General features: G+C 42.2%; 2 protein-coding genes across 3 annotated transcripts; one reads left to right on the forward strand and one right to left on the reverse strand.

The window, feature by feature from the left end:
- Positions 1 to 2569: 2569 nt before the first annotated feature.
- LOC120957587 (lachesin) lies at positions 2570 to 120404 on the reverse strand. Of its 2 annotated transcripts, none has more exons than XM_040379869.2 (12): positions 120078 to 120404; positions 105627 to 107468; positions 56162 to 56206; positions 53066 to 53169; positions 27841 to 28048; positions 23559 to 23714; positions 23360 to 23488; positions 23009 to 23146; positions 12927 to 13091; positions 9430 to 9489; positions 8483 to 8554; positions 2570 to 4521 (listed from the first exon to the last, which is right to left on the reverse strand). In XM_040379869.2, the coding sequence occupies exons 2-12, from the start codon at positions 105694 to 105696 to the stop codon at positions 4364 to 4366; spliced, it is 1305 nt and encodes a 434-aa protein (XP_040235803.1). In that variant the 5' UTR covers positions 105697 to 107468; positions 120078 to 120404; the 3' UTR covers positions 2570 to 4363. The 2 variants fall into 2 exon arrangements, with proteins under 2 accessions (XP_040235803.1, XP_049464514.1); XM_049608557.1 differs by having other exon boundaries at positions 120061 to 120404.
- A 14069-nt stretch (positions 120405 to 134473) lies between these two features.
- Positions 134474 to 136155, forward strand: LOC120959821 (uncharacterized). The gene is made up of 2 exons (XM_040383486.2): positions 134474 to 135221; positions 135419 to 136155. The coding sequence occupies exons 1-2, from the start codon at positions 134647 to 134649 to the stop codon at positions 135471 to 135473; spliced, it is 630 nt and encodes a 209-aa protein (XP_040239420.2). The 5' UTR covers positions 134474 to 134646; the 3' UTR covers positions 135474 to 136155.
- Positions 136156 to 144179: the final 8024 nt, after the last annotated feature.

Below are 144179 nucleotides of genomic sequence, written 5' to 3' on the forward strand. Positions count from 1 at the left end.
ACGGCCAATTTTCCACCTTCTTCTCCGACAACCAGCGCTTAAGAACTGTTTGTTGTTTGCTCTGCAATTTCTGTGTGTTTTTTGGTTTCATCTAAGCAGCAATATTTACACAACACTACACCTTATACACGGGGGATTTTGGTTTTGCTCTATGAAGTAAAAGGGGAAGAGGGATACAAGTTGCTTTGTTTTTTTTTTTGTTTTGCCTTCACCTCTTTTCCTACATTATTGTACATCGTTTGCCCGCACTTGCGGCCTTGCCACATTTCTCGTTGACTGATTCCTGCGTTTGACACGATTCAATATCGTTTCGTTTCTTTTGGTGGTTTTGCAACAATCCGGGTTTGTTTTTGTATTGTTTTTATTTTGCATTTACATTGAAAATACCTTTTCTTTCCCATTCAATGCAGCTTTATTATGTACAAACGGAAACGGTTTCGAGCAGATGTGTTTAATGAACTAACTCCTGGCTTCAGGAGCTTGTCTGTGTGCGCTGGTTTGAATCGGCATTTTGTTTAGCTATTTTAACAAGTGCGTGTGCCTTATGACGTTCAGTTGATTTGTTGGTGTTCGAATGCTACAGCTCAACCTTTTCGCAAATAAGCATCGTGAAACAGGTCATCATCAAAATATGCTTTTAATACAAAACATTTTTAATTGGTTATCAACTAAACTCGTGCTCAGTATTGAAAAATATAAAAAAATAGAATATAACATATGATACCTTACGCGATCTTAGAACTCATAATAAAGCAAATCATTTAATCGCAGGATTTGAAAGCAACGCGGAAAATCACAAGTAAAAGCAACGTCAAACACATTTCTACCGCGCTCATGACCCTTTGCTCTTTTCGAAGCATCTTGAAGGATTGTCACCAAATGTCTTGTTTCCTGTCGTATCGATACGTCGACCATACAAAAAGGATACAGACGGAAGTCAACGTAGCATCTCCTCTGTCACAAACAGCAAGCCCGATTAGGGGGCACTGCTGGTGAAGTGGCACCGAGGAGAAGCTTATGCTTCGTCCCCTGCCCATGCCAACGCGTTCCCTATCCGTATGCCTTATCCTTTCGAATCATTGACATTTCCTATCGCCATTTGCCTGTATTAACAACCAGACGAAACGAAATGAGGAACGTCATAGGAACATGAATAGAAGCCAAACAGCCCACCTCTCGCCGTCAAGTGCTGGCGTCGTGCAATTTCATCAATATTTGAAATTCGCAATTCCACCATCGTCGAGACCAGTTGCCAGTTGCCGAATTCCCGCTGTGTGCATACCCACACACACACACACACACACACACTCACATACCCCCCATTGCCCTGATCATGTGTTTTCATTCTTACTGTGAAAAAGGCAGTGAAAGGGAAGCGAGCTTTACCGCCAAAAGCAGGGGGCAATCCGGTGAAATTACTCTGCACGGTTTGGTGAAGGTGAAATTTGCCAACCGAAGAAAAAGGCAGCACAAGCCCAGAAAACGTGGGCTGGAAAATAATTTGGTTTTCAGTTTAAGCATTTCCTGCCACCACTGCTGTCATGCTCCCTACCCTGCCGAGGCTGATTTTGAATGGTGGTGGTGGTGGTTTTTCTACTGCTTCGCTACTGAACAGGCATGTTACTTATCCGTTATCGTTCTGCAATAACGTTTATTTGTCTGCTTCACGAGGTTCGATACACTGATTGGGCAATGTACAGGGTACTCATTCAGCCAGTACAGGTTACGCGGGACGTGGTTGATCTGTTCCCCGTTGAAGTGGAAACAAATATGGCCATGCGAGTGATGAGCTGCGAGTGAATGTTGTACCATTTGCGTTCGGCGATGGGTTTATCAAAATCATTTATTCACGTTCGCTTAATCTGGTCCTTCACTCGGGCGGTGGTTTGAATTCTTGTCGAGGCTGGCAGTTTTGTCATGGTTGGGGTTCTTAAGAAAACTCTTCCCAAAATTGCCATTTCCTGTTCGATGAATCCACTTGAAGCGGGAAGGTTAATCGGGGAAGCCCTCGAGCACCCAGTCAATCCAGACCCATTCATCATCGATGGGTGAAGTCGTTGCACCGGAAGGCAAAAAGACAGCCCGGATCGTGAATCGATTTTCTGCCTAATATGAGTTCCGTGATTTAACTTCACGTCAATTGAAAAAAAAAAACCACACTGTAAGCGGGTGAACAACCCGCAAAGTAGGAGCGGTGGTGGTGATGGGGACATTTTTTGATTACTTTGCCTCATTTCTTCTCCTTCCAGACGCTTCGCGGGAAGGTGGGATAATGCGGTGGCGAGGGATACAGATACGAAAGATCGAGGAGTAACGAAGTGTCTCATTCGTTTCGCATTACTTCCTAAGCTCTACCGCGCTGCCTCCTGCCCTGGTGCGAGTGATCAATCATTACCGTTCGGACTGTTGCCGATGTACACATATTCCCAATGCCAATGGTGGTTGAAACACGGTGAACCTTCAAAATCATCTCATCAGCTCGAAAGTGACAACTTTCATCGCCGTTTCACGGCATGGCTTCGCGAGCTGAAGTTCGATCAGCATCCATCATTTGATGGCCCCGGGGCTTACGAAATTAATTTTCCTACGAGTGCAAGTGGAAAACGATGTTTAGTTCTGAAATAAGTATCCATTAAGCGTAAGTATCTTAGAGCGCGCGTCCGGAAGGACCCAGCATGCTGCGGGAAACGAATGCAATTCGATTGATTGATGTAATTCGATTTCTAGCAAGGGCATCTGGGCAAGTTTGCTCGCGAGCCAAAATGTGAGTGCCTGAGCAGAAAATCATAATGTTCGGTTGCTCTAGCGCTCTTGAATTTGTCAATGCGTTTCCAATTATTTTGTGCACATTCATTAGAAAGCTGTTTTTTTTTGTCGCTAGCGTAGCTGCAATACAAATTTTGCGCAATGGTCGTTGCGGCCATTTAGCAGAAATAGGGCACAGTTTGCTCGCGGAATAGTCTACTGATTATTGTATGACGAGTTGCACCAAACCGCTTGCTAATGTGACCTTCTTTGATGAGATCCTTAAAACTGTCGTGTACTGTGTAAAGCACCATGCGTACATTTTGTCATAATCAAAAGCATCTAACGGCGCTTCGTCTCTTTCGAGTGTGTTTTAGACCGCATTGAACGTTCCCCGAGAGCATTCACTTCCCTTACCCCTAGTGGGAAGTTGTTCATTTGGTATATAAAGTGGAACATTTTCCCAGTGAAATCAATTAAATAATCATCAACCGATACGCATAAGGATCGTTGCCATATGAGTTGCTGCGTAATGATGAAAATTGTATGACGGGGAAAATCATTTCTAGCATATTGGTTAGCCTTTTCAATGTAACTAGGCTCGTTGCAAGGGCATAGCAACACTAGAATCGAATTTATTGCTTTGCACGAACTGAATGTATGTTTCACTGATGTTGCACAGCAAACATTTCTTATATATTAGTTTTGTGATAAACAAAATGGGCTTAGAAATTAGAAAAAATGTGCTTAAAATAAATGAAAAAATACTGTTGTTGAAATATCGTGCAAAAATTATAAAAAAATAGTAGCTTAAAAGCCTCACAAAACTATTCTTAATTATGATTATTAAATTACTCAATTTTGTCAATAATATCCGCTTAAAGACACCATTATTGTGAATCTCATCCGATTTTCATATAAGATGGTTACAAATTGACGAAAATTACTTTTCAGATAACCTTCACGACACTTCCTTGCCAATGAGCTCCATCCAATCAACCCAACCCGAACGTCATAACTCCACAGAAGCTTGAGTGAAGCTCTCTTCCGCATACCATATGAAACTACTCTGATAGTAATATATTTACAAGGTGTGTTTCAGCAACACAGTCCGTTTGTTTTTCTCGTTTTTCTTCTGTTTTTGTTTCCTACGACTTATATCCTTTACAGCTACCAGCTGACTTAAACTTAACCATTGTAAATCAATCAACACTACAGCTTCATCCGGCATGTTACGTTCGTGTTTTAAATGCATAGAAAAAATGGTCTTCTATGCACACTCACAACATGAACGCGTGCCGGGTGCGTTACGGTTATACTTACAGCTACCATTTCCTACACCACGTCCCACAATCCCTTTGTAAGGGATTGGATTTTAATTTTATTTTTTTTATATTTATGTTTGTTGTTTTGTTCTGGAATGTCCACTACGCAACTCCCTACTCACTTACTCGGTTGGTTTCGTTTGGTTTCACTTCTCCCTCCCGGTGCTACGATTTATAATCTACCGGAGTTTCCGTTCGTACGGCTGACCGTTGCCATCGTTTGCGTAAAAGCATGCCGCTCGCTGCACGTCCCTGCAACCGTTCCAGCCAATGGAGCGTGTGGAGTCTCACTTTCATCTCGGCTGGCTGCGTTGGTATTGAAGCTGCGATGTCAGTGCCGATACTAGGCAGTGTAGCAGGAAGAGTACGCCGCAGCAAACCGTGACGGTATGTGCAGTCGGGCAGACTGCACCGTTGTGGAATGCTCCCGGTGGATGTCGTATCGAAGGTCCTGTTGAGAAGGTTGGGAACGAGAAGGAAACGTTAACCAGCTGCCAACATTAGTGGTGAATGTTTTCGTGAAGAATAGACCAGATGAACTGTTAATCGTATCGTGTTCGGGTGTGTTGCGCGATGTATCATGCGTGACAGAAGGATGGTAATTAATTCACGAAAGCTCACAACATACTTGCATGGTGGCAATTTGATAACTACAGAGCTGGTGCTCTTTGCAGCGTTTCAAGTGACATAGAGAATGGGACGGGAAATTAAGGCCTACGCAATCACTAGCACGTGGAATGAAATCATAGCACATCTGCAAGTATGTGTGTGCGCGCTTCCTTTGAAGGTGTTACATTTCTCCGAGTGGAGGTAAAGTTTCGAATCGCTTTTAATCGATTCGCAGCTGCTCCCACGGAAAGCCGACCCAGCACGATGCATTGATAAATGTGCGAATAATTGAGGCACGCTCGAACATAATTAATTGTACTTTGAGAACTGGAGCGTTCCCGTGCCTTAATGCACAGCCTGTAACAACCCACCGCCAAGCACGTTTGTGTGGCGGAAAGGGACATTGACGAAAAAAGAAGGGAGCCAAAGCCCAACCAAGCAAAGACACGCTTCGCTGCTCCACGCTAGTGACCAGCAGGGACCCGTCCCAAGCCTTGTCAAAGCTGTCAAATGGGATCGGTCTCGGGTGCTCCCGTCCCGTAGCTGTAATTAATTACCTTCCGGGGACAGTCGGACAAATAATGTGCACCCTGTGGCTGTCGAAGTTAGTGCCTCGCTCCGATCCAACACCCCTTTAGCCAGCGAGCTTAGAGTGTTGCCGGTTTAGGCCACCGCACACACCGCCTGGCGGGTTAGAAAGGCAGGCAACGCACCGGACCATTTGTTAACAAGCTGCGAAACACAACCGTCCCGGGATGAGTGTACAAAGATTTATTGAACCACACTTAGGGAATCGGGCATAAACACGGTTCGGGATCGTCATTTTAAGGGTGAAAATCGTTGCATGATTTGCAGTTAGTTAGAAGCCAAGCCTGCTGCTTGGACGAGAGTGATTTTGCCCCGCAGCCGGTCTCGCTGCACTGTGTGCTAATTGGTGTTTTATGTTTGGAGGATAATTGAATAGTCATAGTTTTCGGCTGGGCGCACCCGAGCTATGCCAAGCGCTCGGGCCCAGAAGTGCTGGAGCGTTTGGGAAGGAGATTAATTATGATATGGTGATAATCGGATTACCGAGGTTAATTTATATCCACCAGTGAAGGTGTTTATGATTGAGATGATGTGCTAAAGTGTTTGAATATCAATTAAAATGTTACTGTTACTGCCGTTAATGAACTGTTCGGCATGGGTGGATCTCGCATTACATCATCGACGTGCACTGTTGTGGCTGAGAATGTAAATGAAATGGAATATGTTCGTTGTAGGAAATGGAATGTTTTAAATCTATGCAAAAGTATACTTAAAGCTCAACTTCATTTCCCAGTTTATTATTAGCAGCTGTGTGTGTTCAGCGGCGATCAGGATCGATTGTGATCGTCACTATCGGAACATGTTGCTTGTCGCTTTTTTTTAACTGTATTTGTGCTGTGTGACCTACTTCGTGTTAGTATATTTTCTCCGTATTTAGGTTCTTATATTACATTTTCAAATATATATCACATTCTTTTTAAATAAATAATTAGTGACAAGGTATTACAGGGTTTCACGTCATGTAATGGAATAGTGGAATCAGTTAAGAGATTGTTTCAAACCAATGGTGGAATCGTGTAAGCATTCTGTGGAGGTTTGCAATCATATAATGGAGTGTTGCAACCAAATTGTGGAATTTTTTAAACATACTGTGCAGCGGCTGTCAGACTGTGAGTGCCGGTGTAAAAAGATTCGGTGTTGATACCAATGTTGTTTTATAAAAAAGCATGATTTTGATTTGTTTTCGTATGGTATTCAGCTTTAGTCATGATAAACTAGGTAAATCCTGCCGCAGAGGCATAAGTAAACATGAAAAAAAAATTAGGAAAATGTTTTGGGATATTTACAGCGGCATCCGCAGTCTGACAATCGCTCCACAGTATGCGTGCAAAATTCCACAATTCGGTTGCACCACTCCATTATATGATTGCAAACCTCCACTGAATAGTTGCACGATTCCACTACCCGTTTGGAAGACCCTTAACCGGAAGAATTATCCATTATATGACTCAAAACCCTGTAATAAGTCTAAAGGGGTTTGATAAGCTTTTCAGGTACAAACATCGTAAGCAACTAGTGTTATTGTTGTGGGCGATACCGCAGCAATATTTAATCCTTTTTAAAGTATGTTTTTCCCCAGGAACTATGGATTTTAAGAATGGCATGAAACTATATTTTTTCAATTGCCTTTAAGCAAATTGATTATCATGTTTCTCTTTTGTTCATCTATAAAGGATGATAAAATGATTAAAACATTCAACTTAAATTTATTTCAACATCGGTGTCTAGCAAAGCACCATCTTAAAGGAAAATAGGGCCAACACAATAACAACCAAAACCTCAACAAAAGCATCTCCTAACATTATTTCATGCTAAAGGCTAGATGATCATATTTAACGTTTCATAAATACATGCAAATAAGACGATAAAATGTCTAAAATATTTCGTGGTCATATGAATGTATTCAACATACAAACAATGCTGTTTCATGCTGCACCACACAAAGCAAAAATGTCTGTCATTACGTTTTGGTGAGAAATTTTAGCTAATGTTACATTTTTTTTGTCAACAGCTTTTTGTCGGTATTTAATTCTAATGTTTCTTCTTTCCGGTGTGACATTCGCGCATTCCAAAACAACCAAATGTGATAACTATTTTATGAACATGCCTCACTTGGAAGCGTGCTGGCCCGCCCGGCACATGTACACGGCCTTACGTGCCTCACAATGAAGTGATAATTGACTCGTAAATTTCACCGGGATGCTCCAAATTTCTGGCGCTTGGTTTGTTTTGTGTAACGCACGAATGCATTCCGCCAGATGGTCGGCTGCAGCAACCATGTTCCAGTAAACCATTACGCCATCCGTAACGGAGTTTCTAGTTTGGTGGTGAAGTTTGTTATTTTTTTTTACCCCTTCTGCTGTTGATTGTTTGCCAAAAGCGTGATCGTTCGGTGGGTGGATCGACACACGTTTCGCCACGTACAGCTATTTTTATTTCATTTGCTATGCATGCCTGCTGACCAAGTATTGGCGTAGGATGAATGGTGGTTTTAGGACTTTATTTATTTATTTTTTGCCTACCCCCTTTACGCCAGCTCAAATGGTAGTTTGATTTTGCGGTACGTTTAAGGCAGGAGAGAGAAAATCAACAGCAAGCGAAACACGAACAACCAATAACGTTCAATTGAAAAGAAATTGATTGTCGATGACCGACCGCACAGCGAAACGAAAAATGCAACATGTACGCCTACCAACATGTGCATTTGCATTGTTTTTTGTTGTTGTTGTTTGCCTGCAGTTGCGATGCATTCTGCCTCTTTTTTTAGATGCAGCTTAGATTTCAGCTGGTTTATTACGTTTTTCAATGTGGTTTTGAGTACCGTTACTAAACCGGGTATTTGATGCAGTTACGCTTTTTGCGTTAAATGATGTGGCACATCCATGCGAAAAGAAAAACCACAACCGATCGTGGTCGATGGGATGGTTTAGTGGCTCGCTAGCTTAAACAGAGCGCGATTAAGTGCTAACGATGGTTTGCACTTTTCGCAGCCACACGGTAATTCGCTATACAATATACAATCAGGGCGTGTTGCCGTATCGATATTAGATAACAGTATAGTAAGAGCTGAAACGCGTTTGATCAGGATGGGAAAAATGAACCGATAATAATGGTTTGCCATAGGGATGGGCTTGAAATGTTTTAACAATGAATATTTCATGCGTGTTGTATTGGCTACTGCAATAGCGGAGACAGCCAAACTGGTTTCAGCTTACCATTTTCCTTCCACTCTTCCACTCCGTAGTCACCAACCATCATCGGGTCATGCTTTTTGTTTGCTTTCCGTCCTGAAAAAAAGGGAAATTATCAACACATTAAAGCAGGAAATGGCCATAATCCTATTGAAAATAAACAATCCATGGGGAAATAATGACATTTATAAATAAGTGATTATTTTGTTAGTTTGTTGTGCTAGCTCAAAATTTACCACAGATTTTAAAACAATAGAAAAAAATCCGCTGGTCATTTGAAAGGTCCAAGGTAATTCTGCTAAACAAAATAGTTGTTACAAAGAAGTGTTCCAAAGATAACAATCACGAAGAATTACGCACAGAACATGGATATTTTAATCGGGCCTTGTGTGTTGTAATTAATTTCATTCGAAGAATTCAAAATCAAAAACTTCCTCATACACTATAGAAAGGAGCCTAAAAAAGTAAAGAAACATTTGCTCATCAGCAACCGGTCCGATGCTGCAAACACCAAATTGCGGTGGTGAAGTACATTGACAACGAAACCCGGAAAAGGTTCATCAGCGAGCCGCAACGAGCTTTAGCTCCGTATCACAGGGGTTGAGATAAGGCATTGAAACGAAGCGGCAGAGGTAATGATGAGGAAAAGTCCTCTCCAATATTTTCCGTTTTTTTTTTGGTTTGGTTTGGCCTTCACCTCTTGCAATGAATTCCACTTGCGGTCGGTACAGCACGATTTGAGCCAGAGAGGACGAGCGGAAAATACACAAACAACACCGACAACAAGGGCTGCTATCGTAGGCGCTGATGGCAGAAGTGCTCTCATGAATACGCTCAACCGCACGATGCGTTCTTACGGTGGCATAGTGGCGGACGCGAAGAGCAGAAGGGAACGTACCGGCCACTCCGCCATCGGCTCGCGCCACGACGGATGAAATGAAAATACATTTTAAAATTTACATTTAAATTACCTTTTGATCGATTGTTATAAAGTGATTCGGTTGTCAATATTGTCGTCGGGGCCGGTATTTCTGCATATAAATTAAAAAAAACGGAAAGCAAACGAAAGGAATCATTAGTTCGAGGGCGTACCGGTGCGGTGCGGGCCGGGGCAAGGACAGCTGGTCGCACTTGGTGGTTCGGGGAAAACCGGGAATGGCTGGTTCCGGGCAAATGACTGTTGATGTAAGCGAGATCGGTTGATCTATTCCGTAACTAATTTTTCTTTTTGTTATTGTATACAACGTGTGTATGTGTGTGTGTGTGTGTATATGTGTGGGTGATCGGGTTTTCATTGTTTTCCAGTAAAAATGTATTGCGATTCTCGTCGGCCATTGTCCTGACATCGGTTGCAAAGGATGGCCTTTTGCGTTGTGTTTGCATGGTTTTGAGCATGACGATGATGATGATGTTTTCCTTTGCCAGTACGGTCGATTGACCACCGTGGGATGGGCGTGTTAGCCGGCGGTGAGTGTTGATAGATGTTTCTAATTTTCGCAAGCAATTGGCTTCACCTACTGGGCTTTGTTGTGTGGCGGGCTGTACGACAGAGGGCACAGGGACCATACGATATCGGTAAATTGGTTTTTCACTTCCAGGCGCAACGTGAGGCGGGAGGTGGCAGGTGTCAAATCGAAAGTTGTTTGTGAAAACACGAGTCCCAGGCTGGGTGTTGCAGAGTGTTGTAAACAATTTACCTTTGCAGCAGTAGCTAGGAGGGCGTTCAATGCAAACACCAACAATAGCGTAGAATGTAGCAAGTAGTATTTTCATGAGTTGCAGAATGAAATAAGTCATAACAACCAATACTATTTTAAAAATAACTACATAAATTGATAAATGCCACAAACCAGTTTGTATATGTTTCTTTAAGAACAATTGTAATTGTTGTCATGTGATGCAAAGACTACACATTGCATTTTGTTTTTATGTTTCACGTCCCAAACACTATGTTACATTAAAAGAAATGTTTTTCAAAGAGAGCAAAAGACCAGCATTAAAATTTAGATATGCAATGTGTGATTCAAAACAACAGTAATAATGTAAATGTTCAAGGGTTGTATGTATAAAATTTACACATTTAGCAACTAAGAATTCATCTTAAAAATAATCCAATACGGTAATTTCAGGATATCTGATGTCCTTAAAATTTAATAAATTGGAGACATTTTCTGCGCAAAAAGATACAATCAGATCTTAAACCAATGAAACCTTGAGCTCTTTACTCTAAGCATTTACTGTTGTGTTTTTTAAAGTCTTTCTTTTCGTGTTTAGTTTTACTAGCTTCAAATATTTGTGAAATTCTCAACGAGTAGGACTACTTTATTGAGCCTAACAAAACATAAGATTTGGTCATAAAAAATCTTATTGGTAAATCTAATAGTTGGACAATTATACTGAATCAATTGAATTTGAAATTGAAACTGTTTAAGTTTTACTTCAATATGTTTGATCAAATCATTTCTAGATTAAAAATATAACTTTTTTAAATTAAAATAAACATCAAACCTACAAAAATAATTTAAAAACAAAAAAAAACAAACGCGAACAAAGAAAATTTCAAAATAAGGACATTAATACACGGGTAGAAAATTTAGTGTGCAAATACAATTTTAACTTACAAAACTTACAAGAAGGCTATAACAATAACAATAACAATAATAATTCTAACAATAAAATTATTTACGTTCTTTGAGAGAATAGATCAGTGAAAGTGTCATTGTTGCAACCAATGAAGCAAACACAATAGTCCAGTTTACTTTACTTAAGTGTTTATCATCGTAATACAAAAAATAACACAATTTCATCAGCTCCAAAGTTATATTGAAGCGTCGTATATTGAAGATATTTATATCATGCAAAAATAAAATACCATGTAAAAAAACTCTTTTGTTTAATCCCGATAGATTTTTTACAAGCTCACATCGTTGTTCGTGAAATAATCAATCCCCGCTCTCAATCTCGTCTAGTACCCAGACAGCGGATAATCGATTCGAAAGGTATTGCTAAAGAGCGAATCATAAAAAGCTGGAAATCATTAAACCACAGCACATTCTACAATCCACAAAACCGATTCGGCGAAGCTCGGTGCCCTTCGCCTATAAGTAGATGCAAAATGAAGGCAGCCCATTCCTATCAACGCCAACCTGCTTCAGTCCCGGGGGCGATCGGGACGGATTTACAATCCATACCCCCCATCCTCCCCCCCTTCATCCTTCGACCATCGATAGGCTGATCAGAACACTCGTGAGCGTAAATCTGCCAGCGGAAAAAGTGCGTAAAATCACTTCCATCATGCATTCCTCCTCTTTCTCTCTTCCTCTCGGTTACGTTTTTGTTTCACTCTCGGCTTGATCCGGCACAGTTTGTTGCGATGTGCACGGTGGAATTCCATTAGCTCAGAAAACTCAATTACATACGGCTTCGAGCGAACGCGCGTTTCCGGCGTTGTCCTCTCTGGGTGAGCCTCGATGCTCGGTTGCAAATCACATCATCACACTGCCCTCCGGGGTTACTATGCGTGTATCGGTTGCATCATGGAATCGACGCTCATCCTTTCCGATGCACAACATCCGCTAATTATGCGATGGGAAACAATGGGGAAATGGGTAGGACTAAGCAAGACTTTTTATTCTTGTATTTCAGTAGCTGCGATCTGCTCTGCTTTGCCCACAAAAAGGGAATCAAAAGTTTTACCGAGCGCGTGTGGTTGGTACTCTGTCGTAGTGCGTAATCGATACCGAAGCGCACGAGTTTTTTGTCGTTTTAGTGAAAACGAGCCCATCTCCTCACCGGGCGATGCGTCACATCCTTTCACGCATCCATCGTTTATGCGCTTGCTGCTTTAACATCTCGTCTACCGTCCTTCGCCGTCGATACGATGCATAGATGCAGTGGCAAAGTGTGGGGATGAGTGAGGTTTTTTGAATCGCTTTGGACGTTTGCATGCCCCGCAGAAATACGGCACTCACACGAGAGCACATGAAAGCACATACCGTGCACCAATATCGGGTATCTTATCCGCTCTTGACCTGGGACGGGTCCCCGTCTGAATGAAAAGTATTGATCCCGGGTTCAATTTTGTGTTCTACACTGTTCCGGCCACAGTGCAAATAGGCAACCGTGCGGGGGGCAATTCATGAGGGGTTAAACTCATGCTTTTTTTCTGTTCTATTTTGTATAGTTTTTTGTATCGCTATCCCTGAAGCATTGCAAACACGATAGTCTATACATAGATCGTATGGATGCATCGACACACGCACGCACAAACCCACATTGCAAGTGAGCTGCAAAACTTTCATCGAAAACGCTCGGCATCCAGGAACCCACAGCACGTCCAATACAGGCCATCCCAGTTTTTAGCCTCGAGAAGAGAGGGAGCGGGTACCGGAACAAAGGGAACGCGGGCAAGGATGGGAACAGGAATGGAGGGTTTGGATCATATCGGAAACTCTGGAAGCTCAGTTACCGTCCAATTTGATTAGTCCGTCGGTTTCGCCTAATGAGTTTTTCGCCACGCATCGGTACGAGCCAAAATCCGCCGGTCCGACGTTGCGAATCTTCAGGCTCATATACTTCGTGTAGCCGGTGTTGCGGGACATCGTTTCGAACTTATCGCCCGTGCGGGAGGTATCTGAAAGAAATTACAAAAAAAAAAACAGAGAACATAAATGAATGAGCGGTACTGCGAAACACTGGAAAAATGCTGCTCGGATGCTGGGAAAGGTAATAATAGCCATATGGTTTTTACTTTAGCCCCGTCGCTCCTGTCCCTTCTGTAAGCTTTTTGTTTAATGAAAATGTCAATCAAATGCGCACCTGCATTGAATGCAAATAAGTTACGCTTTGTGTTTCTGGGAAGTAAAATGTATTTTTGGAATTTGAAGCAAATTAAATGATTTTTCAAGTAGAGCACCAGGCGCCTCCATGAGAATTTTAGTACACAAAGCCCACACACCTTGCAGGATGGCTGAACAACAGTTTGAGTGGTGTTCAATTAGTTTTAGACACATCCCAAACACAAAACGCTCATTTGACCTAATGATCGTTTAGAATTTACTTCTCCGACCGGGCATCGTACGTGGCTGTTAGCTGTCAGTGTGGGTCGATGTCACGCTAATGTGTTTGGATTAGTGGGCTAATTTTGAGAATCGTTTCCTGTTAACGAAGCGCACGATGGACTTCAACCGGATTATGCCAATCAGTGTAATGGTTTGTTTATCGAGCGGATTTTCTGGTGCAATTTTGGTGAAATTCAGGGGAACATAATAAGAGTTGCTCAGAATTATTAATGTTAGTGAATTTAGTAACAGATTAGCTATAAATTAGTCGGAAACAGGACATGGTTGTTTCCTCGTGATAAAAAATAAATTGCTCCCTTTGAAAGCTGTTGTCTCCGCTACTCTTTCAACAGAGACATTTTCACAGAAATCAGAAAAATCGATCACAACACACATTTGAATTTTTTTACCTTTTACTTGGCTTTAATAAGGTAAAGACAATTTGGTTCTAATACTCTTGTTTGTAGGAATATTTTAACTGATTTCAATAATTAAAATGCAAAAAATACTTCTACTATTTAATTACTGTTTTCTGAAACTTTTCAATTTGCTAAATGGAAATGATGATAGAAAAATTATTCTAAAATGTTCGTGAAAATAACAAAAAATGTTTCGAAACGACGTTCTTGATTTTCTGGTTAACCAATACGTTATTGTTTGTATTTTATTGTTTCCTTTCACAACTTAACGTTGGAAGAAATGCAACGTGTTGGTTTGGGGTATAACTTGAACTTTATTTTACAGTAAATGAAATCTGTCTAAAAAAAGAAAGTTGACATAATTTCAGACTGTAACTATCAACAACAAATCCATTCAAAGAATTAGAAAAAACACACACACACCTACATGCAAAACTCACCACCGACCACCATCAACCAACACCGACCATTGGAGATGTTGATCTGGTCGTGACAGATCTGTACATTTGATGCAAGCGGTCCACCCGGCACTGCGGTCAAAATGGTGCCAGATCACTCGAACCGGCCACCTCCCGGGTGGTCGATGTGCTAATTTAATTGTTTTATTAGCAAGTGCCATAATAAAACCCTCAACACGTCAGTCACACAGTTCGGGTGTGCGGTTGCACCAAGAGTGTGCTGCTCACTCTATTGTGTGCTTTTTCCAGCAACGTTATGAGAGCGCTAAAATAGCTTTTGTGTGATAGTGTTCAGCACTAAACTATTGCTGTGTGGTTGCGGAAGCGCATATGTATGATGCTTGAAATTTGATGGTGTAGTTTTTGATGACATTTGTTCAAGTCGGCCTCGGTGGTATTGGAAAAATGGGGTTTGAAAAGCCCTTGAAATTATTCATTGCACTTCAAATAAGTCCATGAAGAGTTGGTTAAGCAATTTGAGAATTTTTTGAGCAACAAAATGGTAGCAATTACGATATACGTTGCATTTTTTGAAGATTAAAGTCGGCTTGAATGAATATTTGCAACAAGCGTTTCAAGTTTTATTCCTCTGTGGAAGTACACAGTGTACATTCCTAGAAAATACCTTGAAAAAACGTTCCATACGTCGTAACGATTGCTTGTGAAACGACCCGGTTAATCTTAAAGGGTTCTCGTTGAAAAGATAGCCGTACATGTGAATCGATCCACAGCCATTCTAGGCAATTTCTTCAGCATTCTATTCAAGCCTGTCAATGCCAAGGCTATCGAAAGCGCAAACGTTCCTTGCATTTCCACTCGGGACTTGAATTGATACCGATTTAGGTAGATTCCATTCCACAGTATCATCTCCGTTTCAACCACAGTTTTAGTGTTGAAATTTTCTCCTCCCCTAAGAGCGGGAAAAAACGAGAATCCCTCCAGATCTACGCCAACGAGTTGCACGGAACGACACGAGTAGATAAAATGTAGATCTACAAACATGTGTTCCCGTGCTGCCTGAGTTATGGTGGGCAATTTAGATTCGAATGAGTTGATATTGGAAATGCGAAACCAGTCTTTCGGCCTGCACCACACTCTTTCACCGGTTTCACGTTAACGAGCTCAGACGAACCAGAACCAAAGCGACAACGTATCCGTTTTGCCCGCTCCTATGCCGAATCGATTCCGTTGCACATTGGTGATTTTCGGTGCTGTGGTCCCGTCCCACTAGCCTGTGCGGCACCGTGTGCCATCACCAATAGCGGACGACATGTTAGCGGACGTAATTGAGATCGTCCTTGTCGGTGTTTCCAGCATCCAGCTGGTCGAGTTCCGGTATTGTACGCCCACCGCGAGCACTACCAGGGTGGGGGAAGCGATGTGCTTCGGAAAGGTGCGCTCTTTTCACCGCGATCAGTACGGACCTCCCGCTTTGCCAACATTAAATTGATTTAATTATAGCGAATGAAACGTTAACATAGATAATTCTGTTTCGATGAGTTTCCACCGTGGGTGGCCAGCGGATGTAGCAAAGGCAAGGCTGAAAGAGGCGGACGTTGTGTTGTGCGGATTAATTTATCGCAGCATTACGCACCAAGAGCGAGCCGTGCCTCCCGAACCGGTAGTGTGTAGGGCTGGCCGGATCCAACGAGTCGATGGATAGTGTGTGTGTGTGTGCCCGATAGCAGCAAATGTGAACTGTAAACCACAAGCCAAAATACCTTCTCTGCTTTTGTGTGCTCCTCTATCTCACCGTGCCCTTCCGTGACCGATTACTGCGGACAGTTGGGCTGGTGTATCCGTTTTTGTAAGAGTTTACTATATCGATTGCTGCGATAGTAACATGTTCGATCGGTGCTAGATCTGAGATACGGGCGCGAAGTTTAGAAGGAGGCACTGTGAAAGGGGGAACTAGTGCGTAAAAGCTACAAAGCTCCATCTAGCGACCGAGCAGGGTTCAGGTCAGTTTGAAGAGCAAAGCGGCGGCTAAATGGAGGTGACAGTTGCGGGTAATTTAATATGCATGCCATCGATCCTGCTCGGTCGGGCTGGAGTCGCATTATCATAACATAACCACAACCATAATGAGCCAGTTGCGAACAAGCGTTTGATTAGCCGAGGGAGAGGCACTGGGGCATTGAGAGTGAAAGATTACTGGGATCGGTCGTATAGCTGTAATAAATGAACCGTACGGTGAAGTAACTAACAGGAAGGTTTTGCTGAATGCTGAATCATGCTTGGAAGGATTGATAGTATAAATATTACTAAAATACTAATTAAAATACTCTCATAGTTTTAAGTAGTAATAATTCACCGTATTCGTCCTGGTATCCAATGCCTTAAAAAAATGTTTAAATGTGAACTGCATGAGGCTTGGTCATTTTGTTAATTATAGTTGGATCGCTACGATTGAATAAATATTTTTCAGAAGAGTGGTTAGTTTTTAGCATCTCTTAAATTTATTGAACGAAGAATAAAAACAAAACAGAATACAGCTCTAAATGTTAACTCTCTTACTTGCTTAAACTTCATGTTAGATTTGCTGTAATAAGCTTCTTTTCTTCATGGTAAACGCTAGTTTTTGAACTCTTGTGAATTCCATTTCATATTTATATACATGATTGCCAATTATCATGTTTGAACATACATTTGATTAAACTACTTTGAATTTGAATTAATTGAGTAAGAAAATTACTTTCTATAATTCTGATAACAAACAATCAAAACATTTTTACTATCGGCTGATATAAAAAAACGTTATACAAACGTTATAGTATAAGCTCGAGCCGGTCTCGTAGTACAGTCGTCAACTCGTACGACTTAACAACATGCCCGTTATGGGTTCGATCCCCAAACAGACCGTGCCGCCATACGTAGGATTGACTATCCTGCTATGGGGGGAAATCAATTAGTCACTGAAAGCCAAAGCCCACTAGTGGTACAGGCTGGCCTTGACCAACAACGGTTGTTGAGCCAAAGAAAAAAAAAAGTATAAGCTTACTATAAATTATAAATTTAACAGTCCACAATGATTCAAAAATGATCAAAAACACATTAAATCGGTGAAATAAACCAGCTTATCAATTCCGTATAAACATTTAACCTGCCCTTGATTGCATATGAAAGCATAATACGTATGTCGCAAAGTGCATGTTTATATTGCAATGAATTCTGGAGAATTCACTGTACGTTTATGATACGTTAGAAACAATGCCTTTGTTCAATATCTGTAACAAGGCCTTTCAAGGAATCATACTGTTTACAGTTTCGCAAAACCACTCATCCAAAGTGTTTCTCTGTTTTGCTGCAATTCTTAAAAGCCGTTCCTTATTGAAACGGCATAAGTACATGGAAAAGGTATGTTTTAGAGAAACAGTTTATGGGAATGAAGCATAAAGAAGTTTCGCAATAAAAACAACACTGTTTATTTGTGATTAAAATATTCTCTGAAATTATTTACTACAACTTCTTCATTCGTTTGCCGCTGATGGTAGCTGATATTCCGTTACACTTACATTTCGTTGAGAGTAACTTCAGGTCATAAATTGGCTCGTCGTTTTAGTCGACAGTCCGTTAGCTACCAGTTAACAGTGGCTAAGAAAACCACATTCAATCACTTCAATGGAATAATATTGCTTCCGTATTGCATAGAATTGGCTAGCGTTTATTTTTTCTAACTTGCCCTTTTTTCCGATACGATTGCTCACATACATCAAGCTGAAAATCGTTCAACCGTCCTGCGAAACGGTCACTTATTTCGCACATTGGCGTTGTCGTTTGGCAAGCGTTATGTTTTCGTTTTTTTTATTGTTACACCGTGTCCTAGCGTAGCTCCATCCGGTGCGACACACAAGCATCAGCAGCTTTGAACTTCACACACAAAAACCTGTGCATGTCACTGTTGGAACGGTAACTGCAGTCACGAACCATCGGTTCCTTCTTGATGGTACCAAAAAAAAAAAAAAAAACGAGAAGCAAGAAGAATCAACCGGTATTGGACACGAACGTTGCACGCGAGATTGCTTTACAGGACAGGTTCCGTTATGTTAAGCCCTTCTCAGTGCATTGGATTTCATGCGCCCTTCTGCAGTGGCCTGCATCCGACAGCAGCCCGTTGAAATAGATTAAGGGAAAAAAAGGTTAATATGAACGGGAGACGTTTCTCACCGAGCACGTGTTTATGTGTGCGTCAATGGGTATCTATCCACCGCGCGCACATTTTAGCTATGGAAAATGGGTTCACCCTGCCCACCAACGGCACATAGCTTTTCATTCCCTGGTGTGGTAGCCGGGTGCAGCAGGATGTTTTTCCTGCAATGTGAACCCGGCTGCCGGTTGTACGGGCATTGCCAAACAGCTCTAGTGCATATGAGTTTATTAGAACCGTTGTGTCCCCGTCAAGGCACCGTGGTTTGCGTCGTTTGCGTGCGTACAAAAGGATACCATCTATTGGCGGTTATCTGATCCACTAACAGACTGCGTTGCACACACACACACACACACACACACACACACACACACACACACACACACACACACACACACACACACACACACACACACACACACACACACAGACACAAACACGTTCATAAAAGGACACAAAAGTGCAACTGGCAACGGGACTACGGGGATGAAACGGGAGCTTACAGCTTCCTCCGCCCAAGCGGAAGCGAACCGGGCAACGCTATCGTGAGCGGGCGGAATGACAGCAGATTGAAACTGACTACACGGTCTGGAATGTCTCCGTCCATGCGATGGAGTGCTCCGAAGGGGTTGTTCAGTAGACGGAAGGACAGTGTGCGATGAAAGATACCGCCAGTTAACCGGGTAATGTGTGAAGCTTGGCTCCGTTATCATCGAGATTTATCTCTTTATCGAGCGCTTTGATTGTGTGTCGAGTGTGTGGTGGAGGCGCAGGGGCAGGAGAAAGGCTAACATATCTGTGGTATCTTTATTCGCCTCAATGGCCCTCTAAATAGGTTCATTTCCTGTTGAAACCCCCACACGCTTGGGCTTGGTGATGATTGGTGGTAGAAGAGGAAGAAGGGATGGAATGGGGTTGGCTTGCTTATTTCCTGTGTGGGCATGGATGGAGCCATACGCTGTGAGCGTATAAATGGTATGAAATTGGAAAAGAAGACAGTGCACATTTTAAACCGCTTTTCGATGGTGACGTTAAATGTTACATTTAAAGGAATATTTGTTTAAACATGTGATCGGAAACCATCATTATTACACCATGTGAAAAGAGAATAAAAAAAAGATTTACTTGCGGTTTTTAACAGCAGTAATGTATTCAATTAAACGTAAACTCATAAAATTAAAATGATCTTTCCATAATATAAAATGACTGCATTTCGAGGCATTTTCCAGAATCAGTCGTTTTCATTAAAATTTAACTTTTAAGAGTTATTAATATGATTCTTCTTCTTCTTCTTTGGCTCAACAACCGATGTCGGTCAAGGCCTGCCTGTACCCACTTGTGGGCTTGGCTTTCAATGACTAATTGATTCCCCCCCCATAGCAGGATAGTCAGTCCTACGTATGGCGGCGCGGTCTATTTTGGGATCGAACCCATGACGGGCATGTTGTTAAGTCGTACGAGTTGACGACTGTACTACGAGACCGGCTAATATATGATACAGTTTTTATGATACCGTATAAATATGATTACAGTTTTTTATTTACACTCTTAAGTACAACTGTTTCTCAGAATATGTGGAATCTGCCATCCATGCAATAACAAAAATCATTTATTAATCATACTCATTGGAATCGCCGAAATATACTCTACTTGCTTATCACTAAACTTAGTTAATAGCTCCGGTTTTGACTAAGATTTTTAACGAATTTCAGCAGGAACCTTTCTATAAGTGTTGAAAGTTCTCGTGGTTAACATCCATCCACAAAACGGGCTTCAAAAACGAAGCATCGAACTATCGTGGTATTTCCTATTTGGCTGCCTGCGCCAAAGTGTTCTAGCATCACATCTATGAACCATCAATTGCATCTGCCAGTAGATACATAGGGGCGGTCCCGTGGTACAGTCGTCGACTCAAACGTCTCAATAACATACCCGTCTTGGGTTCAAGCCTAGAATTGACCATCTCCCCGTAGCAAGGATTGACTATCCGGCTGTGTGGTAATGAATTAAGTCTCGAAAGCCTGTATAGGCCGGAATGTCCGCGTAGCAAAGTGGATGAATTTGTATTTATGTGATCGATCATATGTAGTTAGATTGGGTTCCCACCTATTCCGGCGTAACCCAGGACAGTAACCTAGAGCCTCTGTTGTTCCTGCTCTACATAAATTAATTGTTCACGGTACTCCCGGATAATTGTTGCCTACTTTGCGCAGATGATGCTAAAATCTATTGTCAAATTCGTGACCCAGAGGAACATCTTCGACTACAAACCACTAAGCGTCTGTATCGATAAGTGCGCCATAAGCTCATCCAGTCGGTCGAGAGCTCCAGTGCTGTTTAACTTCCAGTGCTGATAACCTTGAAAGAGTGTACTGCGTCAAGGATTTAGGAGGAACAAAAATAGTGGCAATCGGCTACTTGGTTTGGCCATAACCATGACGCGCGAACTTTGTGGTCCTATGTGTTTCAAGACACTGTATAATCAGACCGCTGCTGGAATTTGCTTGCTTTGTTTGGTGGCCCGCATCTACTCGGGCACTTGCGCTGCTAGAGTCCATTCAACGGAAGGCAACGCGCTTCGCCCACCATGAATGGCTCGTCTCGACTGCTGGACTAGGTGTTTGCTGCTTGGGATCCCGCCCCTCGCCGAATGTGTTGAGCACGGCAGAAATCTTGAACGGAACCAATGACTGCTCCCGAGCTGCTTTCGCGGATTTACCTTTCTATTCCTGCCAGAATACTCTGTCGCCGGCCAATACGGGCAGTCGTTGAAATCCGGATAACCTTTAGCTCTCGTAACCCCCTTCTTTGTATGTGCCGTTTATTAAATTCTGCTGACGATCTCTACGAGCCTAGAATGACTATAACAGAACTGAATTCACGTTTGAGTGTTCGAAATGCGTCCAAACATAACAATATATAAACGTTCTCTTCGTTATCTATTGTATATTGTAAACACAATTTAACTCCAAAGGGCATTATAAACCATTGATTTTAAACCATATATCATGAGCTGTTATTTGAAACAGCTCAATGGATTTTTTTATATAGCTTTAATGAATCATCCTCCTAAAACACGAAACAGAATATAATCTTCCTACCCATCCACAAAAGCAGCAAAACGTTACAGAAATTGTAACGCCACACATTCAATGGTTGAATTTCATTGGGCAAAAATCAATGGTGAAAAAGCAGAGGAAGAAGAAACCCCCAAATCAACCAACATACGACTGCTCAATTCGATGCTCATCAACGAACATGTCGAACCTTCGAACCTCTTCAATTTCCACAAAATTGGCTGTTAATGCCACTTGACAGGGAAAAGCGACACCATTTAGAGTGCCGGGCGCCCAACCGTACATCCCACGTCCGGAGAACCTAACCACGCCAGTCATGGGGGCCCGTTACAGCACGTATCATCCGGCCAGTGGGAATGGAATTAGCAGGAAAAGCCCCTCCCGAAAAGTCGACAAGTATCTCTATCACTTAGTCTCAATTCAATTAACCGAGGTGTGAGAGATGGTGTGCAGTGAGTGTGTGTGTGTGTGCGGAAGATCAAATCAGACTGCTTGGCAGCAGGTTTCCTTGGGAAAACTGACCCTCGCCGGCCACCGATACCAGGAACCGATGAGTTGGACTTCAAACGCATGGGCGCAGATAATTTATTTCGGTGTCCTTCCTGATTGGATTTGACTTGCTTTTTAAGCCAACCGAATCGATACGCCGTCTCGTTCCGTTCACGCATACACACACACCTACGCAGGGTCGGTTCGTGTCAAGATGTTATCCCGCACCGCTGTGAATGTGTGTTGGTTGTGGTGGGTCTCCCCCGACTGGTCGGGGACTGGTTTATTTATTCACGAAGGAAACACACACTTTCGCTCCAAATCGGAGGAGTTTGTCGTTGCCTCAAGGGTCGGTTTGGGATACGGTTCTATTTGTTTTTATCCTGCTAGCCAACGGTCGACGTTTGAACTTGTCGACCGGGATCGACTGTCCAGTATGTGGTCGGGATCGGTTCAGCTGACTGGCTACGGATTGGATTGGTGCCATTCAGCTTTTCCTCCACTCCATTATGTAACTAATTCACGAAATTGAGTTAAGTTTCATTGATTGCCAATTGATTGGTGTTAAACGGTGCAAGTTAGCATTACAAAGATCACGCCCCAAGCGTGTAGGACTATCGTTGTCGTATTGCTTACCCGTGCCGTGAAAAGAATTTCCTATGAAATCAAACAGCAAGAAAAAAGAACGATCGTTTCACTCCGTACAACTCTACCCTTACACCCACGCCGCACCCTTCATTCTGTACAATTCGGAAACATTCATTCTCATTAAGGGCTTGTTTGCGTTTGAAATGTGTCACCGGGTGGACGGAACGCCTCCGGACTGATTTCCCAGCAAATTAATTTCTATCCAATGCAAAAGATTTGACAGGAAGAGGATGTTTGTCGCTGTGTGCTTACCGGATATTATCATATCGCCTCGCTCCGTCGTCCAGTAATTGATTGATGCTGGGTACGCCTCCGTGTGACACTCGAGCACGACATCCTGGCCGACGTAAGCTCCCTCGAGCTGGTTCGGTATCGACAGCATCGGTGGAACTGGGTAGTTCAAGTGGAATGGAAAATGAAGAGAGGCATTAGCATCACGGGTCGAAAGTCAAACATAAACTAGCTATTGGTAGTGTAATCCATCAAAATCGTTTTGAATTAAGTCTTTGCAGGCTCCTTGCCGCTGAATTTAAATAATTTCACATTGAATTCTATATTTAGCTCTCGACCTTAACACATTCGAACAGTTCGGCGTATACTTACACTGTACCCTGAGTTGCACTCGCTTGCTGATGGACGGTGGGACGCCGTTCGATGCAACGCACAGGTACGCCGCCATGTGGAGTCTGCTGACCTTGGTTATGTGTAGTATTTCACCATCAACGACATTTACTGCGAAGTGAAAGAGTGACGCGTCAGTAACGTCAGCAAGGATTGAAAAATTGGAATCCATTTGTCTTACCATTTTCTCCACTGATGGCCATCTCGTCACCATCCTCCCGCCGCCACATCACGTACGGCTCGGGGAACCCCTTCGCCTTGCAGTTGAGCGTTACGTTGGTACCTTCGCGCACGACCATATCGTTGCTGGTCATCGATTCAATGATTGCGGGAGGAACTGGAAGTAAAATTATAGTGAAAAAGTATGTTGTTATAGAAATTTTAGTGTTGAACCGTACAAAGTTATATTCTTGAAACATTTCTATTAATTTTTCGATCAATTTTATAACTTAAGTACACATTTTCGGACACAAAAAATAGTGTTTCCTCTGACGAGAATGATTCACATTCCTGAAAATAATAAAGAACCGACATTCTAAAACAAATTCATCAAAATTGGTTACAAATTAAAATCGCGGTTACTGTTGAGAATCGCGCAATTAATACGTTGATACGCGCTTAGAATGTTGGTTGTATTACATACATTTAAAATATAAACATTTTCCATATTTAACTAAATATGGCTCAAATGTTTGCAATTGTGTTACATTATCCATCAGTAAGATGATGTAGAAAATTAAAAACCTTTCGTAATGGCTGGATATTGTATCAAAAATATCGAACAATTTGGTTTTAGGCGGAATAAATACAACCGCTTAAGGTTATTACAACATCCGAAAATAAAGTTATTCAAATATCATGACAAAAAATGCTTTTCACATATGACACAAACATCAGTCTCCTCTTCCATTGCATGCATTATAAAACATTCCTCTTGAAAAATATAGAATACTTTGTTTTAATCAGAACAAGCTGCTTTTTCCACGTATTATGCTGTATTCGTATGCAATAATTTATAATTAAAAACATCCCGATAACAACCATGTACACGAAAATCAAATCAAAATATGACATTTAAAAAATCACCGCTGATCAACCAACCACCCGCTCAACAAGCGTGTCAGCGCGTGCGAACCAGCGGGCCCCGGGGGCAGCGATGAAACATTAATTCGCAAAGCTCGGGCATTATCTCGCTGCTCGTAAACAATGCCCGGTGGCGATGCTTAATCGGGTGATGAAAATATTGAAAATGCACCACTGCCAGGCAGCAAGTGTGTGAATCCGGGACGTATCCGTACAGAGAGACAGATCGCTTGCAATGTTAACTTTACCCAGCACACACGCCGCACACTGAGAGGTCCAGTTGCTGTTGAGCATAAACAAACAGCCGACGGTGTCGTTAATCGTTCCCGGGCCGTCCCAGCGCCACCGTTTCGCACTGTTTGTTTGACCGCCGGCCACTGCAATAATGGTTCGTGCATAATGTGCAAAAGCATAAAGAGCTTTGCCGTTTTTCTTCCATTCCCCCCGCACTGCTGCTCTTTTCAGCCGTGCCGTTTTTGGTGATAGGTGATAATCGTGTGAGCAGAAGCACACCCCTTGCCGACCAGCACACCTTTGCTCTGGGTGGCTAATCCGTTAAGCAGCGTGGGGACGTTTGTTTTTTGATGTCTGGCCCGCATGATGTTTGGCCCCGGGCCGGTATCGGTTCACCCACACTGTGCGGAGGTGTGACACGGTTGTGATATGTTTGCGCGATAAATGCTGCACGCCGGCAGGGCAGATAAAGCTTAATCGCATTGCTGATGAATTGAATTTCTGTTATGCTTTCGGGGTGTAGGAAGGGCACAAACACAAACATACACACACACAAAAACACGCGGAACAATTTCCTATCGCTGCTATCGGAATGTTTTGGCGGTTAATGCAAATTGCATTGCGATCTCACCGTACCGTTGGCACTCAATTTACATTTCACAAGTCGATTAGTGTGATGGGCAATGTTGTGCAATAAAGCAGGAGTGAATGTTTCGCTCTGAGGGCTAGCAGGCGGAGCTGTATTAGTAGTGACACGTTTTGTACATTTCTAATCTTCCTTTGTGCGGCGAAGGTAAACAATAAGAAATTAATAATTTCTGGAATTGGACCTTTCAAGAGATGAAACGGAATTGCACATTTTTTTGTTGTTGTTGCAGAAAGCAGCACAAGCTTGAACGAATTATTATTTTTCCGCGAATCTCAATCTTTTGCAATTGAGCACTAATTGGCCGAGTGCTCACTCAAGCAGCTCTAGAATTCCTGGAATAGCTTATGTTTGTCTGTTAGGAGAGCGGTCGATATTTTTGTATCATCTTTCCATTTCCTGGAGCTTGAGGCTAACCAAAGTTCAACAAGAAACTAAGTTGTAGATTTTAATTTTGCCACGTTAGAATAACATTTGGATGGTGGCCTTTAAGTTTTCGGCTTCCGAAAGTTTAGATGAATGTTGGTAACTGACGTAAAAGACAAATATTATTTGTGAATATCGAATGCAAAACAGCTTCAAACATTGGTAAAAAGTAAATTGAAAACTTTAGAATGTACAAAAAAGGCAAAATACTACTTTTAATTATGATTTGTAGGGCGGTCCCATGGTACATTCGTCAACTCAAACGACTCAATAACATGCCCGTCATGAGTTCAAGCCTAGAATCGATCGCGTGGTACTGAATTATGTATAGGCCTGTATAGGCTGGCATATCTAAGTAGGACTTTACGCCAAATAGAAGGTAAAAAAATATGATTCGCAGAGGGCAATGTACGTAGTCAATCTAGATTTTTGTGATTTTGAAAGTAATTTTATTTTATTTTATTTTATTAATTGCTCGGCCACGTTTTGTTACAGCAATCGTGCTTACTGACTAAAGTGTACAATTATTCGGGAGTAAGAAGAGGCTGGAAGAGAGGTGGAAGGAGTTGATGGTGCGAGAAACGAGCGAAGACAGAGTCGGTAGGGCACAGGATAGGATAGGTTGAAATCGAACAGATCTGAAGTACTCTTAAAAGACGAAATAGCTCTTACAAAAGGCTCATTGTGAGCAAAACGTGTACGACATATAGGTTAGTGGAGACGAAAACGATTACGTAAGGTGCCACAAGACGCATACAAATGTAAGCGCGACAGAAGGGAAGGAGTATCAATCGTATTAAGCAATATGCCAGCAACGAAAGAAGCCTGAGCCACCGAGAGACGGTGCTCCAACTTAGAAAGGCCTAATAGAGTGCATCTATCGTCGTACGAAGGAAGCAGAATAGAGTGATTACGCAGCTACCTACGAAATACAACCCTCGTAAAACGTCTCTGGATCCTCTCAATCCTTTGGAGCAGAGATACTTGGACAGGAGACCAGATGATAGAGGCATATTCCAGTACGGAACGGACCCAGCAACAATAAAGGGACTTAAGACAGAAAGGATCGCGAATTTCAGTGGACATGCGACAAATATAACCAAGACTTTTGTTGGCCTTGTTGATGACATAGTCCGTATGCTCTTTGAAAGAAAGACTCGGGTCAAAGAAGACGCCAAGATACTTAGACAAGGACGCACGGGGAATAGAGGCATCTCAGACACTATAAGCATGAGTTATACTTGTAGAGGATCGGAAGAAAGACAAGACAGAACATTTTTCAAGACACAATACTAAATCGTAAGAAGCACACCATGTAGAGAATTTACTGTATTAGAGAATGAGTGTTAGAGAATCAGCTGTAGAATTTAAAGGAAGAAAATCTTCTGCCACATTTGAAAAGGGTCAGATAGTCTTTTTAACATAATTTGGAATTCTAGACGATAGTAATCGATAAAGTTGATTCTATGTGAAATTGAAATATTTATAAAGCAAACCTGTACAATGTAATTAGAAAATTATAAAAATTGAGTACATAATTCAACTTTTTTTCTTTTTCAGAGACACATTTTAAGGTTTCATTCTGGCATTTTGGCTGCCCTTGAGTGCCTTTAACGTGGTCTGCGATGATTATGTAAATTTGTAAAAATGTGTTTTTTTTTAGATAATTTCATCTAGATTTTTATGTTTGCTTTTAAAGTATAGATCGAGCTGCAATTACATACAGCTGTAGAAATCTGATATGTTTAGTTATTATATTTTTTTAAACTTGATTTAAACGTTCACCCAGCCAAAGCAAACGTCGAAATGACCCTCAACAACGTCATTTGTGAAGAATTGCAGTCCACCAACTAAAAGTCTAATGGTTTAATCATACTTCTACTCTTGCATTGAGTTCAGAATCTTATCACATTAAATTTTATTGAAAACCTCCAGCACTACTGGTAATTACTTTGCAGTGCCGAACGTAATTGCTATACTAACTAGCAACGGCTTCATAAGAATGACATAACAGAATTGAATTACAAGCCCTGCAATCGGTGTGGTGCACTGTTTACCATTGCGCCATACTTACCCACAACCTGTAAGTAGCCCTTGCGAGATCTCATGGGATCGGTGTTGACCTGGCACATGTACCAGCCCCGGTCGCTCTCCTCCACCTCCCGGATGTGCAGGTACCAAGACCGGTGGTCGTTATAGGTGAGGCTAATGCGTGGGTTCTGCGTTATCACGTTGTGGTGTATCGAGAGGATGGTTTGCGTGTCTACCCGCACCCAGGCCACCTGCAATGAAACGATACAGCAGCAGAGCAACGAAGGGAGAGAAGTGGTAAGAAAATATGTTGAATAAATAAGCGGGTGGAGGTCAGAAAAGGGTTGGAGGGTGGAAGGTATAGCATGGGCAAAAGATGATACGTTGCGTGCTTAAACCGGCGCACCAACCCACATCGGTAGCACATCGATGAGTTTGTCGATGTCACAGCTTGATTCAAACGTCCCCCGTCCCTCCTTTTGGTGGTACTCGTGGTCGGTCCTTGTCCTCGCCCTGTTCACCCACACACCCGACCGTAACCTGGGGCAGGTTGTGTGTTGTCGTAATAAATAACAAATTGAATAATAATATAAATTGCTTAATTCAAACTTTGCCACTGCATGAATAATGAATTTTAGAAATTGAATAAATCTCTATGTTTGTTGTGTGTACTACTGGCGGGCTAGCCTTCGCCTTACCATCCAGCCCAGCCAAGGGGCGCCGTTGACATCGACATCGAGCAAAGTGCAAATGAAATTACCATCAATCGGCAACGAAGCCAAGCAGGAAAAGGTGTACCAGCGTGCCGGTGCGGTCCGCCCGTGTCGTAAAACCCACCAAAGACGGCATAAGCTCCCCCAGCGCGGCACACACCGAGGGACAAAACTACGTATAATTCACCGAAATGGCGCAACCCAACTCACGGGAGAGAGAGAGAATGTGTGCGGAGTGAGAGATGAGAATCTGAGGATGAGTGGTTGGCAGCTAGTCAGGAGGTTCGCTGCTGTAACTGCTTCTTAACGGCCACTGCCGGGCACGTTCTCTGCTCACGGGCGTATAATGGTCACCCGAAAAACGGGGGGACCCAACCGTGGACGGTTCGTTTCGTTCTCGGTCCGGTGCAAAGAACGGCGCAATTTGGCGGACTGTTTCTTGGCCACCATCACGGACGGAAAGCGACAGCTGGGACGAAATCCAATTGACGCCTCATTAACCTGTCTGCCGTGACCGTGACAGCAGGGCTCTGTGACACTGTGAGCCTCCGGCACGAGGCTGGAGTTGCCCGTTCGACGGGGGTTTTCAGGTCATCATCGTCTTCGTCAAGCTTGCAGCGGTAAAAACTTTGCGAACAGAAGTTCTCGCAGTAACGGTGGGAGTGTTGCAAATGTCGATTCGCACGAAAAAGGCGAAAGTCGTTCATGTCTTACAAAAAGATTTATAAGGTAACCATTAGGTGAGGGAGTCTTTCTTTTGGTTGCTTTGGTGGTTGCTTTTGAGCCATTTGCTATCCTTGGGGCACTTAAAGCTCGTTTTGAAGTAGATTTTTTAAGCATATAAAGTACAATAAACTCGATTTCGATACAATTTTGTTTAAATATAAATAAATTCAAATATTTATTCCAGTATGTTGCCTTTTCTTGCTATTTGCATCTGAGTCATTAAGTTTGTTTTTAAGAGATCAATGTTTAACTATTTGTGTTTTGTTGCTTATAATATTTAAAATAATTTCAATTCGCTGCTCTCAGAAACAGTACATTTCACTTTTCGTCACTTTAATAACTTCTAATCACATAATGACGTAATTGTAACGCCGATAGTAATAAGATATAGTAATCACTCTGATTTTAGATATTTTCATAGAGTCTTGCAAGTTGGCATACAGTTTAATGTAAGAGAATGTAGTGCAAAAACATTAAATTTTAGTAGATTTTTCACAAACGACAATAAAATCAAAGTCGGTTGAACGTTAAACTAAGATAAAATGAAATCATAGTTGGCAAAATCTGTTTAAATACTTGCTTTGTTTAATAATGATTTCCTAATGGAAATTAAAATATTTAACAAAAACGAAAAAAAAACAAAAATATGTGCGTTTGAGGCATCTATTGATGCAAACAGTAAAATAAACTAATACAATAAACTAATATAATTACTGCACTGCCCGTCCGTGATGACCGATGTTCGTACGTTTGCTCAACCACAACTCGCTTACAGAAATTCCACCTGTGAAGGGTTATTATATATTCAACAGTGCTGCAATGTGCCTCAACCCCGTGAGTGAGCTAGTTACACACATCCACATATGGATCATCGTATTTGTGACTCAATTGAATAGCATTACGGAGTTTTGTGCACCGGAAAAAAGGGAAATATCCGTTAGACTTTCCACCCAGCCACCGTTCCACGAGCATCCGGTAGCTTGCTCGTGCTTCAAACGAAATCAAAAGAATCTCACCCACCAGCTCCGATAACGAATCCGTCAGATCATGGAAAATAAAATTCAAACATAGACAAACACATGCTCGTATGTGCGTGTTTGTGTCTGCTATTTGGCTGGCTATATCCGTGCCGTAATGCAACCGTGCTTCAGCGATGGCCCTTTTCCTTACGTTCGTATGCTTTTGTATAGATCTCCAAGGAGCGCTTCTGGAAGGGACGAGCCAGCACCAAACTGGACCTCGGAAACCAACACCGTACGCTCGCAACGAGCGCAAAGGGCAATACCATCACATAAAGGATGAAAAGGGGAAAATTTCAACCGGACCGGAAACCAGATCGGATACCGAGCCAAATATCCTTGCCCTTCCGTTCGGTGTGTGAGTGTGTGTGTGTGTGTATGGGTGGAACTGGTTGGAACACTAAAATTGGAAGGCAAACGAGTGGATTGAAACGATTTCTTTAACTGTACAGCGTGCGAAAAACCATCAGCAGCGGTCCCGAACCGAGGACGGCCACTTTTTGTGTTGCTCGAGAACGTGAGGGAGAGTAAGCAGCAGCAAAAAAAGCTCCTCTTCAAACACTCCAACACACACACACACACATACAGACGCACTGAAGAAAGTGGAGAAGAAGAAAAAATACACCGTGTGGCCGATATACACGTTGGATTGAGTAATACTCCGGTAAGAGTTTCAGGGTTTTATTCCATTTATATTCAAATTTTATCAATTTATTCTGCAAATAAAAAGGGGACGTTGAGTGAGTGGCCAATGTTGAGTGCCGTGCCGGGCAGCAGCAATTCGGGAGTGCCATTTTTTTTTCTTTCTCGTTCTTTCTCATCGTTGCCGTATAGTCATCATCGGCACACACACATACAGTCAGAGCATGGGAACGGAAAAAGGTGAAAACAACAGCAGCAACGGCAAAGCGAGGTCGGCGCTTTGTGAAACCGGAACAACATCAGCCGCACACAAACATTCAAAACATAGCGATCAGCGGGTGGGCCGAAAGGGTTTTGCAGGTGAGCGTGCAAAGAGTGGAAGGTAGGAAAAAATAAAATACAAAAACAACATCACCCCATCACATCCAACAACATTGCACCAGTGAGGAAAAACAACAGCCAAACGACCAATTCAAACGACCAGCCGAATGAACCAGCAAACGAACGAACCAACGAACGAACGAACGTATGAACGTACGAATGAACGGGTTGAATGGTGCCTCCCCCCCCCCCCCCCCTCTTTATTTGGGTATTCTGAAAAGGCTCAAGGCAAAATAAGAAAACCTCGTAATAGAGTATGCCCTGCGGGCCGCAGGACATGACACAGAAGTGGTGGAGGCTGTATCGTTAAGTTGTTTTTGCTGGACGTTTATGTTGTCACTTGTACACACCCGGAGCCCCAAGGATCCCGATTGCAAGATTGGACGTCGTTTAGGGAGCCGAATTAATGAACATCAGCATCGACAAACATGACCGACGCTTGCCATCAAGGTGAAATATTTTCTAGCACATTCGGTCTTCCATTGGTGTTGTTGCGGTACAGGTAAGAGTGTGAAGCGCATTTGGAGTTTATTTGAATACGAGATGTGAACTGAAATCAACGTCAAATATAAAAAAGAGACTAGCGCATAAAAATGATTGGTAACAAAAACTGTGTTTTCGTCCAAGCTTATACACCAAAAAATCCATGACAAATATTCAACATAACGCTGTAGTGTAGTATGAAAAAAGGTTTTATACAATGTGTACAATGGAACTACGCAAACTTTTAGCCAAGAGAATTTTTTCCTGAATAAAAATTTCATGACAAACTGTAAACCGGAGCTATACAACAGGTAGACAGGAGTGGATTAGCAGTATGCAAACTAAGTTACTTCGTAGGGCCCTGAGGTCTGAGGCCCTGAGGACCCCAATAAATGAAAATCATCTCCCGCATACAAGTAAATTTGCTTCTCAATTGTTTAATGGTTTAGAATTTCCCATACCAATACTCGCTGGACACTTCAAAATGGCCTACATTTGTGTGATCACTAACGGCCTCCAGTGTTGTTATTCCACCACTGAATAATGGGTATAACATTCCATTTAAATGCTGCCCAATGCGTTTTTATATGCACCGCTTGGACGTCTTCTCTCAGGATTCGTTCACGAGGGACCCTAATCTCTAGCTTTCGGTTAATCGTGCATTGAATTTAATCGATGAGATATGACTTTCTGAGATACTCCAAGGGTCTTCTCAATGTGTTTGTGCAGTATTTTCCTCTAGCATCTTCTGGACAGCTACCCTGCAATGTCCGTGGCGTTATGGAATGTTTTTGATCTACTAGAACAAAACTACCATGTATATATCAGGAAAATAGCTTCCGATAAGCTGTTTTAACTAAAGCATGCAATAAAACATCTGCTTTTGGCTGGTGTTGTATCTTAAATGTAATAGTTAAATTATCTAATGAGAATTAAGTAATTTTGCCTAATTACAAATATACCCAGCTACAAAGATTCAGATATCCAATTCAATGTGCTAATTAGTTGAAAAATAAATAATAAAAAAACATTTCCAAAAAGTATGTATTTCACATTTTTTACGTTCAAGCCATGAATAGACCGTGCCCCATACGTAGGACTGACTATCCTGCTATGGTAACAAAGAGTCACTTAAAGGCAAGCCCACTTTCACTAGTGGGTGCACGCAGGCCATAAATTCCAATAGTACAAACATTATAACACTTCATTATTAAAACATAATCTTATTCAATTTTAACATCTTTTCATGTAACAAAAAAACACTTTTCACAGTTTTACTGCATTAACAAAAAAAAAAAACTCAACTGTGATCTTCGCCTTGATACAGGGTAAAATAAACTCTTCTGTTTTTGAACTTCCTATGAGACCCTATCAAAAGCTAATTTCAGTGTAAACTTCTTCAGAACTAATGCTTTTTTTCATTTCATCGTTTTTTGCCTCACCTTACTCTCTATTGTCACATTTTCCACGTCAAAAGAAAAATCGAAATACAATGCCAATGCAACACTGCCTTCGAGGGTAATGGGTTGACGAAGAACAATAACACAGGGGAAAAACTCTCCACCCTTCTACCTCACGTAACATAATTGAGGTGGTAATAATTGAAAATTAATTGACTGCAGCTTGATCAAACAGGAGCAACTCGACGCGCAGGTTAAAGCAAAAAAAAAAAAAGTTTGTCCTCATTGTCCGCCCCGGGATCGTCTAGCGCGGCGAGGCGCTGGTAACATGACACGCCAGTCTGCTGACTCATTAGCCTTCTTCCATATCGACACCATCCCGTTCGGTTTGTTGTTGCTCGGTCGCCAGGCCCGGGCGCACATGCAAGCTCATGATCATTCATACAATTTTTCCTTTTTTTGCCTGCACCGTGCTCGTTTAGTATGCTTAACGGCGGGAGATTTTCACTGGGAAACGGGAGTGTTGTTGGACGGAGGGTCACAGGGATGATTGTCCTTTCTTTGCGTCCTTTGATCGTTTGACTTTTTACTTTCCTCGTTTCATCGCGTTCATCAATGCACCACCTCGTACACCTCCTGCTCACTGCCCGGAGAGTGGTGATGACTTCTTGGCTTCTTTTTTTTCGCCCCTTGCTCCTGTGCTGCTAGTCTGGGAGTTTGTATCACCCTCACAGCAGTGGCAGCCCGCGTGCAGGACGGGAGGTTTCTTTCGCTTTAGTTAGTTTTACTTTTTCGCTACCGAGCACAGTGCTAAATAAGCTGTCTTATGAATAATACATTTCCACTTTCCCAGCCCGCCCAGCGTATATTGAAAGCCTCCATTGGCCATGCCTGCCGACTGGGAGTGAAAGATCTTTTCATTCACGGTGTGTATGTGTGTTGGTTTGTTGGATGGATGGCAAGTCGCTTGCTAACGCCTGTTTCGTTTCTTTTTTCAGTATTACCATACAAAAACAAAATGAAAAAAGGGGAAAAATGGAAGAAAACGAGCAAAAGCAAACTTTGACAGCGGCTGGAAACAGAATGCCCAGACAAAAGAATGCTTGAAGAATAAAACAACACAAAAAACTGCCACACAGACACACACACTGTATTGAAAATGATCGACACGAGGTTGAAGTTAGCCGGTTAGAAGGTATAAAGCAACATGCCCTTTCTAAAGTGACTTCATCTCGTTGACAAAAAAGTGGCCAAGAAAACACACGATCAGAGAAAAAATAATTATTCATCATATTTTACTTGTGCCAGGGTGTCAACGAACGTTGGGCGTAAATTCATGGAAGAAATAAAGAAAAAAAAACGATGGGGCTCACAAGTCGCTCAATGCATGCACTCCAATGAGTGTCATGATTACAGCAACCCACAACAGCTTTTTCCCATTCTTTGCTCCTTTTAGAAGCCATAAGATATCAGTTTGTTTGCTTTTTTTTCTTCTTATTCCATCAACCACTCCTTACATGGCTCGTTTTAATTCCATTCTTAAGTTCCGTTTACGGCGGATGGATCGTTTTGAATAGTAAATTGATTTTCCTTTACCCCATACTTTGCTCAAGCATTATCCACGGGGCGGAGGCGCTGCAATGAGACATGTTTGTACGCCGAATGGGTTCCCGAGCTCCCCTGCACAGCCCAGTACCCAGGACGGGGTAAGGCGTAATAGCATATTCATGAGCCACATTTCACTGCATGGGATGATAATTTATCTGCCGCAGCGCGCACGGCTTTCGGTGCTAAATTTTCATCAGCCTTGATGGCCTATTAACGTTTGCGCTGGGCCCGGTTGCATGGTGATCTTCAGCCTGTGATAGCGATCGAGATTGATGCGCACATGGAGACACGCTACGGCACGCTGGTGAAATGGTTTGCTAGTATGTGGATTAGCATGAGTGGGAGCTTTTGTGGATATGAAACAGAAACGAATGAAACTCAATGAAGTCCCATCGGAAATGTTCATAAATACATAATTTTGGAGTCAACCTAATAGTCGTGATAGTACATTTAAGAAGAGACTTTGTGCGAATAAATTAGCGAAAATTCATTGTCATTCATTGCGAAAAGCATTGTCATGCTGTCAATGGTTTAATTGTTGGTTTTGGTGGTAATTATTTGCCATTGCTTTCAATTTCTATTCGATTAACTACAACTTGAAGTTAACATATAAATGACAATAATTGTAAAAACTATCGAATGATATAAATGAGAGACTTTAGAGTAAACCAAACTAGAATAAGACTACTTTATCATTTCTTCAAAACTATTTCCATAGCTAAACCGAAATAGAGAGTTCTAGAAGCATTTTCTTAGCGGCAAGACTGCTACTTCCCTGCGCCAACCCTAAACGCTGAACCCAGCCCATGTTAATCGGCAAACATTTTGCTTCGCCAACGTGAGTTTTGGTCATCCGGACACCGGAAGTCATCTGCCAGCTCCGAACGTCCTGGCGCTATTGACAGAGTAGCCCTTCCTGTTTGTCGAGGGCCAAGCGACCACCCGTCCGGATGCAACTACCCGGAACAATCGACATCGAGGCTCATGCCTGCTTCCGGTACGGTGTCTCACTCATTGGAAAGATTTCCGGACACAGCCGAATTATTTGCATAGAGTGTGGCACGGGAAGGAAAGTTGAAAGCTAGCACATGACGAGAGAAAAAGAAAAGATAACTCACTCCCGAAGTGTTGACTTTGAGGCCAATATCTATAACCGATCGAACATCGAGGGAAAAAGGTCACGAGCGTAAGGCCATCCCAAACCGTCCGCAAGTGTTTGTTCGGATCAGGGTAAATGCTATCCTATCGAGAACGCTCTATCTCCAGTGATGGAAAATGCTAACGTTTAATTATTTTACAGCACACTCTCTGAGAACTGAATATTGATTTCACCTTCTCCCTGTTTTGCACTAACTCGTGGGATCCGGAACAATTCAATTGGAAAACATTCAAAGGTTTAAAGTGTCACGATCGTCATGGTCGATGATTAATGTTCGATGTTTGTGGTCCTGTTGGGTAACTGAGTGATACAGCGAATCTTGATAACTCCACTGTCACTTTTCTGAATACAGTGAAAAGTAAACCTCAAAACACAGTGAAAAATTCAACGTAATTTTGATGTAAAAAATATTTGAAAGAAGTGTAATAAATTTTGCTTCACAAAGTTATTTGTTGAGTACAATTTTGTATTTGAACCAAATGAAATTTAGAAAATCAACTGAGTTTTAAAAATCACATTCCTGGCCCGGTTTTCTGTAGGATTTCACTTTACAAAAATATTTTTTATTAATTTTTCATGATTCTTCTGAGACATAATAACAGTACTTTTCAAACTTTAACATTTTGTACTTCTTCTTCTTCTTTTGGCACAACAACCGCTGCCGGTCAAGGCCTGCCTGTACCCCCCACTAGTGAAGTGTGCTTGGCTCTCAGTGTCTTTTTGTTACCATAGCAGGATAGTCAAGTCAGGGGCACGGTCTATTCGGGGATTGAATACATGACGGACATGTTGTTAAGTCGTTCGAGTTGACGACTGTACCACCAGACCGGCGCCGTATACATCTCGTACACAGTTAATAATTCCCTCCAACTACGACGTAAGAGTCATTGTAGTAAAAATGGCTTGGCTGTATCACTAAAAACGTCATCTTTTTTCAAAATTACATTTGTTTAATGTATTTGTGATGATGTTCAAATCGACAGCAGGCGTCGAATCGAACGGTAGCGAAATTCACCGTATTGCAAGCTATACGAATTGATCATTGACAAGTTGAAGCTATCAAGCTGAAAAAACACACGACAAAAGGTTCATCATCTATACATGATGTAAATGGACATTTTTGTGTAAAGTCTAACATGTATTGGGAAAATTATATAATTTCTTGTTAATAGTTGAACTAGTGATGATACAACTAGTTTCGAACAGTACCTGGAACCTTCGAATCTTGAAGCATGATCAGGTTGCAAATGTCAGATCTTGCAGTCGAAGTATAAAGTAACAATACTGTGTGTTGATTTACAACATTTTGGCTGTATTACTATAACTGTTATAATTTATTGTTAAATTAACTTAATAAAAATGGAAGAGCTGTTATTATTGTTATACCAATAAACCTTTGTAGCTAATGTCTTTCACACGCTTTTTCATATCTGATACTGTGAGTTGCTAATGAATGGCATATCTATTCAGAAATATGTCATTCAAATGATAGGTTCAGTGTTTTTTTTAGAAAATTGATTATCGATTGGACAGTTACTTCATAATGATAACATCCACAAAACCAATAAAGAAGCTTTCCGAATCCAATACAAGAGAGGCAGTGCTTGCATTAGGCTTTATGCTGGACGAGGTGTAGAATTACATTGCAACTAATAATTAGCTATGTGCTGCATTTAATAAAAGCACAAATCCTTTAATGCACAATAATTGCAGCCAAGAGCTACAACGCTGTCTTTGTAGTCTATTAAGAGAAGCTTCATAATATTCTCCCTATCTTAAACCATCCATTTAATTGCTGGTATTAACATTTCAAACACCCACACACACCCACACAGACACCTAAAGGCAAGTAATGGTGCGTGCAGAATGGGTACGAGCTGGGTGGAAACGAAACTGTCATCCAATCGAACTCCCAACAGCACGATAGTACCGTTTCCTGTTTGTTAAAGCATACTTTATTGGCATCCCGGGGACCGCTTCCCGGGACAGTGCAACACGTTAGCAAGCGGTACGGTTGAACGTGCTACGAAGTGGCAAATAAAGTTAACTTTTATTTGGATGTATGCCCACCACTATCTCATTCTCTCTCTCTCTCTCCCTGAACCTAGCGTTTGTTTATTTATATCGGTTTTTCTTTCGCTGCTACCGCTTGCGTTTTTGTGCTTCGCTCTGTCCATTTCTTATAACCTTTTCGCTCCTTTCCACTCACTTGGGCTGTATCGTACAAGATCCAGTTTGTTAGCTTCCAAAAAAGTATGCCTCACACAAACCATACTCCAGGTCGGGGAAAAAGTTTCAAAGTTTACAACAACCCCCGCAGCAGCACCTTCCGAACAAACTTATGGCAGCAAAAAGAGTTCAACAACAACAACAACAAAAACAACTTTTTTCAACAGAACTACCCAAAACTGCACAAGCTCTTGGTGCAGTTTTTCGCTGTAAACTAGCAATGCCCTAGCTCGTTAGATTTTTTGTTTTATTTCACCAAACCACTTTGCGCTGCTCCGGTACTTCAAACCAACCCGGCGGGCTGTCTAGCCCGGTACCCGTTGTGGATCATAAACTTTAGTGGCCTGACCGTTTCCTTCTCTTTTTTTTACTTATTCAAGCCTCAGTACACGGAAAGGCACTGCCGCAAGTACAGCTAGACGCGGGCGATTCCTTTGGGATGCAGCGATGCAACAACGGTTTGTTCGAAGAAGCGGAGCCGTCTGCTCGCTTCCTGTTTGCTGGTCCCAGTTTGCTGCCCCTAACAAGGCACTTCAATTTATTTATGTTTGCTCAATCTCAATTGTGCGGACGTGCGCGTACAGCTTGTGTGTGTGTGTGTGTGTGTGTGTGTGTGTGTGGTATAGTTTCATCCCTCATCACGAGTGTGGGCATGTGTGTAAAGATGTCGAAGTGCAGAGAAAAATAAAATTCCCAACGCGTGGCTAACAGTTCCCCCCGAGAAGATAAGGATGGCCCAAGAAGACGTAGGTGAGGAGAATTGTTTGCTTCTTACAGATCGCCAGGAACGAGGATGGAAAAGGAACGAGTTTGATGCGCTCCCGTGCATCCGAATTCTATCGTACTAGCGAGCTTCAATTCAATCGTTTTACGCCATGTCAGTTAGCGCAAGAGAAAAGGTTGGAGGAGTGAGATTGAGAAGAAAAAGAATAACTACATCAGCCATCAGCCACGCTGCAAACATCTTCACTAGCAATACAACAACAGGCGCAGCGTCTATTTTCCTTCCTTCTGATCAATCGAGCGAGCACTCTGGCGGAAAAGTGAAGCTGAATGGCCCGGCTCAAGACCGTCCCAGCTAGCGCCAAACGAAGTCCTACCCATCGTTATTACAAGAATTTCTCAAATGAGATTTCCCGTTCCACTTACGATGTCGCTCCTATCGACTGGCTACTGCCACTGACCCGAGCACTTTTCTGCGTCCCCGGGTATACTAACACGAGTAACATAACAGGCGAAGAGAAAAAGCAAAACACATAGCAGTAACACAGCAAAAAGTACACGGAAAACGTAAGCTGCTTTTCTCTTGATGCCATTTCCTTGATGCCGTTTGTTTTCCAGCAGGGCAATGGTATTTTCCTCCTTCACGCTGAACCAATTGTGGGATGCTGTGTGCTCGCGAGAGAGAGAGGAGTTTTCCAAATGGAAGTCGAACCGGGGTTGTAAATTGATTGGAAGAAAAATATAAATAAATGTCAATTACAGCGTTCGGCACCTAGTTCGGAAGGGCACGGCAAGGCAACGAGTTGCTTGGTAATGGTTCAGGTCGAGAGTGCTGTGCCGGTGAGTGGTGGATGCACTTTCGTTAAAACGAGGACTATCTCACTGTGATAGTATCGGCGCTCCACCACCGCTTCAAGCTAATGCTGTCGAGTTGGTTTGTTTATTTGCATTCCAATTACATTCCATCGCTGGTTTAAACGTTGATTCCATTTCGCTTCATAATTATATTCCTCCACTAGAGTCGTATGAGGGTAGAGATTGATCCCGTGCAGAATAAGTAGTGTTTAAGTCGCGTAAATAAAAGTCTTCATTCAAAATGTGTATGGCAATGCAAGCAACATAATTTTTCCTAATTGTATTACCCAACTATGGTTTATTTATACCGCTTTATTTACTTGATCGCGAATGAAACGTATTTCCATGATTGGCTAAAGTTAACAGTTGGAGTTAAATTGTTGATAATATTTGTTTGGTTCTTGAAAACTATTAAATAACCGCGTTCAATATTCCTTTACAACAGCTTCCAATATGACTTGAACATCTTTAACATTCCAGGATTCATTGATCCTTAGTTTTCCTCGTATCTCAGAAAAATTGTTGAAATGCCTGTATTTATAAGACTTCTATTGGTTTTTTCCAAGTTTTTTTTTATTATTTCGTTATTGATTTGTGTGTTATTGAAATTGTAACTACTTTAGGTTTCTTTTTAAGCTTTATTAAGATCTTATTTTAGACTGAGTCGATTTGAACAGGGCAAAAAAGCTAATGAAAATGGAAATTATTGAGCTTCTTTAATTTTGTTTTTTCATTTTTTGTACTTAGGCATCAATAAAAAAATTAACTCATTTTAACATTTTAACAGTGAAAACGGTATGACAATTTTAAATTGTACTAAAAAGCAAAATTTTGGAATTTATTTTTTGGATAATATGAGATAAGTAGCTATTCCAATAAAATTGTGTGATCACGGTGGTAATAATACACACATTTTCAATCTTAGACCAATGTGTTTATCTATTGTGTGTGTGTTTTTTTTTAAATCAGCCTTTGCCGTTTTACTTTTGACTGGTGTGTTTAATTTCATTTGCCCTAAATATATTAAACCTTCATTTAAAATGTAATAACTCCAACAAGGTTCTTTCCTTTGGCTTCATTTTAAATTTTCAAAAATCTGTTTACCAGTCAGTATGCCAATCGGCGTAAACTGAGCTGAACAACTAAGCCGTTCACGTTTTTTCCACAATTTGTACCTACCGCCATACACATCTTGTTTGCTAAAGCATAACTTATGCAAACAAAACAATGGTTGTGCATTTTAGCCATGGGAATCCACATTTCTGTCCGAGACTGAATTCACACACGCCAATATGTGTGGCTTGTCCAGATCACATCGCATCTACACGCCACCATAAAACTGTACAAGCTGTTCCTTATGCGCATGAATAACTATACTGCTACTGATTTAGTAAATCACAAAACACATAAGTGGTTAAGATCAGGACTATACCGATTACGGTTATTGTGATAAATATGAAAGGAAGGAAATGTCTTATAAATGGAGAAACAGTTTTAAAATATCACGTAATTGCAACAACTTAGCGAATGTGAAACCTTTCAAACGAGCCAGATTACGAAAATCTCACTTAATTCAATTATCCGCTTCTTCACTGATCCAGGCAGAATCTCGTTACATTACGCTAACAATTGTAAGGATAAAGTCTTTAATCCACACTTGAAAAGCTCTTTCAACAATCTTCAGCAAAAGAGAAAAGGTTGGAACAGCATCATAGTAGTGCGAGATGGTCCGCATCTTCTGCAATGCTTCCAATAAACGGTGTACTACGTATTTGAAAGCGCACTGTTTCATCTGTTTGATAAGCTTCCCTCTTATCCTGCCCAGTACCGATACGGAACGGTTACGGGGCACGGCACGGCGAGCAATGAACTTCTTGTACGCCAGTGCAAGTGTTTGAAGCTTTTCCTTCATGCCAATTTTCTTTAATATGTGGAAAAGCGGTACGAACAGCAGAAAAACACTTCAACCTGTCCGGTACCGGGCACAACCGGGCGGGAAGCTGTAGTAAAACGCTAACGAGGCTCTCGGTATCGAAACCGAGCATGCTGCGTCCATGGCCGCTCTTTTCCGTATTTTGTAAGCCTACAAAAAAGAAGAAGAATGGTAGAAAGGCGAAGCAACGTCCAGCAGCGAGGAACAATTGCAATAAATGCAATCAGAGAAAGAGATGTTTTCTGTTTATCGAACACATAAACCTTGAGTAGATCGGTGGGCTGGGAGCTGGTGTGCCGCTGGTCGAGATTGCTGTTAGGCAGCATTCCTTTGCCAGGGCCATTTGGACGGCATACATCTTTCGGGTGCTTTTCCGGCTCCATTCCTTCTATTCGATATTTTCTAGCAACTTCCACGTTCACACACACACACACACACACACACACACACACACACACACACTCACAGCTCTGGCAATGCTTTTGCCCGGGAGGAAACTGCAACTGACCAGCTACGAAGAAACAATCGAAGCTGTAGTTTTCCACCAAATCATAGCGGTCAGAGTTGTATTGGTCGGACGGTTCAGAACCGAAAACGAAACAGCCAGAGAATGCGGTTCGGTGCAGAAATGAAATGAAATTCCTTCGACGAAGCATCGTGGTCAGGCAGTAGCCTGGTTGCTGGTCCGCTGGCTGGCAGGTGGGGAGGATGGTTGGCAAATATATATTAACATTCACAGTCACATCACGTACTCGTGCTAGTCGTTTTCTTCGTTGCAATGGCCTGGTACGAAAGCGAAACCCGAGCTCACATTCAACTGATGTACCGATGTTTTCCATGTTTCTTGTCTCAACAGCGGGGGGGGGGGATATGCATTCCAGTCACCCCTTCGTTCCATCGTTTCTAGGGACCACAATAGATAATAAGGCGATGCTAGGATATTCCCCCCCACAAGTGTACGGTGAAGCTTTTGCGTGTTTGTCCGCATTGATGCAAGTGCTAAGCTGTTAAGCGGTGTTATGAAAGAAAAAGGGGGAATAAAATCAAACCAAACCTTCTGGAACTTGAATTTCTGGAGTGGGATCGTTATCCTTTTTACGGTTAATTTGATTTCGTTTGCCGGTGCTTTATGTTATCATTTTGATCGTTAAAACGTGTTTTTAGCATACGTTTTAAAATGGGCTTTCAAATAACAAACTGATAACGATTGTATTACGCTTGACCTTGGGTTATTTCACCCAAATAGTAAAAATGTCCGAAAAAAACATAATGTCCTGATTTTTTTATGATTTTATGACTATAATCACGGCAGGGACATGCTTCTTTTATATACTTGCTATGGCACAACGGGAAAAACGCCTTAAAAATGAGAAAAACGGGTCAAATGGCAACGAGTTTCATTAAATCAATGACATTTACTCATAGTAGTGATGAAAGCTTATTTGATTTCATAGTTTTGTAGTTATTTTAGTGCATTACCACCACCATGCTACCATTACTATATGTACCTTGACAATACTACTCTATTAATAAGAATATTTTCTAGTAATTGAATAGTGAAAAATCTCATTAAAAAAATCCCCTTTATAAAAGAATGATGAAGGTCGTAGATGTAAAATTCTTTAAAGAGTGAAATAAGTAAACAACAACTAATTGTTGATAAGGACCAGTATTGCGGTCTATCTAACTCTATTAGTGCCATAATCAGACCTGGATCAAATGTTGTTGTGCTATGTTAAAAACTGTTAATAACTGCCTGTTTGAAACAAAACAAAGAAAAAATATGATTTTTAAAAATAAAGTTTAAGCAACTAAAAAACTTTAAAAATCCTAAGAAACCAAACACTATTTATATGTCGCATTTTGACATCAATTACTCGTTAGCACAGATCTTCATTTGGTGAAACCAACAAAACAACACTATAAGTATATGTTTTTTAAACTATTTGGAATACGTCATGTACCCCAAGCACCAGTTCACACTTCACTCAATAATGAAGAATGAATAATCATGATGAAATAACATGATCATCTCTTCCATGAAAAAGTCTAAACAATCCATTACACAAATCTTAAATTATCATAATATCATAAACCCCTACATGCGCATAATTACGTCAAAATCAGAGAAGAAAACTACAACAACTCGCTATCTTCCATAAATGAAGCAAATTTACCCATTGCATAAACCTTACTTAATATTTTCGATGAAATCTCACCCATAAAGTCTCGGAGAAATGTGCGCTACTTAGCAGCGGAAGAAAATCTCAGCATCCAATGCTCACCAGACCCAATTGCTACCGTTCGTCCAGAGAAACACAGTGGTGTTCGGATTTAATTTGTAAGTCCCATATTTCAAAGTGCTACGTGAGCTAAATTGTGAACCCAGTTACTACCGCGCCTCACCACCCTCGCAGCTCAACCACAGCATTCACCTGGGAAAATACAATTCTGAGGCGTTCGCTCGTACTGTGCGGCTTTCTGTTTGCCGAGTTGTTCTGTTACGGGTTTGATTGTTTTTCATCGTATTGTTTTGTTTTCCTTAAATCTTCCACAGCGCGCAAGGCGACGGGGTGTGTAACTCGAACGTGAGCGGGCCAGCTTTCGCTCCTCGCAAGCGGTGAGGATGTGTAGCGGTGGAGGATCAAAGTTCGAATTCAATTGCAAGACAAACTTAATTTCCCGTTTCTCCCCCGTTTCTGCACCACCACCACCACTACCCGCACCACCGTCAATGGTTTCAACGATCGGTTGAGCTGATTGTTGATGCTACAAACATTTCTAAATATTTTCTTAACACCATTTGCCAACCGCCATCCGCCGCTGTCTATTGCCACGGAGGTTGCTGCCTAACCGAGCAGTAAGTTTTCTCACCAAATTGTTTCCCCGAAAGTAAGTGACGAAAATAAAAAAAAAGACACACACACACAGACAACACAAAACCATGACCCAACGGCACACAACACGCTAACACGGGAGGAAAGCGGATTGGCAAAAGCAAACGAACCCCATTGCGGATATCGTTGTTTGCTGACTGCGAAAGATCACGTCCCGGCTTACCCGGGCTAAACGGGGACCGGGGCTCGGGCTTCCAAGGAAAAAGGCATTTTAATAATAAAACATAGATTTAATGATGAGTGAAAGTGTTTTCGTCGTTTTATCCCGCCTTCTCGGGCCGGTTGACTGTTGCTTTTTTTTTTTCGGCAGGCATTAGCGATGCCACTGTTGCTGCTGCTGCTGCTGCTGCTGCTGCTGCTGCTGCTGATGGAATTCATTGACATTCATTTATCTTTTCCCTTTGCAAAACAACACCACACGGAAGGAGCCGGTACCAGTAAATGGTACCAGAAACTTTGCCCGTGGCCTTTGCCTCCCTTCCCCGGGCTGACAACGGAGGCGAAGGATGCGACAAGGCAGGTCAAAAGAAAAGAAAAAAGGGACATTCTGGAAAACGTCTGTTTGAAATGACTTGGAGACACGCTCGCACTTACGAAAATGTCCTCGAACGGTAGAAAGGGACACCCGACGCCTTCCAAAAGCAATCTCGTGGGAAAGGGAAAAATGGCACACCCAAAAAAAAAAGCTCGAAATGAATGAGATGAATGTTTAACTTCTTCTGTCCTTACTTTTTTTCTTCTTGCTTCTCCCTGTTGCTCTCCCTGTGGTATGTGTGTGTGTGCGTGGCTTTGTGTGTTGTCAACTGCCCTCCCCTTACTAGCAGAAGCTCGCAAAGCTTCACTTCACTCCCGGAGAGGAATAGTCGGCGTTTTGATTTATCGTTCGCCAGCGTTCACCCTGGGTGCGGTCGTGTCCTTTGTGCGGCTTGCAGCTTATGCGACGCAACAACAACTACTAGCAGAAAGCAACAGCAACAATAACAAGAACAACAAAAAACGGAGCAAAGAAACCGTCAACCATCCGTTTCCGAGATGACATTGTCCACGTCCGGCAACGAGTCTGGTCTGGAGAGCTAGGGAGCCAATGGACCCATGTAAACAACATTAAGTTCTCCCCGAGGGCCACATCCGCCCGTGGCTTGCTCCGGTTAAACAGAAACATGCCCCGGCTCCATCGGTTCCCCGAACCCTTTCTGACGAGGGAAAATCAACGCACAGTGACAGGCTCAAAGCCCGGAACGCTTGACCCGCTGGGTGTCGGTCCTGATGGCCGTGACCTGGGACGCGCGGTTTTGAAAAATGGAAAATCTCAGACTCAAGGGTAGCTCCCACCCCGTAGTTGAAGGTCGTGCAAGATGAATGGCAGACGCGCGCCGAGGCGCAAACACGTTTGTGATGTTTGCAACGTGATTTTTGTGCGATGCAAGGACTGAACGGAATCCCGTACCTGGAGGCAAACAAATTGCACTTTGCCAAGAAGTCAACTCTTCTTTTTTTCAAATGGGATTGTGTTGCCGCTGGCCAAATCGTGTTTGAAAAGATCTTGTCTATACAATCTTTGTCGTGGGTGATAGAATCGAGGGTAATTTGTCAAATGATTTTTGAATTGGCATTCAATGCATAGTTCCATCCAAAATCACACGGAATACATGAATGACTGGCAAATGTTTATTACTGTAACAGGCATTACAAAAAAATACAATCGATGGAAAAGTAATGTTAAACGTATGCGCTTATGCTAGCAATCTTGGGAATTTTGCTATATGAAGTATAGAATAACAACTGGCTAGGCTTTAACAAGATTTAATTACAGGGTTTCCCACGATTTATTGGTCAGTTGCCATGATTTTGTAATGCGTTCCCACGATTTTTTTATCGAGTCCCATAGATTTTAGGTTCGTTCCCATAATTTATTGGTACTTTCCGATTGGATATCAATCAAATTCTGGGAAACGGCCAAAAAATCATAGGAACATACCAAAAAAATATGAGAACCCACAAAAACTTGATTGGAACCAACCAATCAATCGTGGGAAAACCTGTATGATAGTTTTAAGAAAACAAATAACTCAGTTCATTTGATTAAATAAATTATTCAGCTGTACATTACAGTTGAGCTAGTCTTATTCTCTATTTGTTTTATTTGGATGTTGCCGAATAAATGTCGCCACCCCATGCCCGCATTCCTTTTTGCAGTTTATTCCATAGCGGTCTATTATTTAAATATTCAGCATTTATAACCTGTTGAAAATCTCAATAAATTAACAATCACATCAGTTAACCTTTCACCAGAAAACCTTAAAATTTAATCAAATTATCTCACTCGTTGGTTTTAAAAATATGCTGCGCTTGATTCATACAACCACTTGTATCTAGATAAAATGTTTTTTTCTCCTTTGAAGGATGCCTTCAACAAATCCACGGTAGGATTTCTAGTGATCTCATGGAAGATGCAGCACAAGAAGCTTCCAAATATTTTCGCAAGAATCATGAAGTGCTCTTTAGCAGAAACTGATAAGATAATCGTGAACTGCTGCATAGTGCATTCTTAAGGCCGGGCTACATTGATCGTACTCCGTAGTGTAATTTCGATTTTCACTAGCGCATCTGGCGGCGGCTGACTGAAGCATTTTGCTAAACAATTTTAAGCCGCTTCATAAAATGTTATTTTTCCATGTTTTTTTACCTTAACTGGACTGAAAAAGCTTTGTAATTGATAGATGAATATGTTGTGCAAGTATTTCAGCCGTTTTCGCATCAAAAAACGGTGAAAAAACAACTTAAATTTGAGATCCGGCATGACCATTCCCTTGATGACCAAAAAAAGCTTCCACCAGCCGCCGCCAGGTGCGCTAGTGAAAATCGAAATTACACTCAGGAGTACGGTCAATGTAGCCCGGCCTTTAGGTCATTCATTAAAAAGAAATGTACTTGCTGTTATGGGACCTTAACTGTAGCCGTCTAATTAGAAAATCAAACCGTCAGCACTTATGATGGAATTTTGTGATAGATATGGATACAGTGAGGCAGAAAAGCAACCACCAGTCGTAGTAATTTGAATCGATCTAAATAGCCACTTCTTTTTATCTCTTCCAGCTGAACCCGAATCAGACTGACTTTTTGATCCTTTTCTCCTAGAACCAAAAGTTGTATCATCAATATCGATGAATGAAACCCTCTCTGCGATGCGAATGAAAGCATGAGCGTGCGTGTAAACACTACTGGGATCAACACATTTGGCCAGGGCTCACTGATGCGTAAATTATCGGCACCGTTTCGCCTCGCTTCCCAATGCTCCTTCACCTTCACTTGTCTGAAGTTTTCTCCGCTTGACCTTCATCAACGCCAACCGCATCCAAGTGACATGCTTAACTTTTGACTGGGATAACATTACCAACGCATGCCATCCTTCCTTCCCCTTCCTTCTAAAGCTCTTCATTTTGTATTTTTACGCTTACCCCAATCAGCGTACCATACGCGATTTTTTTTTTTCTTCGAAAAAGCGGAAAGGCTCATGCGTGCTTGATAGGCAAAGTACCTATCCCCTGTCAGCGGCAGGATGATCATTTGATTTTATTTATTTATTTATGACCCAAACGCTTTCCCCATCACCACCGTTAGTGCTCGGCGTGAATGGGTTTTCCACGCAATCGCGTGCGTTTCGTATTCGATTGGGGTTTGGAGGAGGTGTTGAAGCATAACAGCAACAAAAAGCCTTCACCCACAACATCCCATTCAGCACCGTGTTGCGGATTGCTGTCGATGGATATCTCCGGAACGGCAACTAAATCCCCTTAATCTGCGTGTTGTTATGATATTATTGCACCGAAACGAAGGTGCTAGATTTGGAAGGATTTGGAATCGCTTTGCGTGAAACAGACCAAACACACATACACACACATATGAAACAAAAACAAGGAGCAATCGTCAGTGGAAAAGTTAAAATGCGATGCGAACTTTAACGGCTATACGCTGAAACTTCTCGTAACCTAAACCCCTCGCACTCGATGGGTCAATCTTCTCCTCCCGAGAACCAGTTTCTAGGTCGATGGGAAATGCTACAGCGGTACGGCACGGGCACGAGCTTAGGGAGATAAACGAATTGATTTTAAATCAATAATAAAATTATGCTTTATTGATATTAAATCCAACCCACATCATCATCAACATCGTCATCACGGACCATTTCGGGCGACAGGTTTACGATGCCAGCAGATACTTCCCCTTTTTCGCTCCTGCTCGGGGGTTTGGTTTGGAAAACTCGGCGCCCCATATGAAGCCCCATCGTTACACGTTCGATCCCAGTCTGTATCCTTTTTGGACAGAAGCGTATACAGTTCCATGAGACAGCCGTGCGGGCAGCCGTGAAAGGGATGCCGCTGGAATGAGCAACCGCTCGAGTTTTGATCCAGAAAGAACGTGTGATTGCTGACTCTACTAACCCCGAAGTCAATCGCTTTGGCTTGCTGCTCCTTTTTGCCGTAGAGTGGCTTTTGCTGTCAGTGAGCTGGCGTCAACCGTCACCCTTCCAAAAAAGTACCCCACCAACCTCTCCAACAACCTGCACCATGGCACCAAGATGGATGAAGACGATGCTGCTGCTGCTACTGATGATGATGTGATAGAAAATATATCAATTTTTATATTTCGTTCTCGCCCTAAATCTTGCCATCGATCATCAGCTGGATTGTGCCGAGGCAAAGACACATGCTTTTACCCCTGGCTCTGGTGGTGTGCGGCGCTCTTACAAGATCTTGTCATTATCACCAGGACGGCAGAGAAAACGTCGTAATCGGCACTGCTCGAATGAATGACGACGATGTTTGCTGTCAGCTCGTTCGCTTCGAGCGAAAGTGGATCAACGTCAACGGGACTGGTCGCTTGGTCGGCGAGTTAGTGTCTGTCGCTTCACGGAACCTGACATGTGAAGCTCCGTGTAGCAAAATGAACATGTTCCTTGTGAACTTCCCTCTCTTGCGCTTAAAAAGGACCAAACACTACCCAAACGGCCGCAAGCCTCTTCCTTCGAACAACATCAGCATTTCGTGGGGAAGAAAATTTCTAAACGTCAATTTCTATTCCCTCTCACACAGCACCCTTTCCTCACAGCCCGCTGCAAGCAACGAAAATCACTAGACGCACCAAACACAGACTACGTGAAATTATCCATCCATCCTTCCATCCGCCACGGCTGCATTCGTCAGGCAGTAGGGGAGGGGCATCAGTTCAAATCTTGCATTTCGATCACGTACCGCACAACTTTTATGAACCGATCGAAGAAGCTTAAATTTCACAAATGCTGAGCAGAAATGTGTTTTCTGACGCCGATGCAAGAAAATAAAGCACCACACAACAACACCGAGCCACGTGAGGCTGGGGATGACTGGGAAAGATTGTAGCTCGCCTGGTTTCCCAATCATCGACATGTCGGTTAGGTACGAGTTTCTAAGAAATCTCTCAATACTAACTGGATTTGACAGTCTACTTGTAAAAATCTGGTTGAAAAAACATTATATTCGCTTCCATGTCTTACAAGACCAGGAATTTTGAGACAGAAATTTAGGAAATGTGTAATTTAATCTTGCAAGAATTTAGTTTTATCTTCTTTTGTTGACAGAGAGAGCATGTGTTTCTTTTAAAAGTAAAATTTCAATTTTATTTTCTCTCTATTCATATCAACAAAGTTTTTAAGTTGATTGAATACCGTGTCGTTACTTAAATTTAAAAAAAAAATATTTCGCTCAGTCATAATGCAGCATCTCGTGACACACCATGCGCCTCTATTATAAGTAATTATTCCCCCGGCGATTGAATAGCGCATGGACTATTTAAAATAAGTAATAAATAAGTAATAAGTAATAATAAATAAAGTAAATAATAAGTTATAAAATAAAGTAATAAAGTATGTGCCGTCTATTAAATTCAGCTGACGATATTTACGAGCCTGGAATGACGATAACGGAACTGACTTCACTTTTAAGTGTTTGGAATGCGTTCAACAATAACAATATATAAATGTTCTGTTCGTTATCTAATGTGTATTGTAAACAAATTTTGACTCGAGAGGGCTTCATAGTCCATTGATTAATAAACTAAACTAAACTAAAACTAAACCGAATCATAGCTATAATGACTCATATTTCGTATATGTGTCTTTTGACGTAATGAATAAAAAAGCTGTACTTCCAATGACCAAGCTACTTTGTACTGAAATCAAAAGCACCAATCATTTCATAGATAAGTTTCCGGTTCAAGTTTTAACTCACATAAAAATTATTTTTTTCAACACAAACTGTCCAAAATACCGTTACTCGTTGATTAACCATGAGATTCCTAGAAAAAATTACATATTTACAAGCTACATATTTTAACACGTGTTTCCCCAATCTTTATTCGTGTGATTTTTTTTTATTCAGTAGGAATGGTCAGGCAAAATTAAATGCATATGTGATATAAATAGGCAAAATCTCCTTCCACGAAGGCTAACCAGACCATGATTTTGCACAGTGGCTAGATCATTCGGCTTGCACGCTCTTTTACCAAATGATCGATGCAGATTATGAAACGCTCAATCACCGTTTCCAACGGTTTAGCTTTATCCTGCCTTCGTAACATTAAATACACCGGTTGGTAAAAGACTCGACCGTTTGAATACATTTAAGTTGAACTTTGCATTCTATTTCACTCAATGTTATATTTACATTTTAAATATTTATTTAAAATATGCTATTTTATCTTTTAAATTTACTCAACTAACGTAGACAAACATACTCCATTCAACGTTATATGGACAAGTAGAACATATTTAACAAATGCAATATTATCTTTTCAATGCACTCTACAAACGTCGACCAACATGCGCCTCGAAAGCATCTGTTCCTGATAGTTCCTTCTAATTCATGTGTGTTTTCTCACTTGAATTCAAATTCGAAATATTTAATATATAAACCCAAAAATTCAACAGAGCGACATATTCTTACTTGAATCGAGAATTTATTTTGATTTTTTCATAATTTTAAGCTTTTAAAATTAAAATTCATTAAAGACAAATGGACAACAGTCGATTAGGAATTGATTTTACAGGAAAATTTTAGCTATCGACAACCGCAGCTAATTTTAGCTTTAGGTAAAACCGCACAGCACATACTACAAATAGCAACATACAGTCATCTCCATTCTCTCAAGCATTTGGAAGTGTCACCATGAACGGCTCATATTGCGTATCAAAAAGCTGGTATCGTCTTCAATTATTTCGTCCAAACAGCACAACAACATAAACACATCAACAAGCCTCACTTATTTACGAACTAAACTGTATAACTTCCAAATGCGGGCTCTACCATAGCAGCACGCATCAGCCTACCGCAGCTTTTGCAAATTTTTCATGCGATAAATAGGATCGAACTAAAAACACCCACCACAGCACTCACCGCCAGAGTAAGCGCGTCAAGCAGTGTGTGTGTGCCGTCCCAAAGTAATCCCACACGAGCACGAAGCATAGTGCGGTTGAAAATCGGATTTCACACCCGAACGCACCGACCATCAGTATTGATCCGCTCGAAAGGTGCAAAGGGGAAGGTTTTGAAACACCCCCCCTTCCTACAAAAAAAAACGAGAACTGGAGGAAAATTCCTAAAAACCATTACTCCCCCCAAAAGGGGAATAGAGTTTTTGGTATAGAGCGTGGCCCGTAACCACGTGTCATGCATATCGCCCCCGGTGATCGGTGGTCTGTTTGTGCAATGGTGGTCAGGAATTGAACAAAATTCCGCTCCGGTACTGTTTGCTCGCCTGCCTCTTAGCCCTGTGCGCATCACACTGTGTGGGGTGCACGGTTTTGATAATGACCAGTGCCAGTGCGGATGCAAACAAGCCCATCATCAGTGTCCCGGTTCTAATCTGTGTCATTCTTCTCCACTTCAACCCCGTCCACGGAATACCACAGAAGCCACAGAAAGTTTTTTTTAATTTAAAAAAAAACACAACGTATGCACAGTGCTATGATTGCGTACACGCGCTAATTGTGGTGCGATGAAATGCGTCCAACGCGTGACACCAACAATGGGGGAGACACACACACACACTTACACAAAAGATACGTCAACACAAATAAGCTTCTCATCCAGGTACGGCCTACAAAAAATTGAAACCCCCGGACAGTGGTATTGGGACTGTGCAAATGGGAGCTTTTTTTTGTTCGCAGTTTCATTTTCCACTCTGTAAAGCATTCACTTATCACTAAAAGGCTGACCCAAAATCCCCACCAACACCCGGGCGCCTGGATGCGGAACCATTGAACCATTTTGTTACGGGGTTGTTTGTGGGTGGTTTTATTTTATTTTTTCACTCCGAGCTGGTATCAGGTCCTCTGTTTCTGTCCTGTTTTGAAGCAGCTCCATCCGTTCGCGGGATTCGTTTCACACTTGCAGGACACGCCATTTTTACACTACGCTGTACACAGAATAAAAGCAAAAAGCTCCACCGCTGAAGTCAGCCTTACCTTGTATCCTTTTAGATTATCCACCACGCAGGCCAGCAGTGCGTCACGCCCTATCGTGACCGTTATGTTCGGGATCGGCTCAGCAAACCGCGGAAAGCTCGCTTCTAGTGGTCGGACGAAGAGGAGAGCATGAAAATATAGAGAGAGGGAGAAAAAACGGAAATGTTCAATGGTGATGTGTGACGGTTGATCAATTCTTCAAAATCGCACCGAGATCAGACACACGCGGGACGGGTGACACGTGAAGCTTAGATGTTGCAAATGAAAACCAAATAAACTGATCTCGCCGAGGGAATAGGTACGGAACTCGACTGTCACAGTTAATAAACCAAAAAAAAACCCAGGCAAAGGCTTTGATGATTATAGACCATGCCTTCAATGAAAGTAAAAAAAAGAGGATTATTTAATTAGAAAACTGCCCGAGCAGCCTTTGGTACCGTGCGCGAATGAATGCAATGTGTTTTCACTTCCGAGCTTTCAATCATCAACGGAGTTTTGCATTCGAAAGATCAGGGAAGGTATAACTTTGTCCACCAAACTTCATACATCATCATTTAGGGCTCTGCATTTGGGTGAATGTTTTGGACAAGGGTCATTTGAATGGAAGAAGAGTAAACTCGCTACGTGGTCATTCACCAGAGGGCAAAAAAATGCATGAAAAATATATGAAAAACAGGGGCAATATGGACATGATTAAGATATAATTTTTTAGATCTTTTTATACTTTTTAGCATAAAAAAGCATGTAACGCATGTACAGTGCAGCAAGCTCGTGGTTCATCCTTCTCCTCCAAATTCCTTGCTTTAAAACACCAATAAAGTTGATTCGGAGGAGGCGTTGCTCAAACACGCCCAGAGCGTTTACATCCTCCGCTCGGATGGTCCAGGATTCGTGTCCGTAGAGGACCACCAGGCGAATCAATGGCTGGTATTATTGAATCCGTACGTAGCGGCGGCGTACGTCCCGACACTCATTTTCCTAACGTACTAGATGGTTGCTACAGTTATTCACCGCGGCGTTGTAGGACCGGGTTCAAGAAATGTGTTGCCATCCCTAGAATATCATGTGAGCGCCGTACGTTCCCGCTACGAACGGATTCAATAATACCAGCCAATGTGCAATGTATCTCACATTTCGTGCGGGCTTGAAGTCTTCTGGATCTCAGCAGTCGGTGAAGCTCATAGTAGGCACTATTCCCCTGCACAATGCGTCTCCGGATTTCGCTGCTGATGACGTTGTCCCAAGTAACGACCGTCTCGAGATAGCAAAACTCCTTTACTACCTCGAGATTGTCGCCGTCAACTAATACACTGCTTCCCAGATGGTCTGAGTCTCCGGGAAGCAGGTACTTTGTCTTCGTTGCATTGATTCTCAATCTAGTTCTTGCTGCTTCGCGTTTGAATCGAGTGTACGCCTCACACACCTTCGCTGTTGTCCTGCCGATGATGTCAATGTCATCCGCGAAGCCATGATATTATAAAAACCGGTAGAGGATCGTGCCACGGATAAGAGTACCCACCGGCTTTTGTTACATGGTTGCGAATCATATAAGGGAATAGTTCAATCACTTAGGGGAATGTTGAAAATCGGTAGGGGAATGTTGCAAATCGGTAGTGATATCTAATCGGAAAATACCAATAAATTATGGGAGCGAACCAAAAATCTATGGGATACGATCATAAAATCGTGGGAACGCACCAAAAAAACATGGGAACTGATTAATAAATCGTGGGAAACCCTGTATGACAGCTCCACAGTACGCTTGCAAAATTCCCCTAATCGATTGCAACACTCCCCTATATGATTGCAAACATCCAAAGCTTGCATGCAACATTCCCCTACCGATTTGCAACATTCCCCTAAGTGATTGAACTATTCCCTTATATGATTCGAAACCCTGTATAGCTTTATGCAGGTCAACTTTACCTATTTTACCATTTGAATGAGGCTCGAACCCCATCCGGCTATGTAAATTGTTGTCAACAGTGTTTTCCGATTTTTATAATAAAATGATGAAAATGTTTCAAATTTCTGCAAACCATCGCTCTCAATAAACGTCAACCCTAGTTTAGCTTGCCCACTTCACCCCGTGTGCCCATATTGCTCGTGTGTTTTTGTATGCTCACATACACACACACGCAGCTAAACGGGGACCGTTAACACGCTCCAGTTGCACGATGGGTTCCGATGTGTTTGTTTGGACCTTGTTTTTTTTTTCGTTTCTCCGTTATGGTTATTTAGGAAAGGTCCGGCAAAGGAAAACAAAAACCGCTGGTCGCACGAACCGTCCCCGCCATACAACGGTAGCAGCAAAAACCGAAAAACCCCTCGTACAGCATGTACGGGCTGAATATTTGGACAGGTTGAAGAGCAAATAAGCGACGTTTACAAAAGAGTGGGACGGTTGTTTGAATCGGTCTCGAATGTATGTAAGCCTGCTGTACTGCTGCGGGGCAGCGTAAAGCTTTGCTTCAGTGTAACATTTTTCAGCTGAACCTTTTTATATGAATTATGCGTGTGTACGTCGGTATGGATGTGTGAAGCGGGAGTAATGCGACTACCGGTAAGATTTATGCCACTGTCCTTTTCCACGAGGACTCATTAAGCGTAGCCTCGCTCTTACCGAAGGGGGCAAGCGCAGAAGGAAAACAATATCCACGGATGCTGTGGATCCGTGGACCAGAGTGACACAAAATTGGGATTAATTTGCAAACCATTTTTCCACTTCGGCACGCGATGCGTTACTTCCGGACATTTGACCCCGCCGGGCCGGGCTTTGTGTGAACGCATAAAAAAAGAGTCAAACAACGGGCAAGAGAAAAAAAAACAACAACATTAACACAAGCACAAACACAAACCAACGGAGCTGTAGAAAGTCTGCCGAGGGAGGAGAGTAATTAAGCTTAATGAAGGGCAGCAAACCATTGCTGGTATTGTACGCGAGTAAACGGCAGAACCGCCGCTTGACTGCTTGATCTCACCCACTGTCCTTTTGTGAGGGCAATGCAGCCCTTTTTTTGTTGTTGTTGACCACCATGTCAAGTGTCCGCTTGCGGAACATTCTGGTGAAACGAACTGGTTACTCTAGATACGTACCGGTATTGAAATCCGACGGATTCTCGTGCATATGTGATTGTTTGGCTGAAAAGAGAATACAAAAAGAAGAATTAGTCATGTGGCTTTATTGGCAATTTCATTTGGATGCAAGTGTCTCTTAGTGTCGACTTTGCAGGAAGGAGAAGTAGTAGCCTGATAGAACAAGGCAAACATATTACGTTTGCACAATTCAAGAATGTGTATAAGCATTTAGGTTCTATTATATATCTGTCTATGTATTTGTTTGTTTTTCTTTTTTATCAGAGTATTTTTATCATTACTTTGTATACTTGTATAATAATGACATCGTTTGTGCTTGAACTGATTTTTTCGGATCAGTTCTATCAAAGACAAGTTAAAAGTGTAAGCATTGCTAACCCAGCAACTGAAAAAAACGCTGATTTCATAGTGTTAAATTAATTAAACTTTCATTTTCATTAGAACTCTTCTATGGTTTGTTTCGGTAAAATATCATGATTAGAATTTCATTGCTATTTGTGTAAAAAATTTAAGGTTGAGTAGAATAAATTTTCTTAAAACTTTACCGTTGGTATAGAAAGTTTAAGCATTCAATTGAGTTTCATTTGGCCACTCTAGAGACAAGAATGTCTTGATCATGGTCTCTGAACTTTAAAGGTTTGCAAGACACTTTAATTCCGCTTGTTTGTGAATTCCAAGTAATTCCAAGTTTGTGAAACACTTGGACAATTTTGGCATTACGTTTTGATAAGAATATATAAACTTCATCAAAATTCTACAGCTTTCAAATTTTCAAGATTTCATTTCGTTTTCAAAAAGAAAAACAAATAGAAAATAGGATTAAAAAAGTTTAAAAAATAACATCGTGTTTACTTCAACTAAGTTATCGCGGGCCGCGTAATAGGGGCTGACGGACCGCATTGAGCCCGCGTGCCGTACCATTGAAGATACACAAGTAAATGATTTCTACATTACACACTACATTATATTGCATTGACTTTCATAAAAGCTATTTTCAAATAAAATAGAATTTTAAATGCTTGTGGTAAATTCTAAAGAATTAGTTATCATCACAGTCGCTCTGACCACTTTTAAAACCAAAACCAGAATGCTTTACAAAGAAATCATTTGTGCATTCATGTTATTCTAATTTAAACATTCTCAAGAAATCTCTTCTCAAACATCTTGAAGCATCATCTCTTGAATAACACAGCACACTAAACCATCTCACTACCCCATCTATAACATTCTTCAAGCATCTATTAGTGTAGTGCTCTTGTAAAAACAGAAAAACAAACACCCATTCAACCATGCACAGAAAACCAAAACCTTCGTGTCAAACTTCGTCCGACTGCTGTCACCGTGAGCCATAACACAAGCGACTGGAATCATAAATTCTAAAGAGTTAACAGCAACCAACATACACCCTACCCCCCTGTTACAACCACCGAGCGCATGGGCCGTAAAATGTAGCGGAATTCCCATTTTAAAAGCAGGTGATGACACATCCATCCATACCACGACGGCAGGCCGACAACAGATATGTCACTCCATACCGAGCAGCAAACGGTACGTTTTGCCGTTAGACTAAAGAGGGGGTTTTATTACCTCGCGCTTTCATTGTGCGGTCACACCGATGCTTTCCACGCCGTATAAACGGAAAAAGGCTCAAATTGTTGCGCCGTAAAGAGCCACTTAGTTCACACCTTGGTGCTGGCGCGCGCGTTGGTCGTCTTGTGACGCGCCCGGCACCGCGAAAAAGGCGCTTTTTGATGGAACGAAACGGCAAAACCTGCCAGCCTAGTCGCCCACAAAGACGCAACACGAAGGAACGGGTGTGGGTTTTGGTGCCGAAATTTATGTTACCTCAGCAACGCGTGCCATTCCACGAAATAACGATGGATTTTACGCAAGAGCACGCTGCGCGATGGTAAGAGAGAATGAGAGGAAAAGCTAGCAAAGGATAGACGGTGGTGCAAACCTAACCGCACCAGAAAAACGCACCACCACTGTTGCGTAAAACGAAATTGGTGAAAATATAAGAAGCTTTTTGCTCGTTAGTGGCTGTGAGCTGTGGCAAAAAACCCCTATCCTGGCCGTGGGAGTCAGCTACCAGCTTTTCCTGCATTAGTGTTTGACTTGTTCTGAAGACCTGAATAGTACAATGGAAAGAGGGAAGAAAGCGGAAAGGTTTTCATTCGCTACCTTTACCACATACCGAACCAGCCCGGTCCTAGGAGGGCAATTACTTTCGCACAGCAACATCTCAGAACAAATCCGTCGATCGATCGGGGCAAAAGCCGATCCGTGAAAACAAGCAGACGAACAAATACATTCTACCGACAACTTTTATTTATCAATCTTCGGGACCTTTTCCCTACGTCGGGGTTACATTGGTCCGATTTCATTGCGTATCGTCAGCCGGGGATGTATCGTTGTTGTGCAGGAAGTAACGGGAACCACTGAAGCTGCCACCGTCTTCACCAGGCAGTCGAGCGGGAAATGATGATTTCGGGTGATTTAGGGAGAAAATATGGCCAAATATCACAAACCTTCTGCGATGAAGGAGTGTTTCCTTGTTTTCCTTCCACACCCGGAAATCAGACAGTCAAGGGAGCGAGGGAGTACCAACCAGTGCTAGTTTGGGAAAAGATTCCACCCAAGAATTCCAAACCCGTCCGGCGTTCCATTTCGGGAAAGTTTTTCGGCATCATCGATTTTTAAGCCTTCCATCCAGGGAACGTGGGCTGCTGGAGGGAGGAAACTTTCAAAGAAACCAACCAAAGCCGAAATACATTCTGCAAGCTTTCAGGAAAAGGCAATAAACGGGCGTCGAAAGAGTTATAACTGTGAAAACTGTATAACCCTGCCCACCAGCCACCAGGACACTAGGTTGGTATCGTTTGGGGCCACCCATCCAATAAATGGGATGATATAACCATTTTCCAACCCAAAACAACCGGTACACATACACAAACACACACACGCATATTTGCATCAGCAGTATTTCCTAGCGATGGAACACAATAAAGAATGGACGCTGGAGGTTGGCTCGGGTTGAGCTGTTGTTGGCCCTTGGACGAAGGTAAACGTTGCCGAAGATGAAGATGCGAGTAAGATACATTTTAATGATATTCTACCACCCGTATCATATCATCTTTCATGGGGGCTCGGAATCGGGCCGGTTTGTGCCAATGCAGCACAAATTAGTCCCTGCTGGAACGTAAATGATGACCTATTGGTCATTCACGTTCGATGGGGCCACTTTTGGGGGCTGATGTGTACATTGATTGGTTTAATAGTTTTCATAATCACTGGGACGACTGTGTGCTGGTTTGGGGTTTGTGTTTGCAATTGATAGCATCGTATAATCTAATGATTATCCTACGGTAAGAATTAATATTCCAAAACGTTCGAAAAATGACCACGACTTGTCCTCGGTGACTCTTCTCATTATACAGGTTGTGTGTGTGTGTGTGTTTATAAAAAAAATCCAATCGACCTGTGCCAATTCTTGTTGCCAAGCATCCAACTATCACGTTCTTCTCAAAGTCCCCTGAGCAATATGTATTCTGCGACCCACCAGAGACTGCACAATGTGTAGCACAAAACGCTTCGGAGCATTAAATTTCCCTAATCCAAGCGTTAAGCCCAGCTACACGTGAGAAACTGGACCAAACATAAGCAAATGGAGCCGTTTGCCCATTCGCCGGAGTCAAACCCGGGGGTTTGTGTTCGTTTCGCCATGTTTGCTATTAATTATAAATGCATTTTTTTATGTATTTTGCTGCATGTGCTGTGGAAATACGAGCAATGGTTTTTATCGGCAGTGGAGTTCGATATGTGCTATATGTTGAATGAAGCGGCTATGTGAAGCTATAATATTGAAAAGCTTTTTTGAACTCTTTGAAGTGTATCGATCATAACTGTGTCAGATGGTATCGTAATATCATATAGTTACACTCTCTCAAAAGTTTAGTTTAATTCATATTTTATGTAAAAAAATTTCACTAAATGTTTAAAGCAGTCTAATGCAATGTAGTAGTTTCCTTGAAATATGATAAACTAGTTGCTCACATGAAGATGTTTGTTAGCTCCAGACTCATTCTTTTTTATTTAAATACTTAAAGTCATGCGAAGGTTATAAAAAATTGTAGTTTATTTATAATTTTTTATAATCTTAAAACATACAAAACTACAAATCACAAACGTTTATGTCACAATGTACAATATAACATTGTTTACAGGCTTGACCATAAATCGAACGACTGGCCCTACCGCATCAAAACGAGCTTCTTCTAATTGGCGTAACGACCTACGCGGACATGCCGGCCTATACACTTAAATGGCTTTCGAGACTTAATTCATTACCACGCAGCCGAATAGTCAATCCTTCCTACAGGAGGATAGTCCATTCAAGGCTTGAACCCATGATGGGCATATGATATTGAGTCGTTCGAGTTGACGACTGTACCACGGGATCGCCCCAAGAGCTTATAATCTGATAATGGGGCCCTTTCCGTTTGAATTTCGTAGGCTGAAATTTCAGCCTGTCAGCTGTTTGCATTGTATAGCAGTTTTCGAGCAGCTATCTATGTGAGTATAATATACAGGTGGGCTTATCCCAAGGTGTATGAATTTAGAAGGCTGATTTTTATCGCTTCTGCTTCCGAATGAAGATTTTAAGAATGTTTTGAGTATTCGTCAAGCCTCCAGAAAGCTCGTTGGAGCAAAAGTTTTAACCCATCCTGTCAAAAAGTGATAATCAAATTTGGTTTGAAAAACATGCTATGAGACCACCTGGACTACATACACTTTGATTCTAGATTCCAGCACCTGATCTCTTTAATGCACCTTGGGATAAATCTAAACAACACCGTGGTTTCGAGCAGGTACTCGAATCTAATTCTAGCTTTGTGGCTAGAATAATCTAAACTGAAAATTGCAGGCTAGTTTTTTGTGTTGTTTTGTATGGAGTGTTTACATGATTTCATCCTCCAACTGTCAAACTCCATACAAAAAACTAACTAGAATCGTGAAGGCCCCTAATAAAATGTTCTATCAAATATATAATCGCTTTGAAATATACCAAAGTGCATTTTTCTGTTCAATGGTTAACAATAAATACATTTCAATACTATTTTTGAACTTGTATTGTTTCATTATTATAAATATCAAAATTTTCAATTATCTGACAATCTACAAAAGAGGATTTATCTAAACAAGATGACAAAATTTTGAGACTATCGACAAAAATGTAATAAGTCAAAACGTATTTAAATATTTAAATAAACTATTATATTAATATTTCATATTCAAAATAAGCCAAAACTTTCCATTTATCATTCATCAACAATAAAAAATGATTTCATCCAGGTAATTGTAATAAACCAAAGTGCGTTAATGCACAAGAATCTTTCACCTTTTATAAACGATAAAAATCCAACTCAGCCCAAGCGACACCGTACCGGTCAGCAATAGTTTGAGATACAGTCGAGGTAGCTTAATCTGACAGCTTCTTTTGCTCTTTCGGAACATTACCATCGCTGAACAGGCTGCCTTCACAACCAATAGCAGTAAAATTGTAAACTGTGACGAACGGCCAATCTGACCAACGGGGGAAAGAAAAAATCTCCAGTTAAACCCAGCTTTCCCTTCCTGCGGGGCCCACTGTCAAGTCCTGTCTGCTGCTAGTGATGGGGAAAGAAAGCGTTTACTATTCGCGCACTGTTCTTTAAATTTATGTGCGACGTTATTACGGTGACAGAATTTACGTGTCCAGTTTTTTACTTTTTACATTTTTAAGCCGCTTTTTCGCTCCACCACCGCGGGCTCAACAAATGCGGACTGAAATGGAAACAGGCTTGTCTGTAAGTGGGTATTCAAATGTCCTTCTGGTGCTGACTATGGAGAGGGGAAAGTGGAGAGTGGATGGAGGAAGAAAAAAGAAATTTAATATTTTTTCCCACCATTCACAGCGCACCGGTAAAACTGTGCGCTTCCCACCCCCCCAAAAAGAGTGGAAAAATATTTCACAAACCCAAAAAATAAAGCACTGCAACTACTGATCCTGAGCTGACACAGTTGCGTTTTTTCCGTGGCAGATGCACACACACAAAAAGCTGCCTCCGAAAAAGAACTTTCAAAAAAATCTCCCACCGAGCAAGCCAACAGCTTCACCACCGTCGTCCGAATTATAAGCTCCATAGATCGTAACTGGCACGCTGGGCTTGCTTTTGACGGTTAAAGTGTGTAGCGCACACACACACACAAAGAATGCTCACACACTCGGACATCCCCGTCCGATCTACTGTGGTCCTTCCCTACCCTTCCCGGGCGGGTAGAAAGTAATCTTTTATTCAACAAACCGTGCTGCATCTCAATGGCCGAGCTGGAGAAAAAGTTGACAGCAGCACCGGGAAAATGTTCAACCTCCTGGATGGAAAATCTGTGCCATGCGAAAGACAACAGCCCGCGCGTTTAAGCAGGGAAACGACGAACGCGCTGCGCCACAGCTCCTCGGGAGACTTCGCATAGCATGGCTCTGCCCTGCGGGCCAAGCCATCCTTCCCAAGGTTCCCAAGCTGGCTAGATAAAAACTTTGCAAAAGAAGACACTTTTTTGTGTGTGTGTGTTTGAGTGCAAATGTGTCTGTGGCGCTAACGGACAAGGAAAAAACGACACCATGGCAAACACGGAAGCATGACTGTATGACTGACTTCCAGACGACTTGGTTGACGGCTTGCCTTTTTGCCAAGATTCATCTCGTGCAACTTTGCTTCTCATCACACCACGCAAATGGGAGGGAAACATTGAGAAATTGATCTTTTGATTTATTGCACCTTGGCACCCTTTGCCGGCAGTGTGTCTGTTCGGGGCCAGTGTCGGTACACCCCGAGGCAAAGATGATGAAGTGGCTTGGCCAGAATGGACCGGAATATTAAAATCTCATACACTTCAGCGCTAGACAAGTGCAGCGAACAGTCAAGCTGTGCGTTCCCATGAATGGTGTACCGAAAACCTTGTCCTTTTTTTTCGAACTCACGAAGAAGCAAAACGAGTGTCTCTTTGTGGTAAAGGAAAATGTTCAAGAAAAGGAAAATTTCATTTTTATCAAACAAAACCAAAAATAAATATATATAGCTAGCACGTTCGTGATCCTCTCGAGCACACAGTCTTGCTTTAATGCCAATTATAAATTAATGTTTATTGTGACCGAAAGAACCGATCATTGCGAGGGAATTAAAACGGGATGGCACCGCAGAAGGTTGGAGATAAATGTTCCGGCGCATTCATTTATCTTTCAGGTAGGCCATTCCCAATCGCATTAGTGCGGAAAACGTACTGCCTGGCTCGTTTCCTTCTGCCGACTACCGACTCTGCTGTACTGATTGCGATCCAACACGCATTCGCCCCCCGGTAATAGTAGTACAGCCCGGCCATTTCAGCCGGCCGTTTTACTACACCGCCCAAGTATTTCGATTTAATCCTGCCCATCGAAACCACTCTCTCACACATACACCCACTCACGTGTCGCTCAGGGGGCGTTATGTTCGATTCCAGTTTTTTGTGTGTGCTTTTTTTTTGTTGTTCGTATTATTTCTTTCCTTTTCTAGAGAAGCGCTTCTTCACTGAATGCTGCAGCATCCCAACACGTTTCCACGAAGGCGCAGTCCGGAAACATCCAGTAAATATTTATAGAGCCTCCCCTGTTTCGTCTTAAAGTCCTGTATGATTGCTTGCCCGGTGGGCCGGAGGCAGTTTGACCGTTTCGAAACCGTTTCTTACCAATACGAGACGTGGAAGTGATGGGTGGGAAAGATAGAGGGTGTGTGTGTGTGCTCCCAAGAGTAAGTGGGGACGGTTCAAGGATCGAAGCGGGTCATAAAAATAAATTCCTATTGTACTGGCAGATCGAACATTGCCCCTCCCTTCACGGGATTTGGTTTGCCACGCCAAGCCGTTTGGCCCGTTGCCCGCAATGGGCGTTAGAAAAGCGTTCCTTGCCTGCAGTCAGCCAGGGTTTGGTCAATGCTGGGACTGCTTAGTGTGCTTCTTGAACATTGGGCCATCTCACAGTTCTCGATACAGCGATACAAACTGCAAAACGATTCCCTCAGTGCACAATGGGATATTTCATCCTTTAAAATTGTTGTTTGTTGTAATACACACATAACAAACGAGATCTTTCAAACTTGTCCAAAAACATTTGTTTTAATGTTTCTATCAACTCTATTCGTTTCTGTTCTTTATTATACATTTCAAACAACTGATAAACTAATTCAATGTATAATCACTATACTTATACTTATTAAATAATTTCATCTTTTTCGTCAAATTTATCAAAAAACACTAAGTACTTCTATATCCTTCGTTCCATTTAGTTCTCTTTGAAACAAAATAAATAGCACAAAAAGCTTCCTGACCAGCAGTTAATGAAAAATGTATAAAAACAACCGCATGTAAAGGCGCATAATATTTTTGGAGTTATTTTTCAATGAACTACAATCATCTGTTCCTACCTTTAAAGCGATTGTTTGAACTTGAATCGTAATCGGTAACTTTTTTGGCTTGATTTTAAGTAAGTTTTTCTTCTTTGTGTGTCTTCATTAGATGATAGGGTTTTATCATCTTTTGTATAATATTTTCGATTTGAATTTCTATATTAAAAATATTATATTAAAAACAGTTGTTTCAATACAATTTAACTGCATTGCTAAACATTATTCCATCATCTAAATAAAGCCACCCATTGTGCAGTGGCGTGCAAATAAAATACAATCGTTCAAAAATTGCACAACCTGCTCCCTCAAACTAAGATGCAGTAAAATAGTGTTATTTATTTTTAATGGGACAGCTTCGACCGGCCCAGATGCAGCCCAGATTCCGCATTCCCCACAATCGATGTGCTAAATTGCTTCCACAGCCTCAGCACCGGGTAACACCTTCTTTACGGAGCCGATCACTCGATGGGGGGGGAATTTATTGTGTTTCCACATTGGTTCAATCTAACTTTCCCCCTGGCGCATCATAATCGAGCATAAAACATGACCGGCTGTCCCAGCGCCGGCAGTCTTCGCGAGCCTTCGAACTTTGCCAACAGCTTTATCTTCGGCGGAAAAGTTATGAAACTTTGCTTCGGTGTTGGGGTTTTTTTGCATTATTATTTGTCCCTTCCGGGAAAAGGAAAGAGGGTCCAACCACAACCGCTTCGTGGGTTTTCACTTTAATCTCTCCCACGGGTGCGATTACCGGATGAAGTGTGGTGCGGATCGATCGAAAAGCGGCGAGATTATAAGAAGTTTGAAATGATCAGAACAGTTTACCCGGAGTCGAGTGTTGCCGTACTGAGAGAATGCTTTTTCGACTCCTTCGATTGCTTTTGCTAAGATGCTAACGATTTCTTCGCTCATCATTCACTCCTTGGAGAGCGAACCAAATGTCTACACCCATAACAATCGACGGTGGGAGTGCCTACTTATTAATCTACCCACGCACTCTACAAGACCAATTTCCTTTCATTAACGCAAACCAGCCGTCGGGTAGCGGTAGTGCAACGTGGACCATAAAATCATTTAATTCCAATTAGTCTGTCATCGATGGTTGACAAACGATAGCGGCATTCAATGGCACTCTCTGTGTGTTTGTGTGTATGTGTGAGTGGGTGCAGGAGCAGAGAAAAGGACACTCTCCTCCTCCGCTCGGAACACTCAATCGTAAAGAACGATGACGGTGTTGCCAATAATTGGTAGCGATAAATTATGATTTTATTTTAATGGTTTGCCTGCCTGCCTGCCTGCTGGCGGGCTTTTCGTAGGCGCGCCTAAACACGAACACAAACACACCACTTCAGCCGCGGCAATGGGACCGACTGGCACAAAACCAGACACGTTAAAGGCAAACTCGAAAAGAAAGCCCATCAAAAGTAAATAAAATTGCGCCTCTTCCCCTCCAGCCACCAACCGACGCCACCAATCGGTCCCGGGGATCAATTTGTGAGTGTGTTTTCTCACTCCGGCTTGCCCATTTGCCTTCCGGTTTCCGTCCGGCCGCAGTGTGATGCATTTCAAGAGGAGAGAAAAATTCATTCCATAAAAGTGTCGCCTCTGATTGTTCTTGTTCGCCACATGCCAATTCCCCCGTCCGCAGTGTACCACCCAACGGTGAGGCACGCAGAAACAGCAGCAAAGAATGCTCATAAAACAAAGATTTTAATGCCATGATTATAATTTATATGCAATTGTTTCGCCTTAACATCGCCACATTCCCCCCCTCTCGGGGGTTGTCCTCGCAGCGACGGGGCCAGCAACCAGCGGGCCCGGCAATAACGCACAAGCACGATTGCATTCAATAAAATATTTTAATTGCCCTGTAATGGTGCTCTAATTTCGTCGTTTCGGCTTTCATCATTGCGCCCGTCGTAGCTTTAATGTGAGCCGGGAGCTTACAGTCAGGGGGCGCCCGAACGCGAGAGTTTTGCCAATTGATTTATCCAATCAAAGCATAGCAGCTGGGCGGATGGCGATGTGAAGTGTAAGGTGGAGGGAAGAACAGCAGTAATTAAACCCGACCCAACCAGGCGAGGCCGGGACAGCAGTCTCGGGAAGCAATTGGGGCAGGTTTTATCGGTGGAACTGATTTAACGTCGGCTAATTTGCTGTGATACAGAAATAGTTTTACAATTTGGTTGAGGGAGCTAAAGAGAGCTACTGGACAGCAAATAAAACAGTCCAAGTGTATAAAAACTCCGTTGTTAAAAGTGAATTTGTTATTGGCTTGAGGCGGAAAACGGCATTTAAAACAATAACTTACAAACATCACACCAGTAGCCGCATGAAAGGAGTAGCTTTCAGTATTATAAAGATTAGATTCACACATCCACAATTATAATATGATAGAAATCTAATAGTTATCGAAACTTAGTTAGTTTAAATAAGTTAATTAATATAACAATACATGTAATTACCTTACTTTTAAAGTTCCAAAAATTACAAGATTTTTTTAATCTAATTTCATAGAACATCACATAAAGCAAATTTCATTGAACGACATTTGATTTTGAGACGTTTTATTATTATTATTATTATAATTATTATTATTATTATTATTTATTCCGAAAGTTATCCAGCTAGCATAAGCTTACATAACATACTTATTTCTATAGTTAATGCTGAAGAACAGTGCTAACAAAAACGCATCGTAAAACATAAGAAGTAGAACTGTCAATCAACCAAATAAAAATAAAAAAAACAACATAAACTGTGGAAGCGTCATATTACGCTATGTAAAAAGGTCCGTAAATTGTTTAGGTTTGAGTTCAAATCGACATTATTTCCTAGCGAGTTATAGGCACTTATCATTTTTAATAAAGGATCGTTATAATCCAAAATTAGTCGATCTGAATTCTATGTTGAATAATGTCCTGGTTCTTAACATTCTACTGGGGGCCTGAAAGTTCAATTTACTCAGAATTGACGGGGCGTCTAAAGATCTGCGATTTTTATGTCTTAATATCTACCCATTGATTATTTTCGTCTGTAAACTAACGGTGCGATGTCTTTAATGGCGTGTTAGTCGTAGTTTGTATTTTAATTTATAATTTAACTTGAAAATGTCTTTCGTAAGTAACATCATTGGGCGGTCCCGTAACAATATGTTTGTCGTGTGTTCAATGCTATAATAGACTATTCTCCTGTACCAAGGACTGTCCATCAGGCTGCGTGGTACTGAAAAACTTTAGAAAACCTGTACAGATCGGCATGTACGCGGAGGATGTTACGCCAAATAGAAAGAGAAGCAAGAGCCGGATTATGGCAATCACTGTGTAAAGAGATTCTAACTAAATCAAGAGATATTCTATGTAAACTTACAAAGAAACTTCAAACAAATCAAACCATAACAATTTATAACTAACGCCATTTTTGAATAAAAGGCTATGATGTTAGTTTATTTTTATATGGAGAGTTGCAAAGACTGATTTCATATGTCTTTTAACTACTTATTTTTACACTAAAACCCTTTTCTAAAAACAAAAATTGGATGTTTTACTCTTAGAACTAATCAGTGTAACCATGTCATGCTTGTGTTATATCATACTTTATGACTCTTTTATAATATGGGTACTGGACTCCATGATAGTCCTCTTTTCACTGAACACATAACACTTGCTACAAGAGCGTTTAATGTAATGTTCATTATAGTTTCACATAAAATGTAACATGTACAAAATCTGTCTTATGTGCTACCCCGAAATCCCCTAACATCACTGTTCTAGACTGCCCGAAACGATAGCAAAAAATGTCTGCCCCAACCCGTCCAAAACGGCAGGGACTGAAAACATCCTTTCGGGGACAATAGCTAGCGGGCCGCTCGCGCACAAAGTGCATTGCAGCCGAATTAAACATTAGCCATGCGAACACATGTATTATGCACGATTCGCTGAATCCACTCTAATCGTGTATTCGCGCTTCCCCCACCGTGTGCTGGGGCCTATTGCGCACCGCACAAAATCCACACATTCCAAGCGCAGGCAAATGCCAACCGTATGCACATTAAAACCGCATTAGAAATTGGTGCACTACGTGTAAGGTGTTTTGCAGTTGATTTTGAACGGTGGCATTGAACAACCGCCAACTCACGTTGCTGCTGTTGTGGTGTTTTTGCTTACCCGTACTCAACCAAATGGGTTCGTGATTTTTTTTCTTTAATTTTCATTTACCAACAACCAGCATTACCTATCGAAGCGAAAAGGTGAAAAGGTATGAAAAAGTAATGCTTGTACTTTCGCTTCAACCCTAGGGGAGTGAGGGCAGAACAACTCTCGATAACGTGTGGTGCAAAAATCGACAGTGCTGTTGCTCTTCGGTTTCAAAATTCTTATTAAACTGGCCTGTACATGAAGGGCAACTCTCTTTCTTTCCTCCATTTTGTTCTCAGAAAAAGTCAAAACGCTTGGTGCTTTCGTAATGGCAATAATTTGTGGAAAATATATAATTTTCCCTCTATCCTTCGATACTGATCAGCCGGCCCAACAGAGCATAACGTTGTAGCCAGCAAGGCTCAATTTTTCTTTTTACTGCCATTTTTAAACTAGCTGCCCTTTGTGTGTGTACTGTAAAATGGGGAGGAAAATTATATTCTCACCCTTCTTCTCCTAGCCAAAGGGGCCAAAGGTTCTACGAGCTCGGTAAAATGTGGTCAACTGTAGTTTTCATTTTCGCGGCCGTTCGTTCAACGCCGCCGAACGTGTGAAATTCAGGGAAAAATGGATTTTTCGTTTTTTAAGGTACATTGTTTTTGTGTTGCAGCCACCACCTAGTGGCTTGACCAGCATATACACGAAGCATTGTAACGCTTTTTTCGAAACCTCTGCCATCATACATCCATTTCATTCTATCCCGATGGTCCCACAGAACCATACCGGGTCATCCTTGCCAGCCAACTACTTTGTCGAATGTTTCACCTTCGACCGAGCACGGCCCGAGGAAAAGAGTTCGATTATTTTCCATCACACCTTACCATGGACATTGTGCTCGGCCCACCATTGCCCGGTCCCGAAACCACTTGCTCCTTTTCCTGAAATCGATGCACCAAACACTGGTGCAGCCTTTCGGTGCTTTTCGTCCAGCCAACCAGCGACCGATCGCACTGCAGCATGTTGACCTTGCGCACCCGGTGAAAAACTGCCCTGCACCACTGCGAATGGTGCTGACCCAAAACCGAGAGGTGCAGGCTGTGGAATGGTAGCGTAATGAAGGGCGAAAAATGGTTCCCAAAATCTTGATACGTCATGCAGACGGAAGCAGTCGCTGAAGCAGGGCCGACCGACCACTCACCGACCGTTGGTTGGAAAAATTAAACTTTTCCACCCGACCCGAATGTGACGATGGCTGGTCGGTTGGGTTGAACACGGACCCAATTGGGGTGCGGGAAGCAGATAGTGGTCAATTAAATTTTATGCTTTTGACACCTTCGTTCGGGTTTCTTCGTTTCACGTTGCATGCTGGCCTGAGTTGCCCGTTGGAGCGCAGGGCCGTTGGAGCGCAGGGCCATCGTGGTTTCGTTCGGTGCACTTTTTCACCACTGATACTGGTCTGCTGCCAACGAAAGTGAGGTGTGAAAATTGTTCTATTAGCCAAGGAGCAGCACTTAGTGGTGGTTGCTGTCATCGAGCGGGTTTCGGTTACGGACGACATTGACGAAGTATGTTCGCTACCGACATCGCTGCAAAAATTGGAAGCGAATGTTAAAGTCACTCAGCTTGCAATAACAAAACAGTTTGATACCATGTAGCATTTTATTAAGTTAGCTAGATAGAGGTAGATTAAGTTAGATAGACAGGAAAAACACCGAAGATTTTAAAAAATCAAATGTGTTTTAATTCTAATTAGATTTTTTCTTGTATGAATATTTGTTGACGACTTTCTCAAGTTTAAACTTTGAAGGGACGTTCTGGTGGTACAATCGTCAACTCGTACGACGTAACAACATGCCCGTCATGGGTTCAAGTTCCGAATAGACCGTACCCCCATACGTAGGACAGACTATCCTGCTATGGTAACAATGAGTCACTGAAAGCCAAGCTCATTTCACTAAGTGGGTACAGGCAGGCCTTGACCAACAGCGGTTGTTGTGCCAAAGAAGAAGAAGAAGAAGAAACTTTTTGTAGCTTGTAAAATTATAATTGTAAACAAGAAATATATTTACTATTTACTATTGAAATATACAGAAAATTTAAAAGAGAATCATATATTAAATTTTTCGCAGGATTAGTGCAAGCCCCTTCAAAGAGCAGCAGTTTTTCATAAAAAGGCTTTTTTTTGCAAAACTTATGGCAAATTAAAATGACGTAGCCAACGCATTAGATAAATGGTAAAACCAACGGCACATGATAGTCTACAGGTGTGATAGTTTCATTCTAATTCAAAAATTCTTTCATTCTTATTTTATTTGGAGCAATTTTTCAGAACAATACAATACAATGTATACTTCAATAACACTTTAAGTACATCATATGTTGTAATTTCATTCTTGATAGAGGGTTTCCGATGGTTGATTGATTGATTCCCAAAATTTGTTGGTCTCATCACACGATTTATTGATCATTTCTTATATATTTTTGGATCGTTCTCATGATTTATTGGTATTTTTCCATCAGACATCAATACGATTTAACCAAAGCATTCCGAGAAACGCTCCAAAAATCTTTGGAGCGCAACAAAACATATGAACAAAAACATACGCCAAAAACTGTCGGGAAACATAAAAAACTTGGGAAGTTTTGTAAAGCTCTACTTCAAGATTATTGCTACTGTCAATGATCTTTAAGCTACAAGTAAAAAAATAGGATACGTTAAATTTGATTAAATACGTTAAAATTAAACTTAATTCCAAACCACATTCAACGCATATATCGAAATACAACATTTCATACCATTTTCTCAACTTTCACCAGCCTCACAAGGGAAACAGCACGCCGCAAACATTATCCAAATCACAGTCCTTCTACTGTTGAGAGGGGGCGGGGGATGCTTTCGCCCGCCCTCGCTCGTCTCAATTACCATCCCAATGCGCTCAAAGCTTACGACATGTTTACCGACATGTCGAACAGTGGCGGGCCAACACTACGTGAGGCACAAGCACAGTAAATAAACAAACAAATCCATTCCATCGACACCTCGACAAGTGTTCGTGCACGCGCGCCGTCGGCTGTAGTCTGTACGTTTTGTATGTGTTCTTCTTCTTTTTTTTCCATTAGACAACGTATTTATTTCTTCACTTTCTCGTTCCATTTTTGCACCGACTCACAGCGTCGACGTTTGCCTTTCGACAAATTTTTCATCCATTCCCCAACACCGGCAGCATAATAAACACATAAAGGCTCAACAACTGTCCTCACGCTCAGAGGGTCGGCTGAAGATGCTGCACGCGTCAACCGTCAACCGGCAATCTCTTAGGCGATGATGACACAGCCGTTTACCACACTCGCGTGCACACACACACACGCACACGTATTGTAACGAGCGTCTTTCCAACAATTCAATGTAACAAGCTCAAGTACACCCAAGGGCAGAAGGTTGAAGAATGAGAGGGAGAAAAAATAAAAAGAAAGGCCGAGGGAAAACACGAAATCATCTCCAACGCACGTGAGCTTTCCATCCAATGTGTGTGTGTGTGTGATTGTGCCTCGACAAAAAAAACGAATCACATTGTGAACCCCGGGATCAAGGGATCGGAAAATCTCCTACCACATTCCACGACCGTCTGAGGGTGTTGGCACGTGTGAGTTAGGTGCGAAAATCCACCACAACCTTCACCCTTAAAGGATCTGCCAGCCAGGGTGTGAAGGGAAGGAGAAGGACACATTGACGATAGAAAAATGTCTCTATCAACAACAATGAGAGTTATTCAATTTCAATTTTTCCCTTTCTGGCCTCTTCCACCACAAAGAAAAAAGGAAAGAAAAAAATGAAGGCAGCATTACCCGTCTCGTCTACAAAGTGGTAAAAGGAATTTCCTTACCAAAAAAAAAGAAGGCACGAATAAAAGCTGAAGAATGTTTGCATCCCGTGGTAACCCGATTGGTGTCCTCCCGTTTCTCCTTATAACCCATTTTCCTCACCCCCCCCCCCCCTTTCTTCCCACAGGCCAGTGTTGCGTGTACCGAGCTGAATTGGGGGTTCGGGAGAAAAATCTTATGGGATTTGTCGATGTATCCTTTTTCCCGGGCCAACTCCTTATTCCCTATCCCACTTCTGGGAAACGCTCTCTTCCAGCAGAGCCGTTTGGTGTTGCTTTTATCTGTCGTTCGACCAGCAACAAAGCTCCCCTCCCCCACACACGGCTATTTTTCCTCACAACACTCACACACACACACACAGAAACACACCTCAGACACATACACACAGGGCTAGCAAAGTGAGACGTAATGTCGTTATGGCCATCGTGCGCCGGGCGTTCTGGTTAGCATTTCGTGTTTACATACCCGCCCGGCGGCCCGTCCCATAACCCATCCGGCACTCCAGTGCCGAACGGGCGCTGTATAGGAAAAACTCATTGTCATGATTCTATTATGCGGCCACAGCCATTGCCGCAACAAGAGCGAGAGAAAAAGCGAACGTACATTATGTTATTGGGTTTTTCCTGCCGCCCTGCACCGGCTGGGCGCCTCCATGCAGGGTTCCTAATTCGCTTCCGGATTTGTTAAAGCTCATTGCTTTGTGCGCATCCGTTGGCTGGGTGTGTGTGTGTGTTCTTTTCTTCTTCTACTACTACTTCTGACGCTTACTTCCATCGTCTCGCTATTGTGGGTTGAGTGTGTTGCTTCGCTTTGTTGCTTCGCTAGAGCCAAAGCAGAAAGTGTTACTTCCGAGCGAAACCACACCTAACCCTCGCATCTTTTTTTACGGTTGGTGAAATACATTCAAATAAGATTTTGTACACATTGCCGTAGCTGGAAAGTGGATTTGAAGTACCTATGTGGCAAACTGGTTCTTCTGCTTTGCCAATAGCTTTTTTTTGCAATAATAAATTCCTTTAAATCGTACAAATACCAGTGAGAGAAGAAGAATGTTGCTCAAAATTTCCTTACAGCTCTTTACTATTGTCCCTTCTATTCCTTGTTTTTTCTCCTCCTTTCTGAGGAATGTTTGAGTTGAAAAGTGCACGGTCAACACCTTTACATGCTTGTGTTCGTGTCAGGAATGTCATATTCTCGTGGTCATCCACCGGGCTGGCGCAAAGCATTTCTAACCTTCAAACACATACCGCATTCGCTCGTTAGCATTTCCCCGTTGGCCTGAAGCGCGACTGACCAACCCGTCGCAATCGATGAGCATATTTTCGGTCAAGCAAAAATTCTCCTTCACTTGCATTTTTTGCCTTTCCCTACCTTCTGCTTCTTTCCGAAATACGATTGCCAGCCGAATCCAACTCTGCTGTGCATTCCGGTGGGCAGACGTCCCCCTCCCGTTAAGTTGAACGACTCACAGCATTCGAAATAAAAATGGATTATTTATAACCGGAACGCTGTTTGGGGTTGGTGAAGGTATTTTTTGTTGCCTCCCCCTTTCCCCAGTTTTACCTCGAAAACCCGTCCTCAGCGCACGACCACGATGTATGTAGGACATGCCGGAAGGCAACAGTACGGATACCGATCACACCTTGCAAGCAAATGCATACAAAACAAACGATTCAACCGCTTCTCGCTTCTCGTGCCATTCGGTAGACCCTGTGGTCAAAACTTTCGACCTCGGCTTCTTCCCGTATCGTATCGTAGTGCATTTGCGTCATTCGGTACGTGATGATAAAGGGAGAATGCAGAACATTGCGCTGGCTGAAATGGTTCACCGTTTGCGAATTGCCGTTCGAAAAGCTAGCAGTTGCAGCTCGTTTACTGCTCGCTGGCTGCAGCAAAGTGCAGCACGAGCAGTCCCCTCTTACGAACGTTTGCTGGATGCTGTGTGCTGGATGAAACATAACGAGATAGCAACAGAAGCCTCACTAACAGAAGAAGAAGTACCAAAAAAACAAGAAACTTTGGAAGAAGTAGAACCTTTTGGCTGCCTGTCTACCTAGCACATGGGTAGTACCAAGGGTACAGGCCAAACAAACCGGTACGGTAACATAAAGTATGATTTTATTACTTTTATGGCACGAGTAATGTTTCTTGTTTTATGATAATTAAGTGTACAGATTCTATGAATTCTGCAGCGAGAGTGGAATGCATACTGCACCAGTGGGGGGTATTTTTTTGTGATGCTGTACACTGAAGAAAATCGATAAGCTCTTTAAGTGTGAGTAAACAAAATATTCATGATGCAGATAATATCGTACATCAGCGAACGACATTAATATCACGCGGCTTTTTTATTGCTGCGCGTTGTTAATGGTTATGTTTACTGAGCTTCTTTGCTGTTTACTTCATTTTAACGCTCCTTTTTTGTATAATTTTGCCTAAAATCTTATCACTTTTTAAATACGTTCATGGTGTTTTAATACACTATTTACTCTGTTGCTTGATTTAATTGAAAATAAGTGCTTTCAAAATAAAACATAAATGGATTTAATATACAAAGCTATATTGCTTAACCAACAATTTTATTTGTGTGTCGATTTTGAACCTGATATTACTAAAAACATTTTGATATTTAAATTAAGCTTGAATCTATAAATCAATCATATATTCACACAAACCGATCGGCATTGCCGCTGTACTTTAAAGCTTTAGCGCCAATCATTAAAGGAACTACACAGTTTTGCAATGAAAGTAGCAAACAAATCAATGTAAAATATCCCTTTTTAATGAAAACAATCGATTGTTTGTTGTAATTCAAATAAATGCTAACAACATTGACAAAAGCTATTTTATGTTATGCTTACATGTCCATCGATCAATTCGTATTGGAAAAAATGCAAAAATATTCATTGTAAAACATTAATTCTCACTATTCATTCCTCCATTGAACAGAAAAAATAAATAAAAATATAGTTACATTTGTATCCATTTCATTCATTGCATAAACTGAACAAATTGTATCTGTTTGTATCACATTTAGCCTAAAGGAATTTGAATAAAAAGCATTCCATGCCATTAAATCACTGTGCAATCCAATACAATCGGATTAAAAATAATGATGAAATCACATCAGCCTTCTGTTTCATTCACTGAACCAGAATGAAATCAGCTTAATAATTCTAATCATGATTATTATATTCATTTGTGCACTGCCCGCTGTGCCCTCTTCCTGCACATCGCATCGAAGCGAAAATCCTTCAACACGATTTTCCGTACCATGATTGCTGGCGAGCTGATGCAGCTTAGCTTGATCAAAAGCAAGCAAGCAACAAAAAAAGAGAAACATGTACAAAACGGACAGCGCACAACTTTATCAGCTTCGACTGACAAACGGATATTAAGACATGCCACGAGCCGGAACGCTACCCAAATCCGACGAAAATTATCCCTTCATTAAAGCTACTTCCTGCACTCAATTTCATTACAGTGCCACTAGCACTAGCCACCCGTAATGTAAATACTACACTTCCAAGAAGTTTTACTTAGTGAAAAGTTTATGCAACAAAAAGAACGTGGTTCGAGTTCATTCCACTGCGTAGAGAGTCCCCTTGCCCGCTCCCGGGCGTTGTCGAAGAAAAGTATCGTCAAAGTACAAGCTTAAAGATCAAGAAGGAGGCAGTCCAAAGAAGAAAAAACAAAACAAAACGAAACAAAGAATTGAAATTTATACAAAGCAACCACAACCGGTGGCACAACGTTTCCAGCACCCCTTTTTCGCTTACTGCCCTTCCCGCCTCTGCTTCCATTTGATTGAGGTCGATCATCTCATCATTCACTTTCTTTTTACCGTCCCACGAGAGGGTGAGACCCATAACCATAAGTCAGAGGCGGAGAGTGAGGAAGGGAAAAAAGTTTTTCCTTTCGCGTGGGCTTCGCGTTTCTTTGCTGCACTTCGGTCAACCCAATTTTCGTGCGAGAAGGTGTCTTTTTTTTCTCTCTCTCTTTTTTTCGTTTATTTTCCTACTTTTCCATTTTGTTTGCCGTCCTGCCAAGCTCTACGTGCTCGTGCGCTCGTTCGGTTCCAACGGCCAGTATGAACCTTTGCTCCCCCTTCAAATTGCATGCAGCGAAGAAGCAAGCGCTTCGCACTAGTTTCATATCTCCTCCTTGAGCGGCTGCGGTGGCTGCCTGGGTGGCTGGCAGGGAGCGTTTTAATTTATTCAGCAGCACAATTTAACGTAAATAATGAATTACGCTGCGTTTCTTACATCGGGACCGGTTCCCGTTACACCGGCCGACCCACACACACAGATACAGTGGAGAAGGAGGAGGGGGACGAAAAATGGGTCGGAATCTTTTCGAGCTGTTAGCAAACCGTGGCCGTGTGGTTTCGAGCCTCATTCACTGAAGTTGATGAAATTTTTGCGGTTGTAAATGAATTCAAGCTTCGCGTTAAGAAGGCTTTTTCGCCCTCTTTTCTTACCCTGCAGGAAGCAGTGGACCCATTAGTCATGAGTTTTTTTTGCTACTAGCACGCTTCAATCTCAACAATCGAGCACGACAGTATGGATAACGCGCTGTGTGCTCGCGGACAGCTTAGGAAGCTTTTCTCAAAAACGTTCTCAATTTTGTTTTTTTTTTCTGTCGACAAAGTAAAACCGGCCGCACCTTTTTCACGCCGTACGACGAAAAGCGTGTTTAGTTAATTGAAAGCGATAAATTTCTGGAGCTGCCTTTCGAGCACCGACGGTTGCAAGGAAGATTTTGCCACCAATTTTTCCATTGCCAGAGATGAGAAGAGCGTGGGTAGGCGAGAAAGGTTTCGAATGCAACGCGTCATTTTATTCAATTCCTTTTCGACCGCTGTTTACAGCTACCTCGAGCTACCGATCTTGTTAAGAATTAACGCCTTACGGTGATGATTTTTGATGAACATTCTCTTGGGCGGGAAGCTTGCGAAGGAGGGTGCAGCTTGCAGAACGAGAAGAGGAAATAAATTAATTGGATAGAACGAGAAAAACCCAATGAAATGAGTGAAAAAAGGAACTCCAAGACGGTTGGAATGTTCTTATGAGAAAAGGCGATCGAAAGAGAGCGAAAGTAAGAGTAATTTTACAAATTGGAATTTCACTGATTGGGGACATTCGTTGTTGTTGTTGTTGTTGTTGTGCGAAATCGCTAACGAACTTCCGGCACTTCTGCTCCAGGGGCTGGGAGACGGATTTGTTGTGTTAATTAGAGCGGTCATTATGTCGCGGACCGCACACTGACCGTTGTCGTTGCCATTAAAAGAAAGCTTTTTGCTCTCCATTATCGTTCACTGACGTTCAAATTGAAACAACTTTTTGACGTTTCCTGTTGTGCTCTGCTTTATCGACGGAACAAGATAATGTCCTTTGAGGACCACTTAAGTGACTGAAGAAAAATGGCCCGACAGAATGATGAATTGATCCATTTAACAATCTGCCTCTCTCTCTCTCTCTCAGTCCAACTTGCAAATCGATCAGATTGTACAGCGGCAAGGAAGGGGAAACATTTTTATCAAAACAAACAATCTTGTCGGTGTACTGTGCTTAAACCAATAATGTTCAGATCGTTTGTCGTCGATCATACAACCGCAACTGCCCTAGCATAAAGGAAACCCATTTCAATAAACTATCGAGCTGAAAAAAAACCTAATCAGGCAACGGATAAAAGTCATCACCCTCTTTTCGAGCATGAGCATGTCAAAACAGTACGAGGAGCAGTACGCAAACAAACAGAGACATCGAATGACATCGATTATTCGTACCGGTGGTCGTTCGTCTTACACCAGCTAGGCGCCTCGTAAGCGATACATTTGCCTTAGGATTGAGAGTAAAAAATACAAAAATACACTACCTCAAAGCAAAAACAACCAGAGGCAAAACAGGGTGAAATAGAGCGAGGGAAAAACATACATACAACAAACACTTCACAAAGAACCTTACCAAAACACCCCCTGAAACTAGGCAGGAAAGGAAGGCACAAGTAAATGGCAAACAAGCGCACCGAACGAACAAGCTCGTCCTGTGTGACCATGTGCTGTCATAAATAAACTATAGCACCCGGTATAGCTACCCAAGCGCTCTGGCTGCTTCTTCGTTTCTATGAGTGTGTTTTCTCCGCTCCTGCCCCCCTTAAAAAACCGAAGACGAAGCAGTTGAATAAATTATCATATCAAGGTGACGCACGTTACCACCACCGGGCGGCGACCCATCACGACCTGCACCGAAAACTACCCGAGCCCAGAAGACAGGAGGCGAGTACCCCGAATGCAAGGCAGCAGATAGGCAGCCAGACCCACGTATAGCTTTCCGAACCCGGATCGTTACAGCCATATACTCGAGGCTGCGGGAACATTTACTGCAATATGGGCTCCGGATATTTATGACGCCATTCGTCATGACCGGGAATATCGGGCACGAGGTGCGGTGCAGGAACGGGGCCAGAAAGGTTTGCCACCATTCAGCCGGAATGTTTGTTTTGGAAGGTGGCGGGGCAAGAAGACACGCGCGCCGGGTCCCCAAAAGCCGCAGAAGTTGACGAACGGCGAAGTTTTGGCATCGACCACCGGCACAAAAAGTTCGTGCGTGCGTGAGGCTGTCTCTCTTACAACCTACCTCTAACCCGTGTCGGCATTCCAGGGCTTTTTTTTCTTTTTTAGGAAGGAAAAGCAAAGTTTGCAACGGTTTGTAACGTGTCCACATAGTTCAAGAAAGAACCGGATCCGGACCTAACAACCACCAAGGGGAAAACGGGAAAAATTGTCCATTTAGCTTCCACGTGGGCCCGACCGCTACGTCCTGAAGCCGGTATTGTGGTTTTGTTAGCGCGCTATTTCCACTGCCAACGCAAAGCGCACCCGGCGGATGGCCCCTCGGGGAGAAACCACCCAGCCAATACTAGCTCAATTTGTGGTGAAATGGCCTACCCACTGTACCGTGGCGGTGTCACGGTTTCACAGACAGGGGCTCGCATTTGAGCAGGACGAATTTGAACGGCCTCCGGATGAACTGTTGATGAAAGCTGACCCGCTTGTGGGTCATTTTGACAAAACAATTTCCTGTCTTTGATCTGCAACCGTAACGAACAGGGAACGGGAAGCCGACGTCACATCCAATGAAGAGACACATTGGCGCAGGGCCAATCGCCAAACCCCGGGCCCGACTCGAACTCGTCTCCGAATCCGTTCTCCGAGGGGCGCGCGCGCGTACGCTCATGAATATGACATTTGACGTGCAATCGGAATTGTCTCCGCCAGGGGGGTGGTTTGGAATGTTTGCAATTTATTGCAGCATCGAGGGAGCACCGAGCCACAAAAAGCATATGCCAAACGTTGAAGTTGGGAAAGCGGGAATGAAAAAAAAAAACACCAAACGGTAGGCAGTTTTGTTGGTGAAGATTTTACAGCTCCAAACGGGAGATAACTGAATAGGAGTGCAGCACGAGACGAGTCACGGAATAACCAAAATTGAGCAGAAAAACAATATCAACAGCCAAACCTTGTGCCTGCTCTCTGTGAGCTTTGACTCCTATGGAACACAAAGTGATACACTCCAGACTCGCTCCACTTTATCGGCCATTTTTCCTAGCCATTGCACACATTTTTAAACCACGCATGTGTGAGAGAGAGAGAGAGAGAAAAAATGGCTGCAGCTGAATGTTTTAATAACCATATCCAGAGGCCATCCCGCATCGAATCATTCAAATACACTTCTACAGGGCGTTGTGTTTAATTTGCAGCATTCCCCTGATTCGCTGCCGAACTCGCCTCGCTCTTTTGACAGCTCAGCTCAAGCATCCTGTCCTGCCGGGGCAAACTGATTAGCCGGTTGACCCTTCAGCCGTAGCTCAAAATAGAAGCTCGTCTAAAATAACCTAGCTCGTCAAAGAGGAGCTCGCTTGAAAACAATACAAAAAAAAGGTGAACCAAGCATCATCAAAACGTTGCACCGACAACCCGGCGGTTGGCAGACCGGAAAGCGACCAGATACCGGAACGACTGGAAACAGATTTTTTCCTCCGCCGTTCGGTGAATAATGAAAAGAGCGAGGAAGGGAAAAAAAGAAACCGTCCATACTCACCGACCCAGACCCCATCAATCATACGTGAGTGAGTGATTTTGAAATCGGGCATGATGAGTTAGAAAGCTGTTGGGAGCAAGGTGGAGAAGGGGCCCAGCCCCTATGTCTGCTGGAAACGATTTTTCGAAACACCCCCGAGAGGACACGAGGGTCGGACAATGCACAGTGCATGTGCCGTAATGTGGAACGTGGCTGTGTGTTTGCATGTGTACTGGGGTGTCCTGGGCAAGATAAGCGTGTCACATGCCAGCGAAATGAACAGCAAGAAGTCCATTGTTTGGTGCACAACAAGTTGACGGAAGCCATTCACTATGAGAGTTTTTTTTTTATTGAGAAAGATATTTTTTTCTGCATGGCATTTTCTAGTTGAATGTAATGGGTAAAGTATTTCCTGCTATAATGTATAGAAAAACGAATGATTATTTTTAATTGTTTTTTTACTCATTGGCGCAAAACTGGCATGTTTTAACACGCAATTTTTGGTTTTACAATTTATATTTTTATTGCTGATCACGACCATCTGATCAATAGATACAAGATATACAAGTAGAGAGTAAGGATATATGCATCAACAAGTCTCATTAAGTATTAATATTGAATAATATTGAGTATTATATAGAACTTGTCTCCCGATGGCATCTGTATGCTACATACAAGCTAAAGACATGAGCTGAATCAACAGAATGAAGCAATCGTGTAAACTTCCTACTCTAAATTGTAAAAGTATCCAAAAATTTTGCATTTAATGTCCCAACCCTGAATTGACATTGAGATTTGTTTTGTTTAGGACCATTTTGTATTTAATAGATTGATGGTTATGTATGACTTAAGCTTTTTTATCCTTGTATTAGAACTCAGAACATATCACGAGTTTTGATCAAACATGAGGTATAAGTAAATCGAGAGTAAGTAAGTCCAAGTATGAAATGTTCTCATCAACATTAGTGGAATAAATATATATTTTGCATAACGGCGCCATAAATTACTACTTATTTCAAACAAAGTCTTTTGAATTGTTGTTTCATACCTAACACAGGTCTTCCAAAGCTAAGGATTGATAAATAAAACAGCCAGTGTAGGTATTTGGCAAACCAAAATTAGATGATGCTATGGTATATTCTATGCAGTGCCCATAGATAGTTATCTAACTGTTTATTTTTACAAAAGCTAGAATCATCGAACTATTTATTTTTACTAAAGCTTTGCCATTTACATGGAGAAATTAGATTAATTAAGAAGATATCATTGCATATGCTATCCTTATACGTTACGGAACATAAATAATTGGTGAATCCGGGTAACAATCCAACAATAGATCTTCATAGAAAAAAAATCTTCTTCAACTTCGGACTATCTCAATCCTGTTGGACTATATATATAGACTATAGGGAGAGTGGCCTAAATATAGACTTATTTACAGGGTGAGATAAAAAATTGCAACAAAGGAAAACTTTGGATTTTTTTTAATGTTTGATTTTATTCAGTGAAAGCAAAAACTGTTGGAAATATCATCAAATTTTAGAATAAATTTTTGTTTGCACGAATTGTCTACCCTTGGTAGTCTTAATTTAGTTTGTCTTAATTATTGCCTTCCGGCGGTCAATGAAGCCTTTGCACGCTGCCTGAAACTGGCTCTACGGTATTTTGGCCCATTCTCGGTGAAGCACTAGCTTGAGGGATTCGACACTTTGATATTTTTTGGTGCTATCACTACTGTCCAAAATATCCCAGGCACAACAGTCCAACGGATTGTCGTCTGGTGATTTTGCTGACCATTGTGCGGTGGAATTGAATCGAGGAACCTCGTTTCGTCACCATTCTTGGGTGGCGCGTGCTGCGTGCGATGGTGCTGAGTTCTGTTGGAATATCCAGGGCCTGCGGCTAAAATGTTTGCGTGTCCAGGGCTTCAGACGTCCCTCAAACTCTTTGGATATTATGAGTCCAACTAATTTTGTGTAAAAAGGTTGTGTGTACTTGCAAACATCATACTGAGCTGTCACTGGAATAAATATTACGTTTCAGAAATAATAACAGTCTGAACAAATAGAAGTTTGTTGTTTTTTTATCTCACCCTGTAGTATCACGCATCAGTCAGTCCTTGCTACATGGGGATACGAGGCTTGAAACCACGACTAGCATTTGAAGTCTTACCAGCTTATGACTGTACCACAGGACCACTGCTCCGAAAAAATAAATTGTCCATTTCGACAATTAGTGCTATTTTTATTTCTACTACTTTTTAACTGTCAGAAAGAATACGTCTTTTGCTCAACATAATCGCTCATTCCTTATGGACCACAACCACTTCATACCTTTTCATTACACAAATAAACAACTGATAATGTGAACAAATGCGCAATTGCGACTAACAAAGCCATTCGGGGAAAACCGTCTAAAGCAGTGCGGCCTCATATTGCTATGAATTAATCAACCTGTTCCGGGATAATCGCATTAAGCCACCGTGCTTTGCATAATTTAATGCCCGCTCCGTCTCGGCATCTCAGACCACGATCTAAGACGTTGGTCCTTCAACATTCTTCCGTTGCTTTTTTACCTCTCACACACACTCTCTCTCTCCCGCCACCTGCATCCCCTTACAACATCAATCTTTCCAATTTACCATCTCGCGTCAACTCGCTCGCCCGTCTCGAACTTCACAAACAATTCACTAATTTTCACGCCAACTGCCCCGCGCTTGCCCCGCGCTTGTACACGTGCTGTAAAAGCTGTTGATTTTTCACCGCCGAGCAAAAACGCGCAACCGAAGTGGAAAAGGCAAAAGTTTTTTTTTTCTTTATCATTTCCACCTTTGCTGCCACATTTTGGGGCACAACTTTTGCCGATGATTTTGAGAGAGCAACTTTCTTTGCCCGATTTGCCAACTTCATCCGGCCGTACTGCTCCATCCACAAACGGGCGGCTTGCGAAGACTTTCGGTCGCGGTCTTTTGCTGATGAAGAGATTAACAGCTTTGAGTGGCAAGATTAGACATAATTTATGCCAATTTCAACGTCAGATCGACCTTTGCCGACGCCACGCCGAGCCTCCGCTTTTATGAAAATAATTGTTTCTAGGACCTTTCTAGTCCCAGACGTGGTTCCCGGGAACTGTGGGTTTGTTTTTCTTAGCCAGCGATTGTAAGCGCTCCTTCCGTTTCGCTCGCAGCGGTGATAGTTTTCGGCGTACGAGCTTCCGCTCCGTATCACAACGCTCAAGGCAAATGGAAAAACTATCAAAGCTGTCATAACATACGATTTGACGACCGTATCGCACGACAGCCAGCTCATCACCAACCTCATCAACCCTAAATTAACACCACACACACACACGCACGCACCTTTGGCTCTCCGTTCTTCCGCAGATCATCGTCAATACACCCGACGGATGCTCGGGAAGCTAATTAACACGGTCTACCGCTGCTCGTAACGTGACAAATCTCTTCCCTAAACATCACACTCCAACGCTAGACACCATACCCACCCCCTTTCACGGATCACGCACCCCCAAACCCAACCCGGTGCTTATCGTTCGGTTCATTTGCTTCCACCGAAAGCTTACGCTTCGGTGTGTCCCGAAACCAGGAAGATGCAAAGCCTATGTTTTCCTATTATCAATTTAATTTCAGATGGTAGATTTGCTTAATAAACATGTTTGTCTACCGAACGCCTGCCGTTGCGTTCTGTTCGTGCTTCGCCCGTCCGTTGCCGACGGTGATGCAAGAGGGGAAGGACATCTGCTCTGATGAACAACAGACAGGTTCTGGCGAGTACACGGTAAGTTCAGACCGCTCCGTCCGAACGGAACCGTGGGTAGGGTAAGCCAGCCGGCTGCCTAAACACCTGACTTCACCTGTGTGCTGGGGCCTGCTTCTGGAAGAAGTTAATCTCTCGTTGGCATATGGATTAATTTATGCGTCTGTGGGAAAAAGGGTTATCGCAAGGTGTTTTTGTTTGTGCGGTGCGGGTATGACAGTCGGGCTGGGAGTGCGTGAGTGGGTGCGTACGTGTGTTGACGCTAATTACGCACGTGAGTTGCCAAGTCATCTGAGGGAGCGGGCAGACGGCACAAGGTTGTTATCGTTATCGTAAGTGGCACAACACATCATCAAAGGAGGTTTTTATTCTATCGTGTTTCAAACAGTTTTTGCATCACATTTTGTTGAAAAGTTTCCACCGGTATGAGAGAAAATTGGGAAAATTTTAAACAAATTAGTTTTTTTGCAATTCAAGCATGTAATCATCGTTTCAGTCGCTTTTGCTTGATGTTTGTTTTCACGCTTTTTTATTTTTTACTTATTTTGAAGTAATTACGACAGCTGTGGGGAGTCTTATATCAACATCAGGTTATGATAAATGGAGAATTATTCCTCTTGGCACATCCAGCGAAAACTTGTTATTGGAATGACTTATTGTTGATCCCTAGTGTATACAGGGTTTTCCAGGAGTTATCATAGCTGTGGGATACTTTATTGACTCTTTCCTGTGTGAAATGAACTTAATGTAACGGAAATTGGACTCTATAGCACCCTTATTGGACAATTCCTATAGGAATTTCCAAGAAGCCTTTCTAAACAAAGTGTCTTAGAGTCCAATGAAAAGATTAAAACTTTTACTAAAAAATACAACACCCAAATAAACAGTAAGCTCTCCAACACCCCTCAATTTTTATTTTATAACTTCTACACTTATTTTCTAGCCTCAAGCACCCACACCAGAATCTCCTTCATCTTTTTGCCGCCATCGCTCGTTAGCTCTTTCGATCATTCATTTTTTCTTCTTTTTATTCTCACGATCAGCGTTCTCTCACATTCTCTCTTACTTCACAGTTCAGGTACTTTACCCGCTTGTACGAATACGGCCACCTTTACCAGTTGCCATCGACGGCCTCTATCGTAGCTGCCAAGGTTGCTATACCAACTTCCATCGTATGAAGTTCATTTCCCATAAGAAAGAGGTAGTGCCCCAAAACTATGAAAACCCTGGAAAACCCTGTAAATTGTATTCTATATTTTGAATTTCCTATATTTTTCCTGTCCTAAACTTTTATAAGCGACACTAAAGATAAACATTTGAGTATTGTTTTTATTGGATAATGTTACTTTGAAATTTTAGTTTAAAATTTTAATAGTAAAACATGGTAAAACATGTATAATACAGGGTTTTTCAAGTCATTTCCGAGTGTAAACATTGTTATTTACCGCGTGCAAAATATTGTTCCACATCGATATGACATTTCAATTCCAATATAATAATGTTTAATTTCTACATGATTTTCAACACGACTCAAACTGGATCGAAAGGGACTTGGAAATGTCAGATTGATGTGGATTAACATCTTGCAAGCGGTAAATAACATTCGAAACCATGTAATACTATCTGTTATATCTTCTTAAATCAGCTAAATCAGGACAGTTCAATTGATAAATTAAACATAAAATCTTACTTTTTCTTCTTTTATTGAACCGCTATCCAATGAGTTGACTTTACCACACGTTCTCGATTTCATCCTTACTACCGTTGCACGAAATCTTACCCAAATGTTCCACATGATGTGAAAACAATAGATCGCGACAAAAACTTGAATCAGTTTCACACCTCGTCTCTACAACGATTCAATGTCTCGCAGTACGCTTCGGCAGTACAGAAATGACTTTTCATCTACAGCACTCGCTGTGCCAACACAAAATGGAAAGTAAAAGGAAGGCACAACCTACGAAACATTAAGCGACGCTCGGAGCAACGCCACACACACACAAACACATACACAAGCAAAAGTTTTCCATTATCCTTACCGGGGTTGGAAATTGAGGAAATTGAACCTAATCATTCTCTATGAGCCACTGTCAGTGCGATGCGGTAAGTTTTTGTCACAGTCACGCCGTCACCGTTTGGCGAAACCGACCAACCGTCCGACCGACCATACGTGGAATTTGGTCCTCGCTGAATGCGATGAAGTAGAATGCAGTCGCAGTAGTACAGTGTCGGGCTTTCGGTCGGTGAGGTGGTAATTCAATTTATTAGAGATGTTTTAGCACCGTTTTCTAGCTCCCGGATGACGGTGGTGACTTTAAGCTAGCGATGCCAAAACTTGTCCTTGCTATTCTGATACGCACGCAGTAATATACTTTCGTGAGCTATGATTTTTGTAGGACAGGTTAGTTGTGATACCTTTAATATGGAGATATCGAACGGTTTCATTCTCTTTTTAAATAAAGTATTAGTTAAATTTTAAGAAAAATTAGATCATACTGTCCTCCTAATACTGCCAATGTCCAACAAATACACAATACAATACTCATGTAATAGAAATACTTGCCTCAACAATGTTGCACAAATGAACTTTGCCATTTTTTTCACTCCTTCCAAATCGTACCACTCTGTCTGTTTCCATGCATATCATCAACATTAAAGCAGCGGCAGCGTACCTAACCGCAGGCAAGTCTTGTTTTAAACCATGTTTCGGAAACCGACAGACAAGCACTTCCTTTACTGCACAATCGTTTCAACAAAGCACAGGAAGCCTGGCCATTTTCCACTGGGAAACGATTACCGAAGCAGCACTTGAAATTCAGCACCAAACCAAAGCAAAATGAGAATAAAACCGAAAAAAACCAACCCGCTGAAAACATGCACGCAAACGACTACACCAGTCAGTCCCGTCAGAGTGGCACAAATGTAAGGTAGGAAGGAGGTATTTTTTGCGTTTGTTCGTTCGCTAATATTGCATTTTAATGCTGATGCCGCTAAGCGAGTGCATAAACAATTAGTGCTAGGCGATGTAATGGAAGTCACTAGCGATCGGTAGATTTGCTGCAAGACGATAAGCGTTTCACAGAAATGTGCAAGTAAGGAAAAGCGAATTTCATTAATGAAACATTACTGACCGGATGATATGTAAAGTCAATTGACCGTAATTTGTTTGCAGCATTAGGTTGTTACAACGTTTATGGTGAAGGAATGTTCCTCACAAGTTATTTAATTATTAATTAAAAACAATTTGGTTTTTGTAGGTATATATCCTTCAGAAGCATAGTTCCTTTACTCGACTTTATATTCACTTTATTGTTTAAATAGCACAACCAATTTTTTTATTGTGGAGTAATGTTATATCATAATCATAAAATGCCACAAAACACTTACACTTGTGTATGTCTTACAATAAAATAAATAAAACATTCATAACCAAGCCCTCGGTAAACATACACAATAACTACAACAATTGACCGATATTAATCCACACTCAACATTTTAAATGGGAAACCAACACAATGAGCTACAATATTAACTGCTTCTTCTGTCTGCTTGAAAGCGGCATAATAACACTTCCCGTCCCAATGCTGTCGTTCGGTGCTGAAAAAGCATTATGGCGTTATTATTTCTGCGAAAAATCTTTACCCACATTTGGCGCACACATCGCATGAAGGAGGGAATTAAAAGCAAATAAATCATCAACAGATTATGTTCTCCAATGTTGTAACGCGCACGCATTACCACCCGAAGCTCATCAAAGCGCGAGCACGACCCTCCAGCCTACCGGATCAACTGTGCGATGGTACGGTTCCATAAAGCTTCGGTCCACTTCAGCTACCGGTTTTGTGAATCGAGTGGATGAATGAAAAGCGCACAATAATGCTAAAGTGTCTCATTTTCATAATCCACCAGTCACTGAGCGGAATCGTCATGGAGGCCTGTGTAACCCTTCAGAAAAAAAGGAAAACTCACTGTGCTATTCTGCGTAACACCTTGGACCACCGAACAGCGATAGGAGATTTCATCTCGCAAGATCGAGTCATGTCGCGTTATCCGTTGTGTGTATGTGTGTGTGTGTGTGTGTGTGTGTGTGTGTGTGTGTGTGTGTGTGTGTGTTTGTGTGTGTGTGTGTGTGTGTGTGTGTGTGTGTGTGTGTGTGTGTGCGTGTGTGTGTGTGTGTGTGTGTGTGTGTGTGTGTGTGTGTGTGTGTGTGTGTGTGTGTGTGTGTGTGTGTGTGTGTGTGTGTGTGTGTGGCCATCTTTATTTTGCACCATCCTTACCATATCAAAATACTCATTTAGCTTCCCTTTTTCCCGGTACTATATGATGTGCCGTTTTTTTCTCCTTCAACGAGGAAGCAAACGAACATACACACACTTGTGGCTAAATTTTCTCCTCATCAACAAAATCCAATGAAGCCACCCCGGGAAGCACATTTTGCACATATTTACAAAGCTTAATCAAACAAAGATTTCTTCTCGTATTCTGGCGCCAATCCTACCAGCGAGTTCCACGGGGCAACAGCACCAGGCAGCACGGGGAAAACATTTTCAAAACCTCGGCATCATGTGGTGTGATACCGCTGCCTGCAAAAGGGATGGTAGAAAGAACGAGCAAAACAAAACATCTCCTGGAACGCTGCAACACCCACACAAACAGCCACCATCACACACGCGAGCACAGTAAATGATGCCGAGCGCTCAGGGTGGCGCAAATTTTGCCAACCACATTGCATGACGCTCGTCCGCGGTGGGGTGGCTCGAGCAGCACGACGCTTCTTTGGTGATTATTTGTTTTATGATTTCTAGTGGTGTGGAAATAATTTAAATTAATTTATTTTCCCAACTTTGCCAGCTGCGGCGGCTCGCGCAGAAGGTGAGAACTGCATAGCGATGGTGAGTGGGAGTTTCTATTCTAGCAGACTTTAATCATTAATTTGGATGAACAAACAAATGGGGGTTTGAATAATGTTGGAAGTGAAGATGAATCAATGTTTTATAGTTAACACTTTGACCGCCGGCCTGACGTCACAGTTTGCGAGTGAGCACGTAGCGCATGACAAGAGAGCGATGAGAGCGACAATTGTTCGTGCGACTATTATCACTCTTTTGTTTCATTTCGATAAGCGGCGTAGCACATGTCGTTCTCGTTCTCTCTTTCCCTCATTCGTTATCAAGAGAATTGGTGAGCGTCAGATACAGAGCTGAGCGGTGAACAAAGCCGTCGTGCAATTTCATATGACGCGGCGCTTAAAGTGTTAACAAATTGAGGATATTTTCCGAATATGTTTAATATACTTTATTTTATAAGGTACTAGGCGTCTCCATTGCTATTCATTATGGATCAATATGGTTAATTATTTATTACAATTAGCATATTTAAGCATCATCAAACAAAAACAATTCATCATAATTACAATTGAAGCGTAAGCAAATTTGTTTTTTATAAAGAAACAACAACGTTCCTGAAGCCCTACAAACAATGTTTAACTTAATTAATTATATTAAATTATCTATTTTTCTCTTCAAGAAATCTTTGACAATGTTCTACCAACTCACAACTTTCATCTAGCAAATGCTCTCATTATTGATGAACCATTTTCCCCGAATCACTTTCATCTTGAATGCTCCCAAGAGTTTACCATCGCTACCATACTTCGCTACCAGCGCCATATTGTTTCTTCCTCAATTTAATGCTCTGTATCACAATAACCATACCCAAATGCCCCTCCCGCAACTCGACTCATTGTTCCGGTTAATTACATCATAATTATCAAACATCGAACAAAAGTCTTGCGCAGTGGTACCACGCTTCGCGCCAGAAACTATCACAACAACCATTTCGGCCCGTCCCCTTTCTGCAGAGCACAACTCCATTATGAGCCTTTATTGAACTCTTTGTTTTAGCCTGATTTCCCTGCGGAGGACAACAACCATTATCGAGCTGCGGGCACAAGCCTGCTGTGCAGCTGCGTGTGGATCCCACGGGCATCCACCATTTGCTTACCGTTCCCGAATATGGTGAGAAGATTTTTTCCCCGTATAAAACAATACGGGTAGAAAGATAGCTTCGTACGGAGGGTATTTATTCCTACGCGCACAGATTCCTCTTCTTCGAAAATCATACCAGTTGAATGTTTCATGAGAGAGGCAATCGATATGAGGGTGCTTCCTAATTTTAAGAGAGCACACACTTTAATATGTTATAACATGTTTAATTAAAAATGGCAACATGCCACCGCTCACGTCATTGCTTAACTTTTGGTCCTCACTTTAACATACTCAGATAGTTTTGCTTCCCCAAGAAGATGTTCAAGCATTACGCTACGATTATAATTACCGTTTCGGGACCGAACAGGCAAACCCCATTTGCTATCAGCCAAACGAGCGGTCACGTCAAGCGTCCAAGTTTACTCTGGCAGGCTTCGTTTAATCACAGACACGGCCAATCGAAGCCCAAGTGCCAACCAATGCGCTTGACGCGTGCTGGCAGAGATCATGTTTTGCGCACGTTGAAGCGAAGCTGCAGGAGGTACAGCTGGCGGACGAGATTGCCGGCCCGGGATGGTGCGAAATGGTAATGTGGTTAGCAAAGTTTCTATACGTTTCTAGTAGCACATTTTACCGCCCGGCTAACGATCCGGGCCGTTTGGAGCGGTACGGCCTTGAACGGACCGAACGGGAGGCCGGACGGCATGTAAGCGGCAGCTTTAAAAGTTAAACGAGGAAGCAAACACACTGCTGAGACTGCCGAGGCGAGAACACTTTGCCCACTTACAGAGTGTGCCAGAAAGTGAAGTTATAAATGTGTTATTTAACAACAGAAAACATGGCATAATCTGGTATAACAATTACTTCAACCAGCGAGGCTTTAACCAACTTCGCTTAAAGCACACTCGAGACGCCCGGTGGAGACGCCTGGTGGTTTGTGACGACTTTCGTCCATTGTTTGATTTTTCGACTCTCCCGGGCGTTCAGCAGGGGAATGTGTCAAAAAGTGAGCAACGGCCCAAGGAAAACAGACGCTATTCAAACAACGCACCGTGCGCTGAAGTGCCTGGAGTAGCTGCGAATGAGTGAAACATTTTCCAACCAGTTGGACTTACAATGAGGCCGTGCCGGGCAGTGCCAGGGCTGGTCAAAAATTATCCCACCCATCCACATGCACGGAAGCACGCTTTTGTATGCCGTCCATGTTGCAACCGCTCGTCCAGCTGTTGCAAAGCAATGGCCTGCCACCGGGCTGCCAGCAGCCATCAACGAGCGGAAGGTGCCTTTGAGAATTCAATCCACGGCTGCCAGCCAACGTGCCAACGTTTACCGAGCGGCCCCCTTACTTGCCCAAGCACCGGAAGACCACTCTCAAGTTCCCATCTGTGCCTTTTCTTTACTGTTCCAAACCCCCAAAACCCGACACCGAAGTCAAAATGGCATCCTCATAGACCGAACCACACGGCCGATAGCTTTCTGCACTCCCACTCTGCACTCTGTGTTTTCCTTTTGTGTTATTTTTCCTCTCTTGGGGGAAATTTTTTGTTTGCCCCATTCCCGGGATCCCCAGCTTCTGCCTGCGATACAGACGCACCCGAAATACAAGCACACAACCGGAAACAGTGCTGTCAGGAAGCAGGGCTCAGTGTGAACCGAATGCCGGGCCTACCGGCGTACCGGACGCACTATGAAATTCCCATCAGCTTTGTCCGGGATGCTGCTTACGCTTACGTTTCCCTCCACGTACACTGCACGGGGTGGGGTCGTTCGGGTGGTTGCAGCCGGACGGACGACGCACGAAGCGCTCGGATTATGTTTTGTTAATGGCGTGTGATGGCTGTGCAGCATGGATGACCTAATGTTTGCCACTTCAGTAATTGGATGAAGCCGGGGCTGGGGCCGTCCATTGTCAAGGACGATTTGAGCCGGACGAACATCAAAGTCAGGCTGGTTCGGTTTCCGGTCGAGCGGGTCAGTGAACGATATCCGGCTTCACATGTTCACCATAGCTCAAGGAGGCAGCAGCTGGGTGGTGCGGAAAAGGGGTTAGCAAAAGCCTGTAGCATGGGCTACAGGTCTTTGCCTCGGGGTGTGTGTGTGTTTGTGTGCTTTGCAGCTTTTCAATACAAAATGTAAACAATTTCTCTTTGCAATGAAGTAGAAAGGTAATTTTTCAAATGGATGGAGTTTAAAAAGATAGTTACTATGGAATGAACTCATTCTTTTGCTTAAGATTTAATATCTGATTTAACGTTTTAAATGATATTAAGATAAAATTAGATTTCCTAGACGTTTCCGAAGCTACATTCTGAGGAGTTTTTGTGCGATTTTATAATTTAAAAAATCTAGTTTTTATAGGGATAGCTGCTTTGGTTGAAACTTAAACCTGCAACTCAAGCAGGAACGCTCCAACGCTCCTTTACCAGCTATGATACGACAATACAATACGTTTTCGAGGTATTTCGATTGCAAAACGAGTTTCAACTGTTAAACGAGTTAAACGAGTTTCCTACAAACAAAGTCTTCCAAGGGTCTAGCTAATCACATTTCCTATACTATTCTTAAAGCTAATATTGTATTCAATATGTACTAAGTTTTCAAAGCAGCTCGTTAAGCCCGCGTGGTGGACGAGTGTTGATAATAAAATAATAATTATAATATCTCAACAGTATATTCTAATCATAATAAACATAATATAAGAAATGTTAATTTTAAATGCTGGACGCTGAAATAAATGTATTAAATTTTTAAAAAAATTGCAGGGTTTATGCCTCTTTTTTTCTGATTTAATGGACTCACTCATGGTTTTAAGAAGTTTTTTTCTTGTTTTGTGAGAACTTTTGGATGCTACCCAAAGTTTTGTGGTGCGTTCTCACAATTTAATGGTCGTTACCCATCATTTTTTAAGATCAATTTTATTAATAACCTATGGAACAATTCCAATAAATCGTGGAATCGATCCAAAACTTTAAGGCGAATTGTGAATGAATTGTGAGATGGACACGAACAATTATAGTAAACAACCAATAAATTACGGGAAACCCTGTAATAAAAGCTAGTAATATAAACTATTCAGTAAACAAAATATGTCTTGCTTTTGTAATGGATATTCTGCAAGCCATACATAATGTAAAGTGAAAAAAAATGCTATGGCTAGTCACATTTGATGCATCAAATCATCATTTTTCATTGTAAATACTACAGTTCATAACAACTGCATCTCCTTTATTGCCCAAGATCACTTTGAAGTGTGCAGGAGCCGCATAAATCTTTCGTTCGTTTTCACCAACCTCGTTTACAGCAATGGCATCAAGCGGGGGAAAAATCAATCCGCACTAAAAGCAACTCGCAACTGCAAAACTGGAAACACTCTAAGGCAAAGAAAGCTAAAGCAGGAGAAAAAGAAACCGAAATCCAATAAATAGACGATTCGATTCCGAACGTCAGCGTGATAAGAAGCGAACAAGAAATATGTCGGCCAATCTTTGGTCAGTTGACCTACCCGATCGTGCCCCACTCCCGTATTGCTTCATCCCCGTGGCAAAGGTAAATAAAGCTTCTGGCTGCTCATCCCACAGCGAACCATCTTCAAAGCAGCTTATGCCAGCCAATACCACCTCGAATCCTCGATCCGTCTCCTCCGTTACTCGGGTGAACAAAAACTAGCAAAAGAAGAAAAAAAACACACAAGCAGAAGCAGCACCACAGTATTGCTTTGTTCGTGTCCCTGACCGATCGCTCCCGGGGAGCTTCATCACGATCAAAGCCCCGACCGAACCGAACATATAAACGCAACCTCCGGCAGGGCTTTGCTCAAACTTTGCCCGCTAACTTCGGGGCAGAGAAAGTAGCATCAAACCGACCGTAACAACCGGTCGGAATGAAGTTCGACTTCAACCGGGAGGAAAAGCAATAAAGCACGGCACGGGAGTAGCTTCCTTTTCAAGCTGCCGTGCCAACCCATCGAACGAATCATTCGCTCGATTCGCTTTCGTCTTTCGCATTGCAGCTATGGCGAGGAGCGCACGTCCTTGCTGGATCCCAACCCCTGTTAGCCGACGTCGCCAATTCATCAGGACGCAACTTTAGCGTCGCTGAAAGCGAAAAGCGTGAAACAGTGACGGACAGATAATGGGAGCGAATGAAACAAAACCCAGTATCAACATCACCATAAAGACAAAGTCTCAAAGTCTCTACTCGAGACGTTTTTTTTTCTCTCGCCACTCCCGCATTCTGCACTATCTTTTATCTAAAACAGGAATAGAAAAAAGTATGTGTATTTGTGTGAGGGTGACCCTTACATTCCAAGGACCTCCCAAAGGCACCAAAGAGAAAAAGGTGAAAGCTCGAGAAATTCTCCCAAATAAAGCGTGAGTGCATCAAAATCCTAGCCCGGTAGGGTCAGTAGAACTTTATCCCTCCATCCAACCTTGAACCCACCGCCCATCCAGGGACTCGGACGATTTTTCGTTATTTTTTCTCCTCTTTGCTTTGTTCCGTTTTTGCACGCAGCTCCTTTATACAAAAACAAGCTTCAAGAACAACGGCAGCAGCTTGATAGAACTTCCACCAGTATACTTCTATTCATTCCTTTTTCGGTTCAGTATTCGTTATATTGGCTTTTGGGGGAGAACTCGAGTCTTGAAAATCCTTTAAAAACAACCCCCGTGGAAATTGAGTGCGGCCAAGTAGCTTGCCGCGCTGAAAGTGAATGAAGCTAAAACACGAAAGCTCATTTTTAGTTTGGCTCTGTTGCTTTTTTTTTCTCTTCTTTTTATTCACCCAAAACACTTCACCAATTCAGAAGAGCTTCCAACTCCACTTTTTTATCAGCACTTCACAGAGCTCATGCCGGGCGGGGGTGCAAGAAAGGGAGAATGTTAAAAAGACTCAACCGAACGAAAATGCAGCTCACGATGTTTACGAGAAAAGCGTGGAAAGCACCAATAACTGAGAGTGATTTTCCTCCCACCTTCTTCTCCGTTCAACTTCACCACACCCTACAGACCTCCCACAGAGAAGGATCAATTTTTATCGAGCTTGATAAATAGAAATCGGTGCTCCAAATACATGATAAATGACCCGCCAAACAGCCAATACCCTGCTTTTTTGGAACACCCCGATGCACTTTTGCAATGCATTACCTGGGGTTTGGGGTTTTGTGATGAAGGCAATACTTGCACTCCTTCGCCGTGCTGTGCACGTCGGTCGAATCAAGACGAATTGGAAACCGCAATAGTGTTTTGCGGAGAGAGAGTTGCAGCCCTTTGACCTACATTAAGGTTTCGATGGAAATTCATCACACTCAACCATGCAGCAACTCAGCGCAACGTACCTGTGGGGGCAGCACAGCGAAGGGCTACAAACTTTACCGAACCGGGCAACTTGCGAAATATGCAATACACTGCTGAGTTGGCATTGAGCAATTGGGGAAGGTTGCTACTTGTACGAACAATCGATAAGTTGGTTTGCATACGAAGAGCGGCCGAACGCTCGACCGAACCTTCTCTCCATTGCTTAAATGCTTCTGCAGTACTGGCACTTTTCAAATGTGTATCAATAGGAGATTCATAAATAAAATATTGACCCGAGCTTTCGAGTGTCCGAAAAGATTGACATCTCTCGGCAGGCAGGGAGAAGGATTGGTGGCATACACTCAACCCGATTGCAATTTGCAAATTCAAATTAGACCATCGACAAACAATTTATCATTTGCTGGTTGCAAAAATGCAAATGCCGAAAATTGATTCCCCATTCGGGCCACCGCCAAAAATGTGAATAAATCCTATCACTTTTGCTCCGATCGAATTGGAAACATATGGAAAGAAAATAGAAGAGAAAGGCAGCATTCCAGTGGGAGAGGAAATAGAAGGAGGACCGAAATCCCTGCCAGTTCAGCTAAAGTGCTGAAGGGAAATAGTTTTCTATTCGCTGAAGCTGTTACCAATTTATCCGATTTTACGCTTTGGCTGCTGCAACAACGAAACAACGAAAATCACTCCGATGGGCAGCTGATAAATTATCGAGCAGCTTTTATCGCCCGTTTCACCATTCTCGTCCGCCTGCCCGACCGTGCCATTCCACAGGACAGTTTGTAATTTTTCCTCCATTCCATCATTTGTTTGTTATTGTTCGCTTTTATTTTTTTTCACTCTTTCTCCACTCGTGTGAAACAAATCCTCTGCAAGCTGGTGCGATACAACTGCGAATCACTCGCAGACATGCTCGTGTGTCGTTCGGGTGAGCCAAGACAAATTATTCTCCAAACGATTGGTATTCATCAAGTTCATCATGCCCTACTACCATACCACGCTCTGGTACCCGTCTGGAATGTTTGTGCACTTTGCACAAACAGAGCCAGACGGCATGCAACCATTCGAAGAGCTTATTTGTTCGTTGGCCTCAAAAAGGCGGGGTCAATATGTGTCTGTTTCTCGGGCTTTGGTTTACTGCTTGCGTCTTGTTTATTTTTATCCGCTCCAAAACGCTCAAACCCTTGGCCGATGATACAAGCGAACGTAAATGAATGCTGATCATGGTTTGCATTCGGCTATCAACTCTCCAGGGTGCAATGAATGCTTGAGTAATGCAATCAAGCTGCCCCTCGGGACGGTTTCTTCTGGCGAGACTGTTTCTTCTGGGCAAATAGCTTAGCAGATTGAAAATTTAAAGAAAAAAATTACTAGCTTGGGTAAACTAATTATTAAAGTGTTCAATACTAGATTCTGGTAAGTAATGCCGTACACTTATTTGGCAATTATTTATTCATTTTACTCTTGATAATTGTTACCTAAAACCGTATGTAAAGAATCAAGAACGAGTTTGCAATTGAAGTTATTCGATTTATTAATTGAACTGGCTTGAATTAATTGTACAGTACATTTAGAATACATTTAGAATAGAGTCTTCTGTGCAGTTCAGAACATGAACATAAGCTTCACATATCGTTATTCGATGAAACTTATTTCCTTGTCCTGAACTGCTCAGAAGATTCTATTCTAAATGTGTTCTAAATGTATTCATAGCATGTTCTGTAGTTTTATAATGTATTACTCATCCAATGTATGCAACAAAGTCAACCTTCTAATTGCTAAGTAATAATTGATTGAACATGCTACCACCAACGCTCGCTAGGTTTTCAAACGGGCACGAAGACGAAAATCAACATTTTTCTACCATTGCACCGAGAAGAAACAAGTTCAGTGAATTTAACATCACAATGCAAAGTAAATTGAATTAAAAAAAACTGAAGTTTTCGTTTTTCCACTACGTGAAAGAAGAAGTGTTGTTACTGGATGCAACTACAAGGATAATACGGCGTTGAATACTGCCTAAAGAATATTCTCCCCAATTCTTCTGATTCCACTTGTCACTCACGCCGAAGAGATATTCAAAAACTAGCAAAGAAGATTTCCAATCACTGGGGAAGTTTAAGTTCGTTTGCGTTTAAGTTCGTTCCCTTTGCGTTTTAAGTTCGTAGGCTGAAATTTCAGCCTGTCAGCTGTTTGCATTGTATAACAGTTTTCGAGCAGCTATCAAAGTGGGTATAACATACTGGTAGGCTTATCCCATGGTGTATGAATTTAGAAGGCTGATTTTTATCGCTTCTGCCTTTGAATGAAGATTTTAAGAGTGTTTTGTGTATTTGTCAAGCCTTCAGAAAACTTGTTTGAACAAACGTTTTCACCCATCCTGTCAAAAAGTGATATTCAAATTTGGTTATAAAAACATGCTACCACTTGGACTACATACAATTTGATTCAGGATTCCATCACCAGTTCTCTTGAATGCATCTTGGGATAAATGTAAACACCACCTTGTTTTGCCATTTGTCGAGCAGGAACTCGAATCTAATTCTAGCTTTGAGGTTAGAATAATCTAGACTGAAAATTGCAGGCTAGTTTTATGTGTGGTTTTGTATGGAGTGTTTATATGATTTCAGCCTTCAACTGTCAAACTCCATACAAAAAGCTGACTAGAATCGTGAAGGGCCCTACTGACCAGATCTTCACAATGCGGCAGATCTTGGAGAAGAAAGCAGAATACAAAAATAACTTTAACAAATAACAAAAAAAAATTATAATATTATTACTCAACCACCACCACTTAACATAGCTATTTCTGAACCATTCACAACTTCTACGAACGAATCATTCATTCAACATTGTTGAATCCTTGCACCCACTCAACTAATGGAACGGAATTCCATGCGTATGACTATGAATGCATGAACGTATGATGAACGTACAACATGACCTCGTTAAAATATCAAACACAATATGTTATATTCAGCTTTCAAATAACGATTACACTTATAGTTCTTTTTACTTTAATTACTCAGTTTACATGCAATGCTACACGTTAATAAAATGCATTTCTGATAACAACAGGTCTTCCAATCGCTTTCCAACGGTTCCAACTTCGCACGCGTCATCCAGCCGTACGACTAGATCTACAACGCATGCAGCCGATCAACAGTTGCATCAGTTGCCCACTGATCCCCAGTTCATTAAGTAAAGTGATATCGAAATGGCGTTTTAATATCAACACTAAACAAAATGTTTCTTCCGGCTATTGCTATCGGCTTACTGTTTAGCAAAAGCGTCGACAAAAAAAGTAAATGAATAATACCCAGCAAAGTGCACTGAGGACGACAAAGTTCCCTCTGACCCACTTTCACTACCGGGCATGAAATAAACGGTCCCATTTAAGTGTTATCGACGCGGGTGAAATTCTCACTTCACGGAATCATTCTGTAGCGCCGCCAATGCTTGAAGCTATGATGGAAATCGAGCCATAAAAGTCGCTTACGGCACACGATGAAGGTGAAGAAAGGTGTTGAGGACTGAAATGGATGCTGCCTTTTATCGCACTGTGTCTGTATGGGATGGTGTTTTACGCGAAAGGCCCGCAAAGCACATCATTTCCGAACTTTCTTTTCTCAATAAGAGGCCCGATGAATATGTGTTTGTGTGAGTTTATGTGTGTGTAAGGACTCCAAGGTGTGCCGAAAACAAAAACACCTTCCCTGAATATGGTTCGATTTTTCACCCAGTTTCGCTCAAGTGCTCAAAGGTAGTAAAAAGTGATGTCTCGGGGCGTAAAATACGAAGGAATGGAAAGGAGCAAAGCAAAAGGCTGTAACGCTTTCCAGCAGAAGGAAGTTAATATTTGAGTCTGTTTGTTTTTTGGTAAAACAAAAACCGTTTTCCCATTCATTGCGATTTACCGTACTCTTTGTAGTCGAGTACAATTTTCGGTACCATCGCGTAACTTTTGGTGCGATTCGTTTCTACCAGCTCAACCGTACGCGTCTTTAACCTCGGGCGCGAGCGTCTCGTTGAGCAGATGCGTGCAAGGTGCGAATCTGTCCCCTTCCCTTACCTTTGTCAGTGTTTTTTTTTTTTTGTTTGCCACAGAAACGACCCCACAAAGATCGCACCTCCCGGGTCGTGGCCGGTAGCGGCGCGACGAGAGGCGCGAGTGCGAAGCTGCAGGTGCAGTCGGGAGAAGTTTTCACGAGAAGGCATGAGATAGAGGTAAATTATGAATGATTCACTTCATTACATATTAATGGTATTTTATGAGCGCGCTGCTGCATACCGGGAAATGAAGTAATTTCAAAGAATTGTTCCATCCAGCCGTGCCGCTGTTCTTCTGCGCCGAAACGGCACCGGTTGGGGATGGGGGCTTCATTCCTCCAACCCCCCTTCATGTTATCAACCACTCCCGAAATATATGAATGTCCTCCCTGAAAGCACGGGGAACCATTTCGGCCGCGCACAAAAACCCGTGTTCAACCGAATGCTTCGGAATGCTTCGCTTCGCCCTGTTCCTCGGGAATGCGATATTTGTACCGGTCTATGAGGGGTATGTTTCCGGCACTCTCGGTACTTGTGCCGAGCGCGTGCCATGCGTACCAATCGGGATGTGTGTGTGTGTGTGTCTGTTGTGCCGAGGCGAGGCGCACAAACGTGCCACAAATTAACACCGCTCTCTGCACGCTTACGGATCAACGCCGTGATTTTCAACGCCTTGCGCACACGGTTTGCGCGTCATAGTAATGGCGTCATTACCCTGCCTCTTCCACTCTCACCCAGTCACTACTCCAGTGGCATTCGTGCGAACGTGCCAATGGAATGATGTGCCAATCGGTAGGAACGGAAACTAGGAAGAAAATTTTATACTTTTATCATTTTAACGTGTGAGTTAGTGCGAAGCGCACCATATTGATGCGGAATAATTGAAAAGGTTCTTGCAAGCATCCGCACGCGTTTCTGTGTTTTCGGTGTTAATTTCCCTGCACATGACACGGCAGGTATGGTGTCGGATGAACTCCTCGCCATGCCACAGACATGCTGTTTTAAATATTGAATGTGTACCAAGAGTGGAACATGTCTTACAATTCGAGGTTTACGTTTATCGTACACTTTGTATGCAAAATGCCATAACCTTTATTTATAGTGTCGTACAGTCTAATGCACTCAATGTTATGAAAATGATTGGTTGCTCAATGAAAAGGCTACTAAAAGTAAGAATGTTTTAATAAATCACAGTTTTCTACGAACATTTCAATGCACCCAATTATTCAATGCATATCCAATTATTGCATACTCTCCAATACACTCAATTTTTTCCCTAAATTGGATATGTTTTCAATGGAATAGTGTTTAGGACAATGAGCAATGCTGTAACATTACACGTTTGTCCTTGATTCAAGCTGGAATACTGCAAAATAGGTAGAACATTTAAACCTTCTGCCGCACGCCAACGGAATAAAAAAACGCTTTGCGCTGTGCAACAAATAAGATCAAAGTACTTTTCATTAATAAAATGTGGATTAAATTAAGAGTTTTACAAATAAAAATCCCGAACCGTAATCGTAAGAATTAACTGTATTTATTTGACTTCAACCACAGGGCGAATTATACCTTAATTTGTGAGGCACTTAGCGCACAATTCATAGCAATTTAGCTAATAAATCAAGTCGTTTTTATTGAAATCCGTTGAGATATTTTCATTTAAGCTTAAAATCCAAAAAGTGATCTTCAAAAAAACTAGTAAAAAATGCGGCAAATATACTCAATATTTAAGGAAAATGCTAGTTTTAATATTTTTTTACAAAGAAACAATAGTGTGAAACATAACGTAGAAACGTAGTATGCAATAATTGGGTGGAGTGCAATAGTTGGCAGTTGTCCGTATGAAATTTTGTTTATTTAATTGGTTACGAGAGAAAGGTTAAGAGTATTATAAGATAAATATGTAGGCAGTGGCTATTTCACAACTAATGCTTAGTTTGATATTCCTGCTCATAGTTGTTCAATTATTGTTAAGATAACACATTTTTCGATTGTCTATGAAAAGCTTTTATAATTTCACTTTATATTTAATGTTATCCAATAAAAAAACAGACGTGAAACTGTAAAACTAGAGCTAGATTCAAACATGCATTCTTTGATAACTGGGGTTGCTTCCGTTGATACTAGATAACTTTGTGCAAAGAGTGATATATTTATATATAATCTCGAAAACTCGCTTTCATTCAATGGTTTGCAACTTACAACTGACTTATGCTAAGTCATTTTGGTCGATAGAGCTATTAGATTCTTTAGGTTTAAATAAGGTCTGGGAAATCAATATTCATAGTCACATGAACGGACAAAAAGAAAGCCACACATACTCCACAAGGTTCCCGCGATTCACGAGTACTACGTTTCGATCGAAATCTGGGTCCAAAATAACATCCTAACCACTCTGCAACGCTACACAACAAACTCTCACTAACAGTCCGTTTTGGCAGAAAACGAAGAACACAAAAAAAGCGCATGCATTTTCTCGCCGAATGAACGTTCTGCTGAGCGGAATTTGCAGCGAAATCACTACATAACTGTCATGTTTTGATAATGTCGACCACAGCCGACAAATTGTGGCCATGCTAGTATGTTGTTGTTTTTTTCCTCCTATTTCTCGCTATGTACATCGTTCCATCCAACTCCTGCAGCGGCTGCACAGTGAAGAAAGGCATCATTTCCAACGGCTCAACGCCTTCGGGTAGAAATGTTCAAAATCAAGAAAATAGATGTGCTTTTCGGCCCCTTTCCCAGGCGCAAACGAGAAACGGTTTGCCGCTGCTTGAACGCTATTCATGCGATTCTGCGTTGTCCTTTTTTGCGCGTCACCACTACAACCAATGCACCAATAAACCTACCAGAGTAGTGTAGTTTGAGCAAATGTAGATGTGCTGCAAAGGATTTAAAAAATACCAGAAAAGCAAACGAAACCACTGCACTCGACGCGTTTGCAGCGACTTGCCGATGGGCAAAAGGGGAAATCTGTTGCAACGAAAACGAACACGAAGGCATGCGAATCGGCCAGGCGGGTTTTCGTACCGAAAGCATTGCACACTGCTGAAAGGAGCGGATTTTCCTTTTTTAACCACCTTTTGCAATCCCGAGACGGATTTTTGGTGCAGAATAGAATGCATTCCAGAACACCGAAAGCACACACACACTCGATCAAGACGATTCTCTCTATGCCATGGATGCGCCTTTTCTGCGGTGTGCAATAGACAGATTTACCAGCATGATCCGCATGATTTCGGTCTGAAAACAATTTTTTGAAGCAACATCTGTTTCGAATGCCAAACCGTCTAGGTTATACGGCAATAATAATAAAGCTAATAATAATAACACTTTCATATGAATCTGTAACTATCCACGGCTCATGCCGCACCAAAAACCGCTATACTTCTGCACAGCTTGCCGTGGATTTTTGTGTTATGCACCGCAGCTGAAACATTCATAGCATCCAGCAAGATACCGTTATCCGCTCAAAAGCGTATCGATTCTTCTCACGATCAATGCTTTTCCATCCACCAGTTGAAACGCAAAGTTTTCCAGCCCGGTGTGAGATTTCCGATCCTATACGGATTCGCCTTCCCCGGTGAAGGTAAAGCATATAAATAAGGCAAATGATACAGTCACTACAATCACTACAGTGGTAGAGGCAGCCAGCAAAAAAAAATGACGGCTCCCACCCCGTCAAATGTGTTCCACATTGCGGAGAAGATAAATTGGAAATATTATTAGTTTTCCCTGTCGTCGAAGTCGATGGTGCCGGGGCCGGGATTTTTCGATTTCCTTCCAGCATGGTACACCCTCTTTCTCTCACACACAAAAAACCAGTGGAAGGAAAAATGTGTCTCGAAAATCCTCCCGTCCCTGTATAGACGTGACAGAGAAGAGAGTGTTTTGCCGCGTTTTGCTGTACTGCTTTTTCCCCATGCGCTGCTCAACAACCCTACTACACGTTTACAGTTCTGCCGGCGACCATAGTTTGCACAAAACTTCTGAAACGAACGGCAATCGCACGTAATTGAGCGTAAAATTGTGCACATTAAGGCAAGATGATCGATTTGCGCAAAAGTTTATCGATTACAAGGGTTTTTGGGAAATTGTAAGCTAACTGACTGTATCGTAACGGGCTCGCAAAAGAACTATTTGTTTTAACTAAATTATGGAAAATATGTTTGTTTTCGAGTCGGGCTAAACGCATTGGAGGAGTGTTGATAGTTATCTGTCTGTGCTGTGTCTGTGCTTTCGGCGAGAAAAGTAGGTATGTCGCAAAAATATAATAGTTCACCAATTTCGCATAATAAAGAAAAGTTAATTGAATAACATCTGTATCTCGATACAATTGCACAACCTTAAAAATAGTTGTTATGCTTATATTGTTTTTATTATTATTATTATTATTATTATTATTATTATTATTATTATTCTTTTGGCTCAACAACCGTTGTCGGTCAAGGCCTGCCTGTACCATTTGAGGGGTTGGCTTTCAGTGACTTTTGCATTACCCTCCATAGCAGGATAGTCAGTCCTACGTATGGCGGCACGGTCTATTTGTGGCTTGAATCCATGACAGACATGTTGCTAAGTCATACAAGTTGACGACTGTACCACGAGACCGGCTTCCATCAGATTAAAATAATAAAGCCTAAAATATAAATTAAACAAAATTGCTTTTTGTACCTTTAAACTTAAACTGAATTCTTAGATTAAAAAAAATCATAAAACTGTGCCAGGAGATATGTTGATTTTCTCATTTCTATGATCAAATTTCATTTTTTTTAAACATTAGTATGATACAATCCTTAAAAACATGAAATACAACACTTTATGCAGAAAAATAAAGCTGTTTCCCTATTTTACTTGTGTGTAAGTAAAACACAAGAACAAATGTAGTGTATTACTTAAACAAACTAAGAACAAATCATACCGGACAAGGAGCTGAAGAAGTAGAAAAGCTACTAAAAGTGGTAAATTGTACACCCAAAGCTCTTAAATTACTGTTGAAATTACTGTTGCTCCTATCAAAAAAGATCAATCTCCTGTTTCAATAGTTCTTTAGCATTAGAGTACATTTCGAGAGCTGTATTTCATCGTTTACGGACAGTATTATTTTTGAATTTAAATATAAAACCCACAACATACTCAAGTCGCTGTCAGTTCTTTTACCGTTCGCAAAGCGAACCAATTGTTAAAAAATCCTTTTTTTCCAAAGACAATAATCATTGCCGGATTTAAATCAACCCCACAACTAGAAGCAGCTAAAAACATCCATTGAAACAACTTTTCCAACCACAAAAGTGCTCACTCTCAAAACTACCATTTGCCTCCCGAAATACGGGAGCAATTAAAACATCAGCTTTTTCCTTTCCTACCGGCTGCAAGGAATCTGAGGAAGGTAAAAAGTACACTTTTCGCCTTCACATTTTGTCAAACAACATAAGCTGACCTGCACTCCACAGACGCAAGCAAAAACAGTAGAGTGGCTCAGCAAAATCTCGGAAAATGATCTCCAAAGCGTGGGTGGGGGGGGGGGGGGGAACGGCGGAAAAAAATGTTCACAATTCGACTACTAAATCGTACGGTTGCAAAACTGTGTGTGTGATGAGAAGAGGAGGAATAAAAAAATAGCAACCCTCGACAATAGTTCCATCCGCTATAATGCCAAGAAGTCGTCGATTCAGCTGACAGCGGAATACATAAAAACCCACGCTCCTCCCCCCACAAACACTTTGGTGGAAAACAATATGGGAAAGCTTGCTCAAACACTCACCTTTCGCTAATCCCAGCATGCTTGATGCGACGCTCCACAGCAGCAAAACTGTTATTTTAATAATCTCCATGATGCTTTTTTGCCTTCCGCCTGCTTTGGTGTGTCTGTACAGAAGATAGTTTTTCCCGAAACTTTTTTTGTTCTCCTCCTACCACCACCCAGCCAGCCAGCTAAAGGGCGCAGATGATGATGATGATGATGATACTCGTAAACTGTGACTCAAATTCCGTGTGGTGATCGTCGTGTACGCCAAAAAATGTCACACGCCGCGCAAAATTCATTCACCGTGGAACGCGGACTGACCTTTCGTGAGGGTGCATGAGGATAGGAAGGAGTGCGGAATGCAAATAATCGGGTCGAAATACGGGAAAATGGAAATGGAGTCACAGATGGGTACTGGGAAGCATCAGCAGAATCTCTATCCCAGATGAGAGCAACAAAAAACAAACTGGACGTTTCTCCACTACGAATAATTCTACCGGTCCTCACTGGGGAGACGATGGCTGACGACGACGACAACCGTGCTGACCGGAAGTGGGATTGCGGATACTGCCTAAACTAAAGGAAGCACTGTAGAGAAGGAGGTGGCTTGGAAAAAACACAACTTTTGCACCAATAACAACCAAACGGAAAAGCTCGTGGGAAGTAGAAAAAAAACCAATGCAACCGCGCGGTAATTCCACCGAACTGAAATTGGGGAAAAATCTGAAGCACCACACAAACACACGCACACACTGCGGTACACTGACACGATAGAAACACTTCTGCACTTGGTGCAAAACCCCAAAAAAAAGAATCACGCTTAAACGCCTTTTTTTGTTGCTTCTTCTGGACACAATCACACACAGAAACACTCACACACAATCACACCAGAGCTACACAATCACAAACACCGTTGCACTTTAATGGCGGGTACGGGCAAACATGGGGTAGCCAACTTTTAAGCCTAGCCAGGCAACGCTCGAAGGGTTTAACCCTATCTTCTCGAGCGTTCTCGGCGGAAGATGCAGGAGCGTGTAGCGTGTGTACTTCTTCTTCCGGCGATCGCCACAGCGAGACGGCGGTCGGCAATCGGATGGGAAATAATCACTAAAAACACTAACAAACAGTGACGACTTTTCTTTTTGTGGTCGTTTTTTGTTTTGCGTTTCTTTTTTTGCCTATTCCCCGCGCTGTTGCTTAGGACGATCGGGTGGATGGGGTATGAGCGCAGGTGGGAGCTGGCCGCGTTTGCCGTGTTTTGCGTTTTGTTTGGCGACCGACGAATTTTCAGATGATGGTTTTCACTGCGCCTAGCAACAGCTCTACGCCGGGGGTGCCGTTGGACATTCGCTGCCGCCCATTGCCAACCCACGTGCCACTGGCGGATGGCCCGCGATGGTTCCCGCTGCTGTACTGCTCGTGCACTGGCACGGCCATTGTTTTCACTGTGACTAGATTTTAACTTCCCCCTTTTTTTGGGGCAACACTTCGTGGGTTCCCCGCTCTCCGGTCTTGGTGTGTCGTACGGCACATTGAGTTTGGGGAGGAACTTTTTCGTATGTTTTGAGCCGTTTTTTCTCTCTTCTTAACGATGATCGTTTTTATTCAAACGTTCTAGTTGCATTCGAAGCGATGGGAAGGGAATAAAACGCGAAAAACGCTTTCCACTTGCTTGTCTGTGCGGGCTGACAGATTTTTTCTCCGAATTATTTCTTCTTTCACTTTCACTCGAACTTTTTTCGCCCTGTTATTTAGTACCACACTCACAATCTGCCATGAATATTATTATGATAGTAGTATTTGTTTTTTCTCTCTCTCTCACTCTCTTCTTTTCACTTTCTCATTTTCCCTTCTCTTAACCTATAAAGCAAACCATACAAAAAAGAAGATTTTGTGTTAATTCATATAAGCTTCCTACTAGTCCCGTTCCTGCCGCACTCCAGCCATTGTCGGCCGAGCCTGGCGAATCTCGCTAAGCCTGCTGCAGGGAGGAAAATTATTATTCTATCAGATGTGTCCGTTCACCGTGCAGCTCTCTAGCTGCACTATCCAGTGCTGTGCAGACACACCGATGCTGTACAATGTTTCAACAGTGAAGCGATTTCCCCCCTCCCCCTTCCCGTGTAGTACGATTTATCTCTCGGTTTGCCCGTAAGCGGGCTCCTTTGTTACACCCGGGACTATCTGTTTACAGCGCAGCGCTTTCATCGGGCCAGTGAAGTATTAGCATTTTATCGCGTTGTAACACTGCTGTTTTTTTGTAACACCACGTAGATTGTTGTGGGTTTGTTTATGGCTGTGAGCTGTTTACACGAGAAGAATCTGAAACGGAAAGAGAAGAAAAATAGAATCTTTAAAGTGATATTGATTTTTGTAAAATTCTGTTTTACGAGCTTTTGTAATATTTATTTCTGATTTAAATCTCAATAGTTTGGGAAATGTACCAATTTAAAGCGAGACCACTACAAAAATACACATATTATTTTTATATATTTTTTAAAATATATGAAACATACCAGAGCAATGATTGAATGTTTGTTATATTATTAAAAAAGCACACCTCGTTTAGCTACGTTTAAAATAAACCTCAAGCATCGAATTCAATGTTTATGCAATAGAGACAAAAACCAATACCATCAAACGCGATGCACAAGCTTGTTCTATAAAATGGTTTGCTTAAACGATCGAACAAGATAGTAGAATCAATATAAAAACTCTTAAAAATATAATTCAAGTATATTTTGAAAGCAATTTTCAGTCTGCCAATTCTTCGATTAACTCCTTTCTGCCTAAATGACCACTATAAATGGACTATGGACTTTATGGAATTTATAATGATCCAACAAGAGCTTTTTTAAAGGTCGGAGGTCGGCAATTACAATAAAAATGCTAATCATTGCAGGGTTTCGAATCATTTAAGGGAATAGTTCAATAACCTAGGGGAATGTTGAAATTCGATAGGGGAATGTTGCAAGCCTGCTGTGGAAGTTTGCAATCATATAGGGGAGTGTTGCAATCGACAAGGGGAATTTTGCAAGCATAATGTGGAGCTGTAATCAGACCGTGGGTGCCAGAGTAAAAAGCTTCAACTTTGTCCCGATGATATTGTTTATAAACATCTTTTGGAGTTTTTTTTGTGTGGCATTCAGCGTACACTTGAGTAACTAAATCCTGCTATGGAGCCATAATTAAACACGATGAATTTGTTAAATTAATGAACATATTTTAGGGTATTTACAGCGGCACACACAGTCTGTCAATTGCTACACTCCCCTATATGGTTGCAAACTTCCACAGCATGCTTGCAACATTCCCCTAATGATTTGCAACATTCTCCTGATTGAACCAAGTGATTGAACCATTCCCTTATATGATTTAAAAGCTTGTATAAAGAAAATGATTGAATATCGAATATATTTATCAATTGACTAACTGTTCTTTTTTCATTTTTTTCATCACTTTAATTATTAAACTTCTTATTTTATGATCGAGTCGGTCTCCGTAGTACAGTCGTCAACTTGTACGACTTAATAACATGCCCGTCATGGGTTCAAACCTCAAATGGACCGTGCCGTCATACGTAGGACTGACTATCCTGCTATGGGGGGAAATCAATTAGTCCCTGAAAGCCAAGCCCACAAATGGTACAGGCAGGCCTTGACCGACAACGGTTGTTGTGCCAAAGAAGAAGAAGAAGAAGAAGAAGAAGAAGAAGAAATTTATGATAATCATCAAAAGTATAATTGTGTATTCACATTGGCAAGCAGAGCAATTCAGAGCGCATAGTACAAGTAGAGGGAACCATTTGACCCATTTTCTTAATTTACTCCGGTACGTATTACATTTTGAAGTAATAACATACACAAATTATCCATTATTACAACTTTTCCGTGAACACTAAACCGCAAGCATACAATCATCTTCAAGCAAGTCCTAAAAATGACTACTCATGGGATGTGTATGGCTTTAAAGCTTATGTCAACCAACATAAACAATCACTACAATTATTTCGAAACAAACATTTCTCTGAGCGATTTTTACTGCAGCCACATCTCTTCAAGCATTCAAAGCAAAACATCATCAAAATATCACTCCAACGCTAGTGCAATTATAGTTTCCTTTCACGGCATCCTCACTCCCCACAAATCTGGCCCGTTTCTGCAACAGTCATTCCCATTTTCGTTTCCATTCAGATGGGTCACAAAGGCTTAAAAACGAATTCCCTTTATTGTCTCTACCTGGGTGCCTCTTCCGAAAACAATACATTTCCAATAAGAGGAATCACCCCGCATCCCCTCCAGCATCCTCACTGCCGGCACGCTACCATTTTAATTACACAACGATCCACGGAAGCTCTACCAGTGCGGCATACCAGACCAAAACCAGGCCGCAGCAAATATTTACTCCCCAAAGGTACACAAAACAAGGCAACCCCTAAAACATCCTTACTTAACCCTTATTTGCGCTTTGCGTCTCCTTTCCGACCCTTACCCAAAGCTGGCGAAAGCTGGACACTCTTACCATCTCCAACCAGTTTTTGCCCGTCCGGTTTCACCGTCCCTTGCCGATCCCTTGTTCCAGTCGGGTGGGTGGCTTTCTTTCACTTAGCCGCTCGGACGACGGGAAACATGCCCAAAACATTTTCTCACTTGTCATCAAGTGAAACCGAAAATTATTTTATCTTCACCCCAAACGGACCCCGGTAGGAGTACCCGCTTCCCCTCTCTACCAGGGCGCCTTTTGCCCTTGCGCACCACACTCCGGCCGGACCGAGAGGCTTCTGTTTGGTTGCGACAACAAAGAAACAAATGTTGCTTTCCCGGGCCGTGAGTTCGGTTCGGGTGCTTTTTGCTGGAGTTCATGTTAAAAGCTGCTTTCTTCGTCTCTCTCTCTCTCTCTCGTCTAGGGGTGTTTTTTTTTTCATTAGGATGTCAGTCAGTTCAGCATTGATAGCAACCTGCAAAATCGTTCCGGATTTCGGGTTTTTCAAAGTCTCATTAACATCGTATCAAAAGGTTTGCAGACGGTCGTCAGCCGACCGATGTGTATTTAACATCTCATTGGGGAAATGGAACGAGCTCGGGCCGGGACAGGCCGGGTTGGTAATGAGGCAACAACATTTTCATTAGATGTCCCAAACTTCCGGGTATGCTTTTCTTTCCAGTGACGAATCTTTTCAAATCACCGGCCAAAAAACTCACCTCTGAATGAAGCGAGGGAGAAGGCCGAGTTGCATACAATGTGGAATAAAACGAGATGATAAATTTGAATATTTTCACTCATTCCACAGGCAGCTTTTGACAGATAGTTGAGGAAGTTTTTGCAGCATTTTATCATTTATTGCTGCCGAACCTCACAGATAAAGAAAACTTTGTGCGCTTTTATTGACAACTATCGGGCGAGCAATTAATTTAATCCTACGATCCATTTACATGCAAAGAACTTGCACAAACTCTACCTTCTCCCGAATGATTGCACATTTTTGTTCGGAAGTTCCCCGCAGACTCTACACACCCCTCAGTACCAATCATCGTCGCCTATGCCCGTGAGCCCAATATCTCCTTAATATCATCACAATATCTACGAATTCGATATTTCCTTCCACAACCGCACCAGAACTGCCCCTCCCGGACTAGAGCTTTCCTTCCCCACCGCCGGCTCAGCCATCACAGCATCGGAAACTTTCCGTAATCAAATCGTTAAGATACCTTAAACGCAAAATTTACGACATGTCCGTCCGTTTTCGCCAACTATGTCGAAAAAGTTAAGCCAAGAACTGTTTGTTGTGGGTGCATCCCCGAGCTGGGGCACACTTGGCTCGCTCCAATTTCCTAGTATTTGGCCAATTTTCCAAACTTCCCATTCGGAAGTGTTCCGTAGAGGAGACTGGCAGACTGAGCCCCACCACCGCAGGGAAAAGCGTTTTTCTCACCAGGCAATGGCAAAGTCAACCGAGACTAACTTTTCTTTCGAGCACAGCAGCTCGGCACAGGAAAATCGTTCCGGCACGGTTGCTTCTGTAACAAGATTGAGAAACTGTCCACTCCTGGCAAAACCCAACCCACCCTCTACCCGCTTGCGCTTGCCCAAGCCAATTGATAGGGGGCCGATGCCGAATGGAAAACAAAAGTAAAGCGGCTCGGTTCCCGTTTGCCCACCACGAAACCACGGCTCGGGCTTCAGTAAGAGGCTTTTTTTGGATCGTTTGGGTTGATTTGGGGCTCCGAAACATCGAACCGCCAGCCAAAACAATCGACAACAGAAGAATATATTTTTGGATTTAAGCTGAACGGTTCCGCCGTCAACCATCCGCCCCAAACCGTAAGGTTCGATTGAGAAGCTGTAAAGGCGAAGCCTGCGACAAGTTCTAGGATTTGGTTCAACCGATACACCCTCACCCTCTTGGGCGCCATGGAGACGTCCGGACTCCCAGAAGTTGAAACAATCTCCGTCCCATTGCTCCTGCAATCATCCATGAAACGTATATTTTACTTCCAACTTGCTCTTTCCGCCTCACAGGGCCACACAGGGCTCAGGATGAAACAAACAAACCAACGTACGAAAAAAAGGGGCTCAACGTTACAAACCATCAAACCGGTGTGACCTTTTGTGACACATTTCGATTCCGAAAGCAAAACGGGAACGGGTTGCACAAATAGTGACGCCAATGGTGTGTCCACACAACATGTGCGAAACTCGCAAACACACACATACACTGTGTGTTTGCCGACTGTTTCAATTGCATGTTTGGAACGAACTGAAAAGCTGCATGAAAAGTGATCCCATTTTCTACCAGCGTGTGTGTGTTTGTATCTGTTTGGGTAGAAATTTCGGTAAAATATTGTCACGCAAAGGGCTTCTTTGTGGAGCGGACCGAACGGAGCTATTTTTAAAACTCGAGACTAAATTTGCGCTCAAGAGCTTTAACATGTTGCAGGAAAATTCCTGCGCAGTAAAAAGTTTATCTTGCATATTGGGCTGTTGGAAACTTTGGGAAAAGAAACGAAACGTGTAGTACAGATTAAAGTTTTATGGGTGTTTTGCGCTATGTTACACTTAGACATCTTCTTGTTAGACATTACACATTTTTTTTATTCAACTTAGCTCTCTAATCTGCTACTAATAATGCATGAAAGCAATATAGAAGATTTTTTCTAAATATATCGTTAGACATTCATCAAATTTAGATTTTTCTCAGTCATTCTGTCATATGATAGACGAAAATTATGTCAAAATTAATACTATTATAAAACTAAATTCTCTTTTACTCTCTTAATACCATTGAAGGCATCTGGTATCACATGAGGAAGATTCACCTTGAATCAATTCAAAGCAAGTTGACTTTATGTGACGGAAAGTGAACTCTACGGCACCATTTTCGAAATGGCTTTTATGGAATCCAATAGGATTTTACATTGTACGTGTCAAAGAAGAGTACCGTACAATCCCATATGTTGTTCACTTCCACCTAGAAAGAGTGAACAATATGCTCCTGAAAACCCCTGTGTTGGGGTTTATCGATCTATTATTATTATATATTTATTTTTAAAGAGACTTTGAGCCTATTATTAAACATTAATCAAAATCTATTTAACTTATTTAAATCATATTATTTGGACTGATTTTTCAACATTTGTCTAATACTTTGATTTAAAAAGATTCATATTAACTTATAAGTTCCCATGAACAATAAATTATTAATTGGTAGCCATATTTGTTTAGATCAATTCGGCTGAGACAACTCAAATATAATGTTAATTCTACCTTATACAATTCTCTTTCTAGTTTTGCCGTCACAAAAGCTAAAACTATCAATGCAACATCAATTGAAATGAAAAATAATAGAGTTTCAAGTAAAAGTAAATACAACAATGATATTACAAAAAAGGTTTATAAAATCTAGAAGAGTGAAAATGTGAAACATTGCTTTATCTCCGTCATCACAAATTGTTTCTTTAAAAACAAATATAGAAATTTTCATTTATATCGGCTGTAAAACCGCGCATAACGTGTTGAAAGGCATATATAAAGTTTTCTTGCACAAGCCTTTAAATATTTCTATATTTGTGATGGTTTTCTTTAATGTGGTGTACTTGACTGATTTTTATAAGCTGGAATGGTTTACTTATTTTATTTCAACTAAGAATTGTAATCAAATCAAATTATAATTACAAACCTCAAACCACACAATGTTATGTCATTGCGCGTGCAAAACCGCCCAATTTAATTCACTCATTTTCTTGCGTATTTCATCAACGTTCAAAATGTTTCAAAAGTTGTGTTTGTCTCATCGCTCCGCTTGCTTTTTCTTCATTCTGCACCGAGCATCAGCTCCCGGAGCGAAAATCATTCCGGATGCCATTCGCACAGCCCCAGCTGTGAGTTCATTCAAGGAATATGAATAGCCATCGTTCGTCAATCGCAGCCTGCGTCCGAATCTTGGCTGCCTAAGTGAACGATGCCATTTTTCCCGCCCGTGCCCGCTCAACCGAGCTCCGAGCTGGCAGACCAGAAATGAAAATGGATTGCTCGCTGCCCCAAGGGATACTAGGGGCAGTTGCCCCTACCCTCACCCTCAGGCCAAAATGTCAAACTCAGCCCAGAACGGTGGAGCAACTGCTTCTGCTTCATCCCTTTTCGGTCCCGGGACGCACACACAGAGCATTTCAAAAATAGAGTAAAATAAATCGACAACACGGAGGCAAGTGGGGGGAAAACACACTGACACACACACACATAAAGACCATGAGGATGAAAAATCGCCCGAAAATACGCCGGAAGCATCCGCTGCGAAATTACCCACTCAATTTCCACCGCTTTCGGCCATTTCTTTCGCCTCTACCCTGCCATCGTCTGTGGGTGAGTGTAACTTCGTTAAACGCTTATCATATTTGTGTTTATTATCTTTTAGTGTGACCGCCCGGCGGTTGGGAAACGGCGAAAGCAAGAGAAGGCGACAGAGTGGGAGAAAAAGATCACCATCAACCGAAAACCCGACTCCGTCGCCGCCACCACCAAGACGATGATGATGTGCGCGTTATGATGATAGTGATGAAAATAATGATCTGCCGTTTGCCTTACGCTTCCACCGCGCCCATTGCGCCGTCCGCTGGTCAAATGAAACGGAAACGCCAAGCGGGAGCCCGGAAGCTTGCCGAGTCTGGGAGGCGTCCGCATGGAATTGAGCCAGCCACTCCTTTACCCCCAAGCCCGGCAAATAAGCTGGGAGCTGGGAAAAAAAACAACAAGGATCAAGCCTTTCAGAACAAACACACACACACGTGCGCATCTGCTCCACGAAGGTCGATGATAAAACCTTGTCTGGTCTCTGTTGTTTTTTGTTCGTCCTGTTTGGTAGTGCGCACCAGTGGGCGAACGAAAAATGATCCTTTGCGATACATTCCCATGAGGTTGGTCCCATCGGATGTACCGTCTGCCAGTTCCGAGAGGGCCCCAGAGTTTCCAGCCATAATTTCGTCCTCGCTTTTGGTGTGTGTAGGTGTGTGTGCAAGGGGGGCATTATACCCCGCACGAACTGGCGTATACCCACCAGTAGGATGGTTTTGCTTCTCGAGAATTTCCCAGACCGCTTATCAGCCTCGCCGTGTAGCCCGGGCTGATACAATTTACGCTAAGCCTTCGGTTCACCGGCTGAGACAAAGCTCCCTGTTAAAAGCACGAGTAATGTTGTTAAGAAGATCTGCTGAGCAAGATGCAGGAAAATAAAAGCAGATAACGAAGATCGAAAAATGTGCCCACCGTGTGGCTGCGTGTGAGTGTGTGGCCCTGTGCATGCGTCGGTGTATGTTTACGAATGGATAAAAGGAAGCGGGCCAAGAATCAAAGATGGATCACGGATAGAAAGCGTTGCGTCTGCACAAGAACACCAAAGATGCAAGAACATCAACCGCCACGAGATGCTGTATCGGCTTTAGCGGTTGGTTGGTGGAAATTCCGTTCCACTTCGACACGCTCAGATCAAAATAATCGCTGCGAAGACAGTGTGCAGGAGGAGCAGCAAGTATCACCGGTGGGGTGTGGCTGTTGTGGAACAAGCAAAAAAAGCAACCACGTCAACACACACACACATTCGAGACGGCGGTAAAAGAGCCAGGAATAGAGCGTACAGCGAACCAACCGGATGCTGTGATAGGGTATTACACATCCCTTCTCCGGATTGTTTTCACGTTCGGAAGATGCCTGGATAGGCTGCTCCCTTCCGGTGCTCAATTGTGCGCACCGTTGTCGACAAAGATGTCTTTTTAGCCGATAATGGCTTTTGGAGCGTAAAGAGCTTAGTCGCATTAAAGATGTTTCGCTGCGGGGCCGATGTTGTGTTGGGCGCTGCGGGGTTTGCGGAGCTGGAAGGGTGCGGCTATGGTATCCTTTTTTATCTTGTTTATTGGCACTTTAACCAGCGAGAGCGGTGTTGTGATTTGAGCGGAGTGAAAATGTTACAGGAGATTCCTGGAACACATTCTAAACTGGTCGTTTTATGGAGTCGTTTTTGTGTAAATGGCACTGAAAGCTGTGTTGGAATGAACATTATTTTTATCAAAGGAGACGATTTTAATTTTGCAACTCTATCTATTCCTAATTACAGTTTCTAATGCTCTTTTCTAGGAATCAATCCCACAAACTATTACAGAAACCAATGTTGAAAGATATTGCGCAGAGTTTTCTGTTTGATTGGCATACCACGGCAGTGCATCCTGGAATGCTAGATCAGCAATGCATGGAATACTTTCATGGATGTCAGAGGGAATAAACATAAAATAACTTTGCTTCTCTTATCAGTCATCAGTTGCATCAGAACAGTCAGTGCTTGATGTTAGCTTTATAAAACACTATTTTTAGCGTTTTTAAATGTATTTTTTTAATTGCAACCATTCGTTTTTAAGATAATAAACGTTAAAAGTCCCTCCATTCCAACCATTCTTAAACAGTTTCTGGAAGTTGATGATGTGCAGAGGAAGAGCAGCCACACATAAGAAATCAAGTCAAATCTTAGCCTCGATCGAAGTTATTACACATCTTAAAACGAACCAAGTGATGAAAAAATACTTAATTTAGATGAAGGTTGTTTTCTGCAAATTGTTTGTGCAGATCTACTATGTCTATGCCTCCGGTAGTCACTCAAATTTATTTGATAATTTTAGTTACTATGACCACTATCCTCCTCCAAGTTTAATGAACAATGTTTAAAGGAGTCCAAAGTTTATTGAAGTTGTACTTACAATTAATATGCCAAATTCTTCGATAATTACATCTTTCATAATAAATGATTAAGGTAAGTTAGGCTCAAAATATGTGATATAAGGAATAGACTTTAGAGAAGAGATAATATTTTTGAAAACTAAAAGATCCCCACGATAACTATCAGAGCACGAAACAGAGTTATTGTTGATTATTTTTAGCATTATCCTTAACTTGAGAGATTAATTTCATCGTTTTACAAGATGAGATTAAGAGGAACAACTCTGATGTGTTACGCATGTCAAAACTGTTTACTAGCTATGTCGAAAGATTTAACAAGACAAAGTTTACCATCGGTTTCCACCGAATTATTGGTATTGTTTTAATCATTGGCTAAAGCAGAAAACATTTTATCATTTAACTTTTTGCGCCGATTTCAAACCCTTGTTCATAAGCTTCTCCTGCTCCATTTCAACACTGCCCGATAGCATCTAATAAAAAAAACGAGCAACTTTTTTATTACCATCACCCTTCCCATCCAGCGACCATTGCCGTGTAATCTCAACCAGCGTACAAACCACCGTACAACAGCAACGCCGCAGATTCCTATCCCAAAGCTAATTTCGATCCCCTTATCCGATCCCCGTTTGCCGAAGCTGTATGACGATTTCTCACAAAATTAAGCCCGGAAATGAATCCAATTTAACATTCGCTCGGACCATGGCCCCAACCCGCCTGGGCAGGGCCTGAGCATCCCGTACATCGAACAAAAGAGGAAATTAAACGCCCACAGCCCATTAAACAACACTTACCTCGCTGCGTGTCGGCCGCCCTTAACTCAGCGGATATCCGATTAACTGCTTTTCCTCCCTGAATGGAGAGTATCGGGTGTACACGGATTCGAGCGCACACACACCCGTAGCGTTCAGCTTCATTGTGGGAAACGTATGTTTTTTTCTCCCTTTTTTTTTGGTAACTTCACCCCTCGACGCACAACCCCCGTGACACCGACAGCTAACCCCCGAGCCGGGTGGGATTGAGCATCAGCTGAGATTTTGCGGCGAAATGTTGCCAAAAATGTTGCTGCTGGCTTACCGGCACACACCTACACACACACACACACCGACACTCTTTACCGGGACTGCACCAGGTACTCCGGCCAGACAGACACACTAACCGGTACGACACTAACGAACGACGTCACGGTAGGGTGCAGCTCGAGAGTGAAGTGCAATAACTTTGCTCCCGAGCTGCACTGAATCATGTTCACTGACCCCATAAATCACGGCCAATTTCCGGTGCAGCTGAGGGGGTGGCGTGGAGGACGCACCGGCCCAACCTGCTGGGCGGTTTGGTTTTGCCAGCGGGGAGCACCGCGGTCAGTCACCGCGGGCGCATCGGGAGCAACTTTCGTCCGATGAGCTTAGTGCAATGAGACGCACAGTTTCTTTTTGCCCCCTTCCTTTTCAACTGACACCTATTACACGTGGTTGAGGTGATGTCGTGTTGCAGCTAATTTGATAGGAATGGTCGGTTTACCCATCCACGAACAAGTGTTTTGTGGTAAACCTTCAAGTTTGATTCATCGATACGCAAACTCTCACATATCGCAAGCGAGACTGAAATGCTCAACACAAAACACGCTCCTACACAAGATTCTAGCGACTCTCCTACTCCTGCTTCACACCATCAACAGATTGTCAGAATAGCTGCCGGCAGTACCGAAGCGAGCAAATTAATAATCCCACCGATTGTAGCATTCCGATAGCTCATCTCATCATCATCATCATCACCGCCATCATTGCCTGTCGTGTTTGCACGGTATCACTTTTCACGTCTTACAGCCCTGCCACGTCTCCATCGATTTGCCACGGGAAAACATCATCATCATCGCGATAATTGACGCAGCAGCAGCAGCAGCAGTATCGATATTTCGCGCCTGTCGGTATCGGTTATCACTCGTTGGGGTGGGCGCACCAAACTCCCTTACAGGCGGGGTACGGTGGTAGTGGCGAAAAACAAGGAAAAGGCCGCTGCCGCTTCGACAGCTGCCCTTCTTTATTTTGCCCGCTCGTTCGCCGGCTCGCCTCTGAAACGCCTAAAGTTAGGCATCACGCTTTACACGGCCTAGCTTTTTGGCTTGACACGCACCGCCGCGCGGGATGGCGATGATCGTTTTTTTCTCCCCCTACCCCGTTCGTTCACGCCTTTTGTTGAAACATCTTTAATCGGATTAGGTTTTCAGTATTGCATTAATTATTCACTTTTCGCACAATCGCTCTCGGGGCTTCCCCCGTTGCCCACGGCACTCGCAAAACGACGCGTTCTTCGCGAAAGCGGCTGCGGTTTAGCATTACCGATCGATCCGTAATCCGGAAGGGTTTGTTGGGTGGATTCGAGGAAGCGGGGTTTAGTCGCTAAACGATACCATTGAATTATGTTCCTCTCACGTTACATTGTGGTCCCTACCGAAAAGCAGAACCACTCGCACAACGCGCAAGTTAAGTAAGCTTTCCGATATTTGCTTTAAATGGACACAAAGACGAACTTCAAGCTTTCCCGGTACTTTGTTTGTTCTGTTCACCTCACACACATACACACACACACACACACACATACAAAAGCCACAAACGGACTCTCGCTCTCTTCTCGCACCAAATCTCTGCAGATGACTCTATCAGATGTCAATCTCGCCTGCCTGGGGTCACTCCACTGCCCCCGACCAGCAAAACCTAAACAAAGCGAAATGACAGCAATCTGTCCATTATCTCACTGCCCCGGCCGTGTTTTGCTCATTGTCAATCTCTCTGAACTGTTTGCAGCAGCTGCTCGCCATCACCATCAGCCGTAAACACACCGTGAACCGGCCCAGATGGCCCCCGGGAAAAATGGCGCAAGGCATCCACGCAGCAGCCCTTCTAGGTGGGTGGGCGGACCGTTGGAGCAGCGCCACAAATCTCTACTATGAATAATTAATCATCTTTATGTGCGCTGTATGCGAGACCGTTCGTCACTCCGCACTCCGTGTGTGTGCGTGTGTGCCTATTGGATCGTAGAGCGTAGTGTATGTGTGTATTTATATTTATCTCACACGCGTACTGTTTCGATTTCTCTTCACCATCAGCGCGCAAACACAGACACCACCATCAACGGGTATCGAACGGTACGGAAAAATATGCACAAATTATGTGACGTGACTTCCCGGAGCCGCACAGATCCAGGGGAAAGCTCACGTCAAGCAGCCGATGATGCTAACCTCGCCGGAACACTCACTTTTCGCTGTACCGAGCAGTGCCCAAACCTAGGGCAACTCGTCCGCGTGTACCATTGCAAACAACACCGTCGAAATGGCGTAGACAACGTAAAACGCACAGCACCACCGCGTACACACGAGAGCACACACCGGGAAACCGCGCAGCACACACAAAACACATCCGCCCGGAACGAGCGACACGTCGAAACTAACGAGTTCGCCCCGGCAAGCATTACGGCGGGAGGGAGGTCGACCCGATCCCGAAACCACCGAACAGCCCGAACGGAGTTTCCCGGTGCCGAAGGTAGCCCGATGCCAGCCTCCGTGTGGGAGAAAAACGTAGCGGTCGTGTCGCTCAGCTCGAATCAGCTTGCGCTTCGGAGCTCGAATCGAGCAGTAATGCGATGTGCCCCCGCGAAGGATAACACACGAGGGAAGGCCGAAACACTCACGGAAAACTCCAAGGTCACTCAGCAGGTGTACAAACAAAGCCCCGGGGACGCTCAGCACTGGAACGACACTGGTGGATGAGAAATTGAGTTCCCGAACGGTGAGAACGCTTGCTTTGCGAGTGGGCACTCATTTTCCTCACTCTCACTCGCAGCATCCTGCAAGCAGGTGGAAGGAATGCAAGTAGAGCAGGAAATGCAACGAATGGTGTCTCTCCTTCCTTCCCTTTTGCTCACTAGGCGTGTGTGCTGGTGCGAAACTTTCACCTACAAACCCATGAATGTTATTACCACCACCAATACCACCACCGGCAGTTCCCTCGTCTGCAGTGAGCGGTTTTGGAGTTCATTTTTCTACACCCCGGATCCAGGTGTGCCTGGTGAGGAGCTGGCACATAAACAGGGTTGTTTTCTTATTTTGACATTTTTTCCACCCACTGTTCTATTTATTATTTCTACGCTTCTACGTTTTAGTTTATCCGATTCATTTTACTCCATTTGCATTCAAGTTGCCGCGCAATGGTGAGCGAAACGTGAGCACGTGGCTTTTGCTTTCGTGCTGGCATTGGCAGTTGTTGCTGTTTTTGTTCATCTGATTCCAAACGGTTGGAAAAGTTTACCGTTTGGGGGTAGGTTTCACTGCTTGATTTTGTTTTTTGTTTGTCCATTATTTTCAAACAGTTCAGCTCAAAGCGAGCTATTCAACATGTTTGCCGAAACTTGACCTTCCTTGGCCTAGTTTTTGTGAAACTGATTATGGGGTTTTTGGTGTACAAATCGATGCCAAAATTGAATGACTTTTCGTGCATCTCCAAATGATTTCATTTCATGAATTGCTTAATTACTGTTCCCAGCTAAACAGAAGGATTTCACCGTAAATCTCAACCTGGAACAATGTTTGCCAATTTAATGGAAAGAAATCTTTTCTCTTGGAAAAAACGGCGACACAAAGTAATTCCTCAGCCTTCGGCCACACACTCAGCTACTAGGAAATTGGTTCCGCCAAGCCACTTCATGTCCATTCCTGTTTACAGCATTCCTTTCCTTCTCTCTCTCCCTCTCATTGTCTCTCATCATGCTATACTCCTGTTTGGGCGAGTCGTTTGTTAGGTACTGTGCTGTATTCCCAGAAGAAAATAAATCGTAAAACCTGTTTTAACTTCTGCTTTCTGCAAAAGTCGTCCACCGACCACCACCAGCGACCGTGCAGATGACTAGGATTTTACGATTTTTTTTTTCTACTCCTCTTCCTCCTCCCTGCTCTCATTTACTACCAAAGCCCACACCTCCCACCTCACAATTACAACCAGTGAGCGGGTCCGTTGCACTTTTTGACCACGGCATGGCCATTCTTTTGAAGAGTTTGTAATTCCCCCGCGGACAGGGAATGCTCATCGGAGCTATAAACTTGAAGCACTCGCGCGTGTGTGTTTGTGTGTGTGTGATAGGGAGTGTTCTAGTGGATGGGAAACTTCCGGATGGGAAAATCTTTCCCCTGGGAATGAGAGAAAGTGGCAGCCAAGCGCTGGGAGAGCGCCGGCAAAAGTGTTACCCCGGCTGGCTTGTATGTTTTGAGGTAAGGTAATAAGGAGTTTAACGTTTCCTTTACTGCATTGTTTTACGTATTTAGCTCCCTTAACGCGTTTGTCAGCGCATGTGAATGCTTTACATTGTAATGTTCTGACTCTAGCTCTCGTACGATCGATTGTAACAGCAGTAATAACCAACATACATGGTATGGCGATTGTTGCATGATAAGCTTGTTGTGTGTTGCTATTTTTATAAAAATAAGTATTTTACCCTCTACATTTACTGAAGCCGCTCATGTGTAGTACCTGGAAAATTAACATTTGATCCACTTATACACCTGTTTCTTCACAGTTCGATGGCATATAATTCAACAACGATCCCTTGCGTTTGTCGACCAATGCTACTTACCACAGGCTACAACTCTAGTGCTGCAGCTTTCCACCCATCCAAACGGGAGCAATCTGGCGTCTTTCTATGTCATCGATTTCTCTCTGTCTCTCACTTATACACATAACGTCACAAGTGCCGGGGAAACAAATCGTTCCCCAGACATGATACGCAGCAGTCAAATAATGGCTCATAATAAGCGCATTACTTTCGCCGTCGAGAAATGGGAATTAAAAATAAATGTATCGGTAGGCGCGAGAAGCAGCTGTCTTCGCGTCATGGTACGAGTTCCTTTGGGTAGATGAAATGTGTTTTTTTTTACGACGCTTATGCCCACCAACGTACACGTGTACGAAAGCACTATTGTTATCCGACACTCGTTGGCGGTGTTTATCACATGCCGGTAAATGTTGGCGATAAGTACTCATTTGGTGTGATGCTTTTGGCATTTTGCAATGGTTTGAAGTATTGAATAAACTCGAGCGCCATAAAGCGGATGCTCTGGAGGAGGTTTTTTTCCTATCTTAAATTTGTTTTTTACCTTATTTACCTTTTTCAAGAAATCGTCACATTAAGGACACATTGTGATGTCATGAGATACAACGTCTTTTTCGTATGTATGCCAACCTACGCTATTTTAGACAATCGTATCAGTCATTGTTTTGTCTTGAGCTGCATACGTCAATAGGCCATAACGAGCATGGCCTGAACAACAATTATGATGATGAATGATCTTTCATATATGATTCATACCCAAAAAATAGATAAGATTTGCAAAATACTTTTCCTATACTGTTCTTCCCTTGAAAAGTGATATTATCATGGTAGATTTATCGTTTATAATATTGTAAAAGCATTGACAAGAATGTGAGTTCAACTTAAACAAAACACATGAAATAACTTCATTACTTTAAGTGTAAGTTGAACTCACATTCTTTTAAAAGAATGTCAACCAAGATTTTAAATTCTAAACCAAGCTTTATAATTAAAACCAAGATTTCAAATTCTATACAGTTCTCGATAAAAATAGAGGAATTCGTGTTCTTTCACACAAAGAACCTCAACTCAACCACCACGTATGGAGCACATCAATAGGAAAGCATCGTTCGCCTTCTCCCTTTTGCGTATCGTACCTCCCTTTTGCCTAGCTTTTGTAATGCAGCTTGAGCTTTTCGCTCACTTAAACTTCATTGAGCGCTTGGAGATTCCCTGAACGCCGTACGGGAGCAACGACGAGGTTCCAGCGTCCAGCATCAGGAGAAAAAGGATCATCCACTCTACCCGTATCTCGGGGTGACTTTTAATCTCGCAACAACCGTCAGTTCCCTGCGCTTTGCGTCCGAAGGGAATTAGTCGCTCCGCTCGTCTAGCCCGCACAGCACGAGTACGAGTGGTAAAAGTTTACCCACTATTAAAAAAACTTAATAAAAGCGAACGGTACAGCGCCGGAAACGGGCCCCGGACAAGCACAGTAATGCTATGTACATTAATGGGAATTGATGAATGACATTTTTATGGAGGACTTCACCGACCACTTCACAACGCTACCATGCTGTGCTTCTCTTATTTGTGTATGTTTTGGTTTTTTCCTTCAGTTTTTTTTTACAGCGGCACCACTTATTCCAAACTCGAGAAAGTGAGGGAGACTACCTCGCCACCCCACGGCCCATTAAGACGGAAGCGGATGGAAGCGATTTGAGAAAGTTTTTTTCTCCCTCTTCCTCTCCTGACCATGCCCACCATCGACGGATGCGGGTGGACACAAGGCACAAAATCGCTTCGATGTACACTTTCGCATGGTGTTTGGTTTTATTTTTCTTCCTCCGTTCCCAACCATCCGCTGCATCCCTGCCCGAGGAAGCAGCGCTCCTGCCAGCAGTGGATGCCTTTCTTGATTGCTGTTTTTCTTCAACCTCATTCGAACCGCTTGTTGGTTCCCTTGTTGCTACTAAAGACATTAAAAATATGTTCATTTCCCTTCCGCCGGCTTTCACGGCATTCACGGGACATTCCATTCGGTTTTCGGACCGGGCGGTTTTTCTGAGCAAAGCAAACCCCGGGTCGGACAACGCACGCTTGTGCATTCCGCAAATGCTTCCCAGGGTAGAGACCGTACCGTGCTGGCCCGACACAGGAAATCCCCCACTCCACCACCTAGCATTGTGTAGAGTGTATGGGAAATCTCGATGTTTCCCAGGATTTGTTTTCGTTTGTGTTTTTCCTCCCGGGGAGCCGTATATTTGTGAGTGTGAATAAGCCGAACAGCTTCGATGCACCCGATGCCCGGATTCCGAAGGAAGGGATAAAGGGAAGAAAAATACGGAACTAATTAAATTTTATGCTTTTTAAATAGAAAGTTTCCGCAGAAGCGCGCGCGCGCACACCGAACGTGGGGAGAGGCCGTCCGGGGTATTACCCAAAGCGGTAATACACTACCCCGAGGCGCTCGAGGTGCTCGACTTTATAGACAACCATCTGGAGCTGTTTGTTTAACTGTGCTTCAATATTGAAGAGGAGAGTTGCATTGGTTTACACACGCAGCAGGAGCTGCAGTGTGATTATAATGATAAACAAACATAGGAGTCGTTGAGGTGCTATGAAATCGGATCATTAGATAATAATAAAAAACAATGCATATAATAATTATATAAATTTATGTAGACAAAAACGGGGACAATAGGACCGGATAGTGCAGTCGTCAACTCGTACGACGAAACAACATGTACGTCATGGGTTCAAGTCCCAAATGAACCTTGCCTCCATACGTAGGACTGACTATCCTACTACGGTAACAGTAATTAATATCTGAAAGCCAAACCCACAGGGGGTACAGGCAGGCCTTGTCCGGCAAAAGATTGTTGTTGTGAAAAGAAGAAGAATAATGTAGACAAAAGAGGCTACAGTACTAAAAGAGGTTTGACAGTTGGAGGCTGAAATTATAGAGTGTTTACATGATACAAAACACATACAAAACCACACACAAAACTAACCTGCGATTTTCAGCCTAGATTTTTTTAGCCTGAAAGCTAGAAATATATTCCAGTACCTGCTCGAATAATGGCAAAGCAAAGTCGTGTGTTCAATTGTCCCAAGGTGCATTAAGGAAATCAGATGATGGAATCTAAAATCAAAGTATATGTAGACCAGGTATGACTTGTTTCTTATAACCAAACTGACGTTCATCACTTTTGACAGGACTCTTTTCCTCTTACAGGCTTTCTGATAGCTTGACGAATACACAAAACATTCTTAAAATCTTCATTCAAAGGCAGAAGCGATAAAAATTAGCCTTCTAAATACATACACCATGAGATAAGCCCACCTGTATACTATATCCACTGATAGCCATGATATCCATTGATAGCTGCTCGAAAACTGCTATGCGATACAAACAGCTGACAGGTTAAAATTTCAGTCTACGACCTAAAAACGGAAAGGGACCCAATTCTAGATAAGTGTGTGTTTGGAATGAAATTCAATCTTTCAATTTCAATATGTTCTCCTTTGTTTATAAAACTTGAGATATTCCATGTTGCTAAGCAAATCAGAATTGGTGGATTTATTTATTTATTTCAATTTACTTTTCTAATGTTTTCAAGTTCTAAATCAACTAGTCCAGATTTTCCAGAGAACTGTCCAGTCCAGAGAACTGTTTATCTTCCTGCGGGAGAATTTCACTTTAAAATATATATTGAACATAATTGCTGAGTAGGTTATTGTATGTAATCAAAATGTTGCTTATTTATTTTAATTTACTTTTTTTTCATGTTCAAAATCAAATTATTTCGGTCTTATTACATACTTCTATTTATTAATACCTTTTTATATTTTGAACTCAATGTAAAACTTCAATTCAAACAGGAATACAACTTTTAAACTTCAATTCTTGTTTGTTTACCTGTGGGTGAATTTCACTTTTCAGTAAACCTAGAACATAATTGCTGAATAGGTTATTATATGTCATTGAATACAGTTAACAACATCTCACTTCCTTCAGATTCAGGATTCAGATTCATGAAATGCAACTTTAGATGCAAAATTACCTACATTGAATGATAAGTTCGCATACTATACGCAGTAAGAATTGTTAACTAAAATGACTACATAAATTAAGATACAAAGTATATTTTTGATCCCCCCTTTTCATTTGTTCAGCTTTCTGAGATAAGTTGAATAGAGAGTATGACCAGTGGACGCGATTTCTGCTTCCTGATATGTGTGTTCATGTTTCCCAGGTACTATTTCACTGTTTGGCCGATTGCATCGAACTCCCGGCCAAGCAAATGCAGCGATGTAGCGACTCGGTTTCCATTTTCAGCATCATTTGAAGCTTCTTGTCGCTCAGTGACGTCGGCCTTTAAGAACTAGGCATTCTTTCGATGCTCTGATTGTTGTCTAATAGTGCTAAGATATTGTAGATACCAGTCCGTTTTAGACGCTACGGGGTGCCGTTCTTTAATCGCGCACGCTTCTAAACGAAGTTGCTTGATAGCCATCACGGTTAGAGTTCAACTGATAGAGGTGTCAAATTTGTCTGCTGACTCATGTGATAAAAGTAATGAAAGTGCAATTTTTGTCCATTTTCTTAAAATGTAAATGTTATGTTGAAATAAAATACCAAAGCAAATAATTATATCAGAAAATCAGAGCGTCTATCACTCCAGCTACATTGCCGCAAGTATTTTTGCTTGTTCTATTTACAGTCAACATCAAAAGGTCTGCTACTTGTAATTAAGCTATGAAATCAATCGCACTGCATTGCAAATTCATGGCTCGATGGCCGCTGCTCGAAATGACAAGCTCCCAAGGTTTCCCACTCCTTCAATCTTTGCCCAGTCCGTCATGCTACCCGGAAATCATTAGACATCGAGACGCAATGTTTCCATTGGCATAGTAGAAAGCAAAGCACTAAATTGCCCATTCCGATGTCCTTCCTCGGTTGTAAAATGGCGATTGTTCATAATACATCCTTCGAAATTTCAAACGACCTTTAAAATACAACAAAAAACAACGACGCCAGCAGCAAACCAGAAATAAAACATCCACGAACAAAGAACGTCCCCAGCGATCGAGGTAGTGGAAAACACCTTTTTTTTGCTTTTTTCCTCTCCAACCCATTTCTACGCGCCTTCCACTTTGATGGAAAGCCATCGCTCGCTTGTTTCGCACCACCGAGACGGTACACAAATTCCATCCCGCCCCATTTTGCAGTTTATTTTATTGTTATTTCCAGCAATCTTTTTTTCTGAGTTGAGTTTCTCTTTTTTTTGCATCCCTCCCGATTACTGTTGGGTTGTGTGTGTTTTTTTTTCTTCTTCTTCTGCATCCACCTCTATTTTGTCCCTCCGTGGCTCTCCGTGTTTGTTTGTTGCTTGAGACTTCCTCTTTTGCGGGAGGACGGCACCCCGGATTGAGCAATAAAAAAGACGAACAACATCTCAACCCTCGAGCCATTTTCACTTTCCTACCGGTTTCCGGTTTCGGTCTCGTCCAACGATGGTGACGTTCCTTTTTCACACCGCCTAGAAGATTTCGCATTCCTCCGTATCCCTGTTGCCCTGCGTGACGATTTTGTGTGGCTCATTCAGGAGAAAGTACACAATACAACAACGCCACACCACAGAACAGTGTGTGCGGGAGGCAAAAGGGCCCAGCCGAGGGTGGGCAAAATGAACCAGTTATTTTCACGCCCTTGACTTTACCCAATTCGTCACTGGTGTAGGTTCCTTAATGGCGTGGGATTGCGTACAACAGCTGGTACCGGGCTGGTTTGACGGTCGAGATTTCGGTCTGCTTTTCATAAGCCCCGCATCCTCATCGTTTTTATGGCTATTTTAATTTTATCTCTCGCTTTCCGATAAGATAAAACTGTACCGGAGAGCTTGTTTTGAGCATGTATTTCCCAGCCCCTGGCAGTGGAAAGCATTTGGGCGTAGCACGACTACGATAGAAATGGGGCGACACTTGCAAATCTCGATGCCATACCTCGTACACGGCGCTCGTTGAAATTACACTTTCCGTGGAATATGGTTTGGAAAATACTTACAATACCGTCACAGCACCATTTAACCAGCACGAAAGCAGCCGAAAGGGAAGAACTGACACGCCAAGGGATGGGGGGGAGGTAAATACGAGCTAAAATAAAATAACAAAATAAAACCCATCTCACGCCTCACCATATGCCCGTCGTCAAAGAGATGTATAATGTGTGAAAATGTGGCATGGATTGGAAATGGTTCATAAAAATGTTGCCACCAACCCGAGGCTACCGGGTTATCTGTTGTGCGGGGCAAAGCCAACGAGACAGAGCAGTAAGTCGAGACGGTTAGCAGGGCAGGTCGATTTTACGGCCTCGTTTGACAGTTTAACACGGCACGGTACTATCGTTGGCGAGTGTCACCGGAAACATTGCGAAGGAGTTAAACCAACCATTGGAAAGTGGGAGGGTTTTGATGGTGCCACATTTTCGAAAGCAATCGTGTATACTATTACGAAATTAAACTATACGTCATTTCGTTCCAATTGCTCTATTCCGGGCCCCGATCGTTTGGCACAGCGTTACTGTGTGGGACGTTAAAACCGGATGGTAAATGCAGTGCTTACCGCAGTCAGGAATAAATGGAAATAGGATTTAAATTGATATTACAAGCATTTGGTCCGTACTAGAGAGATTGTGAAGAACACTTAATGTATTTAAAACTGCTACATTTTCAAACTGTGGAATGGTTTATTTTACAGAAATAATATTTATTCGAAAGTAATGATTGTTTACTTTTCTAAACGATTTGTCTCTAGCAAAATACGGCGCCACAGCTAAAACGATATTTCAATCAATATTAAATACATAATAACAATGAAGCAGTCAAACGAATACGGCAGCTAGTTGGCTAATTTAAGTTATAGTTCAAAGTCTAACTTACCAGTGTACAATATAACTTGTAATAATATTTTTCAAAATTATGTTCAATGTTTCTGAATGATCTTAGCTGTTTAGACAGACTTCTGCGTCAAAACTGTAAGCAAAAATGATACCTTATCCATGATAATCGGTCCAAACCTACCATACCTATTTTATACTCTATTGGCGTCGAGCCTATTACTTCCAACCAATTTTTATTGCGTTTTTAGTCATTTTCCTTCATACATTTACAATTTCAATGTCATGGCTAAACCATAGCATACGTCTCGCGCCCTCATCTCCCAAATTGTTATCCCGATTATGGCATTTTTGGCGGACGTCTGCATGCCATCTTGTCACCTCCCCTGGAACTTAACTTGACCCTCTCCAATCCTTGTCGACAGCGTTATACATCATGACCAATCTAATCAGCCTGTTTGATACGCTGCACGACAGCGATATCGCCGTACAGCTCAAATAACTCGCCGATGTTTCGAGTCCTACATTTTCCTTCCACACATAGGAGGCCAAAATCCTTTTGAGAAACTACCTTTCGAACGCGACAATTACGGTATGGTCAAAGCTTATTCCGTTGCGACAGGTTTTTTAAGCGAATTACTTCACAGGCTATAGAATGGTAGTTTGGCAGCCATAGTGTGGTCGATCCTAACCTTTGACCCGAGGTAGGTAAAATCTTAGAAGATTATCACATCCGTACGTCACTCTTACTTAAGGTCAAGGCTTGTTAGTAGGATCGCATACTTTTGTCATACGGAAAACAAATTGTAACGTAACTTTTGTTTCAAAAATGACAAGACATTTTTGGCTGTAAGCAAACGTTTCCCGAAGTACTCATTTTATAAACCTTTACAGTATTATAACATCCGAAAAGTTAAATTTATAACAAACAATAGCATCAAAGAAATAATTTACCACTTTTCTTGTTGAAAAATTGGCCTCTTTCATGCTTCACACAAGTTGTTCCCAAGTCTTATCACACTGTTATTGCAACCGATTAATATTATCGTTACCATCAACCATTTCCATAAACTATAGTTAGCATTTTTATTGCTTCAAACATCTTTCACCTACATCACTCATCGTTATATTGGCGTACCAACTCGAAACAAAACCAAAAGAAAACGACAAACCCACTCCCATTTAGTTGATTACTTTGCCCTGTTCACCCGCTGCCATTTCTGCAAACCCATAACAGAGCGATGGACACTTTTCATCGCCATAACCACCCACCACAGCGCTGGGCAAAGAAAGAGAGACAAAGTTTTCCGGCGCGGTTGCGGACGGGAGGTGGTCAAAGAAAAATTGAAGCCTATTTCAGGCCCAACAAAAACAGACCAGCGGGGCAAAACTGTCCAACGCCCGATGCCTCCAAGGAACTGGTGACGAAAACTTTACCTTTATCTCCACTTGCCTCTTCCCTTTCCCCAGCCACCCTGCTACTGTTTCGGCCGAGGAATGGAACTTTCTATTTTGGTTTACTTGCCTCAATGCCAGCAATCGGGTGAGGTCTCAAAACGTCCACCTCCCACGGGAACGATGCCTAATCGATTTTCGCTGTCGGCGGAAGTGACGTTTGCCGCAACAAACATTCCAGCAAACTTTGCTCTCGTCTAGTGGAGGTTATTTTCATTCCATTTCATTTTTACTTCATTTTTTTTTTCGATTCGGCATTCGCAGTACTTAATTTTTGCTGCTTTTTGTCCTATTTTGACACCAAAATGGACTGTGGTTCATTTTCCCACGCGTGAAGAGAGAGAGGGAAAGCAACAACGCAAACCGTGCTGATTGCTGTTGCCCATCAAAGTTCGGCACCTGGGCCATAGAGAAGGGGAGGATCACAGTCCAGTCGCAGTCGCGCGATCACAATACCATTTTCCCAGCTCCACATTTTACACCATACGATGTATGACCATTATTACGAACAATTTCCACTTACTCTCAATTTAATTCCTTCATTTCGTTCGATCGGCTTCCAACCATGGGGGCAAACCCGTCCATGCACTCCGGTGGAAGTGGAAAGACGAAACGAAATAGCAACAAAACACTTACGCCTGCTAGTCATTGGCCAAAATTGGCCTACACGAACGCATGTTCCACCATTAACGTGGAACAATTATTGAATTGGCTGCAATCAAACGTGCGGCCATAAATTTCCAAATGGCTCTCTGCTGGCAACCACCGCCATCACCTTTGCGCGATGTATTTTTCCGGTCCACGAGATTGCTCGGCTGTTATTTGCTGGGCTGGCTGCCCATTCTACCGACGATCCGGTGCTCTCCGTCCCTTCGTTAGTGTCGTAAAAATATCGCACCGATACCGACTGACCTAACAGGATGAAAACGGTCCCGCGCAAATGTCGAAACGCGAGACAGTACCGTGTTCGTGGAATCAAACCGATCATAAATCGTTTCACTTTTCGTAGCCAGTGTCTAGGACAAAACAAAAAAAAACCTGATGCCCATTAGTATGCTCTTCCTCCTGCACAGAGCTGCTTCATCCTGGGAGGTAGTGTATTCTGATTTTCCCCCAAAAAAAAAAAAAGAAAAACATTCACAACATTCCTTTGTTCCGGGAATTTTTTCGTTGTGGCTGATAATTAACAACATATTTTTACTTGTCAGATCACTTTGGCCTTTCAAGTACCCCATGCCTATGCCCGTTTGAGCTCCAATGCTCATCGATTACACCACAACGGTGCCGGCATGCAGCAAGTGCGACAGTACTCGTAATTCTATTTTCCACGATGCTTCGGGGTATAATTCTTCCCACCAGTCCTCCGCTGGTTAGAATGATTCCAATGTAGCCGAAGGGAAATCCTCATTCCGTACACCGTTTTCATGACGTTGCAGCGTGTGAGCGATTTTTTACGACACAACACATGGCGCTGACCATAAAGCGGCGGTCCAGTTGGCATGGTGTCGATACCGAGTGCACGCATTCACGGACACATTACCCGGAACATGGACATGGAACATGAGGGGAGGATGGTTACTACCACGCATTACCGGGGCCATTATATTCCTATTAAAAATGTAACTAGAACCCTACCTACCTACCTACCCGCTCCACGCAAATGGGAATCTAATACCCACCTCGAGAGCTGGTTTGAGCGCCAAGGACATGGTAGGAAACGTGATCCAAAGCATCCCCTCATATGATGGGCATTAATATTTCATCCATTGGACACCGCGAGCCGAACGAGCCGGTTGGAAGCACACGGTTAAAGATGAACCAAGCAAAACACAAAACACATCCACTTGTTTTGTTTTTTTCGTTTTGCTCTGCTCCATCAACAAATCCAGTCCTTTAAGTCGTAACGGAAAGTGGACGAATCCCTCGCCGCGAAACGCACGAGCATGTATGTTAAAGGCTTGTGCGCTACCATCCATCGTGAGTGATTATGATGTGCGGTGGAAGGTTTTATCGTAAGTAGGTGTTGGGCTCCGTACGACCGAGTCGCCGTGTGAATGGACAACTGACGAAGCGCGTTAATGTGGTGCGATGGGTGTGCTGCTTTTTGGTGCGTTTAATGTAACTGTAGAATTATTGAAAAAAAATAAACTCCCCTCAGGTAATGCTTAATTGATTATGTTTAAAGCTTAAGCAAACTAACTAATATATCCATGGGAATTGGCGTGTGTGTCGGTAGAATGATGAGTTGCATTTGTGTTTATCCGTGTTTAAAGAATGATTAATTTGCAGCACAGGGTGTTTAAAATGTATAGTGAGTTGAGTGTTACAGTGTTGCATCGCAACATTGTAACACTAATCCCTCATGTCCACTTTTACATTCACTTAAGGAGTTGAAATCATTCCGCTTGATTTATGAGCTTTTGAATTTGATAAAAGTATTCTATGTTAGATCTACTTTTAGAATACTGTTACGATGCTAATAAACAGTTAGAATGATTCAAAAATGTGTGAAAACCCTGGACCTGGAGCTATATTAGAAATTGCTCGAAAAAGATACCAGCCGTAAATGGTTTTCGTGGAGCACACCCATGGTTCCATTCCGATTCCGGTTAGGGTGATGCCGGTTCCAACTCTCGAGGAATGGAATAGACAGCTGCATATGTAACCGTTCACAATCGTCAGAATCATCATAATTGTTCGGAAGCGTTCAGAATTGTTCAGAAATTGTCCAAAAATTTGCCTGTATCGACCGAAATTGTACGGAATCGTAAGGAATATTAGTGTATTCATTATTTCCTTTCGTTTAAAGCGGATTTTCTGTCCCACAATTTATTTTTCATTTCCCTAGAACATGTTGAATTTTTCGTGTCAAAAATGTTGCGACACTGTCAATCATTCTTTGAAACGAATAGAAACTAGAAACGATAAAAATACGAAGAATCCAACAAATTTGGGAACCAATCAAATCACTATGAAGAACACGATGTTTATAAGCATATTTGTATCTGTCAAGCTGTATGACCATAACCTCATGCCCTTCATCAATGCCGTTTCCCATTACAACGGACATTCTAAGGCTTTTAAACGCATCGATTTAATACTGCCGATTGCAATATTTGAAATGTTTCTGCTTCCTGTCACTAATACCGGTCAACGCCGATTCCGAAAGAGTCCAACGATTCTAAACGATTCCGAACAATTCCGGACGGTCCCAACACATCTGGATGAACCCACCGGTGATGGTTTCTAAAGTGTCTGGAGCCATCCGGAACAAGTTCCACTTATTGTGTTAATTACATAATTGCAACTCTATGTCCAGTTTCTCAACTATTGAAATGATTGTTTGAAATTTAAAATTAGATATTCAATTACCTTTTCATTGATAAGTCTTCCATATTTTGATTGCAGCTTACACAATTACGAGACAAAATCAAAGTCACGAATAGATGAGGAGGCCCGCTGCTATCACTCTCACTATCCACGCCCGAATGACCGATTTCAATCCATAATTCCACGAAAGAAGTCTACCAAAAGTTCAAAACCCTTCAAAAAGCGGTAAAATGGACCGGTAAATGGATATTTGGGGGTTTAGCTTATGATAAGAGAAAGAATAAGAAATAAAAAATGCTGATACAGCCATAACAGAGTCAACGAAAGTGATTACTCATCAATCTGTCGAAATGATTATTGAGCTCCAATGAATCAGTTTACACTTTCCACTAGAGAAAGGCACACACATTAGCCCACTAATTAACACACTACGTTTCCATATCCAAGCAATCGACGCTTTGCGTTTCGCATCTCAGTTATCCTTGCACGCGCGTATCAACTGTCAAAATTCTAGTGTCTAAAATTTCCGCCGGAAAAAAGACCTACGGCCCCAGCGCGCCGATGGCGATCGTGTTCCAGTTTTGCCAGGCTCAGCTCGTCAAACTGCATCGTTTTCTGCTCGGCAACCATCAAAGGCTGCTGTTTACCTCGCTGCTGATTGGCATGACCACCGGTACCGTGCACTGGCAATCCATACGGCACCCTGCCCTGGTGGAGCATCTCCACGAAAACTTACGCACCTTTCCGGTGGAAATATCGTTCGGCGCGGTCGCCCTCCTGTCCTTCGGTGCGCTGCTATCCTACGGCCTTTACCGGCACCATCTCTGTGGCAAGGAGCGGCGTGCAAGGGTCGCCATTCGCCAGCGCTACATCGACTACATCGTGCTGTGTCTGATGGTAAGCGTAGCGAATGCCGCCCGCCAGCACCTGCACTGCCCGGATAAGGAGGGGCTTGGGCTGCAGCAGCTCGAAGGCTACCGGCGTGACATCGAGGTCGCCATCGCTCGGTTCCGGGCTAGTGCGAGAAAGCTGCTCCAGGAGCCGCCCCTACCGCTGGCCAACTCGCACGCCTTTCTCGAGCGCTACTTCCGCCTGGACGATGAACGGTTCGGGGAGGAGATCCTTAGCCTGAAACGGTACGTGTTCGTTTCGATGCGTTGTTTTCTAATCGGTTGCAACGAAGGAAAAAAAATCTCCGGAGTGGTTCATTAATTTGGACGGCTCCGATCCGTTCGTTCGTTTGTGTCTTGCCGGACTTATTTCACATACGAACGGAACCGGTTTTCCTTCATTCATTGCCTTATTTTTCAACGGTTTCTGTTCCATTCAATAGAGACGCTGGATCACTGATGAACGTACCGGCCATCAAAGGACTGCTAAGTCGGTAAGCTTCGCATGGATATCCGGAGTCTAACCCTGTTCCGCAAGAAGCAAACCGTTTCGGACGATATCGACGGAACCAACCGGTACCGGCATAAATCCGAAACTCGAATCAATTAAGAGATTATCAAATAAGCTTGCCGAATGTTTGATTTATGTCCCAGCAGATTTTCTGCCGTTTGCAACCGCTGAATTGCATTTTTGCTTCCAGTTTTTTTGTGTTTGTGTCGTTTGCTGAAGCTCAAGAGTCGGACCCTATTTTGTGTGATCGCTTTCATCTTGAATCGGATTGAATGGTCATTTTTGCTAACAGACACATAAAAGAAGCAAAAAAAAAGCACATGATACAACCGTATAATGTGAAATCAATGTACCCCACCAGTAACGACAGTGCGGGAGAGTTGGTACACAGGTTGGAAAATTAAACGACAACCCGTACGGCTATCTATTTGGGAAGTGTCAATTCGATTGATCGGAAAAATCAAACGCAACTGAATCGTACCAGGGATGAGATCTAAATCGTTCAATTTGCTACCGAAGCTAACGACACTTTGTTGAAGCTGTATCACAAATAGCAATTATGTTATTTACCCGGTCCGTTTCAGCATGGACGGTAGACCTGTACTTGCGTTTGATCGCTGCAATAGAATGCATATGATGAGGAGTATAAAGCAGGCTCTATAATTGAAAGTTTGGGAGTATTTTTTCATTACTGTTAGAAACTTTTGTCCTGTTTTTTCCTAAAATAAGCCGGCTTCTTTTTATTTTTTTCAATTAATGCTGCGCCCTCCCATTTCCCACTATATTGATTACGTATTTTGCCCCATATAAGTCTAATAAATCTGTTTAATAAGATTTTGATGTTATCGTTTAAAACTATATTTTCTTTAGACGCTTTGGTTTTGGCTTACTTTTTAAATCTATTGTAATTCTAACCTTTTAACAGTTATTTAATCGAAGGATGCGTTGAACTATTATTACTTTTCAAATTGTACGTTAGGCCCTGCGATATGATAAAAACAATGTTTAAAAAGTATAAAAATAGAGACATGAGTTAGAAATGACAATCGTTTAAGCTAGAACAGTAACAGTAAAATATATCAAATATGTGTTGATGAGTTCTGACTCCATCATAAACACATTATTATAACTTAACTCCTACTGCATCATTCAAACACTTGCTAGCTGTAATCGATAACATCAACCTTTTCCCTTCGATTTGGTGCTAATGACAGTTAAAAACAGCTTCCCGAACCCAACTGTTCCAGATTGCAATGTAACGAACCATGTAATTTTGGGCACCAGGCTCCGTTCAGCGAACCCAACAGGCGCAAAAAAAGGACAGTCAACCATTTGCTCCAGCTGTTCCCTCGTTAGGCCTCGGCGTGCAAATTGTTTCTTAAATAACAACTAATAACCGTACCAGCTGACCTGGTGAGCCATCCTTGACCCAGAACTGCAAAAGAAAGCAGAACGAAAAGCTTAGTCAATGTTTCTTGTGACGTTTTCTCTTTTTTTTTGTTGGTTCTCAGTCTTTCTAACGAAGAACGCACCCAAGAACTACGACAACCTACAAGGCAAAGAAACTAACTACTGCCGTCTGCCTACACCGACCCGTGCCCCGGGGATATAAAATTGACCCACCAAAAATGGACACCGACGAGACGCCGCTGCAGACGTGCCTTCTGGTGTTGGACATAATTTTAATTAAAAAACTTTTCCTGCTCATGCTGCACTGAGCGCGCCCGCTGGAGATCTTTCCGCGTTTGTGTTTGTTGCTTTTTTTGTTGCTTCCTTCTTTTTGTTCTGCCCGTTGCGTTTGGGTGTCTTCAAAGAGTTATTCCGACGCCAGTAAAGTATCGAGAACCGTGAAGCGATGAGGCACCATCTTGCGCTTTGAAGATACGGGATGCAATATTTTCAGCGCAATATTTTCGTAGCAAAATAGCAGAAGGTAGTATGTTAATGTTTTGCATGGGGAAAAGGTGGACATAAATTAATGAGCCAGTTTGCCGTGGCCGTAGGGAGTGTCTATTAGTTTCTTTGTTCTTTCGCTTACGCTGATAAAGTTTCCTTACAATATTCAAACTAAAGTACAGCGTTTCATTCGTTTACAGTAGCATCATGGATATATTAAAGAAACATCGCATGAAAAGCATGAAAAGAAGCTGGTAATGAAAAATAAAACATTATGTGATGGTTGTTTTTTCACGCTCAACTAATTTTTAATATCTTGTATGCTGTTATTTTCATTGAAAACTCATACATCAAACCAGGAGCTTAAGAATCGTTGAATGGTATCAATTAGTGTTGGCCGTTCCAGTTCGAACCTAGTAAAAAAGTTCCGTTCTTTATGTAGGCCGTTCCGTTCCGATCCTTTATACAAAATCGTTCCGTTCCGTTCATTCCGTTCCATTCCGTTCATTCCGTTCCGTTCTGTTCATTCCGTTCTTTCCGTTCATTCCGTTCCGTTCCGTTCATTCCGTTCATTTCGTTCCGTTCCGTTCCGTTCATTTCGTTCTTTCCGTTCATTCCGTTCTTTCCGTTCATTCCGTTCCGTTTAATTCGTTCTTTCGTTCGTTCACTCCGTTCCGTTCCGGTCTTTGCCGCTTCAATATTGTTAGCAAGGTGCTATCGTTCGTGCGTTCCGTTCTTTGAAAAAACCGGCTTTGTCTGGCTGTTGCTTGCTGCATGCAAGATAACTGTTCACTCTTTCTCGCATACAGTATGTGTTGCCTGTGCACTCTCCCATGCTCACAGGAATATTCATCGCACTTCGTCCCGTATCGTTTATAAAAATCGGTGATAAGTGAAACCAAAAATGGAATTGCATTTGGTATTATGGTGCAATTTGTAACATCTATCATACTTTTTGTTATAATTTGCTTGTCTTAACTAGACAAATAACTATTATAAAACTTAAATCTGTACTCATATGGCAGAACGGGTTGGAAAAGGTATATTATAATATGCAAGTATGAACAACGCAAATAAAATGTATTTATTTTTTATACCACGATGTCCACATGATCTTGGAACTCGGCATGATTCCAATATTTGGCCATTCGAATTGATTGAAGCATACTGTTCCATTCGACAACCGTTTGAGTGCCGTGATCTTGTAAACGATTTGTGTGAAAAAACTATTTGTTTTAATAGTAAGTGAAATTCAAATAATTAGTCAATCTCGTGATAGGGGAAGGTAGGTAAAGACGGACACTGCGGGTAAGATGGACACTTCTCATAAATGCATGAAAAAGGTAATTTTCGAGTAATTCAACAATGTAGAATCCAAACTGAAGGTAAAACAACACATTTGAGACCATTTTTGGCATAATATATATATAATTGGTTAAATCCACGAACAAAATAAATTTTCAATCATGTACACCCTTGTGGATCTAATTTGACTACTGCCGATCTTAAGCTCTACAACTTGTATTGTTTATATTTCCGGAAGTTTTATTTCATGAATGGGTTGTCGTGATCATTAATGAAAAAACTGGCGAAAGAACGAGGGTAAAAGCAATACAAAATATTGTTTTCTGGTGGTTTAAACATTCAGACACCAAAGCGGGAAAGACGGACACCTTGTTGTAGGGAATGATGGACACCGAATTTATTGATTTTTTTACTTCTTATATCAATTGGTGATGAATATATTTCTTCAAATACCTTAAATAAGGGTATTCCGATGCTATGAATCCATCAGTAACTAGAGAAAATATTAAAATAAGCGAGAAATGAAACACCGGTCAAAATAGTAGCCATTCGTTATGATATTACTCGCTCGACGCTGATGAGGCGCTTCACGAAATCCAATATCTTCTCACGACTTGGACAACTTTAAGCAATAAAAAGATGAGGCATTTATACGACATTGTTCAGGAATAGATTAGAAATTCTATGGGATTACAAAAATCAAATGTTGATTTTGGACATGGTAGAAAATGGATTAAACTATTAACAAGTCCCTCATAAATACTGGGGTCGTGGACTTTTTGCGGAGTAATTTCCTAAAAGGAAGTTCTAGACTGTTGTTCTGTAAGCTGGAGCAACGTCAGCTGTAAGTGCGCGATATGTCAATAATGCTTTAGATGCTGCATTCTACGATATATCACAAGCGCCGTTTACAATTCCTAAATTCATGGCTGAATGAATCGCCGTTGCAATAGGCCAAGAATTGGTTTACAAACGTACCAGGACGTGGAAAGCGATAGAATTTGTAAAAATAATGTAAAACTCTTCACTTTCTAACCTTTTCTACAGGTGTCCATCTTACCCTTCATGGTGTCCATCTTTCCCATATCAGGTGTCCGTCTTACCCGAATATTTCAAAACTGCACGAAAAAAAATCATGTTTTTCGTTCATGAAAAAAACGCAAAAATCGATGGAAACTTAAAAGTTTTAACACATTTTCTGATAAAACATGAGTGTAAGATAATGTATGCACATTTTCATGGTCGTTGCACTTATATATCCCTAGATTTTTACCATTTCGCTTAACGTGTCCGTCTTTACCTACCTTCCCCTACAATCGTCAACTCGTAGCACTCAATAACATCGGCATGGGTAAAAGCCTCGAATGGATCGTGCCCCCATACGCTGGGATGATTATGACAGTTTGGATGACCCCCCCCCCTCCCGGATGACAGTTCGGCTTCTAAGCTCTGGGTCGGTTCTTTTGCACCCCAGGTTCACGTTCCGTTCTTTTTGAAAAATGAACTAGTTCCGTTCCGTTCCTTTTTATTAACGAAATTCCCAACACTAGTATCAATATAACTGCGCAGAACCAACAGCGCCGAAATGTATGCAACCATAATACATCGCTTGCATACATTTGATATCGGATGGGAAAATTGCGAGATACAGTGCACTACAAATTTAATTCAATTATGCATTCTTTTGAAACTATTTGAACATCAAGCGTAATAAGATTAATAATGCCGAAAAAAAGGAAAAACAATAGTTTGCATTAAAAAAAGTCTTTTAAATAAGTCGTATGTTCCAACCCCGGCTCCTAAAGCCTCGGCCCTCGATCCCATTCGGATTCGAAGCAACAATTTAGTGAGGTTGTTACGTTAAAAGGTTTCAGGCTGAATCATACTGATAACTAAAGTAATTTCCAATGTCCAGAAAGATTGTTCCGAGTGTCTTAACCAGCAGAATATTATTGTAATAATTTCCAAAATTTACTGATTTCAGCTAAGACATTTATAGCCCTGGACAACATTTCTGATCGGCATGCTATATTAAAAAAAAATACATTCTTTTTAATACACATACCAAAAAATATGACCTTAATTTAAAGATTGATCTGGCAACACACACGTTCTGCCTTTGTGGATGCTGAGCGTAGAGTCATTCACCCTTCATCAAACCATGTAATTTCTTTCGCATTAGTTGCGATCTTCACAGTCCGTTATGCCGAAAACTGAAATAAAAGCCAAAAGCTCAACTCGAAACAGAATCAACTAATTACTGCAATAAAACAAGTAAAACAAGTGATCAAACATTAAAGAGAATTTTTTAAACTTTACAACCCCGATTTTACTTCAATCAACTGCCGTTTTCACGGGTTGATGCTTTGTTCATAGCTTCATAGTGCGCACACGAACCTATAAACCGGCAGCGAAAGCACTGACGCGTAAAGTGCGTCTTCACGCCAAACCTTCTATTTCCTTCGTCTGGTTTCGTCACCAATCCATTACGACTATCATCCAGCCCGGTTGCGCTTGAATTCTGCGTTCAGTGCCACGATCAGTGTCGATTTGATTATGAGCTGGTTCTGTTGTCAAATTTTACATCAATTAGCGATCAGTTTCAGTGTCAGCGTCGGAGACCCCGGGACGCCCTAATTTCAACCGGGGAAAAGAATCACCCAAACGCACCTGACGGTCAACTCCGTCAAACCTCAGCAAGAGTTGCCTAAAAGCTCTACATTATCAGCTGCCTCCAGGCGTCCGAGATTAATGGTAGCCAGATACAACGACGGTGGGAGATTCAGCTACTCGTTCGTTACATCATACCGTTTTGAAAAAGATACAGCAAGGTCGCAGGCTTTTTGGCATGAGAAATGTCCTCACGTTCTGTTGCTAATCGAACGACCAGAAGGGGAGTATAATATTTCTGCCAAATATTATTATATCGCTTGTTGACGCAAACCACGTGAAGGAGAGTTCATTATCATCATCGTGGTTTTAATCTCGAACTCGGATGATTCTTCCTCCGGTTTAAACCAACAGCTGAGGAAAGCTGCCTGTTAGATCCAAACTGCGCAAAATAATCCACAAAACACCGGCCATACGAAATGGTCCGCTCAAAGTATTTGTGGCTCATTCGCACGTTGGTGTGCGTTAAGTCATCAGTTTTTAACACATTTGGCAGCACTTTGCTGAATGTTCATTCAATACCGGTTCCCTGTATTAATTTGAAACACACTGATTCGCTTCCTTCACAAGCCTTTTCGATAGGTTTACCTTTTTGTTCCAATGTATGCCTTATTTAAAAATAAACAAACCACAACAAGCATCTAGAATGATTTCATATCTTCCGTGATTTGTGTAGCACGGCACAAACTTACATTCTAAACTATTCCAGCTTCATATTTCCTTTTTTTCTGTATCAGCACACTCTGCGCTTCACATAATGATATTACTGTTCTCGCACATTCCACACGTGGCTCGTAGGTTATTTCCCCTTTCAGTATTTAATAACATACTAAATAACACAAACATACGAACACACACGTACACATGCATGCTATCGAACATGTGGCTTGATATCACGCTCATCTACGCTTCCGGTACGAGGATCATGCGTCAGGCCGTTGGGCTTTTCATCGAAGGGCAAACAGAAACAACGAGTTCAGCGATCTTTGTCTGTTGTTTGTCGGTGATGATGGGTTTTGATGCTATTAATCTACCGACTAACTGACTGACAGGCCGGTATGTAGTCTTTAAACAAGTTTATTCTGACAGTTTTCATTATTTCTCAAATCAGAATCACTCAATTACTTTCGATGTTATAGCTAATTTGTCCAATGAGGTATCACAGTTAAGGTACAGTTAAAATATGTATCCATCAGCTTTTACATTAATTAGAGTTTTACTAAGTATAGTTTGACGGTGTTAAGAAGGATTGCAGTAGGAAAACGGATTACTAGTCAAATTATCTATTCATGATTACAGTGCTATATTTATTGTTTATTTTCAGCTATTTTCTAATTCTTGAAAAAAATATTTACGCACTTTTATTTTGATCAAGCCATATTGTATGTCTTTTTTATTTGAATACATATGAATAGTTTACCTATGCTGCTGAATATACTATATATCAACACGAATCAAAATTAAAAAATCACAAAGGAGTAACAAGAAAATAGCTCTTGTGCAAATGAAGTTCTCGACAAACTTTTTGTTCTTAATTTCATTTTTTTGTTGCTAATGTAGTTAACAGTCCTGGGATACAACCTGGGTGTTTTATTAAGCCAAAAATAGCATGTTATTGCAGAGCAATATCAATTGCTCATAGTTTCCTCATAAAAGAAAATAAAGCTAATAAATTCTGATTGCAGGTTCAATCACTAAGCACGATTTTATTTCGTGTTAATCACTTACAATAATAATATATTTGACGAACTCTTCAAACAAGACAACAGACCGTCCAATCATTTACGACGCACAATTGCTCACAGCAGCAGCACAAGTCCGGCACGTTCACGATCATCGCCGCTGCGAGAAAAAGACGCGGAGCAGCGAAGCAAAGCGATGAAACGTCCCCAGATGTCCACACCGTAAAACAAAAGCTCAGCCGAAACAAACGATCGCCCGAGACGCTGGGTGGGAGAGCAAAGAAGAAACAAAAAAAAAACACTTGCGCTGTGGCAAAAGTTTTAACGCATAATTTGTTCATATTTCTTAGCCAGCCAGCAAATATGCGCCCCCAGTTGCCAAGGACATCTGTGCCGGATCCCGCTCCATTGGCTGTGGCTGCCGCCGTCCTCACCGACAGTCAACCTGCTGTCCGGTCAGCGATGGCCAACCGGCGAAAGGGTGAGTGATACGGCGATGGTTGCGACCTGCGGCTTTTACCTTCCTGCCAACACTAATTAGATTGATTGAGCGAAAACTGTGCCAACTATCGCCAAAAAACAAACGTGCTCCTGTCAAAACAATGTTGGCTCACCTTCGGAAAACGGGGACAGCCGGCAGCCGGCGTGGACAGCGCCGATACGCAATGCGTTGCACGCGTGTAATATCATTTTTCACAACCGTCGTGGTTTTATCGCCCAACCGACTGCTTATCATTCAGCCTTAAAGTGGTGCACTGTCCAGATGGGTGTATGTTACTTTAAACATCTAATTCACCACATTGACAACCCAAACGGCATAGTCAAAAGTCTGCCACCTTCAATCCACAAATATGTTTAACCTGTCCGGGCACTATAATCCGGATCTTGCGCAACCGTTTTGAATCACTTTCAATTTTGTGCACTGCATCCCGCTGCACGAAATTCATCGGAAAACCGATCGGATCTTACCGTCGGTAATGGCCCGTTTGCTAAGGGTGCCGCCGAGGGAAAGGGAAATAATATGTTGACCTACATTTCACAGCCCCGAAATGTACCGAAACAGCCCGAAACTAGAGTGACGAGTTAAAACAAAGCCGGGTTAGAAAGACACTGAAGAGTTGATAGAAGTTTGACAACTAT

This window comes from Anopheles coluzzii, chromosome 3 (genome assembly GCF_943734685.1).
Source record: "Anopheles coluzzii chromosome 3, AcolN3, whole genome shotgun sequence".
Lineage (NCBI taxonomy): Eukaryota > Metazoa > Arthropoda > Insecta > Diptera > Culicidae > Anopheles > Anopheles coluzzii.

Bases quoted from the DNA above. Each gene is read 5' to 3' on its own strand.
- LOC120957587 (XM_040379869.2), bottom strand. From the start codon at position 105,696: ATGGAGATTATTAAAATAACAGTTTTGCTGCTGTGGAGCGTCGCATCA. The intron at 56,207-105,626 runs GTGAGTGTTTGA...TTCTCTTTTCAG, and splicing joins CATGCTGGGATTAGCGAAAG to CCAAACAATCACATATGCAC. The intron at 4,522-8,482 runs GTAAGCTGAAAC...CCTTCTCAACAG, and splicing joins GGAAGAGTGGAAGGAAAATG to GACCTTCGATACGACATCCA.
- LOC120959821 (XM_040383486.2), top strand. From the start codon at position 134,647: ATGGCGATCGTGTTCCAGTTTTGCCAGGCTCAGCTCGTCAAACTGCAT. The intron at 135,222-135,418 runs GTACGTGTTCGT...TCCATTCAATAG, and splicing joins GAGATCCTTAGCCTGAAACG to AGACGCTGGATCACTGATGA.